Source organism: Dendropsophus ebraccatus, chromosome 5 (genome assembly GCF_027789765.1).
Source record: "Dendropsophus ebraccatus isolate aDenEbr1 chromosome 5, aDenEbr1.pat, whole genome shotgun sequence".
NCBI classification, from domain to species: domain Eukaryota; kingdom Metazoa; phylum Chordata; class Amphibia; order Anura; family Hylidae; genus Dendropsophus; species Dendropsophus ebraccatus.
In genome coordinates, this window is record NC_091458.1 from 70,447,577 (window position 1) to 70,564,575 (window position 116,999).

Consider the following 116,999-nt stretch of genomic DNA (forward strand, 5'->3'; position numbering starts at 1 on the left):
CAAACAAAAGTTAAACTTATCAGTCCCTTGACAACAAGCTGTCAACAATTTGAGGAAATGAGCAGCATATCAGCAGAAAGAGGCAAGTTTGCTAAATAAACGTATTTGCCAAAGTATTTAACTCTATAAGTCCCACAAGTATAACTGTATTAGATGATACTGAGTTAGGCTATGTTCACACAACACTTTTTTTTAGTTCTGTTTAAAATGACGTCCCTCATTTTGAGTCTAAAATGCCGGGCGTCATTTAGCTGTCTGGCCTCCCCTCAGTCCAATGACGGCTTTTGGTACATTATTCTAGTTTGGGGTTACTAATTGGCCTTTGGAGTAAATCGAAGTAGAATAAGTGGTAGACTCGACACTGCAATATGCAGTGTGCCTTAGATATTTATTTGGTGAACAATAGTGTTCTATATATAGTAAAAGACAAAAAAAATTAATAGCGACCATACATATAGTACAGCAATATAGAAGATATGTAGGTGGGTGTATGTCCTCGGTACGACAAACTATTACACCCTGCCTTACTCTAAGGAGCCGCTTGGATTGAGCGTCCCCAGTGCCAAGCGGAAGACTTTCCCTGTTATTAGATAGAGGGGACAGTCCTATGGTAGGAGTAGTGTCGTCACCTCTAGGTATCAGGAAAGTCAGAGGGTAAAATGCTTGATAGTCAAAATACAAAGTTATACAGTATGCCCTTAGAGGTTGACTGATAGAAGGGCTAATGTTTGGAACGGTGATCTGTTATTTCCACAAGTCATCCGACGCGTTTCCCCCTTTGTTCCTGGTATAGATGTCTGGGTTCATCAGGGACGTACGTGGATAATCAGCCGTGTAGTACTTGATCAAAGGATCTGGTAAGGTAAGTGCAATAATCTGTCAGTGTTTGAAAGAATTGTCACCTGAAGGGCGCTTATCTTGTGATGTTGGTGTGTTACCTCTTGGATGGGTCAACCCAGTGTGAAGGTTGTAGCAGGCAAACCTAGGCTTTTGTTGTGGATGAGGGTTTGAACCCGATATTGGCATAAATGAGCGCAGGTAAGTTGGCTGCTCTGGAAGGTATCCTGTAGTATCTAAGTGTCAGGACTGGCAGGCGTAGACAAGACAAGAGACAGTGACCCTAGATCTGAACCCACCCACTGTCACCTGCCTACTTGCCTCGGTCGACCCTAAACGGTCGCGGACAACCACGGAGTCGGTCCCTACACTGCGTAGGTGAATACACAAAACGTAGACAGACAAACAAAACACAATAGAGGATAGTCAACTAGCAGGGTCAAAACCAAACAGACAACGCAGTACAAAATCAGAAGGAGAGCGGATAGTCAAATGTCAAGCAAGAGGTCAGAACACGGGCAGAGCAATAGCAAGGGGATTAGGACAGGGAACGCTGGGAAAGGAGTAGGGGAGCTGGGACTAGTGACAACTAATAGCCAGCGGGGAACTGAGGATCTGACTGCTTTTTATCCAGGGTAAGAGCTTAGGTCCAGCAGCTTGGAGCAGCCCTGATTCCAGCACCAAGCTCAGCTGAACAGACCTAGCAGTGCAGTAACCCCTGCACTGCCAGAAGTCTCACAGGCAAGGCAGGTGTGGCTGAAGTAAAACACAGTTCAGACACAATTCCTATGCAAACACAGACAAAAATTCAGCGCTTCCTCGGCCGCCTGGCACAGACCGAGGAGCGCAAAGTCACATTCCTAACAGTACCCCCCCTCTTATGAGGGGCCTCCGGACCCTCTTTCAAAGGACTCGGCTTAGAGGGATTGCGAGCATGGAACTGGCGTATGAGACGAGGAGCATGAATATCTTTGCTCGCCACCCAAGTTCGCTCTTCTGGGCCGAACCCCTTCCAATGGATGAGGTATTGGACAGAGTTCTGCACCCGACGAGAGTCCAGAATCTTTTCCACTTCAAACTCAAGATCCCCCTGAACGACCAGAGGGGCAGGGGGAGTAGATGGCAACACTGGAGTAACATACATCTTTAATAAAGATTTGTGAAACACATTATGAATGCGCATGGTTCTTGGCAGTTGTAACCTGAAAGAAACAGGGTTAATGATTTCAGTAATGGCATATGGACCAATATATTTAGGTGCTAGCTTTCCGGACGGAACCCTAAGCTTCAAGTTTTTGGTGGAAAGCCACACTTTGTCACCCACACAATACTCTGGGCCAGATATGCGTCTTTTGTTGGCTTGTCTTTTAGAAGATTCTTGGGCTTTAACCAAGCTCTCAAGAGCTCGAGCCCAGACTGTGCACAGTCTACTATAGGTCTTTTCAGCGGACGGGTTAACAGATTCAGAAGCATGCGCAGATGAATACCTTGGATGAAAACCATAATTACAGAAAAACGGCGACATTTTGATAGATTGATTTTCCCTATTATTGAGGGCAAATTCTGCCAAGGACAAATACTCCTTCCATTTGTCCTGGGCACCAGAAACAAAGCATCTGAGAAATTGTTCCAATGACTGGTTCACTCTTTCAGTTTGCCCATTGCTCTGAGGGTGAAAGGCAGATGAAAATGATAATAAAGTGCCCAATCGACCACAGAACTCCCTCCAGAACTTAGACACAAACTGCACCCCTCTATCAGATACAATGTTCTCTGGCACCCCATGTAGCCGTAGAATATGATTGATAAACAAAGATGCTAAAGTACGTGAATTAGGAAGTTTCTTAAGGGGAATGAGATGGCACATTTTGGAGAATCTATCAACAACAACCCAGATGACAGTCTTTCCTTTTGATGGCAGCAAGTCAGTGATGAAGTCCATTGAAAGGTGAGTCCAAGGTCTCTCAGGTAAAGGTAGAGGATGTAAAAGACCTTCGGGTAATCTGCGAGGGACCTTGGACCTGGCACAGACCTCACAGGCCTCAACAAACAGTTTAACATCTCTGGCCCAAGTAGGCCACCAATAACAACGTGAGAGCAAATACTTTGTGCCAGCAATGCCCGGGTGACCTGCTAATACAGAACAATGGGTCTCTTCAAGAACCCTGAGTCCAAGATTAGGAGGTACAAAGAGTTTCCCATCTGGAGTATTCCTGGGTGCTAGGGACTGTGAGTTTACCACCTGAGCAGCAAGTTCAGGTTGGAGAGTGGCAATGACCACTCCTGGTGTTAAAATAGTCTCAGGTTCTTCCCTGGGGGCACTGCTGACATCAAAGCTGCGAGACAGGGCATCAGCTCGGACATTTTTAGAACCAGGACGAAAGGTAATCTCAAAATTAAACCGGGTAAAGAATAATGCCCACCTGGCTTGCCGGGGGGTAAGGCGTTTAGCCTTGTCCAGGTATAATAGGTTCTTATGGTCAGTTAAAACCTTAATCTTATGCTTAGCCCCTTCAAGAAAATGTCTCCATTCATCAAAGGCCCACTTAATGGCCAGTAGTTCTCTGTTGCCGATATCATAATTACACTCTGTTTTAGAGAATTTTCTTGAAAAGTAGGCTACAGGGCTTAAGTTAGTCAGTGTCACAGGACCCTGTGAGAGAACTGCTCCAACCCCTACCTCCGAAGCATCCACCTCAATGATAAATGGTTGCTCAGGATCAGGCTGAATAAGGATTGGAGCTTCAGAGAAACACCTCTTCAACTGTCCAAATGCCTGTACGGCTTCGGGGCTCCAGTTCACCAGATCTGCCCCTTTTCTGGTCAAATCAGTTAATGGTTTAGCAATGACAGAGAACCCCTTAATAAATTTTCTATAGTAATTGGCAAACCCCAAAAACCGTTGCAGGGCCTTGAGGTTAGTTGGGCGTTCCCATTTCTCAATAGCGGTCACTTTAAGGGGGTCCATACAAAAAGAGTTAGGGGTGATAATATAACCAAGAAAAGAGACTTTCTGGATCCCGAACTGGCACTTGGACAATTTAGCGTAGAGGTGATTCTGTCGGAGTAACTCCAATACCTTACGGACATGACAAACATGAGAGGACCAATCTGGTGAAAAAATTAAGATGTCGTCCAGGTATACTACCAGAAACTGACCAAGATATTTACGAAAGACATCATTTACAAAGTGCTGAAAAACTGCCGGCGCGTTACTTAACCCAAAGGGCATGACTAGGTATTCAAAATGCCCTTCAGGGGTATTGAAGGCAGTTTTCCATTCATCCCCTTCTCTTATTCGAATCAGATTGTAGGCCCCACGAAGATCAATCTTGGAGAACCACTGAGCACCCACAATCTGATTAAACAGATCCGGAATAAGAGGAAGGGGGTGCTGATTCTTAATGGTGATCTTATTAAGTTCACGGTAATCTATGCAGGGTCTAAGTCCACCATCTTTCTTCCCCACAAAAAAGAAACCAGCACCTAACGGAGAGCAAGAGGGACGAATATGACCTTTGCGAAGACTATCCTGGATGTATTCTCGCATGGCCTCCCTCTCGGGTCTGGACAAATTAAAAATTCTCCCCTTAGGATATTTGGACCCTGGAATCAAATCAATAGCACAATCGTACGGACGGTGCGGTGGCAGAACTTCCACAGATTTTTCATCAAACACATCAGCAAAGTCAGCTACAAACTCAGGAATCTCTCCCTCCATAGTAGAGCAGTCTGTGACATTTAATGCAATACAGTGAGAAGAACACTTAGAACCCCATTTAATCAACTCCTTAGTGGACCAATCAAATACAGGATTATGTTGTTCCAACCAGGGCAAACCCAAAATTATGTCAGAAGACAAGTTATCCATGACCAGAAAATCAAGAATCTCCTTGTGTACTGACCCAACCTGCACCTCCATAGAAGGAGTAATGTACCTGACTTTACCCTGGGCCAGGGGTGTAAAATCAGCACCAGTAATAGTCAACGGACATCTAAGCTGAAGCGGGCATATTCCCAGAGCTGACCAGAATGCAGAATTAATGAAGTTGGCCGAGGCCCCCGAATCCACATGAGCGTAACCAGAAACAGATTTGTCTCCCAAAAACAAAGAAATAGGCAACATTAATTTGTTTTTCTTTTCAAGAGGTACCTGGGCACCTGAGTGACCCCCTCGATCGTCACTCAGGCGCTGGAGTTTTTCCGGAGGTGGTTCTGGTTTGGAGGTACATTCCCTCACCCGGTGTCCGGCCTTTCCACAGTACAAGCAGAGATTATGTTGTAGGCGGTAAGCCCGTCTAATCTTGGCATCCGCAACCCCGAGTTGCATGGGTTCATCTTACAATCGGGGAAAAGAAGGACTTAACTTAGGAGTAGAAACAGCAGAGGACAGGGTTTTAGAAGATTCAGGGGTGTCTTTCTCTCTGCGTCTGTCTCTGAGTCGTCTGTCCACCCGTATGGCTAATGTCATGGTCCCCTCTAAAGTATCAGGGGTAGGGTACACTACCAATAGATCTTTAAGCTGATCCGACAACCCCATCCGGAACTGGCAACGCAGAGCTGGATCGTTCCAGCCGGATGGTACACACCACTGCCGGAACTCAGCACAATATTCTTCTACAGGTCTCTTACCCTGTCTCAGAGAAGTAAGCTGATGCTCTGCTACTGCCGCCTGGTCTGGGTCATCATATAATAGCCCTAGGGCAGCAAAAAATTGATTCACGGAGGTCAACTCCATGGATCCAGGGGACAATGAAAAAGCCCACTCCTGAGGAGGACCCTGCAAGAGGGACATAATAATGCCCACCCTTTGGTCCTCGCCCCCAGAGGAGCAGGGGCGCAAACGAAAAAACAACTTACACCCCTCTCTAAATGTTCGGAAACTCCTCCTGTCTCCCTTAAACTTTTCAGGGAGCTGCACAGGAGGTTCCAGAGGTAGAGGGGTGGTCATGGTCACCTGTCGTGGTGCAGTCTCTTGCTCCTGGACGCGCTCAGCAAGGTTCTGAACCAGCGTGTTCAGACCTTGCATCTGGTTAACCAGAGCCTCCATGGCGTCCATGATGCAAGGTGACTGCAAAAAAAAATTTATTTTTTTTTTTTTATAAGGCTGGCTATTCTGTCAGGACTGGCAGGCGTAGACAAGACAAGAGACAGTGACCCTAGATCTGAACCCACCCACTGTCACCTGCCTACTTGCCTCGGTCGACCCTAAACGGTCGCGGACAACCACGGAGTCGGTCCCTACACTGCGTAGGTGAATACACAAAACGTAGACAGACAAACAAAACACAATAGAGGATAGTCAACTAGCAGGGTCAAAACCAAACAGACAACGCAGTACAAAATCAGAAGGAGAGCGGATAGTCAAATGTCAAGCAAGAGGTCAGAACACGGGCAGAGCAATAGCAAGGGGATTAGGACAGGGAACGCTGGGAAAGGAGTAGGGGAGCTGGGACTAGTGACAACTAATAGCCAGCGGGGAACTGAGGATCTGACTGCTTTTTATCCAGGGTAAGAGCTTAGGTCCAGCAGCTGATTGGAGCAGCCCTGATTCCAGCACCAAGCTCAGCTGAACAGACCTAGCAGTGCAGTAACCCCTGCACTGCCAGAAGTCTCACAGGCAAGGCAGGTGTGGCTGAAGTAAAACACAGTTCAGACACAATTCCTATGCAAACACAGACAAAAATTCAGCGCTTCCTCGGCCGCCTGGCACAGACCGAGGAGCGCAAAGTCACATTCCTAACACTAAGGTTCTAGCCTACAGGCAGTAATATATTGGTAAGTTATATCTCCAAATATTAAAAAAAATAGACAGATGATTATAAAGATAAATAGCGATACCTGGAGTGTGTACTCTTAGGGGGACATTTATTAAGCCCGGCGTTTTTTACGCCGGACTTATAAATGTCCCCGCATCTCCGGCGCTACGTAGATTTATGTAGAGGCGGATTGCCTCTACATAAATCCCGTGCGTGTCGGTGCGCACAGCCGAAAACCTACGCCACCTGAAAGGTGGAGTAGGTTTTCGGCGTATTTTTTAGTTGAAAAAATGATAAATCGCGCGGACTCTGAGTCCGCGCCCCCCGTTCCGCCCCATGCACACCCCCTCCCCGCCCCCCTGGCGTAAAGTTCCGATATGCAAATATTTTATTCGCAAATCGGCCACTTGCGCATAAAATCATTCGCATATCGGCACTTTACGCCAAAATTAAACAGTATGCTGGATGATGCATGTCCCCCTTAGTGTTTCCTCAAGATGGAGGTGCACATGGGTGATAGGCAAAAAACCATTCCTCCGGTGTAGCAATCCACACGGCGGATATGCGTCTGGCTGCCGTGCCGTCCGGCGTGTTTATTTATGCACGGTGGTGAGTGCGGGCAGCGTGAGCGGCATGATGTCAGCACGCCGCCGTCCGCATAGTGCGCGCATGCACGGAGTGGTGACTGGAGGATTGTTGCCCATAGAGCTAGTGTGCCCTTAGGTGGTCATGTGATCGGCTGACCTGCGCATACGCAGTGCAGTCGTTGAGGATATTTCCCCGTAGAGTGGGAATGCCCTACTAAGGCGCTGTGATAAAAACTACAATTTATTAGGTGCATAGCAATTTATATAAGTGTGACATAGCGGAGAACTAGTGTTATGTCAGTAAATCAGAATGAATATATATGCTTAATATCTATGTGTGAGTGGAGTAGAAGTAGACCCATGAGGTAATATTGTGTCAAGTAGGAAAACACACTAGAATGTACACTCACCGGCCACTTTATTAGGTACACCTGTCCAACTGCACGTTACCACTTAATTTCTAATCAGCCAATCACATGGCGGCAACTCATTTAGTGCATAGTGCATTTAGGCATGTAGACATGGTCAAGACAATCTCCTGCAGTTCAAACCGAGCATCAGTATGGGGAAGAAAGGTGATTTGAGGGCCTTTGAACGTGGCATGGTTGTTGGTGCCAGAAGGGCTTGTCTGAGTATTTCAGAAACTGCTGATCTACTGGGATTTTCACGCACAATCATCTCTAGGGTTTACAGAGAATGGTCCGAAAAAGAAAAAACATCCAGTGAGCGGCAGTTCTGTGGGCGGAAATGCCTTGTTGATGCCAGAGGTCAGAGGAGAATTGGCAGACTGGTTCAAGCTGATAGAAAGGCAACAGTGACTCAAATAGCCAACCGTTACAACCAAGGTAGGCAGAAGAGAATCTCTGAACGCACAGTACCTCCAACTTTGAGGCAGATGGGCTACAGCTGCAGAAGACCACACCGGGTGTCACTCCTTTCAGCTAAGAACAGGAAACTGAGGCTACAATTTGCACAAGCTCATCGAAATTGGACAGTAGAAGATTGGAAAAACGTTGCCTGGTCTGATGAGTCTCGATTTCTGCTGCGACATTCGGATGGTAGGGTCAAAATTTGGCGTCAACAACATGAAAGCATGGATCCATCCTGCCTTGTATCAACGGTTCAGGCTGGTGGTGGTGGTGTCATGGTGTGGGGAATATTTTCTTGGCACTCTTTGGGCCCCTTGGTACCAATTGAGCATCGTTGCAATGCCACAGCCTACCTGAGTATTGTTGCTGACCATGTCCATCCCTTTATGACCACAATGTACCCAACATCTGATAGCTACTTTCAGCAGGATAATGCGCCATGTCATAAAGCTAGAATCATCTCAGACTGGTTGCTTGAACATGACAATAAGTTCACTGTACTCAAATGGCCTCCACAGTCACCAGATCTCAATCCAATAGAGCATCTTTGGGATGTGGTGGAACGGGAGATTCGCATCATGGATGTGCAGCCGACAAATCTGCGGCAACTGTGTGATGCCATCATGTCAATATGGACCAAAATCTCTGAGGAATGCTTCCAGCACCTTGTTGTATCTATGCCACGAAGAATTGAGGCAGTTCTGAAGGCAAAAGGGGGTCCAACCCGTTACTAGCATGGTGTACCTAATAAAGTGGCCGGTGAGTGTGTATATATAGGACGATATACAGATAAACGGAAAGATAAAGTGATAGTCTGAGAAGACAATAATTATGGTGTAGATGATAATTGGCCTTTGGGTTTAATTGAAAAGTCAATTGAATTTAATCGCAAAAACTGTGAAAGGACGGTGAAAAAGGAAAAACTGCGTGTGAACAACAAAAAAATAACATCCGCTGTTTGAAAAAGACGACCGAAAATAATTGACATGATCTTTATTTTGACGTCCGCGCAGACGTCCGTTATTTAATACATTGTGTGCCCTGGACGTCCGTCATCCCACTGACTTCAATGCATTGCATTGAAGTCAATTAAATTGCGGCAAAAATGGACGTCTTTTTAAAAAGCAAAAGCAGCCACCTTTTGACATTGTGTGAACATAGCCTCACTGTACCTGCACAAGATATTGCTGTGGCCTCTTTATGACATCAGCCACGGGGGGGGCAAATCATTCTGCTGGGCCAGGTATGGCAATAAAGGGGTTATCGAGCTTAGAAAAATATGTCCGCTTTCCTCCAGAAACAGTAGCACTCCTGTCCCCAGTTTGGATGTGGGGTTTTGCAGCTCAGTTCTATTTAAGTGAATAGAGCTGAATTGCCATCAGTGGCGGATTATAATGTGGGCGGTTTGGGCGGCCGCCCGAGGCTCCATGGGGGCCCGCGCCATGCCGCCCACATTATAATCCGCCACTGACTCTCCTGTACTGTCCCCGGCTGATGCGCGGCTGCCGGGGGTGTCCCGTCCTATCCCCGGCAGCGCGCGCATCAGAGAGCTCCCCGTGCGCCTGTGGCTGTGACTTCCGGCGCACGGGGAGCTCTCTGATGCGCGCGCTGCCGGGGATAGGATGGGACACCCCCGGCAGCCGCACATCAGCCGGAGGCTGCAGAAGGAGAGAGGCTCGACGGGGGAATGGACGGCAGGTGAGTTGTTTTTTTTTTTTTTTTTTGTGTGTTATCTGCTGGGGGGGGAGGGGAAAGGGGGACCAGCTATAAGGGAGGGGAAAGGGGGACCAGCTATAAAGGGGGGGAAAGGGAGACCAGCTATAAGGGGGAGGGGAAGGGGGACCAGCTATAAGGGCGGGGGGAGGGGGACAAGCTATAAGGGGGGGGGAGGGGGACAGCTATAAGGGGGGGGGAAAGGGGGACCATCTATAAGGAGGGAAGAGGAGGACCATCTATAAGGAGAGAAGAGTGGGACCATCTATAAGGGGGGGAGAGAGTGACCATCTATAAGAGGGGGACCATCTATAAGGGGGGAAAAGGGGGACCATCTCCTATAGTATTAGCACCCTCCTCACCTGACATCCTCTGTGCTGCTGTGACGTCCCCTACAAGATCAGCACCCTCCTCTCCTGACATCCTCTGTGCTGCTGGGACCCTGCGACCTCCCCTATAAGATCAGCCCCCTCCTCTCCTGACATCCTCTGTGCTGCTGGGACCTCCCCTATAAGATCAGCACCCTCCTCTCTTGACATCCTGTGCTGCTGTGACCTCCCCTATAAGATCAGCACCCTCCTCTCCTGACATCCTCTGTGCTGCTGTGACCTCCCCTATAAGATCAGCACCCTCCTCTCCTGACATCCTCTGTGCTGCTGGGACCTCTCCTATAAGATCAGCACCCTCCTCTCTTGACATCCTGTACTGCTGTGACCTCCCCTATAAGAGCAGCACCCTCCTCTCCTGACATCCTATGTGCTGCTGGGACCTCTCCTATAAGATCAGCACCCTCCTCTCCTGACATCCTCTGTGCTGCTGTGACCTCCCCTTCAAGATCAGCACCAGGGGCGTAACTACCACTATAGCAGCCATAGCGGCTGCTAAGGGGTCTGCCGCATCAGGGGGCCCTATGGCCTGCTCCTGCAATACACTGGGCCCCCTGAGCCGTCATCATTTGCAGCACCAGGTGGCCCTGCTGGTCTCCTGGGTTTTGCAAATGTCCCTTTAACTGCAAGCACTCCTGACCAGAGCTAGCAGTTATGTAATTATGACTTCACTTGACCGTTTAGTGGTCAGTCGGGGGTGGGGGGGCCCAATCAAAAGTTTGCTATGGGCCCCAGCCATTTCTAGTTACGCCCCTGATCAGCACCCTCCTCTCCTGACATCCTGTGCTGCTGTGACCTCCCCTATAAGATCAGCACCCTCCTCTCCTGACATCCTCTGTGCTGCTGGGACTCTGTGACCTCCCCTATAAGATCAGCACCCTCCTTTCCTGACATCCTCTGTGCTGCTGGGACCCTGCGACCTCCCATATAAGATCAGCCCCCTCCTCTCCTGACATCCTCTGTGCTGCTGGGACCTCTCCTATAAGATCAGCACCCTCCTCTCCTGACATCCTGTGCTGCTGTGACCTCCCCTATAAGATCAGCACCCTCCTCTCCTGACATCCGCTGTGCTGCTGTGACCTCCCCTATAAGATCAGCACCCTCCTCTCCTGACATCCTCCGTGCTGCTGGGACCTCTCCTATAAGATCAGCACCCTCCTCTCCTGACATCTTGTACTGCTGTGACCTCCCCTATAAGATCAGCACCCTCCTCTCCTGACATCCTCTGTGCTGCTGGGACCTCTCCTATAAGATCAGCACCCTCCTCTCCTGACATCCTGTGCTGCTGTGACCTCCCCTATAAGATCAGCACCCTCCTGACATCCTCTGTGCTGCTGTGACCTCCCCTATAAGATCAGCACCCTCCTCTCCTGACATCTTGTACTGCTGTGACCTCCCCTATAAGATCAGCACCCTCCTCTCCTGACATCCTCTGTGCTGCTGGGACCTCTCCTATAAGATCAGCACCCTCCTCTCCTGACATCCTCTGTGCTGCTGTGACCTTCCCTATAAGATCAGCACCCTCCTCTCCTGACATCCTCTTTGCAGCAAGAGACCAAACATTATGTTTATTGGGGCCAGCAGGGAGGGGAGGCAGGCAGTGTTTATTGGGGACAGCATGGGGGGGGGGGGGGCGGGGGCAGTAGTGGATTATAATGTGGGCGGATTGACCGGGGGGGGGGGCCCAGGTTGGGTGGACAGCCCAGGGGCCCAGGGTACATTTAATCCGCCACTGATTGCCATACCAAAGACAACCTGAGGACAGGGGTGATGCTGTTTTTGCTAGAAAGTAGTTGTGCTTTTTCTAATCCTGGATAACCTCTTTAATTGTGAGTGGGGAGCAGTTGGGGCATTCTAATAAGCACACAAAAGGTCAAATCTCCTTATACCTACAGGGACAGAAGGACAGGTCAGAACAATTAAGCAATTAATCAGTGCATATAAATCACCCCCCAAGGAACAAAAATCATGATTGGTTTTCTGACTGTCATTGGTTTCCCTGTGTCCTGTGGGATACCGTCTCTGTCTTAGAGTGTCCGCAGGTTTCCTGCTGGCCTGGCACACAGCGGACCCTCCAAGAGGTGTCTTTGTGGAAGAGTCCATGTCCCATGATGATGAGTTTTGGTGCACTCCCCTCACTCCAGCATCTAAGTTGCTACTCAGCAACCCCTTGTGGATGATTGTATGCATTACATGTTGCTTATGTTCTTTCTTCTGTTATAAACAGAAAGCCAGTATAAAGCTAGTAGTGGTAAAAGGAAACCAAAAACACCGGGTTTGTGTACAGTGTTTGCTGCCTCCCCTTGATGATGTCACCCTAGATGTATATCGGAACTGTATCCTGTAGGATGCAGGATCAGAATTCCAGTGTGAGGTCAAGGAATTCAGTTTAGGAAGCTTTTCAAGAGGTCAATTATCTCCATAAGTCATCTGAAAACCACTTGCAGAGTCTCATGTTCTCCCCCAGCATGTTTTTCTGTCTTAGACTTGAACGTCAAGTTTCTAAATGATGATCCCCAGATTCTGACACTTTTTCCAATTCTAATCATCTGAGGGAATATTATCTGTTATGAAAATATAAAGGAGGAAACTTGCATGCACCCTGAGGTACAACAGAGCAAAGGAGCAGATTTTTGCACAAACCACATGGCTCTCTGAAGTGTTTTTATACTGTAACCACATCAGCCTGTAAGGCAGCTATTGCATCAGTGCCAGTCAGCCATGCCCTTAGAGTTTGGCTAAGCCATTTAACTGGAGACCTCCAAGATGGGGTTCCCGGGGAGGAGATCCTAAAAACCCTTCCTGACTTCCTGCTTGATGTCCTGAGGTTAAACTCTAAAATCTTATCCTTTTCTACTGCTGCCAGTAGAGCTCTCTAGCTTAACCCCTTCTGGACCGGGCTAATTTTCGTTACTGCGCTTTTGGTTTTTCCTCCTTGTGTATAGAAGGCCATAGCGCTTGCATTTTTTCACCTACAGACCCACATGAGCCCTTTTTTTTTTTTTGCACCACTAATTGTACTTTGCAGTGACTGTCTTAATTTTTGCATAAAGTACACTGTAAAACTAGAAATAAATTAAATGTGTGGTGAAATTTAAAAAACAAACAAACATTTTTTTTCAATTTGGGGAGGTTGTGTGTTTACGCCCTTTGCCCTGGGGTAAAACTGACTTGTTATATATATTCCTCAAGTTGTTACAATTATAACGATATGTAACTTGTATAACTTTTATTTTATTTGATGGCTTTTAAAAAATTAAAACCTTTTTTAAAAAATAAATATTCCTTAAAATCGCTCTATTTCCAGTGAGGTGTCATTTTTTGCCCCATTATCTGTCTTTTTTATTGGTACCTTGATTGCGCAAATGCGACTTTTTGATCGCTTTTTATTACAATTTTTCTGGATTTGATGCGACCAAAAATGCGCAATTTTGCACTTTGGAATTTTTTGCGCTTACGCGGTTTACCGTGAGAGATCAAGAATGAAATTAATAGTTCGGGCGATACCAAATATGTTTATTTATTTTTATTTATAAAGTGGGGAAAGGGGGGTGATTCAAACTTTTATTAGGGGAGGGGATTTTTTTAATTAATAATTTTTTTTTTTTTTTTTTACTCACATACTAGAAGTCCCCCTGAGGGACTTCGAGTATAACAACACTTATCTTTTACTGAGAGCTATGCAGTATAGATATACTGCACAGATCAATGAGATAGGCATTCTATTGCTTTCGGCTGTAGGAAAGCCAGGATCAGTGCCATTAGGGTGCAGACACCGGCCGGGTGAGGATGCAGGGATTGCTCCTCTGCGACCACGTTTGACAGCTGCATTTAAAAGGCTAATTAGCGAGCATGGCGATCAGACCGTGCCCGCAAATTGCCTTGGTCCCGCGACCCCTCTCTGAACCCCTCCACCCGCATGAGGACGTATAGTGATCTTGGCTTCCAAGAACCATTTCTCTTCTCTGCTATTCCACGTGGACATTTTTTAGGTCCATAGTTGATGTTGGTCCTTGAAGGCCTCAGCAACATCAAAAGCATCTCTAACTGCTCCCTGGTAACTGCTAACTGGCCAGGCTGTTTCAGTTTGCTACAATTTGCCATAAGATCTCCTCAGATGCCTGGTTTCAAACCATAGTCCAAACTACTTCTTCACTATTCCAAGCAAGCCTCAGGCCCAGTGGCGGATTATAATATGGGCGGTTTGGGTGGCCGCCCGGGGCCACGCCGCCCACATTATAATCAGCCACTGACTCTCTGATGTGCGTCTGCCAGGGGTGTCCCGTCCTATCCCCGGCAGCGCGAGCATCAGAGAGCTCCCCGTGCACCTGTGGCTGTGAATTCCGACGCACGGGGAGCTCTCTGATGCACGCTGCCGGGGATAGGACAGGGGGACCAGCTATAAGGGGGGGGGGGAAGGGGGACCAGCTATAAGGGGGGAGAGAGGGGGACCAGCTAAAAGGGGGGAAGGGCGACCATCTATAAGGGGAGGGAAAGGGGGACCAGCTATAAGGGGGGGGGGGGGGAAGGGGGACCAGCTATAACGGGGGGTGACCATCTATAACGGGAGGGGGACCAGCTATAAGGGGGGGAAGAGGGGGAACAGCTATAAGGGGGGGGAAGAGGGGGGACCATCTATAAGGAGGGGAAGAGGGGGAACAGCTATAAGGGGGGGGGAAGAGGGGGGACCATCTATAAGGGGGGGGGAAGAGGGGGACCATCTATAAGGAGGAAAGAGGGGGACCATCTATAAGGGGGGGGGAAGAGGGGAGACCATCTATGAGGGGAAGAGGGGGAACAGCTATAAGGGGGGGGAAGAGGGGGGACCATCTATAAGGGGGGGAAGAGGGGGACCATCTATAAGGAGGGAAGAGGGGGACCATCTATAAGGGGGGGGAAGAGGTGGTCCATCTATAAGGGGGGAAAAGGGGGACCATCTATAAGGAGGGAAGAGGGGGGACCATCTATAAGGGGGGGAAGAGGGTGACCATCTATAAGGGGGGAGAGGGGGACCATCTCCTATAGGATTAGCACCCTCCTCTCCTGACATCCTCTGTGCTGCTGTGACCTCCTCTATAAGATCAGCACCCTCCTCTCCTGACATCCTCTGTGCTGCTGTGACCTCCCCTATAAGATCAGCACCCTCCTCTCCTGACATCCTCTGTGCTGCTGGGACGCTGTGACTTCACCTATAAGATCAGCACCCTCCTTTCCTGACATCCTCTGTGCTGCTGGGACCCTGCGACCTCCCCTATAAGATCAGCACCCTCCTCTCCTGACATCCTCTGTGCTGCTGTGACCTCTCCTAAAAGATCAGCACCCTCCTCTCCTGACATCCTCTGTGCTGCTGTGACCTCCCATATAAGATCAGCCCCCTCCTCTCCTGACATCCTCTGTGCAGCAAGGGACCAAACATTATGTTTATTGGGGCCAGCAGGGAGGGGAGGCAGGCAGTGTTTATTGGGGACAGCATAGGGGGGTGGCAATAGTGGATTATAATGTGGGCGGGGGGGGAAGGGCCAGGTTGCGTGGACAGCCCGGGGCACAGGGTACATTTAATCCGCCGCTGCTCAGGCCTCTTCGATCTGATAGACTAAGGGTGGGTTCATACTGAGAAATTCTCGCGGATAATATCCGCAGAATTCCGTCAGCTCTCCGCGCACTTGGCCGCGGGCCTCCATAGACACCATTCTATGGGCCGGCGTATTCCGCTATCCGCCGAAAGAAGTGACACGTTACTTCTTTCGGCGGATAGCGGAATACGCCGGCCCATAGAATGGCGTCTATGGACCCGGCGGAAAGGCGCACGGCTGTGTGCGCGGAGGGCCAACGGAATTCCGTGGATATTATCCGCGAGAATTCCGTAGTGTGAACCCACCCTCATTCTGTCTGAGAGGCTTTGGGGTATATTCAAAAGTGTTTAACGGACCCAAAAAGTGATAAAGGCTGGTGAGAGACCTTAAAGGGGTTATCCAGCGCTACAAAAACATGGCCACTTTTCCCCCTACTGTTGTCTCCAGTTCAGGTGTTGTTTGCAATTAAGCTCCATTTACTTTAATGGAACTGAGTTTCAAAACCCCACCCAATCTGGAGACAAGAGAGGGGAAAAAGTGGCCATGTTTTTGTAGCACTGAATAACCCCTTTTCCCCCACTCTTGTCTCCAGATTGGGTGGGGTTTCAAACTCAGTTCCATTGAAGTAAATGGAGCTTAAAGGGGTTATCCAGCGCTACAAAAACATAGCCACTTTTCCCCCTACTGTTGTCTCCAGTTCAGGTGCAGTTTGCAATTAAGCTCCATTTACTTCAATGGAACTGAGTTTCAAAACCCCACCCAAACTGGAAACAGTAAGGGCTCGTTCACACAGAGCAAAAGCAGCCGAATTTCTGCGCTGAATCAGCGCTGAAATTTCAGCCGTTAAAATAGGTGCAGAGCTAATTTCCATTGTGTTGAATGGAAATTCTGCTCTGCAGTTCACACGGTGGAATATCCGCACTGAACTAATCTGCTTTTCGCCAGAAGAATGAACATGTTCATTCTTCCGCTAGCGGAAGCCTATACAAACTAATGGGGCTCTGATTTTCTGTTTCAGCGCGGAATACGCACGTATTCAGCGCGGAATACAAGCGGAAATTACTCGCTGAATCAGCGCGGAAATGGGGAAAAAAGGGGGGAGGAGGATTCTAGTATATATTCTGGTATAGTCTAGTTTACTCGCCAAATACTTGCTGAATTTCAGCGCTGAATGCATGCGGATTCAGCGCGGATTCCTCGAGTATTCCGCGCTGAATTTGTCAAGAGCTGATTACGAGCTGAACACTTTCCTAGCGGAATACGCAGGGATTCTGCTTACATTCTGCTTATATTCTGCTCGGAATTCAGCGTCAGTTGATTTCAGGCAGAAATATTTCCTCGCGTAATCCGCCCCTTTTGCTCTGTGTGAACGTAGCCTAAGGGGAAAGTGGCCATGTTTTCGTAGCGCTAGATAACCCCTTTAATTGCAAACCACACCTGAACTGGGGACAAGAGAGGGGGAAAAGTGGCCATGTTTTTGTAGCGCTGGATAACCCCTTTAATTGCAAACCACACCTGAACTGGAGACGAGAGGGGGAAAAGTGGCCATGTTTTTGTAGCGCTGGACGGCCCGTTTAAGGGAAATCTGTCACTATGTTTATCCTGCCTTAAATGAGGGCAGCATAAACTAGTGACAGAAATGCTGAACAGATTGGTGTACTACTTACATAATTTTTTTTCATCTGTTCTCCTAACATGTAGAATAGGATTCTTGCCACAACTACCAATCAGCAGCTGGTGGGCGGAGTTTCCTGCTTCTCATAAATATCCAGGACTACTGAGCTCACATAGGCGATACATCGTTCTGTTGAACTTTTCTGTTACTAGTTTATGCTACTCTTAGATAGAACAGCATAAACCTACCGACAGAGTCCCTTTAAGTTTCTACATGAATGTATTCTTCACAAAAGATAGTAATTATATGACAACCATCGACCTCAAAGATGCCTTCCTTCACATCCCCACTTTTCCATCACACCAAAGGTTTCTGAAAGTGCCAATCTACAGGGGGCAGTTCAACATTTCATTACCAGTTTACCTGCTTACCTTTTGACCTGTCATCATCATGCTCCTCACGAAAGTAGCAGTGGTCGTGTTTGTCCACCTGAGACAATTGGGCATTTCTGTCATTCCCTACCTGGATGACTGGCTCATCAAAGCCCCTTCCAGGGAAATTCTCTGCCATCAGATTACATCCCAGTTCATACTCAACCTGTGGAAGTCTCACCTGTCGCCTTCCAAAAATGTGTCACTTCCTAAGGTTCCAAATAGACTCCTCTACCATGATATTGTTCCTTTCTGAAGACAAACTGCTCAGCCTTATGTTGGGAGTCCAGAGTTTCTTGGCCTGTCATGAGGTGTTAGTTAGGGTTTCCATAAGCATCCTAGGACATATAATCTCTTTCATAGATACAGTGTTAAGGGCCAGAGCCCATTTGTGGTCTCTAGAGATGAGCGAACCTCGAGCATGCTAGAGTTCATCCGAACCCGAGCGTTCGGCATTTGATTGGTGGTGGCTGCTAAAGTTGGATGAAGCTCTAAGGTTGTCTGGAAAACATGGATACAGCCAATGACTATATCCATGGTTTCCACATAGCCTTAGGGCTTTATCCAACTTCAGCAGCCACCGCTAATCAAATGCCGAACGTTCGGGTTCGGATGAACTCGAGCATGCTCAAGGTTCGCTCATCTTTAGTGGTCTCTATAGGACAAGTTTCCACTCCATTGGAACAGACAATGCAGAGGTCTGTACAAGCTGACATCTTTTTCTCTACCCAAGTAGGTCTCTCATGGAGGCTGTGCAAGAATGCTGTGGTCCAGCACTCAACTGGTCTTGACACTGATGCGTCTGGTGTTGTGTGGGGGCCTATTTGGGTTTAAGATGGGTCCAGAGGTGGTGGTTCAAGCCAGAGGTGGTGGTGTCTTCCAATGTTAAAGAGTCACTGTAGTTAAATTTATTTTTTTGCAGAAATCAATAGTCTAGGCGATTTTAAGAAACTTTGTAATTGGGTTTATTAGCCACATATGCCATTATCTGCATGTAAAAAGCCTTTTCCCAGGTCCCCCCCCCCTCCTCTCCTTAGGCCCCGTTCCCACTGAGCAAATCTAGCGCAATTCCGCAGCGGAATGCTGTTAGCCTCCCGCTCATAATAGGAGTCTATGGGAGGTGCGCGCTCCTGGCCTGTCCGCGCTGAAGAATGAACATGTTCATTCTTCAGTGCGGACACAGCAGGAGCGCGCACCTCCCATAGACTCCCATTATGAGCGGGAGGCTAACAGCATTCCGTGGCGGACAATTCCGCCGCGGAATTCCGCTAGTTTTGCTCAGTGGGAACGGGGCCTTACTGTTATCCACTCCTAATAAAGTTTGACACTACACCACTACATACCCCATATACCAATCCCCATATAAAAGTGGCGCCCAGCGTGTTTTCGGTATCAGACGCATGCGTTATTATTGCCTCGGACACCGAAACAGCCAGTGAGGATGAATGGGGTATCCTTTTTTCCTCCATTCATCCTCATCATCCAGTGACGTGTCTGGGGGTAGCGTAGCGTACGCTGCCCCCCAGACACGTCTTTTCCGCCAGTACCGTCCCAATAAGAGATGACGTTATGGTGTGAAATTCTACAAACTCTGTGAGAGTACCTCTGGGTATACTTACAGATTTAGGGTAGGTGCACACTGTTGAAAGGCGAAGGATAACCCTTTGTGCATTCCGCAGCTGGCACCCGCCGGTGGACTGAGGCGTGCGTCTCCGCCCGTGTCATAGACTCCATGTTATGCATGGGTGGATTCCATCGTCCGTCCAAAGAATGAACACATTGGACGGAGAGCGGAATCCGCCCGTGCATACAATGGAGTCTATGACACGGACGGAGACGCGCGCCCGCATCAGTCCTCCATGGCCTCCATCCTCCATTCCAGCCTCTAAATGGCGCTCTGTCCCTTTGGTGGCTTGCCCTGTGCCCATATGGAACATTATGTCCACATGTGGGGTATTTTCGTGTGGGTTTATTTTCTTTTTAACCCCTTGTGGAAATGGAAAAAATGAAGGCTAGACCAACATTTAGTGTAATTTTTAAAAATTTTTTTACTCTAAATCATTGATCTTGTTTAGATTTTTTCATTTTCACAAGGGGCTAAAAGATAAAAAAAAACACAAAATGTGTAGAGCAATTTCCCCTGAGTACGGAAATACCCCACATGTGGACATAAAGCGCCATTCGGGTGCAGGGTAAGCCTCCGAAGGGAAGGAGCGCCATTTGGTTTTTTGAGGCTGGATTTGGCTGGAATGGATTTCGAGGGGCCATGTTGCATTTAAAAGGCCCCTGTGTTGCAAAGACAGTTGAAACCCCCCACAAGTGACCCCATTATGGAAACTACACCCCTCAAGGAATGTAACAAGGGGTGTAGTGAGCATATGGACCCCACTGGTGACGGGCACAAATGTGGAACAATGTGGCGTGAAAATGAAATATTACATTTTTTACACTATAATGTTGGTCTAGCCTTGAATTTATCATTTTCACAAGGGATTAAAAGAGAAAAAAAAAAAACACAAAAAGTGTAGAGCAATTTCCCCTGAGTCCGTAAATACCCCACATGTGGACATAAAGCGCCATGTGGGTGCAGGGCAAGCCTCCGAAGGTAAGGAGTGCCATTTGGATTTTGGAGGTTGGATTTGGCTAGAATGGATGATGAACGCCATGTCGCATTTACAGAGCCCTCGTGCTGCCAAGACAGTGGAAACCCCCCACAGGTGACCCCATTCTGGAAACTACACCCCTCAAGGAATCTAACAAGGGATGCAATGAGGATATGGACCCCTTGATGACGGGCACATTTTTTCCACATTTGTGCCCATCACCAGTGGGGTCCATATGCTCACTGCACCCCTTGTTAGATTCCTTGAAGGGTGTAGTTTCCAGAATGGGGTCACTTGTGGGGGGTTTCCAGTGTTTTGGCAGCACGAGGGCTCTGTAAATCCATTCCAGTGAAATCCAGCTTCCAAAAGCCAATTGGCGCTCCTTCCCTTTGGAGGCTCGTGCTGCGCCCGCTTGGCACTTTATGTCCACATGTGGGGTATTTCCGTACTCGGGAGAAACTGCGCTACATGTTTTGTGTTTTTTTTTTGTCCTTTTATCCCTTTGTGAAAATGAAAAAAAAAATGAAGGCTAGAACAACGTTTTAGTGTAAAAAATACTTTTGTCTTTTTTCACGCCATATTGTTCGGAAAATCTGTGAAGCACCTGTGGGGTCCAGATGCTCACCGCACCCCTTGTTACATTCCTTGAGGGGTGTAGTTTTCTAAATGGTGTCCCTTTAGGGGTGTTTTTTAGGTTTTAGCACCCCAGAGCCTCTGCCAACCTGAAGTGGTACAGTCAGAAATGACCAAATATAACGGAGCCATTGAAATTCACTAGGCGCTCCTTTATATCTGAGGCTTGTGGTTGCGTTAAATAGCGCAAAAGGGCCACATATGGGGTATTTCTATAAACTGCAGAAACAGGGCAATAAATATTGGGGTGCATTTCTCTGGTAATAGGTTTATAATTATGAAAAATATTGGATTACAATAAAATCTCTGCACAGAAAATTAAAATTTTCAAATTTCTTACACACTTAGCTTTTATTACTGTGACTCCCCTAAAAGGGTTAAAAACTTTCTGGATGTGGTTTTGCAGAGTTTGGGGGGTGCAGTTTCTGAAATGGGGTGCTTCGTGGGGCTTTCTAACATTAAACCTGAACTGATCCCTAAAAATATCTGATTTTGAAATTTTACTGAAAATTTGCTGCTAATGTTTTACGCTTTCTATTGTCTAAAAAAAATGAAATATAGTTTAATAAATGTAAACAGTGAAGACAGAGGTCCGGGCACTCACCGATCTTCAGGAATCTTTATTCAGGCACAGTATACATCAGGGAAGGGAGGACAGGTGAAAGTGCGGGCGTACGCTACCCCAGGACAGCTGTTTCCCGGCTGATTGCCGCTTCCTCAAGCTAGGGTATCACGTGACTGCAGGGGGGAGGGTGCTTAAATAACAAAGCGTGACACTAAGCAAAACAAGTGATAAAGTAATAAAGTGACACAATGTTAAAAACAACACTACAGGCAGGCATTGAAGTCGTTGCGCTCATTAAGCCCTAAGGGGCCAGTGGCATTGAGTTTAGAGATCCAGAATACCTCTCTGGCAAGTAGTAACTTATGTCTGTCTCCTCCCTCTGGGGGGATATTAACCCTTTGCAGACCAAAAAATCTCATGCAATGGTCTGCAAAGGGTTAATATCCCCCCAGAGGGAGGAGACAGACATAAGTTACTACTTGCCAGAGAGGTATTCTGGATCTCTAAACTCAATGCCACTGGCCCCTTAGAGTTAATGAGCGCAACGACTTCAATGCCTGCCTGTAGTGTTGTTTTTAACATTGTGTCACTTTATTACTTTATCACTTGTTTTGCTTAGTGTCACGCTTTGTTATTTAAGCACCCTCCCCCCTGCAGTCACGTGATACCCTAGCTTGAGGAAGCGGCAATCAGCCGGGAAACAGCTGTCCTGGGGTAGCGTACGCCCGCACTTTCACCTGTCCTCCCTTCCCTGATGTATACTGTGCCTGAATAAAGATTCCTGAAGATCGGTGAGTGCCCGGACCTCTGTCTTCACTGTTTACATTACACATTCTTCTGTTGTACGGAGCACCCCGTTGGAATTTCTGTGTCACTGCATATCCTCCTGCTATCACAGCGTCAGTGGTGCCGACCGCATTCTGCTTTAGAGATAGTTTAATAAATGCTGCCAACATAAAGTAGACATGTTGCTAATGCTATTTAATATATAATTTATGTGGTATAACCATTTTCTGTATAAGCAGAAAAGTTTTAAAGTTGAAAAAATGCATTTTTTCGAAATTTTTCACGCTATTTTGTTTTTTTTCATAAAGATTCGTTATAAGTATCAACTCCAATTTACAAGAAATGTGAAGTACAATATGTCACGAGAAAACAATCTCAGAATCAGCCGGATAGGTAAAAGCATCTCGAAGTTATTAATGAATAAAGTGACACAGGTCATATTCATAAAATTTGCTCCAGTCCTTAACCCCTTAAGGACAGAGCCAATTTCGATTTTTGTGTTTTCGGTTTTTCCTCCTTGTGCTTAAAAGGCCATAGCCCTTGCATTTTTCCACCTAGAAACCCACATGACCCATTATTTTTTGCGTCACTAATTGTACTTTGCAATGACAGGCTGAATTTTTGCATAAAGTACACTGCGAAACCAGAAAAAAATTCAAAGTGTGGTGAAATTGAAAAAAAAAAACGCATTTTGTTTATTTGGGGGAAATGTGTTTTTACGCCATTCGCCCTGGGGTAAAACTGACTTGTTATGCATGTTCCTCAAGTCGTTACGATTAAAACGATATATAACATGTATAACTTATATTGTATCTGATGGCCTGTAAAAAATTTAAACCATTGTCAACAAATATACGTCACTTAAAACCGCTCCATTCCCAGGCTTATAACGCTTTTATCCTTTGGTCTATGGGGCTGTGTGAGGTGTCATTTTTTGCGCCATGATGTGATCTTTCTATCGGTACCTTGATTGCGCATATACGACTTTTTGATCGCTTTTTATTACAATTTTTCTGGATTTGATGCGACCAAAAATGCGCAATTTTGCACTTTGGGATTTTTTTGCGCTGACGCCGTTTACTGTGCGAGATCAGGAATGTGATTAATTAATAGTTTGGGCGATTACGCACGCGGCAATAGCAAACATGTTTGTTTATTTATTTACTTTTATTTATAACCTGGGAAAAGGGGGGTGATTCAGACTTTTATTAGGGGAGCGGGATTTTTACTAATAATGACACTTTTTTTTTTACTTTTACACTTATACTAGAAGCCCCCCTGGGGGACTTCTAGTATAAGTGCACTGATCTCTCATTGAGATCTCTGCAGCATAGATATGCTGCAGAGATCCATGAGATCGGCACTCGTTTGCTTTCGGCTGCTGCAGCCGGAAACAAACGAGTGCCGAGCCGGGGACGGCGCCATCTTGGAGCGGTCCCCGGCCGGCTTCAGTTACGGAGAGATCTCCCCACTAGACACCAGGGATGACGCTGTGTCCGGTAATCGGATGCAGCTGTCATGTTTGACAGCTGCATCTGATTACTGTATTAGCGGGCACGGTCCCGGGCTACAAGTGGCACCCGGGACCGCCGCGGTTCAGAGCGGGGTCGCCGCGCGGCCCCGCTCTGAACTCCCTTACCGGCATCAGGGCGTAAATTTACGCCCGATGTCGTTAAGGGGTTAAAGGGGTAGTGTGCGGCGCTCAGAAATTATTCACAAAATAACACACATTACAAAGTTATACAACTTTGTAATGTATGTTATGTCTGTGAATCGCCCCGTTCCCCGTGTCCCACCACCCCCGCACGTGTACCAGGAAATGTGGTGCATTATACATTACCTGATCCGTGTCGAAGGCCGTCCGCCATCTTGTGCCAAACATCATCGACGGACGGCCGAGTCGCTGCCGCCCGTCCCCCCTCCACCACGTCACAACTGTGCTCAGCCGCGATTGGCTGAGCACAGTTATGCTCAGCCAATCGCGGCTGTTGACGCGGCCACGTGATCAGCTGCTCAGCCGCAATTGGCTGAGCACAGTTATGCTCAGCCAATCGCGGCTGAGCATAGGATGACGCTGCAGAGGGCGGCCGGCATTCGGGACAGTCGGAGCTGTTCGCCGGCCGCCCGAAGAAGACGTCACTCGCTGAAGATTGGAGACTGGTGTCGGCACGTGACAGGTGAGTATAGCGCACCACACTTCCGGGTACACGGGTGGGGGTGGTGGGACACGGGGAAGGGGGCCATTCACAGACATAACATACATTACAAAGTTGTATAACTTTGTAATGTGTGTTAGTCTGTGAATAATTCTTTAACGCCGCACTACCCCTTTAAGGCCATTTCAGGCCCGGTCCTTAAGGGGTTAAGGACTTATACTTTAAGCCTCTGGTCCAGAAAGAGAGAGTTCTGGTGCAGTCAGACAGCCATAATGCCTTCTACTTTGTGAACAAACTGGCACCAGATCCTGTCCATAGATAGAAGTGACCAAGATCTTGATAAGTTGGGCAGAACAGATTCTTCAGGATCTACAGGGAATTCACATCAACACAGAGCAACACAGCACCCATCTGTTAAGTCCAGCAGAATAGTGTCTACATTAGTAATGTCACAATACCAGAATTTTGAGTTCGATACTCGATACCAGTTCGATACCTCGGAAAAAAATACAACCCCCCTCTCCTGACATCCTCTGTGCTGCTGTGACCTCCCCATAGATCAGCACACTCCTCTCCTGACATCCTCTGTGCTGCTGTGACCTCCACTGTAGATCAGCACACTCCTCTCCTGACATCCTCTGTGCTGCTGTGACCTCCCCATAGATCAGCACACTCCTCTCCTGACATCCTCTGTGCTGCTGTGACCTCCTCTATAGATCAGCACACTCCTCTCCTGACATCCTCTGTGCTGCTGTGACCTCTCATAAGATCAGCACACTCCTTCCTCTCCTGACATCCTCTGTGCTGCTGTGACCTCCCCTATAGATCAGCACCCTCCTCTCCTGACATCCTCTGTGCTGCTAGGACGCTGTGACCTCCCCTATAAGATCAAACCCCTCCTCTCCTGACATCCTCTGTGCTGTTGTGACCTCCCCTATCGATCAGCACACTCCTTTCTTGACATCCTCTGTGCTGCTGTGACCTCCCCTATCGATCAGCACACTCCTCTCCTGACATCCTCTGTGCTGCTGTGACCTCTCCTATCGATCAGCCCCCTCCTTTCCTGACAATATCTGTGCTGCTGGGACCCTGCGACCTCTCCTATAAGATCAGCCCCCTCCTCTCCTGACATCCTCTGTGCTACTGTGACCTCCCTATAAGATCAGCGCCCTCCTCTCCTGACATACTCTGTGCTGCTGTGACGCTGTGACCTCCCCTATAAGATTAGCCCCCTCCTCTCCTGACATCCTCTGTGCTGCTGTGACCTCTCCTATAAGATCAGCCCCCTCCTCTCCTGACATCCTCTGTGCTGCTGTGACCTCCCTATAAGATCAGCACCCTCCTCTCCTGACATTCTTTGTGCTGCTGTGACCTCCCCTATAAGATCAGCCCCCTCCTCTCCTGACATTCTCTGTGCTGCTGTGACCTCCCCTTTAAGATCAGCCCCCTGCTCTCCTGACATCCTCTGTGCAGCAAGGGACCAAACATTGTGTTTATTGGGGACAGCATGGGGGGGCAGTAGTGGATTATAATGTGGGCGGATTGACCGGGGGGTCCAGGTTGGGTGAACAGCGCAGGGCCCAGGGTACATTTAATCCACCACTGGGTACAGACTACAACCCCCACACTGCAGGGAGCTGGTAAAGGCTGCCAGGTCTGAACAGACAAGAGAGGGTTACTCTGCCTGGCAGGTCAGTTCCTGTCAGAGGGCAGGGGTGTAAGGGCAGGGATGTGGGGACCACACTAGAGGGCAGGGATGTGGGGGGCACACTAGAGGGCAGGGATGTGGGGGGCACACTAGAGGGCAGGGATGTGGGGGGCACACTAGAGGGCAGGGATGTGGGGGGCACACTAGAGGGCAGGGATGTGGGGGGCACACTAGAGGGCAGGGATGTGGGGGGCACACTAGAGGGCAGGGATGTGGGGGGCACACTAGAGCGCAGGGATGTGGGGGCACACTAGAGGGCAGGGATATGGGGGCACACTAGAGGGCAGGGATGTGGGGGCACACTAGAGGGGGCACACATCCCCTGCTCTCACTTACTGCGGTACCACTCAAAGCATGAGGCTTGTCAAAGCAGAGGGGAGGGGGGATTTGTAAAGGGAGTTTAAGGTGGAACAGACAACCTGAACCTAGGCCAGCAGGAAGATTAACCTTTGCTGCTTGCCAAGATTAAGGGTATATTCACACGGGCGGGCTCGCAGCGAGATTCTCGCTGCGAGCCCGGCAGGTCCTGTCAGTTCCCATAAACTACATACTTGCTGCGGTCTAAACGACCGCAGCGAGTATGTAATTATACCGCGCTTAACCCCTTCTACTCCCGCCGGCTCCCCCGCTGTAAGCAGCATACATTACCTGTCCTTGCTGCACGGGTCCGGCGTCCTGCTCTCCCGCCCGGCCAATCAGCGGCTGGGCAACACACTAATTGGCCGGACAGGAGAGCAGGACGCCGGACCCGTGCAGCGAGGACAGGTAATGTATGCTGCTTACAGCGGGGGAGCCGGCGGGGGCAGAAGGGGTTAAGGGCGGTATAATTACATACTCGCTGCGGTCGTTTAGACCGCAGCAAGTATGTAGTTTATGGGAACTGACAGGACCTGCCGGGCTCGCAGCGAGAATCTCGCTGCGAGCCCGCCCGTGTGAATATACCCTAAGGCTGTCTGTTCCACCTTAAATAAGCTCCCTTTACAAATCCCGCCTCCCCACAGGTCCGGGAAGCTCCCCCAGCTGTCAGGCCTCCGTTCCTCCGTGCATATTCATGTGTGCACACTCAGGCCGGTCAGGAAGCGCAGCCACCGAGAGTGTGCATACATGAATATGCATAGGAACAGCGCCCCAAATGGACAGAGCGAGCCGGCATCAGAGCCTCACCAACCTCACACTGAGAAGCGCAGCCCTCACAGCTCCTCACACCGGCTGCATTCCAGGAGGGACAGGAGGCTGAGGTGTGACAGGCTGCGGGTCATTAGCAGCGGGGGTCTGCTACACATAGTAGCCGACCCCCACTGCTTCTGGAGAGGCTCAGGATGGGTCAGATGCCGCTGTCAGTGTGACAGCGGCATCTGCACAGTTATATAGCCGGCACTAGCGATCACTGTGTGCCGGCTATAACTTATCCCTGCAGTGAGCGGAGGAAGGGGCGGGCGGGTGGAGGAGGAGGAAGTGACGCCAGGGGGCAGGGGGCTGTATTCAGAGAACATGGCCGGCGCTCTGCTAGCCGCCGGCAGTGTTCTCTGCTCTATACTTTATGTTAAGCTGCGTTATTAGGCAGCTTAATATAAAGTATCGATACCAGGAAATCTTTGCCCGAAATATCGATAGTAGTATCGATATTTCGGTGCATCGTGCATCCCTAGTCTACATATGGACGTGACAGCAGAGAGCACTGTGTCAGACTGGAAAAAATACACCACTCCCTTCAGGACATACAGCAGCTGATAAATACTGGAAGTATGAAGACTTTTTAAGAGAAGTGAATTACAAATCTCTGGCACTTTCTGACACCAGTTGATTTTACAGATGCTACAGACTGGACCTCAGAACTCCCGGAATCATCATTCATTATGATGCCAGGAGCTCTGAAACTGTTAAATTGCTGCACCCCAGATCCATAGAAAGGGTTGGATTGTTTTTTCTCCCCTGTTGCTTGGCTGCCTACTCTAACATTTCCTATTAGAGTACTTGTTGCAGTATGGACCTCTATGTCCCCTGTGAGTACCTGGGCACATAGATAGCCGCCTCCCCTGCAGCAGCCATATAACTCGGGCACTTTATACTACCATATACAGCAGAGAACGCTCATACTTACCTGAGGGGGAGGTCTAGCAAACTTCCCACAGAGGACCAGTTGCCCCTAACGACCAATCAGATTGCTTTAAAAGCCGGAATCTGGTTGTTTTGTGTCCCCACCTATAGTGTAGGAGACCCTCCATGTGTCAGCTCACCAATGATATGAGGTAAAATAGCTGCCGGCACACACCTGACACCGTCCTCACAGGTCGCCTTCACTTCCCTCAAAGACACAGGTCACAGTCAGAAACAGAACTTTGTTTCAGATTTACCACACGGCAGGTCTGACAAGTCTCTGTAGTCCCTGTATCCCTGGGTCGGTACCATCACGACTAAAATATGATTAAATTAAAAAGAGAAATGCCCAATTTTAAAGAAGCCGCCTATTAGGTGCCGCACTGCCCCGCTGTCACCCGGAGAGGACGGGCCCAGGAGCTGCAGAGTCCCCTCACACGGCTCAGGCGCTCTCTATCAGCAGGCGCCACTGAGCGCTTCCTCCTCCAGGCCTGTTGGTGCCGCTGCTGAGATACGAGCCGCCGCTCTGTGCTGTCACTTCCTCGTTGACAACCGTAGTAAGTACCCGGCGAATCCAGAACTTTCCTGGCTGAGCGGGGCGCTGTGTGCACTGTGTGTACTGTGGAGCTGCAGCCGGGCGCAGGTGGCGACACTCGGACTGTGGCTACCGGGCGCTATTGTGACAGGTATCAGGCACCGGGACAGAGGCAGCATGGGTAGGACTGGCAGCAGGGGCTGATGGGTGATGCACAGCTCTGCAGATCATTGCATCCAGGGACTCTGTCACCAACTACAGCCGCCTGCTGCTGCCGCTGGGACTTCTAGGACTACAGCAGCAGGGTGACAGGCTGGGGAAGGCTGCCGAAGAGCTAGATGACCAGTCAGCTGCTGCAGAACTACAAGTCCCAGCATGCTGTGCTTTCTTGTGGGTGTACCCTCATCTAGCAGCTATGTTGTTTAGGTTGCTACATTATTGTATTTATTGAATATTGAGTTATATTGTGTATTTGTTGCATATTGTGTGTAAATTGTATATTGTGTATAGAGAAGCAACAATGATGCAGAAGCCACAAACCTGCATCAAACAAGCCTGAACTCAGTGGGGAAATGACTGACAAATTATTTATACTTTAAGGCCTTATCCGCCCATTCCGTCCTCCAGGGATGACACAGACATGGAACTCTTGTAATGGACCTCCCCCACCACACACACACACCAGCATCTCTAATATGATGCCGGGAGCAGGAATTCTGTATAAATATGTATGCCGTGGTCATTCCAGCGCCATGTGTATTCATACAGTTTCCCTGTTCCCGGCATCCTATTGGAGATGTTGCTGTGCGGGTGTGGTGGGGGGTATTTCACAATAGGCCTTCCATGTCATCCATTAAACTCGGAATGGGGTAGTAAGGCCTCTCTTAACAGTTCTTCAGATCGGCATGGACACATGCAGGTCCACACTAGGCAGTTGCCTATGCACCCATATGACACCCAGTGGCTTCCTGCATGAGTCCTATAGAAATTAGCTTGTCCATGGAATTCATTGGGTGTTGTACAGTTGACTTTGCAACCTGATTGCCCAACATAGATAGCAAACTGCGCTCACTTTGAGACTGCTGCACTGTACTACAGTAATGGACAGCCTACTCCTGGGTACTGTGTCTTATAATAAGAATATACTGTATATGGGGAAGGGGACCAGGAACTGTTGAACTTAGACAGCCCTACAGCTGCCAGTACTAACATTGGTGGCAGCAGAAAGGTCCATGTCTCCCCTTACTACTGCAAGTTGGTATGTAAAAGAAAAACAGTAAAAGAAAAACAGTACTGTTTGTTTTTTTCCGGGGTATAAGACAACCCCCAAATTTTCTAGATAAAATATAGAGTTTGAGATATACTCGCCATATAAGAACACCCCTCTTCCAATGCACGCCAAATAAAAATGTATGAAAAACATCAGACAGCAGCAAGATCTGAGAGGCAGAGAAAGAGGTACAGTAATACCGGTAGGATACAAGGGCGGACCAGACGGGTGAAAGAGGTGTGTTTTTCTAGGCACAGCGCTACTCTGCCGTATCCTTTTTCCATTCCTCAGACTCCTGCAGCTTTCTCGTCCCTTTATACGGTCGCCGCATACAGTGGGGATACTGACATTTTTTAGCTACCCCCATCGTATGCAGTGACCACAATTTCATCAGTCCTGTTCCAAAGTTTCAGCACCCGCCCTATAAGATGACACACAATGTCTTTTTGTGGCTGTATTTTGGTCGTCTTTTGGACAGCTGTCATTTTGAAGCAAAAATACAACCGTATCATGCAAATTACATCTGAAAAACAGACAAAATATAAAATAGTATTTCGAGGACGACACCAACATTGAAGAACAGTGTGGGCAAAGTCCTGTCATTAGACCGATACATATATTCTTCTATAACATACTCAAGTACTGAGAGAAGCCCTTTGATTTGCTCACAGATCACAGCTACTTTGTGTGTGTGAAGCAGGAAAGGTCCTATCTGTTCTGCTCTCTGGTGCTCCACTTCCTCCCTCAAGAGGGTTGGGTGCATGTTACGGAATCACACCTACCCAACGCCAAGCATAACAGGTAGGACCTTTTCTCCTCTCCGCATATCCTCTTTAATAACGGAGTGTCCAAAAAATAAAAATATTATTTAGCTTGAAACTGAAGCTGATAAATATGGCCTCTAGAGGTTTACTCCTTTGGGCACGTTCACACTGTGGAAAACAGGCGGACATTCCAAGTGGAATCCCCAGGTGCCCTATACATAACATTGAGACAGTAAGGCAGACAGAATTCCGAGCGGAGTCCGTGGCCGGGATTCTGCTTGGAATTTCCACCTGTTTTCTGCAGTGTGAACAGGCCCTTTCTCCCCATTCAGATTACATTCATTTGGCCAAGCTTGCATGTGGGGATATGAGCAATAACAATGTAAAATGTGAGGGTTTAGGGATTGTTACATGAGTCTTTTCACGTATGATCATCTTTCAGTTGTTGTAATTTTTGTTTTGTAACTTTTGTGCTCTTAGTGTTTGGTTGCGGTAATTGAATAGAAGTTTATATCGTGGGTAAAGTCCGGTACAATGACGGAAGCTGCAGAATCTCGGTGAGTAACTTCACTTATCGCTGATGTAAAAAACAAAAACGGTCTATGTTAATAGGTCATAGGTTTCTCAACTGAAATTAAACAGACCTAGTTAGAGGAAAGCAGTCAATCCTGTCCTTTTGGGATAGCCACTCCTGCTTCTGTTCTTTCTCTCTCTCGACCTCTTACTATCAGTAAGTAAGGGAGACAGGTTTTGTGAATTGTGTTACATTAAAGATTGTTGGCAGAAAAAGTCTGTTCTTTTAGTTCTTCCCTTATTATTATCTTAGGACAGATGTATGTTTATCCTGGGCAGGTTTAAATATTGTAGATTTACCAATCACATCTGCTGGAAGTTTGTTCCAAGCCTCTACTACTCTTTCAGTAAAGTCATTTTCTCACATTGCTTCTGATCTTTCCCCCAACTAACCTCAGATTGTGTCCCCTTGTAATTGTGTTCAGTTTTTTTTTTTTTTTTTTAATTTAAAACACTTTTTAACACTTGAACTTTATTCAGGTCATTAAGATATTTAGAAGTTTCGATCATGTCCCCCCTATCACCACTTTTCTCCAGACTATACAGATTTAAATATTGAAATCCCTAGGTCTTTCCTGATATGTTTTGTGCTTCAGACCATTCACCACCAACAGTCTATAAAGCGGGATTGTAATCTCCCTTTTCCTACTGGTTATACCTCTAGCTGCCCAGCATACAATTTGCTTTCCCCACCGCCTGGTTGCACTGGTGACTTATTTTTAGGATATTAGAAATCACTACGCCTAAATCCTCATGATATTTAGAGTGCATTATTTTACATTTAAAATCAAGGAAGAAGAAATGGCTTAAAAAATAACCTATTATAGTGGTGCCTTGGATTACGAGTATAATTTGTTGCAGGACTGTGCTTGTAATCCAAATCCACTCTTAAACCAGGGCAAAACTTCCCATAAGAAATCATTGAAATGCAGACAATTGGTTCTACACCCCAAAAATTGATTTTTTTATTCCGAATAACATGTAAAACAAATGAAACAAACATTTATAAACAGCTGAATATGTGATACTATAAGTTACTGTACAGTATAGCAATCAGTATGTGGTGTATAATGTATAGTAAGAGCATAAACCTGAAAAAACAGCAGGAATTTGTAGATACAGGATGGAACTACAGATCCCCATAATGGCGAGGATGGGAAACACAAGGGCTGACAGAGACTGCAGGTAGCATGCGGGATGGAGCAGGACATATGTGGGCACAGTCTGGGGCGTAACTAGAAATGGCTGGGCCCCATAGCAAACTTTTGATTGGGCCCCCCCCCCCCCCGGTGCTGCAAATGATGACGGCTCAGGGGGCCCAGTGTATTGCAGGAGCAGGCCATGGGGCCCCCTGATGCGGCGGGCCCCATAGCAGCCGCTATGGCTGCTATAGTGGTAGTTACGCCCCTGGGCACAGTATAGCAGTGCTCTCTGTCCGTGGAGAGAGGGGTTACAGCTATGAAGAGATTACCTCCACAGTCCTGTCCCCTGATGCAAGCCCCAGCCTGAAATGGATCTGCTATGATTTTGAAGGTGATGGAGACTTCCTGGGTCAGAGTACAGAGCTGTAGACCACCCTGTGCAGACTATGCCCCTCCCCCTCTCCCCCTCCCACCCAGTACAGGGAGCTCTTAAACCAAGGCAATCCAATCTTGGACCAATAATGATCTCTGGAGTGCTAATAACCACAAACACAGCAGTCAGTCATGAGGCACCCTTGACCGGTATGGTACATCTATTGCCATGCAACGTCACACCAATTGTAACCAGTCTCTACTCAGAATATACACCATTTAATGGGTACTATGGGAATCGGGGACCTGGGGTTGTGACATTGCAGTTCCAGCCAGCCAATCTGCGTCAGACTTTATGTATGTACTTGGCCTGACTTAGCAGAATTAGATACCTTTTGTATGGGCCCTTGATTGTAATGTGTATTTAGGTACATATGTGTGTGTGTGTATGTATGTATGTATGTGTGTGTATATATATATATATATATATATATATATATATATATATATATATATATGCAGCTGCAGCAGTAGCTTTATGCTGGAGAAAATTAAGTTTGATCCCCGGGTGCGTGGCTGGGAGGGGGGCGGGAGGTAGTCACCTGGGAAGCTCCCTTCCCATGTCTAGTCACCGCTCTCTCCCTGTCAGCATGCTCGATGGGGATGTGGGACAGGAAGAGGCGCCAGTAACAGGCCTCTCTGCCTGTAACTCATCCCTACTAAACGCAGGGACTAGATATGTGCAGGGATCTGCCCAGATGTACTACCTCATACCCCTCTCCTTGCCACGCGCTATGGGATTAAATTTTATTTCTCCCCTCACCTTTACGACGGCACCACAGGAGTTAACTCATGCCCTAGGGACAGGAAAAGCACAAACACGAGAGGTTAAAAGCCCCTCCCCTTCCCACTAGCACCAGTGCTTTTCCTGTCCCTGTAGGGCAGACACGAGAGGTGGGGGATCCATGGTTAAGATGAGAAGATCCCCCTGTTTGAAGTTTTATTTTCCCCTTACCATCAGGGATCGATCGGGGTTTAGCCTCCTTCCTTCCCAGGAAGGCGGCTGGCTGATCTTCGGATCTTGGGTAAGGGATGGCCCTCTTGTTCTCCTCGTGCCATCCCTTACGTAGCGGGGCGCGCAGAGCGTTTTCCATTGCTGCGGCCTCCGGACCTATCCTCTGTATACGCACGTCCCGGGACTGGTCGTGGCAGGCGCTGTGGCCTAGTGGTCGGGCGTTTGCAACCAATTTCTGGCCGCAATGTACGGGTGTTCGGCGGAGGTGAAGCCTGAGGCCTAGTCTTTCAGCGGTGCCTTCAGTGGGGGTGCGCTGACGCCACATGCCGGAAGAGGCAGAACTTCCGGTTTTCCGAGGACGCCGGGCAGCAAGTCTGGAAAATCTGCAGAGTTGTGTGTCATCTGTCTTCTGAGGTCTGATCCACTGCATCACCTATGAGGAATCCTGCTGCAGACTAGCCTCCTCTGCCGGTGGTAAGTGTGCCAATTAAAGTCTGCTACACTTGGGGGAGATTGCTAGGGGTCAGTTTTTGTATAGTACCAATTGTCCCAGTTTCTATCTCCCTCTCCTCTTCCCTATACCTTTCAGGGTGGTATATAATTACTCTATGTGGGCACCAGCGTGCTGTCTTCACCTTGGTGCTTAGCACTGTGATATAGATAAATAGATTTGTATAAAAGCTTTTGCTCCTAGCTTTATTTTTGTGAAAAGGAGCTACTCCTGTTAGAAGATTTATCTGTCACTATGCGGGCCTCTCTCCTTCATTAAGAAGAACATATGCCCATCCTGTTTTTAATGTCATCATTATACAAGCCAGTTCTTCCTTCCTATCTGTTGGCTCATATAATGAAGGATGGTATTGCAGCTACTACACCTATTGCTATAACTTCTTATGGCTTCAGCTGCTTCCAGCGTACTGGGGGTACCTGCTAAAATCTAGGAGTCACAGGGCCTTTCCTTTGCTTCTAGGTTTCAGTCTTGTACATTATCTGACTCAACTATTTGAATCCAGTAACTTATCTATAGACTTATCTGCTCTATCCGATTTGATACACAGAGTCTAGGGAATATTTTCCCATTTGATCTTACCTTCTCCAAAACCTGGGGGAATGAGATTTGGACACCCAGGTGGTTAGTTACTAGTAATCACCTTGCCATTTGTAGGCTCTTCAAGCAATGAGGGTTTGTAGAAGTCTTAGGGTACAAACACACACGGCTTATATGCTGCGTATTTACTGCTGCGATACGCAGCAGATATGCACCATATTAGATCTAAATAACTGAACACAGTATCAAATCTGCTGCGTATCTGCTGAGTATCTGCTGTGTGTGTTTGTACCCTTATAGACTATTACTTTTCTCTTGCTGCTACATGGGTTCTTGTGCAGTACATATGGGAATCAATCAGAGGTGACCGTCAAAATAAATAAATGTATAAATATATAGGTTCCCTCTGGAGCACATTATATATGCCAGGAATTGGGTTCTACCTTTTCTGCCATAAGGCACTTAAAGAAAAGCTATATGTTTAGGCCTAGGGTCTGACAATCCCATTCTATGCAAGGTCTGCCCTTGATAGTATCTGGAAAATTCTTCTGTTATAAGTAGATCTTCAGTAGTTAAAGGGATTATCCAGCACTACAAACACATGGTCACTTCCCCCCTACTGTTGTCTCCAGTTTGGGTGGGGTTTTGAAACTCAGTTCTGTTTAAGTAAATGGAGCTTAATTGCAAACCGCGCCTGAACTGGAGACAACAGTAGGGGGAAAAGTGGCCATGTTTTTGTAGCGCTGGATAACCCCTTTAAGAAGTAATGGGTGCAATATAGCATCATAAAATTGAGGAGTATTATAGTACTAGGGCAAGGAAGGTCACTGGAGCTCTCCCGAGGTCTCCCAGGACTACACCAGGTCAAGGTCACTATCCTGGGGGGGGGGAACCTGGAGTTCAGGAGGCTTGGATGTGTGTCACCCAAGACAGCTGGATTCTAGATTTTATTCTTCCAGGGCTTAAACATAAAGTTATCTTCTCTCCCCCCCCCCCCCCCCCCCCCCAAATATTTCCTTGTCTGCCTAACTTCTCAGCTTTTTTAATCGGGGCTGTTCTACAGTGTCTAGAAGCTGATAATGCCCTGTGTTGTGACCCCTGTCCCAGTGCCAGGGTTGGGGAAGGGGCTCTTTTCAGCTGTTCCTTATTTAGTAACTGAATGGAACATATAGGCTAGTATGAACCTGAAACCCATCAAATTTGTCTGATACAAAGGATTCTAGATGAAATCCATGTAGTCGACTACTCCACTTAATCCAGAGGATGCTATGATAGCATTAATGGACTTAACAGCCACATATCTTAAGATTCACATGGTTTATCATAGCAGTCAGTCCATTCTCACGAGTGAAGGGTGTCTCAAGGAGGAAGGTCCAGATTTTATCCCTCCATTGGGTCTGCCTCTGATTTATTCGCAGATTGTCAGGACACAGAGGTATAGAAGTTCTTTCCAAGAGACGATCCGGTGGCAGTGGATTTACTTGAACAGCCTTGATTCCCAGTTTTATATACATTTCTCTATCTTTGGCTCATTCCTGGGACACTACGGGAAATCCTGACAGGGGAAACCGCTGTCATTATCTGGTACCATTTCGGCCAGAAGGTAAAGTTAGGCCTTGTACGGAGACGGGTCCTGGAGCCCTCTGGGTTCTTTCACTTTTGGATTTGAGCCTTCGCCTTCTACTTCATCAGGGACCAGTTCCGTCCGGATCTGTCAAGACTCAAGATGTCGACCTGAATCCTGAGTCTATGTTAAGGAGCAAAGGCCTCTCTGAATCTGTGATTTCTACAGTCTAGAAGAATAGGAGACCGTTCTCTCCTAGGATATATCTGAAGGTATCAGGTCGGCCACTCTAAGGTTGCATGTTGCAACCTTATCTACTATTTATCATTATATTTATCATGAATCCTAGATGTGTTTAGAACACATGAGGAGCGCTTTAAGGGTGCGTTCACACGTACAGGATCTGCAGCAGATTTAATGGCGCAGATTTGAATCTGCAGCAGATCCGCAGCAGATTTTATGGCTTAGATTGGATTTGCTTTGAATCTGCAACTTCAAATCTGCTGTAGATCCTGTACGCGTAAACGCGCCCTTGAAGACCTTAATCGTCTATTTTGGAGTACAGCCTCAAGTTCCTGTTCTACGTACAAGACAGTTTTCCTGTGACCATAATCTTAGATAAGATGAATCCAAGACCCGCACACTGACCCTTACTGTCTTTTCCAGAGGGACAGAATAGTGTCATACTGATCCTAATTTGTTTCCATGGTGGTATCATCTTTCGTTGTCTTATGACCATTCTGTAACAACTCCAAAGATGATTAAGGATGGAAATTTTATTCCTGGATCGTAGGGAAACGGTAATATAGTTCCTAGAATCCTGTAACACCTGGAGGAAAAGATCAGGTTGATCTTCATTCAATTCCAGAGCAAAAAAATACTGAAGAGGTTGCCAGCAGTTGTGGAATCAGGAAGGCTGTATGTGACTTACCTTTTATCGTCATTGATCAGGGCCCTTTCATTCAGGGCTATATTCACTTCTTGGGTGGAGAAGGCTTACACATCTTTAGATCAAATTGCAGAGCTATCACCTGGTTTACTACTATTGCCATGCATCACAGTTGGCAGTTTCAGCTCAGTGAAGACCTGGCTTTGGTGGGAAAGGTCTACAGGCTGTGGCCCCGCCCTAAGGGAAATTGTTGGCTTTTCTCCTGTGGTGCCGTCGTGAAGGTGAGGGGAGGAAATAGTATTAGTCTTACCAGTAAGACGTTTTCTCCAAAACCTTCACAACGGCACCAACATCCCTCCCTATTTTGTATTGCTGAATATAACAATCACGTGGTGCTCAGAAATTGTTATAATGCACTGGTGCTAGTTGGAAGGGGACGGGCTTTTAACCTCTTGTGTTTGTGCTCTTCCTGTCCCTAGGCCATGAGTTGTGAAGGTTTCTGAGAAAACGTCTTACCGGTAAGACTAATACTATTTTTCTCAATTATAAAGCTGCTGTTGCAGCCACAGCCGGTATGTGCCACAAGCTGCAGAGCAGATTTATACAGTGTTCAAGGCAACCAAATCAGCCAAAGCTTATGTTGTGGACATTTCATATCTTAAAGGATTTCTTTGTGGTCTCTCCCCTCAAAAATGCATGTTATTGTTGGGGGGCAGTGCCGTAGGGGCACGGCTTAATGGCTGTGGAACCCCACATCTCTGCCCACTTTTGCGCTGTAGGCTCTCTATTAGCTTGTGAGCTGTCCCTAATTGTTCATCCCACCTCCATAGGCTTGAATAGGCAGTGTAAGGGCCCTTTTACACAGGGCAACAATATTTGTGTAATAATGACAACACAGATCCTTGTAATAGTTTCATCGGCTGATTGTTGTCTCTATCATGGGGGGATCGTTTCTTTAGATCCAGACCTAAAATCATTGGGCATCCTGTAGTAGCAATGCACAAACAACAGCCAGTGACTGTGTAAAAAAAAAAAAAAAATCCTACATAGCTGTCCAAGCTCCCTGACCTGCTAGTCTCAACCCCTTTCTGGCACTGTCTGAAGTTGACAGGCCGTTAAGCCAATCAATGGGACAGTGCCGTGGTACTGTCCGGATGATTGGCTGAGTGGCCATTGACTTCATACAGTGCCAGAAGCGGGCCGAAGCTAGAGGTCTGGGTGCTTGGAAAGCTATGTAGGAGTTTTTTTTTTTTTTTTTTTTACATGGGCTGCACAGACATTGCTAACAATGTCTGTGCAGCCCTTGCTGCCCGATTATCTAGGAAATCAGTGTTTAATTACAGAAAGCCATTGGGCAGTGTAATAGGGCCCTTACACTGAGCAGTAATCTGCAGAATCAAGCTGATTCGGCAGATTATTCCTCTCTGTAAAAAAGACAACGATCAGCTGAAGAAACAGTCACCGTCTGATTGTTATCTTTTAACGTGGTAGTGATGCACGGCTAATGCTAGGGTGAAGAAAATAATAAAGATTATACTTACCAGTCCAGGCTTCCCTGGTAATCTCCGACCTTGTTCCTGTGTTCTCTACTCACCACATCCACTTTTGAGGGAAGCCGCATGAATACAGAATAATATATTTTATTAGGCAAAAGAGCTTCAGAGAGGACAGAGATGATTTGCAGCAGGAAACTACTGCATGCTTCTCCATGCTTGTTTTCATGAAAATCCAGGAAAATAAGCCCCTCCAAAAAAAAAAAAAAAAAAAAAGTTGGGTAAACTGGTGTAGTTTGCGCTATTCTGCTATGGTATATTATGTTAGCAGTCCTCTCAGTCATATTTTACTTTGTCACTTTTGAAATCCACAGGTTTTCTGATGGTTACATCACTGAAAATCCACAAAAATCATTAGAGGTAAGGTCCTGTAGATTAATTTACATAAATTGTTATTAATATAAGAATACAGTTGTGATTTTGTTATAAAAATATTTGCTCCTGTTACGAAAAGTGGACTGATGGACAGGGATAAGCATCTACAGTGGTCTGAAAAAGTATTTGCCCCCTTCCTAATTTCTTAATCTTTTCAATGTTTCAGATCACCAAACACATTTAAATATTAGACAAGCATAACACAATCAAGTTCTTTAAAGTAATCCAAACCTCCAGGGCCCTGTGTGAAATTGAATTGCTTCCCAAACAACCAACCACCCAAGTCTGTGTTCACACATGCAGTAACACTATGAAAAGGCAATGTCAATGCATCATTTAATTGCAATAATTTCTTTGCAGTGCTGCATCATTTAACTGCCGTCCAGTCGTCCTTCATTGCGTTAGCATAGTAAGACTCCAGCGTGTGTGAACATACCCTGAGGGGGCCTTCACATCTTCTGCATTTGCAACAGATTTTACCCTGCAGGTTTCTTGCAGTGAAATCAGCTGCAATACTGATTTCTATTAAAGTCCTTGGCCCTCCATTCCCAAAGTGGAATGGAGACTTGTAAAAGTTAACTTCTTAGCTCCCGACACCATGCTTACCTGTCTGCAATCCACTGGCCTGATCCCACATGCTGCTCTAAGTTCCTGCTAATGACAGCCTGCTCAGCCAATCACTGCATTGTCCTGCTGAAGCCAGTAATTGTCTGAGCGGCCCGTCACTGAGCAGGGACCCAGTGAAGCATAGAGAAGCATGCTGGGGTTACGCAGTCAGATAAGCATGGTGTCTGAAGCTAAGAAGTAAATTTTTAGTCTATGGCACAATACATTCTTGCAGCGAAATAAAAATCCCCTGCAAGAATGGAGTGCCATAGATTTTAAAAGAAATCGGTATAGCGACAGATTTCACTGTAAAACCCGTGTTCTGCTGTGATACGGTAGGTGTGAATCGTTGTTTTTTAGCAGAAAATCATCCGCCGCTGACCGTGTATCACTTCATGTAATAGGAGGTGTGCGGTCGGCGGCCAATGAAAGTGTGGGGTGTCCTTCTGGCTTCTCCCAGCTCACCACTGCTGCCACTGATGAAGCAGTCTCTGCAGTGACAGGCCGCTTAGCCGATCATTGGCCGTGGTCACTTCAGAGACATGGCTGCAGGGAATGTGGGAAGAGGACGCAAGGAAGCCGGGGAGCAAGGAAAGTTAAAGTTTTAAGCTTTATTATGGGATATAATGTGTGTATGTGTGTAGGGCTGGGCGATATGGGCCAAAATCAATATCGCGATTAATCGCACATGTAGCCGCGGTAACGATAACTGAACGATAATTATGACACGCCCCCTTTTGCAAACCACACCCACTTGCTATGAAAAACTGTCAATATCAAAAAAGTAAAAAACTCACTGAGCATGACTATACAGGGGTGGCGGACAGGGGTGTATGACTATACAGGGGTGGCGGACAGGGGTGTATAACTATACAGGGGTGGCGGACAGGGGTGTATAACTATACAGGGGTGGCGGACAGGGGTGTATAACTATACAGGGGTGGCGGACAGGGGTGTATAACTATACAGGGGTGGCGGACAGGGGTGTATAACTATACAGGGGTGGCGGACAGGGGTGTATAACTATACAGGGGGCGGATAGGGGTGTATGACTATACGGGGGGGGGTGGACCGGGGTGTATGACTATACAGGCGGGGGGTGGACAGGGGTGTATGACTATACAGGAGGGATAGGGGTATATGACTATACAGGGGGGATAGGGGTGTATGACTATACAGTGGGGGGGGGGATGGGGGTGTATGACTACAGGGGGGGTAGGGGTGTATGACTATACAGGGGGGACGGACAGGGGTGTATGACTATACAGGGGGGATAGGGGTGTATGACTATACAGGGGGGACGGACAGGGGTGCATGACTATACAGGGGGGATAGGGGTGTATGACTATACAGGCGGGGTGGGCGGACAGGGGTGTATGACTATACAGGCGGGGTGGGTGGGCAGGGGTGTATGACTATACAGGGGGGAAGGACAGGGGTGTATGACTATACAGGGGGGGGGGACAGGGGTGTATGACTATACAGGGGGGGCGGAGAGGGGTGTATGACTATACAGGGGGGGGGACAGGGGTGTATGACTATACAGCGGGGGGGGGGGGACAGGGGTGTATGACTATACAGCGGGGGGGGGGGGACAGGGGTGTATGACTATACAGAGGGGGGACAGGGGTGTATGACTATACCGGGGGGGGCAGACAGGGGTATATGACTATACAAGGCGGCGGATAGGGGTGTATTACTATACAGGGAAATGTAGTTCCCTTAGTAACAGTACAGGGCTGTAGCATAGGAGGAATGAATGGGCTGCAGCAGGATGTCTCCTATAACTTATCCTGCCTGCTGCAGCCCATTCATTCCTCCTATGCTACACTCCTGTACTGTTACTTAGGGAAGTACAGGACAGCCGCCCCCAAATGCTGCTCCTCCAGCTCTGACACGCGGGCGTCCCTGCACACACAGGAAACATGGGCAGTGTTCGCCGGCCGGGTGTGTGGGGGAGGAGCCTCGGAGGGGAGAGGTGGGGGGCCTCGGACAGGACGGGACTGGACCGCTGGGGGTGGGGTGGTATCGGACAGGTGAGGAGCCTCAGACGGGACCGGACGGGTAAGGAGGGCGGGCGCTTGGACGGGACTTGCGGGGGGCGAGGCCTTCTTACACTGCTGCTCCTCCACCACCTCCCGCTCTGATATTAGCGCCCCTGCACATAATGTACAGCGCTAATGCCAGGCGGCGTGCGTGTGTGCGGGGGGCGCTCTCACAGGATGGGCGCAGTGAGGGGGCACTCTAACAGGGAGATAGAAAAGCAAAAATACCGCAGATACCGTCCTGGCTAAGTTGAGGTCGGTTAACCGACGCCAGTGACGGTATCGGTATTTTTGCGGTATACCGCCCAGCCCTATATGTGTGTATATATATGTGTGTGCATTCACGCTTCATCAGATCCCACAGCGATTGTGGTGAGTAGTGCCGATGCACATTCTAACACTTTTTTTATATTTATATATATATATATATATATATATATATATATATATATATATTTTAGAGAGAGATATGCAGCAATCTGTGAACAGACATTGCTAACGATGTCCGTGTAGCCCTTGCTGCAAGATCGTTAAACTGTGTAAGGGCCCTTGCACACTGAGTATAAAGGCTGAATTTACAAGTGGAGTCCGCAAGGCGGATTCCACTCGAAATTCAGCCTTTCCTATTACTTTAATCTGATTTTTTTTTTTTTTCTTCCGTCTCTCCTCTCAAAGAATGAACATGTTCATCCTTTGAGTGGAGAGAAGAAGCACAAGAGAAATCCCATTGAAGGAATAGGAAAGGCAGAATTTCGAGTGGAATTCGCTGCACAGACTCTGCTTGAACATTCAGCCTCTTTTACTTAGTGTGCAAGGCCCTAATAGGCTGGTTAAGCATGTCCTGCTCTAGAAGAACAGCGCTGGCATACATAGAATACAGCCCTCATACTTCTGCTTCCTAATGGATCCACTTCTGGCTTTCACTCAAAAAATGCATTGGCAGTTTTCTAAAAAAAACTGCTGTGTGAGAAAGTAGCCTAAAGGTTAAAATGGAATGGGGAATATGGTAAACGAGGGAAACAATTTTGATGGCCTTGTAATAATGGAGAATGAAGGAATCTATCAGCGGTTTTCTTTTTGTAATCCTTTGCTTTAATACAGGCTAAACCCGGCCATGGAGTAGAAATGTGCAAACTCTAAAGGTCCAAATCAGTCAGATTTCTCCCCGTGTAATAGAGACAGCAATCAGCATGTTCAGAGAGAATTTTCCATTGATGGGAATTGCAGTTTTGCAACAGCTGAAGGGTTGAAGGTTCTCCATCCTATGTAATAAGAGATGTGTGGCTGACTGTAAAGAGAAGGACTACACGTACATTGCTAGCGATGTGCATACAGCCCTGGCCGTGTGATTGTCAACCCATGTAATAGGCTTAGTAATTGAGTGCTGATCTAGCAGATCAGTACTTGCTTACTTTGCATTTCAGGCTGTGTAATATAAGGCCTCAAAGGGGTACTTCACTCAAATAACATAACACATAACTTTTGCTGTTGCTGCCCATGGGGAGACTTATAATTAATTCCATACATGTTATCTATTCAGTCTTCTACCCTCAGTTCTGACCCTGCTGCTTTGTGCTAAAGACAAAGAAATCTGTGTGTGAGCTGTTCTCTCTCCATCTCGCCCTCCTCCCCGTCCCTTCTGGCCGGCTGTATATGGGACTTCTTTAAATCAGCCATCTCAAAAGTTAGGGGGGATGAGGGGGTTCAGAGCACAGACAGAGAGACCAGCTAACACACAGTTTTCTTTGTCTTCAGCACAAAGCGGCAGGATCAGAACTGGGCGACGGAAACTGAATAGATAAGAACATGTATGGAATTGTTTTACCATTGGCAGCAACAAAGGAAAATTTATGTTTGAGTGAAATACCCCTTTAACACTGCTTTCAAAACCATTATTAAAGGGGAACCTTTGATAGCTCTCTGCTGATAGCTCCCTATAGTGCCCGGGGCACTGAGGATAAAGGTATGTCTCTTGCTTTCATTTTCTGTGCTGTTCCTGTGCACTTCTAATGCAGTGCTTTGTACAGTAAGGCCATTGGGAGGACTACCCCGCCCCAGAGAGCCAAACCGGCCCACTGAAGTGATAATCATTAGTAGGGACTGGCTGGCCAGGGGGGGATCAGCGCTCTGGGGGCAGGGTAGTGCTCCAAATGGCCTTACCATACAGAGCACTACATTAAAACTGCACAGGAACAACACAGAGGGTGAATGTAAGAGGCATACCTTCAAGAGTGTGAAAATCTTTTTTTTTTTTTTTTTTTTTCAAATCAACTGGTGTCAGGAACTTACTTCTATTTAAAAAATCTCAAGTCTTCCCATACTTATTAGCAGGGGCTGGCTGGCAAATTTTAGCCTGGGGGGCAGGTACACAGCAGTGGCCCATGAGTAGCCGGCTAGCGGCCCATCCTTCAAGGACCACTCTGGTCCTTACCTTTTATTACGCTCCCCACATCGGTGCGAGGAAGGTAGATGCCACCCACTCCAATACTTCCTCCAGCGGCAATGTTCTCACACTTCGGATAACACATTGAGCCCTTCCATTCATTTGTAAACAAGGAATTCCTACTGTTCCCTGTGAAGGGGTCGGAAGTCACTTTCCTGTATAAGTCTATGGGACGGCTCAGCACTGACACCGAACCATAGTCCCATAGACTTACATTGACAAAGAGACTTCTGGCCCCTTCACACAGAGCAGTAGGAATTCCCTGGTCACAAATGTCCAGAAGGGCTGGAGACATTATCCAAACTGTGCTGCTGGCAGAAGTACAGGCCCGGGTTATCATCCACCATCCCTGCACTGATGTTGGGAGGGTAATATTTGGTAAGAGCACAATTGTGCTGATATGGTTTTCAGCTGCACAGTATAGATTTACTGTGCATCTCCCCGAGGCTACCAACCACTGAGTATAAGATGCTGGGAAAGCTGGGTGACCTCCATTACACTGAGTACAATACAAGATGCTGGGAAAGCTGGGTGACCTCCATTACACTGAGTACAATACAAGATGCTGGGAAACTGGGGTTTCTGTATTTTCAACATAGTCATTTTTCCCTTCACATGATCACTTTTGCTGTCAAAATTCCCCCGCCCCCCTCATGTGCGCACCCCCTATTAGTAAAAATAATAATAAACATGGGATGCTGTGTGTGTGTGGAGGGGGGGGGGCTGCAGGGGATGCTGTGTGTGTGGGGATGGAGGGGGGGCTGCAGGGGATGCTGGGAGGGTAGGATGGAGGGCTGCAGGGGATGCTGTGTGTGTGGGGATGGAGGGGGGGCTGCAGGGGATGCTGTGTGTGTGGGAGGGTAGGATGGAGGGCTGCAGGGGATGCTGGGAGGGGGGAGGGTAGGATGGGGGGCTGCAGGGGATGCTGGGGGGGGGGGGAGGGTAGGATGGGGGGCTGCAGGGGATGCTGGGAGGGTAGGATGGGGGGATGCTGGGAGGGGGGGAGGGTAGGATGGGGGGCTGCAGGGGATGCTGGGAGGGTAGGATGGGGGGCTGCAGGGGATGCTGGGAGGGGGGGAGGGTAGGATGGGGGGCTGCAGGGGATGCTGTGTGTGTGTAGATGGGGGAGGGCTGCAGGTTATGCTGTGGGGGGGGATGGGGGGGCTGCAGGGGATGCTGTGTGTGGGGATTGGGGGGCTGCAGGGGATGCTGTGTGTGGGGGGGGGTATGGGGGGCTGCAGGGGATGCTGTGTGTGTGGAGGGGGGCTGCAGGAGATGCTGTGTGTAAGGATGGGAGGGGCTGCAGGGGATGCTGTGTGTGGGGATGGGGGGGCTGCAGGGGATGCTGTGTTTGCGGATAGGGGGCTGCAGGGGATGCTGTGTGGGGGGGATGGAGGGGGCTGCAGGGGATGCTGTGTGTGTGGGGGGATGGAGGGGGCTGCAGGGGATGCTGTGTGTGTGGGGATAGGGGGGGCTGCAGGGGATGCTGTGTGTGTGTGGGGATGGGGGGGGGGGCTGCAGGGGATGCTGTGTTTGGGGATAGGGGGGTCTGCAGGGGATGCTGTGTTTGGGGATAGGGGGGGCTGCAGGGGATGCTATGTGTGGGGATGGGGGGGCTGCAGGGGATGCTGTGTTTGGGGATAGGGGGGTCTGCAGGGGATGCTGTGTTTGGGGATAGGGGGGGCTGCAGGGGATGCTATGTGTGGGGATGGGGGGGCTGCAGGGGATGCTGTGTGTGGAAGGATGGGGGTCTGCAGGGGATGCTGTGTGTGTAGGGATGGGGGGGCTGGAGGGGATGCTGTGTGTAGGGATGGGGGTCTGCAGGGGATGCTGTGTGTGGGGATAGGGGGGGCTGCAGGGGATGCTGTGTGTGTGGGGATGGGGGTCTGCAGGGGATTCTTTGTTTGGAGATAGGGGGGTCTGCAGGGGATGCTGTGTGTGTAGGGATGGGGGGAGCTGCAGGGGATACTGTGTGTGTGGGGATGGGGGTCTGCAGGGGATGCTGTGTGTAAGGATGGGGGGGTGCAGGGGATGCTGTGTGTGGGGGGATGGGGGGCTACAGGGGATGCTGTGTGGGGGGGGATGGGGGGCTGCAGGGGATGCTGTGTGTGGGGATAGGGGGCTGCAGGGGATGCTGTGTGGGGGGGATGGAGGGGTCTGGAGGGGTCTGCAGGGGATACTGTGTGTGTGGGCATAGGGGGTCTGCAGGGGATGCTGTGTTTGGAAATAGGGGGTCTGCAGGGGATGCTGTGTGTGTTGGGATGGGGGGCTGCAGGGGATGCTATGTTCGGGTATAGGGGGGCCTGCAGGGGATGCTGTGTTTGGGGATAGGGGGGGGGGGTCTGCAGGAGATGCTGTGTGTGTGGGGATGGGGGAGGGGGTCTGCAGGAGATGCTGTGTGTGTGGGGATGGGGGAGGGCTGCAGGGGATGCTGTGTATGGGGGGCTGCAGGGGATGCTGTGTGTGTGGAGGGGGCTGCAGGAGATGCTGTGTTTAAGGATGGGGAGGGGGTGCAGGGGATGCTGTGTGGGGGGGGATGGGGGGCTGCAGGGGATGCTGTGTGTGTGTGGGGATAGGGGGGGGCTGCAGGGGATGCTGTGTGTGTGGGGATGGGGGTCTGCAGGGGATGCTGTGTTTGGGGATAGGGGGGGGGGTCTGCAGGGGATGCTGTGTTTGGGGATAGGGGGGGCTGCAGGGGATGCTGTGTTTGGGGATAGGGGGGGGGCTGCAGGGGATGCTGTGTGTGTGGGAGGATGGGGGGCTGCAGGGGATGCTGTGTGTGTAGGGATGGGGGGGCTGCAGGGGATGCTGTGTGTGGGGATAGGGGGGTCTGCAGGGGATGCTGTGTGTGTGGGGATGGGGGTCTGCAGGGGATGCTGTGTGTGTGGGGATGGGGGTCTGCAGGGGATGCTGTGTGTAAGGATGGGGGGGTGCAGGGGATGCTGTGTGTGGGGGATGGGGGGGCTACAGGGGATGCTGTGTGTGGGGGGATGGGGGGCTGCAGGGGATGCTGTGTTTGGGGATAGGGGGGGCTGCCGGGGATGCTGTGTGTGTGGGGATGGGGGTCTGCAGGGGATGCTGTGTGTGTGGGGATGGGGGTCTGCAGGGGATGCTGTGTGTGGGGATGGGGGTCTGCAGGGGATGCTGTGTGTGGGGGGATGGGGGGGCTACAGGGGATGCTGTGTGTGGGGGGATGGGGGGCTGCAGGGGATGCTGTGTTTGGGGATAGGGGTCTGCAGCGGATGCTGTGTGGGGGGGATGGAGGGGTCTGCAGGGGATGCTGTGTGTGTGGGGATAGGGGGTCTGCAGGGGATGCTGTGTTTGGAGATAGGGGGGTCTGCAGGGGATGCTGTGTTTGGGGATAGGGGGGGCTGGAGGGGATGCTGTGTGTGTGGGGATGGGGGTCTGCAGGGGATGCTGTGTGTGGGGGGATGGGGGTCTGCAGGGGATGCTGTGTGGGGGGGATGGAGGGGTCTGCAGGGGATGCTGTGTGTGTGGGGATGGGGGTCTGCAGGAGATGCTGTGTGGGGGGGATAGGGGGGCTACAGGGGATGCTGTGTGTGGGGGATGGGGGGCTGCAGGGGATGCTGTGTTTGGGGATGGGGGGGCTGCAGGGGATGCTGTGTGGGTGGGGATGGGGGGCTGCAGGGGATGCTGTGTGTGGGGGGATGGGGGGGGCTACAGGGGATGCTGTGTTTGGGGATGGGATGGGGGGGCTGCAGGGGATGCTGTGTTTTTGGGGATAGGGGTGGCTGCAGGGGATGCTGTGTTTGGGGATAGGGGGGGTCTGCAGGGGATGCTGTGTGGGAATGGGGGGCTGCAGGGGATGCTGTGTGGGGATGGGGGTCTGCAGGGGATGCTGTGTGTGTGGGGATAGGGGGGCTGCAGGGGATGCTGTGTGGGGATGGGGGGCTGCAGGGGATGCTGTGTGGGGATGGGGGGCTGCAGGGGATGCTGTGTGTGTGGGGATAGGGGGGCTGCAGGGGATGCTGTGTGGGGATGGGGGGCTGCAGGGGATGCTGTGTGGGGATGGGGGGCTGCAGGGGATGCTGTGTGGGGATGGGGGGCTGCAGGGGATGCTGTGTGGGGATGGGGGGCTGCAGGGGATGCTGTGTGGGGATGGGGGGCTGCAGGGGATGCTGTGTGGGGATGGGGGGCTGCAGGGGATGCTGTGTGGGGATGGGGGGCTGCAGGGGATGCTGTGTGGGGATGGGGGGCTGCAGGGGATGCTGTGTGGGGATGGGGGGCTGCAGGGGATGCTGTGTGTGTGGGGATAGGGGGGCTGCAGGGGATGCTGTGTGTGTGGGGATAGGGGGGCTGCAGGGGATGCTGTGTGGGGATGGGGGCTGAAGGGGATGCTGTGTGGGGATGGGGGTCTGCAGGGGATGCTGTGTGTGGGGAGGGATAGAGGGGCTGCAGGGATTGCTCTGTAGGCCTCCCCTGTACAGTAATTACCTGGCTCCCTGCAGACCACCATCTTCTCTATTTTCCGGCTCCTCTATCCAGGCTGTATTAGTGGCAGCTGGGGGGACAGAGCGGCCTCTAGTGGCCGGAGGGAGAAGGTGCAGCAGTTTACTTTTAACTATAAGCCTCATAGGCTTTAGTTAAAAGTATAGGAGTGTGCTGAGGGGGCGGGGTTTGACGGCGTGGAGGGGGCGGGGTTTGACGCCGTGGAGGGGGCGGAGCTTCAGCGGCAGCCCGCAATACAGCCTGGCCTCTCAGCGCTCTTAAGTGACAGAGATAAGAGCGCTGGGGAGGCAAGAAGCTGCAGGGCGGCCCTGACACCATCAACCAGCTGTCAGTGAGTGACAGCTGTGCGGCCCTTTAATGAAGTGGGGAAGAACGGCCCGGGGGGCAGATGCCACCCTGCCCCCCGGCCCAGCCCGCCCCTGCTTATTAGCTACTATATGTCCTGCAGGAAATGTTGTTTATTTTCAGCCTGACGCAGTGCTCTCTGCTGACATCTCTGGCCGAGACAGGAACTGTCCAGAGCAGGAGAGGTTTTCTATGGGGATTCATAGAAAACAGAAACAGAGTTCCTGTCTTGGGCAGAGATGTCAGCAGAGAGCACAGTGTCAGACTGAAAATAAAACAACATTTCCTGCTTGACATATAGTAGCTAATAAATATGGGAAGACTTGAGATTTTTTTTAATATTAAATTACAAATCTATATAACTTTCTGACACCAGTTGATTTGAAAGAAAAAGGGGTTGTCCAGCGAAAATCTTTCACCCTGCGTCACATGTAATTTTGATTGCTTATACAGTACATTGCACTACTGTTTTATGTACTGTACTCTCAGACGTATGTGATCTACCTATATAGCCTGCTTGTGGCATTTGCATCATGGGGGTGCCGATAAGAACCCTGAGAGAACTACCAACTTTACATATATGTATAGCAGATTTTGCTAAGGATCTCATGACTTTGAAAATGGTTAGTGACTCAGGCCTTACAGAAATGGTCAGGTCATGTAAAAATTTACTGGCCATCCTCCTCAGTGCTTACTCGCTGCTTTTTAGTTTTGCTTCACTAGTGAGCAGCTGTAATAGTTTACAAACAGTGCCTAGAGGTAGTCTGAGACACACCCTCTGTCCCATCATTGTTTCAGGCTGCTGCCGTCTCCTCCTTGATTACTAAACCACCAGGAAGAAAACTTTTATCAGGCACCTGACAGTCACCTGGGCAGGGATTCACATTATTTTAGCAGCCAGGAGCGTGGCGCAATCCATCTTTAAAAAAAATAAATAAATAAAGTTTATTTAACATTTTTTCAAAATAACAGCACATACAGTCACAAGTAGGGCATACAGTTAGGGCCAGAAATATTTGGACAGTGACACAAGTTTTGTTATTTTAGCTGTTTACAAAAACATGTTCAGAAATATAATTATATATATATATATATATAATATGGGCTGAAAGTGCACACTCCCAGCTGCAATATGAGAGTTTCCACATCCAAATCGGAGAAAGGGTTTAGGAATCCTAGCTCTGTAATGCATAGCCTCCTCTTTTTCAAGGGACCAAAAGTAATTGGACAATGGACTCTAAGGGCTGCAATTAACTCTGAAGGCATCTCCCTCGTTAACCTGTAATCAATGAAGTAGTTAAAAGGTCTGGGATTGATTCCAGGTGTGTGGTTTTGCGTTTGGATGCTGTTGCTGTGACATGCGGTCAAAGGAACTCTCAATTGAGGTGAAGCAGAACATCCTGAGGCTGAAAAAAAAAAAAAAATCAGAGAGATAGCAGAGATGCTTGGAGTAGCAAAATCAACAGTCGGGTACATTCTGAGAAAAAAGGAATTGACTGGTGAGCTTGGGAACTCAAAAAGGCCTGGGCGTCCACGGAAGACAACAGTGGTGGATGATCGCCGCATACTTTCTTTGGTGAAGAAGAACCCGTTCACAACATCAACTGAAGTCCAGAACACTCTCAGGGAAGTAGGTGTATCTGTCTCTAAGTCAACAGTAAGGAGAAGACTCCATGAAAGTAAATACAAAGGGTTCACATCTAGATGCAAACCATTCATCAATTCCAAAAATAGACAGGCCAGAGTTAAATTTGCCGAAAAACACCTCAAGAAGCCAGCTCAGTTCTGGAAAAGTATTCTATGGACAGATGAGACAAAGATCAACCTGTACCAGAATGATGGGAAGAAAAAAGTTTGGAGAAGAAAGGGAACGGCACATGATCCAAGGCACACCACATCCTCTGTAAAACATGGTGGAGGCAACGTGATGGCATGGGCATGTATGGCTTTTAATGGCACTGGGTCACTTGTAGGGCTGGGCGGTATACCGTTAAAATACCGATACCGTCACTGGCGTCGGTTAACCGACCTCAACTCTGCCAGGACAGTATCTGCGGTATTCCTCCGCTTCTCCTCACCTGGCGGCCGCATGCTCTGCTCCCCTCAGTTAATCTCCCTCGCGCTCTGTCTTCTACGCTGCCTGGCCTGGGTAATACTATTCTGCTGTCGGGGGGAATCGCCATGTGTGACTCTCGGTCCAGGACACAATAACAATAGTTAACAATAGTTGTACCTGCTTCACCCACACTGAGCGCAGGGCGCTGTGGATTCTAGTAAAGGGAGAGAGAGGGGTGCCGGGTGGAGAGGTGGGGGCCGGACAGCTGATGCTCCGATTCACCTTCCGATTCTAGCCAGGCTGTAGATATACTGCTGCAGGGCTAGGGACAGAAGATCCTGCTGCTGAAGAGGAAGACTGGAGATCTGACAGGCTGCGCACAGCTGTGTGCTGTGTGCTCAGCGCTGCTGGTGCCCTGCCCCCCCCTCTCCCGCACATACAGTAGCTGCAGGGGTCAGGTATAGGTCGGCACCTCCATGCTTCACCGAGCACCGCTCTCTGTCCCGCACAGGAATCCTTGACGCCCCGTTATCTTTTAACAGGAAGCAGCCATGTGTGACACTCTGCCCGGGACACTGCCGGCAAATGTATGTGCTACACCAACACTGAGTGACAGGGGCCGAGGATTCCTGTGCGGGGGAGAGAGCGGTGCCCGGGGGAGCAAGGAGGTGTCGACCTATACCTGACCCCAAGTGTATGTGCGGGAGAGGGGGGGGCAGCATGTGGCAGAGTGACTGGGGGTAGATATTAGATAGAAAGATATAGATAGATAGATAGATAGATAGATAGATAGATAGGAGATTGATAGGAGTCCTATCTATCTATCTATCTCTATATCTATATATATCAAACAATATAGGCAGCACACTAAATGAACTGTGTCCGCCAGCAGACGAATCCCAGACCTTGGCTAGTAAAAAATACTCTGCAGCACTCTGATGGTAATACAAATGTGAATTTATTCCATATAACAATGTGCAGCAAACTTCACAAGTAATATACGACGTTTCGGCGTCTCCTATGCCATTTTCAATTGCCAATTGAAAATGGTGTAGGAGACGCCAAAACGTTGTGTATTACTTGTGAAGTTTGCTGCACATTGTTATATGGAATAAATCTATGTTTGTATTACCATCGGAAAATGGGGTTTTCAAAAGGGGCGTGGCTTTTAAAAGGGGCGTGTCATAATTATCATTTAATTTATCGTTACCGCAGCTACATGTATGATAAACCGCAATATTGATTTAGGCTATTATCGCCCAGCCCTAGTCACTTGTGTTTATTGATGACATAACAGCAGACAAGAGTAGCCGGATGAATTCTGAAGTGTACCGGGATATACTTTCAGCCCAGATTCAGCCAAATGCTGCAAAGTTGATCGGACGGCGCTTCATAGTACAGGTGGACAATGACCCCAAGCATACAGCCAAAGCTACCCAGGAGTTCGAGTGCAAAAAAGTGGAACATTCTGCAATGGCCAAGTCAATCCCCAGATCTTAACCCAATTGAGCATGCATTTCACTTGCTCAAATCCAGACTTAAAGTGACACTGTCACCTCCTTTTTGCATTTTGACATCTCTACACAGGTGTAAAGGGTAAATTTAGCGGTTTTCATACCTTATTTTATATCATACGTCATGGTGCTTGTTCAAGTAAAAAGTCATCTTTTATCCACTGCAGATTGTGTTAAGTGGGCGGGGCCTCGCGGCATTAGCGCCACTTAGCCCCACCCACAACACCACAGTTGGCCCCGCCCCCTCGCCGGTCATTGGAACAGGCTGGCCGAAAGTTCTAGACCCTAGACCCCACCCCCTTTATGTCGGCCAACCAATGGGTGTCAAGGGGGCGGGGTCAACTGTGCCATTGTGGGCGGGGCTAATATACGCTAATGCTGCGAAGCCACACCCACTTAATACAATCTACTGTTGATAAGGACACTTTTTTTACTTGAACAAACACCATGACGTATGATATGAAATAAGGTATGAAAACCGCTAAATTTACCCTTTACACCTGTGTAGAGATGTCAGAATGCACAAAGGGGGTGACGGTGTCACTTTAAGACGAAAAGACCCACAAACAAGCAAGACCTGAAGGCTGCGGCTGTAAAGGCCTGGCAAAGCATTAAGAAGGAGGAAACCCAGCGTTTGGTGATGTCCATGGGTTCCAGAATTAAGGCAGTGATTGCCTCCAAAGGATTTGCAACAAAATATTGAAAAAAAAATATATTTTGTTTGGGTTATGTTTATTTGTCCAATTACTTTTGAGCTCCTAAAATGTGGAGTGTTTGTAAAGAAATGTGTACAATTCCTACATTTTCTATCAGATATTTTGGTTCAACCCTTCAAATTAAACGTTACAATCCAGGGCTCCAGATGGCGACCAAAATGGTCGCCAATGCGACTGATATTTTGCAAATGGCGCCCAGATTTATTAATCTGGGCGCCATTTGCGACTGGCCCCGGCGGCGGCGTGCTGTTTCTTTAAGTCCGGGCCCCCGGCTGATGCGCGGCTGCCGGGGGTGTCCCATCCTATCCCCGGCAGCGCGGCGCATCAGTGAGCTGCCTGGGGCCCTGACTTCCGGCACAGGAAGCGCGCGTCAGAGACGCTTCCTGTGTCAGAAGTCACAGCCCCGGCGTACAGAGAGCTCACTGATGCATCAGCCGGGGACAGCGTCCGAAGAAGAAGAGGATCGCCGGGGGAGCGGGTTGTCAGGTGAGTTTGTGTGTTTGTTTTTTTTTAAATACTGCTTAGCATAGAGGAAAGGGGGGGCATCTATAATGGGGGGAGAAGAGAGTGCCCTCTATAATGGGGGGAAGAGGGGCCATCTTCAAGGGGGGGAGAGGGGGCTATCTATAAGGGGAGGGGGTATCTAAAAGGGGGGGAGAAGAGGGGGCATCTATAATGGGGGGGAGGAGGGGGCATCTATAATGGGGGGGAGGAGGGGGCATCTATAATGGGGGTAGAGGGGGTCATCTATAAAAGGAGGGGGTCATCTATAAGGGGAGGGGGCCATCTATGTATGCACAATTATTATTATCAGGGCCCCTCAGGTGTCTGTATTGTAGGGGGTCACTTGCATTAGTCACTAGGTGAGAGATATATCTATCTATATACACATCTTGTGGGGGGTCACTATGGCTGCAGTCATAAGTCTAGCTCAGTATGTATAGACTGTTGCAAGCTTTTAAAGGGAACCTGTCACCCCCGGTGCCGGGGTGACAGGCTCCCAACCCCCCGTTAGAACCCCCTATACTCACCTCATCCCGCCGGGTCCCGCTTCTGGAGGTGGTCAGGTTACGGAGATCTCAGCCGCTGCAGCCCGGCGCGCACACTGAGAGATGAGTCCAACACTCATAGAGAATGACGGAGCGCTGGACTCTCCCGTCATTCTCTATGAGCGTTGGACTCATCTCTCAGTGTGCACGCCGGGCTGCAGCGGCTGAGATCTCCGTGACCCGACGCAATGAGGTGAGTATAGGGGGCTCTAACGGGGGGTTGGGAGCCTGTCACCCCGGCACGGGGGTCGACAGGTTCCCTTTAAGTTCAAGTTCAGAAGAGTAAGCCTCATTAAAAGGCTAGCCAAGTGAGGCTGAAGTACTGAGTCAGACTGTATATGGTTGTCAAGTTGCAAGTTTCCATGTTGAACATTTTCAAACTAAGAAAAGAAAGGATCTAAAGGAGGAGGATGCTGCCGTGGCCTCTGCACACAGTAAGTCCCATTTAACATAACATTAATTTTACATGGTTTAAAATTAATATTCTATTTGGCGCCTAAATTTTTCAGGTTAGGAGCCAATGGCTCCCAGGTAAATTTTTTAGTCTGGAGCCCTGCAATCTGCACTTTTATTCTGTTGTAGAGGTTTCATTTCAAATCCAATGCGGTGGCATGCAGAGCCCAACTCGCGAAAATTGTGTCACTGTCCAAATATTTCTGGCCCTAACTGTATAGTATTGGTGCAAAATCAGGAACGCATCCTACAACATATAAAAGCAGCATGTAACTGAAGCTAACAGGGCGCATAGCACCGACACACCAAGGGAAATGTGAAGACTTGCAAAATGAACTCCCCTCTTGGAGAACAGACTAGACAAACACCCACATACACACATAGTCGCTCACTCAACGCACTCCTTCCCTCACCCAGCAGATCCACGGCAATTAGACCCAACACCGCGTTGTGGATTTAGCGGGACCCTACATTAGTGGCTTCTAGAGGTATCCAATGGATCCATATCTTTTTGAATTTTTGAGGGCATTACAGTGGGACATATGTGTTAACTAGTCGTATTTATCGGGATATTGACGGAATGTCAGGACTTTTCCATTCCATTATGATGACTTAAGGGGCACAAAACAGAAGAAAACGAATAAACATCCGATAATATTTGCTGTGCGTCACCTCGTTGATGAGACCCAGCAAACAGATCTCAGGGGAACAAATGTGGGGAAATTCAAAGTGTTCAGCTAGAAAGGCCATAATATCCTTCCACAAGGGCATAACTCTTTGGCAATCCCAGACCGCATGTAAATATGAACCTGTTGCCCCCTGACATCTAAAGCAAACAGCTGACGACATAACACCCATCCGACATAGACGTTCAGGGGTATAATACAGTATAACCTGAGTAGGAACCGGAAATGTATGACCACATCTCTGGAACTCACAACTGTGTAAATAGAAAGTGGCCTCAACTTCCTTCCAGTGATTCGCTGTCAGGGTTGGAATGTCTTGCGCCCACGCCTTAAAGGCTTTAGCAAAGGGGGAGGCGCCTTCAGACTGCAGCAGCTGATACGCTCGCGTCAGTGGTTTGGACAGATCTGCGGCACCCAGGAGAAGCTCCGCTTCAGAAAAGGCCAAAGGGAGCATTAGAGTGCAAAATTGAGGGCGCAACTCCCCTTTGAACCCCCCCACCTGCAGCAGAATGTGGCGGCACGTCCTTTTGCAGGAAGGAGTTAAGGTTGTTTGTCAGCTTTGCTCCTGATTCCAGGTTGCACTGGACTGCTCAGCAGAAGAGGTGTTGTGGTTTCATTACATACTGTTCATACTGTTACATACTGCCAAGCATTGGTCTTAGCAATCATGTGCCCAACCAAGTGCATGATTGGCTGCAGCAGCTCGTGTACAGTGACATCTCTGTACTGATCCCCCTAAGCAGTCCATTGCATGCGTGGATTGAGGATGACAGGAAGAGGTTTTTTTGTTTTTAATTATTTTTGCCTGCCCATCTCTCTATTAGACCCTTTTAATAAAAGGGCCAGAAAACCTCTTTAAATTCTTAAATTACCTTCTTTCCCCAAAATGTTTAATATTCTGGAAAGCTAAGCTGCAGCATATCATGATGGACCTTTGTTTCCAATGATTTCTGGTTTCACCACCGAGGTTGAAGCTATTTTTCTTCAACCCCTGTAACTGTAGATTTTGTATTCATTTTCTTGTCATTGGCAATGTATTACCTGCCTGTAATAAGAAAATTCAGTTCTGCAAATGATCTGCTCTATTCATTACATTACAGGTAATCTTTGAGGAGCAGAAATTTCTTGTCAGACGTTGTTATTGATTAAGCTGATTATTCTCTTCTAGACGTGTAGAGTTTAATCTCCCCACTGCTAAGGAGAGCTGTTCTCACATGCATTGTAAGTCAAAGACAAATGAATAGCAAAATTGTGCTTGAATTACAGGAGCTGACAAAGGCGCTGGAGGAGAAATCCGATGATGCAGAATACTTCAGCCAAAGAGCTTATGCTCATATACTTCTTCAGAATTACAACGGTAACCACCATTTTCCCCTTCACTTGTATTTGGTTATATTATAACATCAGATATAACATTACTACTTGTCATTACTCATTCTCTATCACACAAGTAGAATCTTAAAACAAGAATTAAAGACCTACTACTCCTAAAAAAAAGGCGTGGGGGGGATCACAATCAATTTATTCACTAAATAACACACATTACAAAGTTATACAACTTTGTAATGTGTGTTATTTAAGTCAATATCCCCCTTTCCCGTGTTCCCCCCCCCCCCCCCCCACCCCGAAAGTGTGGTGCATTATACTCACCGACCCCAGCCGCCATCTTGGGTCGACAATGTCATCTTTGGAAGGCCGTCCGTCCCTCATGCCGGCTCCCCTCTACTACGTCATCAGTTGCTCAGCCGCGATTGGCTGAGCATAACTGTGCTCAGCCAATCGCGGCTGAGCAGCTGATGACGCTACAGAGGGGGGCTGGCGTGAGGGATGGCTGGAGCGCTCCGGCCGGCCTCCCTAAGACGACGACGTCAACCCAAGGTGGCGGCCAGGGTCGACAGCAATTGAGTAAGTATACTGCACCACACTTCTGGGGTGGGGGTAACATGGGGAAGGGGGCCATTCACTTAAATAACACACATTACAAAGTTGTATAACTTTGTAATGTGTGTTATTTAGTGAATAAATGTTAAACGCCGCACTACCCCTTTTTAAGGCTTTGTTCAGACTGTGTTTGAGCCTTCCATGTGTTAGGAGGTTTTCCATCTGCTTCCATGTACCTAATGTTTGGGCTCTTATATGAAGTAATAACAAAGATTAAGGGGGAAAGTTATTAAAGGAAAAAGTTGTATTTTTTGGCTGAATAAATTTATTCGCAAATGGTTGTTTTGAGAATAAATATTTGCATCTGGCCATTTTACGTCAGCTTCGCCAGGTGGCGGGGAGGTTGTTCGAGGAGCGGAACAGGGGGCACGGACTCTGGTTCCGCTTCATTTATCATTTTTCGCACCGAAAAATAAGGAGACCTACGCCAGCTCTGAGCTGGCGTAGCTTTCCTGGCGCATACGCTGGTGTGCGCGGGATTTATGTAGAGGCAGTGCGCCTCTACATAAATCTCCGTACTGTCAGTGCTGCAAGGACATTTTTACACCCGGCGCAGAAAACGCCGGACTTAATAAATGTCCCCCGTTACAGATGAATAAGCTTGGCAACTGGGAACCATTTGTTTTGTAATTGAATATCCAACATTGTTGTGGATGTGGTTCACTACTGTTGGTCTTGCAGTCACAACATGCATTAAAAATAAAGATTGGATGCTTTATAAATTCCTCACTAAGTGGACAGTTTTTTAGAGACGTCAGTCTGGTCATGGACCTCCTTCGGCTATCAGTGTCGTGGCAGTTTTTTTGCTGCTTCTGCAAATTACTTTAAAGTAATGACAAACTCTGAACAGCCTGTTTACCTGGTCCCAGAGAGAGTTTATAGAATAAAGATCTGGTGACTATAAAAAGGAAAACCTATAACTATTCAACCCATTGTTGAAAGCTTGCTTTTTTTCATAGGGTAAACAGCTTGCAAGAAGGGATACCACAATGCTTTAAAGAGACTGTCAGTAGGTTTATGCTGTCCTACATTTAGGTGGCATAAACTAGTGACAAAGAAGCTGAACAGAATTATCTATCATTTTCATTGTTCTGAGCAGCTCATTTGGAAATATCCTCCTGAATACCGAGAACTGCTGTAGTCTTTTCCATTATGTACTTGTGCTCAGTAGTCCTGAATATGCATGAGCACCAGCTTCCTCTGCCCACTGGCTGCTAAATGGCAGTTGTCTGTCTATACTGTGTATAGGCAGACAGCTGTCAATAAGCAGCTGGACTGCGAGGGGAGTGGTGGGGTACGAAGCCCATTTTCCTGTATATCAGGAGAGTAACAGAACAATGTAAATATACAACATTCTGTCCAGCATTTCTCTCACTAGTTTGTTTCCTAAAGTGGCAAGTTTCCTTTTAATTACATTCAAGCTCCGCCCTCAGTGTCCTGAACCAGCTAATTAACATATTAATAAAACCCTGGATTTCAGGAAAACTGCGCTGAGAATGAAGGTAAGACAATTATGATAATTCTCAGTCCTGTGCCCTATGGGAATATAGATTCATCTAATGTGCTGTTAGTTTCCCTTTAACATGTTAGTCCAAACCAAGTGTACATATATTGGGGAGTGGGGGGATGTGAGGAATAGGTGTTGGCAGAACCTTTAGCCAATGTCTGTCTTGCATGTAAAGCTATCTTTGGTGTTTATAAGAACAATTATATCTTGAGCTGTGGTTGTGGTTCTGCTGATCTTCCTTGCTGTCTTACATTACAGATCTGATTAGTTGATGGATGTTAGCAGTCATCTATGGTGTTACCTACATTTTGCAGTCTATTCCAACTCATGCTAAATGTGCCAAGGCCCAATAAATATCCATTACCTCCATAATACTAGAGTCTTCCTATATGGCAGATGGGCTCTTAGGCCTTTGTAAGGGCAGCCTGTAAATCCCCTATACTGTATATACCTTGTTTAATAGCTCATACAGGGACAACCTATAATATACTGGTGAATATATGGTTTTGTTTTATATTTTCTCTTTGCTGCCCTTCCTGTAGTCTTTCAGTATATGTAATGGTGGCCATTCTTGCTGATTTCCTGTAATGTGCACCTTTCCTATCCTGTCACACCATCTCCTCGTGCCCAATATCACTATAGAGTCTATTGACAATTATAGACGCTGCACAGGTGCTTCCAGAAAATACATATGCAAGGTTTGTTACACTGAAGGTTTTCTAAGGGTTACATTGGTTTGCACCTGCATGTGTTCACGTACCATTGCAGATATAGTTTGCGGTGAGCGAGGCTTCCCAGTGTAATTCAGGAATGTGTCTGAATTCTCAATGCTTTGGTTTAATGCAGATGCTGTTTTGGATGCGAAGAGGTCCCTCGAGCTCCAGCCTAACAATGCAAACGCTTTCCTCAGGAAGGGGTACGTGTCACTACTAGTTTCCAATTACATTTATTACCGGCTGCAAACCTCTGGCCGTGCAGCGTTAAATTGGATATTCATCAGCGCTGCTCTAATATGGATGAAGTTGTCCTCCGAAAAGACCAGGAATACCAATAAGCTAATGAGAAACAGTGACCAGTGATTACACAAAGCTTCACTGTTAAACAAAATCCACAACTTTCAGGGGGTTTCATCCGCTGTGTGAACAGGGGACTTGTTTTACTGTAAGCCCGGTGGCGGCAATGTAAAACTAAGTAAATTACCATTTCCTTCTTTCCGTCAGTCCTGAGCTATATTATTGCCAGCAGTCACAGTCCCTTGGAAAATGGATGTTCTGATTATGTTCTTTGCTCCAGGCGGCAGACACAAGGACATGTGCGGCTCAGAGCGGCAGTGATATATTTAATGAGTGCATTTGATGTGAAGCCCCCCCACTTTGCTTAAATCAGAGACATGTTTAAATTCTGCCTCTCTCTTATGCCGGATTACTTAGTTGCCATGGCAACTGCAATTTGAAAGTTGTTTGCTCTCTTCGAGGTTTCCGATTTGCATGATGTCATTGTATTAGCAGAGCATGTAATCTTCTTCAAAGTGCCCTTTCTGTGCCCTGTGTGTTCTTGTAGTAATCTATGCAGGGCTCGCATGCCCTGTTTTTAAATTGTGTTTGATGATAATCTTGTCAAACAACTGGGTATGTATTTTTGCAACAGGAAAGCCTAATCTGTGAAGTATATTTGTGTTAATATTTGCTGAAAGAGAACAGAAAAACAACAGAGTTTCCCTACTGTATATGTGTACACATATACAATGGAAATTTTTATTTGGGCATGTATCTGCACCAGCCTATAGGATGCCCAGAGGTTTTAGGAAATTCAGATTAATTAAACTGTCATGTGGTCTAAGGGCCCTATTCCACCGGACGATTATCGTTCAGATTATCGTTAAACTGTTCGAATCTAAACGATAATCGTTCGATTGAAATGCAGTTAACGATTAACAACCGAACGAGAAATCGTTGATCGCTTTATAAGACCTGGACCTATTTTTATCGTTGCTCGTTTGCAAAACGTTCGCAAATCGTTTGCATTGAATAAGACATCGTTCGGTCGTTCGCAATAGATACGAATGCAATAGCGAATAAATAGCGAAGAAAAAACTCGCAATTACGATCATAAGTAACAATTATCGTTCCATGGAAATGAGTGAACGTTTTCAGGTCTTTTGCAATAGCGGTCGTTTGTGATCGTTAATCGTTAACGATTATGCAAACGATAATCGTCCGGTGGAATAGGGCCCTAAGGAAGTGGGAGGGGTTAATGACCCTTCCAGCAACCCCAGTGATCATAAGTCGCTGGTACATGTCAGCGGTCTGTGGAAAAGGTATGCCATCATACTCTCTGCAGACCTATAGAGTTAAAGGGACTAATTGTAGTGTACTATCTTCAGTCTATGTCCTGAATGTATACGTGTGGGACTCCAAAAGGTAGTTTCACACAGACTCCATATGCATCTTCCCTAGTGAAACATGGGGAAGAGCACAGCTAGCCCGAATGCGGTGTGTATATAGGGTTAGCAAAAATTTCTCAACTCAGCATTCTGAAGGGTGTTCTGCCGCCACAAATGAAATGGAAATAGGACAACTGGCACTTCAGATTATGCTCTCACCATTTTTATTAAATAAAAAATATTTCATACAAAAAGTTGCCAATAGGTGGCGTTGTAGCAGTTAAAGTAGTAATAGCATTTTATTTATATAAATCGAGGCCTTCTGGTCTCACATTAATTCCCAACTCTGTTGCCTCCTTCATTACCCCATCTCATCCATGCAACTTCTGGTTATGAGGATTCTTGAAGGACCAGGTCTACCTTGACAGACTCTCATCAGTGTAAAATCTAACGGACGCAAAATAGTCAGTGGAGCCTCCATTTAGGAGTCTCAAAACACAGGACTCCCAAATAGTCCACACAGACAGATTTTCCATTTCAATTATTGAAGCCAAAGCCAGGAACAGACTATAAATAGAAAACAGGTCATAAGAGAAAGACTGAGATTTCTCCTCTTTTCAGATCCATTCCTGGTTTTGTTTTCACCAATTGCAACCAAATATCTGTACATGTGAACACACCTTTAGGATATGACAAGGGAAATTCGAAAGCCAGGTATTCTTTCACAGACAGCTGTTTTGTGGTGTTGCCCCTCATCAGCTGTTTTGTGGTGTTGCCCCTCATCAGTGTGGAGTAGAATTCTGGCTAGGTGGTAGCAGTACCTGGTAGACCACTATTGTGAAATGATTATTGATCTCGGGATGTCTAGCCAAAGAAGACATTGTAGGCTGCTAGTTAACGTGCTGAACACAGTGAAAACCTAGGTGTATTGCTCCCTGAGAAATACAAATATGTCTGTGAAGCCTCATTTAAGAGTCTTGAAACACAGGACTAGCCAGATATCCCTTCAGGGAAGGACCCATCCATGGTTTGGCTCCTGGAAGGAGACCACCAAAACCACCATATTAAGTGGCCCTTTCAGTTAATATCTAAGTGCTATCTAAAGGATAGCATTCATTGGCATTGTAGCAAATAAAAGTGAGTTTCTGCATCTGGCAGTGGGGAAAATGGGTTTGTGAATGTAGAATGGGGTTGTAAACAAAGGTACACATGTTGAACATTTGTAGTGTAACTTGCGTAGGTACAGTGCCACCTACTTGTGATTTAAAAAAATGTGTTTGTTAAATGGTGAGTGCGTCATCTGAAGTGCCCATTGTCTCATTTGGAGTATGGCTAGCAGAATGCCCTACAAAACTCATTGAGTTGTAGAAGTTTAGGCCATATTCACACATTTGTGGTTCAGTCCACAGTTGCAGATCTACAATTGTGGACAGATAATAGGACCAATAGATTTCAACTGCTGTTCACATGGCCATTTGGGTCGTGATCTGTTTGGGTACACAAAAAAAATAAATTAATATAGTGCAAGTCCTAGAGTGGACCCAAATTTGCAGCATGGATCACCGATGTGATGTGATATGTGTGTGTGTGTGTGTGTGTGTGTGTGTGTGTGTGTGTGCGTGCTTTTCACTACTGTGATTTGCATTGACAAGATGGAACAAGTGGAACACCAACATGTACCGCAGCACTTTACCATTTTGAGAGTACATACACAGACAGAAATCAAACATTAAAGAAATACAAACTCATTATCAATTCAAGCAAGAGGAGTGAAGGGCCTTGCACACAAGAGATTAAAACCTATGAGGAGGTAGGGTTGAACAAAGGCATAGAAGTGTCCGCTGAGCATAGTTTCTGACTGCTGTCTCACTGCTACTCGCTGCAGGAGATTGGCTCATAGATTTTGTATAGAACCTAATGACTTGTCAGAAGTCTTCAATAACAGCAACACTGGGAGGTGACAGGTGCATATCTTGATCATCGTTTGCAGGTGAAACCATGCCCATGTGCAATGTCTAGTAGCTTTCGACATTGCTGCGCCATCGTGCAGCTATTAAAAATTGGACATGGTATCGCCCACATGCATTTGCACTTGTTTCCTTCATGTTGTGGCAGTACTTCTGAAATGTGGTATCAATGCAAGCATGGCTGTGGAGTCGGAGTCGTGGAATCAGAGTCTGAGTTAGTTTTGGCTGGAGTCGGAAAAAAATGTACTGACTCCAGCTTTAGAAAAATCTTTAAAAAATTTAGAATTGAGTTTTGATATAAATTTTATAAGTTTTGCTCATCAATATATTTTATGAGCAACATTCTAATAGGTCACTGGCCCTACTAGATAAGGGTGGTCGGGGAAAAGTTGTCGGTCACTATTTGGCAGTTTGTTTCTGAGCTGGAAGAGTCCATTGTGTGGGGGGAGATCTGTGCTGGGAGAAGATTGTGTGTTCTTCTTCAGTATTCTATGGCTGCAGCTGTGTGTGTTGCACCAGGATCATGTAGGACATTAGGGAGAACCTGCTGAGCCAGTGTGATAAATGACTCCCCTGGTATCTGACTGGCCATTTATGAAGGAGTCGGGAGTTGGTCCTGATAAAATTCAGGAGTCTGAGTCAGAGTTGGAGTCTGAGCTGCGGCTTACCGACTCCACAGCCCTGAATGCAAGTGAGTGCAGGGTAGCAGTTCCAATCTTTGGGCAACCTTTTTAAATACTTTTGCAAATAAATTAAGCAGAACTGCCTTTTCCTGATACGGCTGCTCTTTTTCTCTCCTTGACAGCCCATTACCTAGGTAACCAACCACTGATCTGCTCTAAAAGTAGTGGGTTGGCTGGTAGATTTATTATTATACATATATTTTTTTTAGTATGACCACCGCTTTTAGAGCAGAGCATGGTCGGAAACCTACACAATTAGATGTCAACAATGGGAGGAAGAGAACATGTACTGTATATCAGCAGAAAGAAACAGGTTTGGTAAATGTATGTATTTGCTTTAAAGGGGTTGTCCGGCGAAAAAAAATTATTCACAGAATAACACACATTACAAAGTTATACAACTTTGTAATGTATGTTATGTCTGTGAATGGCCCCCTTCCCCGTGTCCCACCACCCCCACCCGTGTACCCGGAAGTGTGGTGCGCTATACATTACCTGTCGCGTGCCGACCACGGTCTCCGATCGTCAGCAGTGACGTCTTCTTCGGGAGTTTGGCGGATCTTCCCGAGTGCCGGCCGCCCTCTGCAGCGTCATCCGAAGCTCAGCCGCGATTGGCTGAGCATAACTGTGCTCAGCCAATCGCGGCTGAGCAGCTGATGACGTGGCCGCGTCATCAGCCGCTCAGCCGCGATTGGCTGAGCACAGTTATGCTCAGCCAATCGCGGCTGAGCTTCGGATGACGCTGCAGAGGGTGGCCGGCACTCGGGAAGATCTGCCAAGCTCCCGAAGAAGACGTCACTGCTGACGATCGGAGACCGTGGACGACACGACATGCGGTGAGTATAATGCACCACACTTCCGGGTCTAGCGTGGGTGGGGGGAAACACGGGGAAGGGGGCCATTCACAGATATAACATACATTACAAAGTTGTATAACTTTGTAATGTGTGTTATTCTGTGAATAATTTTTTTTCGCCGGACAACCCCTTTAAGGAGATTCTTGCTAAAACTATGGAGTCTCCAAACTTGCAGCATTTACCACAGCCTTTTTTTTACATTGTAGCAAATACACTATGCATAGATATGACAGACAACAATGAGGCAGATTCATTGTGTTTGCACCTGGACCTTGTCATAAAATATGCCACTTTTTGTGGCTCATTTAGTAGAAAAAGAAGCATTGCAGGATAGAGACTTATCATGGACCAGTAAACTTCCCATACTAATGTTTCAGTCTAACAGAGCTATGGTCTGTTTGCTGGCCTTGCCTGTGACAAGATCCATTATCGTACAGGAAAATGACCTCATCACCAAATCTTTTGCATAGAAATCCGAAAAGTGTCCAAAAACACCTATGTACTTCTTCCCATTGACTCCTGTGGTAATGACTACCATACCCGTGGTGCGTCACCTGACATACAACCCCATATCATATACGCATGGGGTAATAAGATTCTTGTTTAGTCTTTTATCATCCTGTTTTGTTAGGATGGCACAGGACAAGTTCCATCATCATTATCATCTTCAACAGTTCTGATGTATTGCATATTACTTTCATCTAATCCTTCACACTCCAAAATAGTTTCTATTAAGCCCCCTAGAAACCTGGTCTTTTGTTTAGCTATTAGTTTTCCATCGGCTTTTATATATGTAAACCCCTTTTCACTCATTTGATTTCTTTCAATTCAGTTACCCCTTTTTTTCCTGCCCTTTTTTTCATTTATTATACAGTTTTATTTTCAAAGTTTATTGCTTTGTTTTAAATGAGGTTTGATTTATTTCTTGGTCTGCCTGTATGCTTTTTTTTTTATAAATCTCTCTTTTTTTATTTTTATAGGTATCTGTTTTAGGAAAGCAAATTATGAGTTATATTGTCATTTTGTTCTCTTCTTGATGTGGGAAAAAATTCCATTAATTAATTTCCTTCCATTTGGTTGAGGTGTGTTTCATGACCCTGGGATATATGTGTCAATTGTGATTTGTGTATGTGCTATAAATTATGAGCTGGGTGATCATCCTCTATGTGAGGGGATTTCATAATTTGTCAGGAGTTGTATTGCTAGTTAGAAGTAATAGAAGTTGGAGTTCTGTGCTTTATAGGAGAGCATGCAGCTTCTGGTGACTTTTGTATAATGTTTATTAATAATGATAGAAGTACATTGGTACATTTTATAATAATATACCAATAATCTTTGGAAATGCAATCAGCTGTAATATGTGCATTTAATGTTATAGACCTTGCTATTATTTACTAACTGTTTAAACCCTAACTTTACAGGGAAGCCGAATTTCACTTAAAGAACTACTCTGCTGCACAAGACACATTTAAACATGGCCAGACGTTAAATTGTGAGTATAGGTTTACATGGGTGCATGTGGTGGATAGCTCCCTTTTACTGAATCGCATTCCCAGCTATTACTTTTGTTGGTTTTAAGTCAGTTCCTATGTTGGGTTGACTGTAATTTTAGATCATAGGATCTTTAGCAGGTTTTTGCCCCAGGGTTCATTACATTCTTCTGCATTGTTCTTAAAGAGGATCTACCATCAGGTACACTCTCTTTAAAATTACACATGAATCGAATGGCGCCGGCACGGGGAAGCTGGTGCCGCGGTCCTTATTTTTGAGCCGAGGCCCGATTTCCCGCGTACAGCGCCATTCTATTCATGGTTACCGGCCAGGGGTGAAGCACTAGAGACGGGCCAGACTGCCCCCAGTGGGAGGAACCGCCCGCCACTCCATTACGTGGCTCCATTGATTCTAATGGAGCCGCTTCATGGAGGGGCAGGGATTTCCTTCCACTAGGGCCGGGCTGGCCCGTCTCCAGTGCTTCACCCCTGGCCGGTAACCATGAATAGAACGACGCCGTACGCGGGTACCGGGCCGCTGTTCAAAAAAAGGACCGCGGCACCGTCTTCCACGTGTCTGGGCCATTCAATTCATGTGTACTTTTAGAGAGCGTGTACCTGATGGTACCTCCTCTTTAACCTCTACCTTCACAAGCCTAGGAGCGCACATGCTCTCTTATTACCTAGGGCTTGAGCATTAGAAGACTTAAATGGTGTGAGCTGCTATACCAGGTACAGCCTTAGCTGACTGTGTGGGGCCCCAAGGCTGCTTCTGTCACATGATCAGTGGGGGTGCCGAGAGACTGACTCCCCCCACCAATCAGATATTGACTTATAACATATTTTTTGTTTTTTGTCAGAGTTGCTTAATGAGGGCTTGTTTTTTTGTTGCTTTTTTGTGTCATTTTTAAAGTCTTTTGCCAACCGAAGTTGGTTTCTCAGGACACGGATTGTTACCTATCACTAGATATAGCCAGAAAATGCTTATTACTTATTGTAAGAGAGTGGAGCCTCTCTCTTGCAGTGAGACAGATTCAGTGCAGACCGAGGGCGTAAAGCATGCGTTTCTCCCAACTATAGTAAAGGCCCTATTCCATGGAACGATTATCTGCCGCTACGGATGATAATCGTCCCGTGGAATAGAGTGCAACGATCAGCCGACATTGTTCATGTCGGCTGATCGTTGCAGTCGCTTGTTTTTCAACATGTTGAAAAACAAGCGACTGATATAGCAGCGATCTGCTGCCGTCGCTCCATTGAATAGGAGCATCGGCAGCAGACGCTGCTATATCCTATGGGCTGCCCGGACGATCAGCGATCCCCCGGGCAGCCCCCCCGCAGCTCCCCGCCGCCCCCTCCCACACTCACCCGCTCGCTGCAGCCGCGTTGAATAGCGGCGGCAGCGAGCGGGGAACGAGGTGCTGAGAGCGCTCGTTTACTCCTCTTAACGACCCGTGGAATAGGGGCTTAAGAGACCATGAGGAGGGAGTCCCTTACAAATTAAAACTTTGCTATGAAATATCTGAACTCACCGCATGTAGAATGAAAACGTATTTTATGATTCTGCACAGTGAACAATAAGCAGAAAAACAGACCATATTCCAGAGTTGCTGTTAATTATATTGTATTACAAATGATTGCCCACCAAAACTATGGTAAAATGAAGGAGCCAATAATGAGAACAACTTGTAACACAAAATGTAAGATCTCATAAAAATTGTCAGTGGCTAAATCCTACAGCTGATAGGTCAGAAGAAAAATAAGTCTAAATTTAGGGGTCATGAATGGGGTTGGGCCCCCAGCTGTCAATGAAGTGCAATGGCACACTGTTATTGTGTTGCAGGGGGTCCTCTGTGCTTGCTGAGGGTGACCTCCTTCCACAACCACTGCAGCCGCTATTGACCCCAGTCCTATGTGCTGCCATGGTCACATGACCTCATATTGCTACCTTGTATTGTAAACAGAGAATCCGGAGCAGAGAAAGCGTTTGCTGGCAGCATTGGAAACAGTCTATTGCAGCACTATACATATATGGGAAATACTATATAGAAGGCATAGTGTTTTTTTCCCAACTCACTTGACTATAGAGAAGCCACATAGAATGGAAATATACAATAGCGGGCATTCCTGTCAGGATGTAATAGGCATAGGGTGGCAGGGAGAGAGTTTAACTATCCATTTTGTAATCTTTTTGGTTAAGAGTATATTTGTACCATCTAACACAATAAGAAGTCCATGGAGGATTTACCTTTGTTTTCTGCAGGCTTGTTATTCATCAGAGATCTGGCTTTGGTGAGAATGAGTTTTCTAGCGAGCTGTCATTTTGATTAGAGTAGTAAAGACACTTTGTTACAAGATGAGGTGAAGCAATATATTCTCTATAGAGGTTCCAGAATAATGGAATCAGCCACTGATCCAGCCAACAATAAGCCTGCCAGTGTGTGCACTCTTATAAGCACTGATATATACATTACTTAACCTGGGATTCTCTCCATTCAGGTGACGCGCCATCAGGGGCGTAGCTAGGGGTTCAGCCTAGGGGGGGCGAGTGAGTCTAAGTGGGCCCCCAACCATTGTTACCCATAGGAAATCTCAGCAGGTGACACGGATTTCTGAATAATATAGGGAATATTCTTCTACATTTCTTATAGTGAATAAGGATAAAGAGCAGTGTAAGAGGCTTCTACATCTGAAATATAGAACCACAAAAAAAGTAAAAGGGCTTAAAGGGGTTGTCCGGCGATAAAAAATTATTCACAGAATAACACACATTACAAAGTTATACAACTTTGTAATGTATGTTATGTCTGTGAATGGCCCCCTTCCCCGTGTTGCCCCCCACCCACCCGTGTACCCGGAAGTGTGGTGCGCTATACATTACCTGTCACGTGCCGACCACGGTCTCCGATCCTCAGCAGTGACGTCTTCTTCGGGAGGCCAGCGGATCTTCCCGAGTGCCGGCCGCCCTCTGCAGCGTCATCCGAAGCTCAGCCGCGATTGGCTGAGCATAACTGTGCTCAGCCAATCGCGGCTGAGCGGCTGATGACGCGGCCACGTCATCAGCTGCTCAGCCGCGATTGGCTGAGCACAGTTATGCTCAGCCAATTGCGGCTGAGCTTCGGATGACGCTGCAGAGGGCGGCCGGCACTCGGGAAGATCCGCTGGCCTCCCGAAGAAGACTTCACTGCTGAGGATCGGAGACCGTGGTCGGCACGTGACAGGTAATGTATAGCGCACCACACTTCCGGGTACACGGGTGGGGGTGGTGGGACACGGGGAAGGGGGCCATTCACAGACATAACATACATTACAAAGTTGTATAACTTTGTAATGTGTGTTATTCTGTGAATAATTTTTTATCGCCGGACAACCCCTTTAAGATTAGAAAAATATAGCTGCCTTCTTCCACAGACAGCACCACTCTTGTCCTCAGTTTGTGTGTGGTATTCGACTAAAGTGTATGGAGCCAAGTTGTGATACCACACACAACCTAAGAGCAGGGGTGGCGCTGTTTTTGGAAGAAAACAAATATGCTGTTTTTCTTTTAATTCTAGAGAACCCTTTTAACCAGATTATCTTTGCCTAAAAATAATAGTGGTATAGGTAATATGCTTTTAGACATTAAAAGGGGTGAGTTGGTTGTGATTATACATGTATGTACAATCAAAGATATATGATGAGCTGCTAGATATCCACTTCTATCCTATCTATCTATCTCCTATCTATCTCCTATTTATCTATCTATCTCACTATCTATCTATCTATCTCCTATCTATCTATCTATCTATCTATCTATCTATCTCCTATCTATCTATCTCACTATCTATCTATCTATCTCCTATCTATCTATCTATCTATCTATCTATCTATCTATCTATCTATCTATCTATCTCACTATCTATCTATCTATCTATCTATCTATCTATCTATCTATCTATCTATCTTATCTATCTCCTATCTATCTATCTCCTATCTATCTCCTATTTATCTATCTATCTATCTCACTATCTATCTATCTATCTATCTATCTATCTCTCTCACTATCTATCTATCTATCTATCTATCTATCTATCTATCTATCTATCTATCTATCTATCTTATCTATCTCCTATCTATCTATCTATCTATCTATCTATCTATCTCCTATCTATCTATCTATCTATCTATCTATCTATCTATCTATCTATCTATCTATCATCTATCTATCTATCTATCTATCTATCTATCTGATAAGTACTGGAAGACTTGAGATTTTGAAACAGAGGTAATTTACAAATCTATATAAGTTTCTGAAACCAGTTAATTTTAAAAAATAAAAATTGCTGGAGTACCCCTTTAACTTACTTTAGCATAAGGTGTATAGATACCTGCATTTGCAACTACATGATGGAGCAGGTACAGCAAGGGGGTCAAATGTGTTGGGGGCGCTTGTGAAAATGTGGTAAGGGCTAAGCAGTAGAGGGAGGGAGAGCGTTCACCATGGTAAGAGCTCTAAAAAAGGGACACAAGTTAGCATGGCCTCTGAGAGAGTGTGGGTGCTGCATGAGGAGGAAGGCTAGCGATCAGAGTCGATGTGGGGGGCTTTTGGCCCCCGGACCTTACTCAGTTCAGCACTGGGGAAGGAAGGGGGGCTTTCATGAAGATTGGGGTTACTTGGAAGAAGCAGTGTGTTAATTACGGCATAGAGCGGTGTTCTACCAAATACAAAAACATCATTCAGTCACTCACAGAAGGCGGCTTCTCTGCATGGATTGCGATTTTTTTTTTTTTTTTTTTTTTTTTTTTTATATTCAAGGTTTTTAACTTTTCCTTTGGTCTCCATCTGGCCCCGGCCATCATGAAGACTTTTCCGACCATGACTTGTCTCCACAGGATCTGCTAGAGAGACATTTTAGGCTCCTCGCTCCAGCATTATCCTCATCTCTATACAAACTCCCCTGTAGTGTAGCCCCCTCTATGCAGCCTCTGTGTAGTATAGGCCTCTCTGTGGTATTGCCCCCCCTCTCTGGGGTGTAGGCTTCTCTATAGTAATGCCCCCGTGTGTAGTACACTCCTCTCCTCCTCTGTTTAGTACAGACTACAGATGGTCCGAACAGAGTTCGTACGAACCCGAACCATCCGCAATGATTACCGATGTCTTCCCGCTCCGTGCAGCGGGCGGATCCAGCGGGAGGAACACCTGGAAAACTGGGATACAGCCATAGCCATAGGCTGTATCCCAGTTTTCCAGGCGGTCCTCCTGCTGCACGGAGCGGGCAGACAGCGGGAATCCGATGCCGAGCGTTCGGGTTCAGCCGAACCCGAACCTCGGCGGGTTCGGACCATCCCTAGTACAGACCCTTGTGCAGTCTCCATCATACTGAGTACTATTGCTGGAAAAGCTGGGTGACCTCCATCATACTGACTACAGGATACTGGGAAAGCTGTGTGACTTCCATTATAAAATGATGGGAAAGCTGGGTGACCTCCATCATACTAAGTACAAGATGCTGGAAAGCTGGGTGACCTCCATTACACACTGACATACAGGATGCTGGGAAAGCTGGGTGGCCTCCATGACACTGACGACAGGATACTGGGAAAGCTTGGTGACCTCCATTATGCTGACTACAGGACACTGGGAAAGCTGGGTGACCTCCATTATGCTGACTACAGGACACTGGGAAAGCTGGGTGACCTCCATTACACACTGACTACAGCAAGGATGTCACACTCAGTCCCTCCAGCTGTTGCAAGTCAGAGCTGTATATATATATATATATATATATATATATATATATATATATATATATATATCCTGCCGGTCACTTATCACTTATATATCCTGCTGCTCACTTGGTCATATATATATATATATATATATATATATATATATATATATATATATATATATATATATATATATATATATACACACATACCGTATATAAACAGCAGTGACTAAGTGAGCAGCAGGAGACATATACTGTGTGTGTGTATATATATATATATATATATATATATATATATATATATATATATATATATATATAATATATCTCCTCCTGATCATTTGGTCAGTGGGGTGGGTATGTGGTTCTGTCTGTCTGTCTGTGTGTTGTCACTCCTCTCACAGTCCGCACTCAGTACCTGACATCTTCCAGCACTCGGCAGCCTCACTCCCTGTCAGAGCTGCTGCTGGACGTCTTCAGTCTCTCCCTGGCAGCCATAGACGGTGAGGATCCCTCCAGCTGCTGGTCCCTCCCCTCCCCCTCATACCAGCTCTGTCGGACAGTGAGGGGGAGGGGCCAGCAGCAGCGTGTGAGGAAGAAGCAGGAAGATGCAGGGAGAAGATCCAGCCCTGGCCGGGCTCTGCATCCGACAGCTGAGCGGGCCCCTCAGGAGCAGGGGGCCCGCTATTGTCAGGTGCTGTTGCCTTTTGGGGGGCCCCGGCCACTACAGACATGTGTTAAGGCTGTCTGCAAAAGCAATAGCTTTTGCAGACAGCATTAACAGTCTGAGACCTCAGTGGGCCCCTGCCTGAGTGGGCCCGGGGGCGACCGCCCCCTTTGCCCCCACCAAATTTCGCCACTGCGCGCCATACATTTTTATTCACAACTGCTAACCCTAAATGACGACCCTAAAGGTCTTTTGCACTAAGCAATAATTATGATTTGTTTGCTCTAATGATTTTTCCATAGTCAAAATGCACAAAAGGCCAGCACTAAATAAGAAAGCTATTGTATATATATTGTATGCCAAAACCGACTAGCAGATATCAATAAATGTTACTTATGTGTGTGTTATGAGTGCTACTCGTGTGACATTTACAATGTATATGTCAGTGTGATTTAACTTGTTTTGGAAAATGGCAGCGTATATACGATGACTGCACTCCTAGTGCTGATGTATATCTGTAACCATTTTTTAACTACTGATCATATGCTGGAGGTTTTCAAAAAAACTTTTTTAATGTTTTATCACCCTGAATCTTGAATATTTTGGGTATTTACACTCAAAATACTCTTATTACCAGATATTCCAGAAATAATGTTAGTATGGTGCCCCCCTGGTGCAGAGCATTACTGTTACCTCGATAAGGCTTCGTTCCCACTGAGCAAAACTAGCGGAATTCTTCAGCGCGGACAAAGCAGGCGTGCGCGCCTCCCATAGACTCCCATTATGAGAGGGAGGCTAACGGCATTCCGCTAGTTTTGCTCGGTGGGAACGAAGCCTAAATGTGCTGAGGTGAAAAGCAGGGAAGAGGGGGCCACTTTAGATGCAGTTGCCTCCCCACATGAGGGATCCCTAAGAAATAAGAGGGCACTCTGCTGTGTTTAATTACCCACCCTGAGGGACTGACCTTATTAAAGGGGAAGTCCAGGCAAAATAATTTTAAGATATGTTATTGGCCAACAAAAGTTATGAAACTTACTAATAGACACTTATTATTGGAAGTGCACCTATAATGCATTTTCTCTGCACTTACTACAGCCTGGCTGGTTCATGTGTCTTTAAAGTTGGTGATGTCCCGTCACATAAACTGCCGACTCTCACCGCTGTTGGCAGTTGATGTGACGGGACATTGCAGTGTCCCAGAACAGGCCCTTTGGTCTGCTGTTCTATTCCCACACTTTTATTATAACCATTCCTGTTCTGGAAAGCTATGGTTCACTGCAAACTGTGTGTATTGTGTAACCCCCTGCAGTATTCAGGTCTGTTATTCCATTCATTTCTTGTATGCATATTCAGTTATCAGTGCCTAAGGGTATTGTGTCGCCCCCCCAGTGTTCAAGTATGGTACTTCTCATGTATATTTCACTGTATATGCCTAATGGTGTGATGATGCAATGGCTGGATGTCACGTGACTGCCCCTGCTTCCATGGTAACTCCAATGGCCGTCGAGCTTTGGCTGGGGAATACCATGTGACTTCCTGTTCTACCTCAGTCTATCTCCTACCACAGGGGGGATAGGTTGTGTGTTGCTGCTGCTCCTGTGTCACAAGGCCGCAACCCTGCGGTATCTGCTGTAGCATTACCAGAAGTGTTCCTGGCTGTGTTCTATTCTCAAGTCCTCAAGATTCTCATCTATTCTCAAGATCTGGGTGCCTTTCTTCAGTCATTCCTCTCATCATCTTCTCTAATCATCAACAGCAAGTATTCATCTCGGCTCCATTCCACCCAGCATCTCTTCCTCAGTATCACTACTACTCCCATCATTCAGCACGCTATCATCACAGCCTATTGCAGCATCACCCATTACTCTGCCTTATTCAAGTTTGCCTTATACCCGGTTGCATCCGGAGAGACTGTTGCTGTTAGTTACCACCGTTACAATAAATATACAACTACCGTTGCTTCTGAACCTTGGCATTGGTGTGATAATTGGTGCCCTGACTAAGGACAACGAAGAATCGCATGCCCAGCCTCCGAATGGTCAGGAGTCCGGTTCTCTGCTGTGTTGCCTTCGTGCCAAAACTGTGACAATCCTCTGCTCAGCAGCTGCCCCGGTTCCTGCCAGTAACAACATCCTCTAAGCGGAGTGGCCCCTAGGGGCCCGGGCATTGCAACATCACCAACTTTACAGAGACCTGAACACGCCATGCTATAGTAAGTGCAGAGAAAATGCATTATAGGTGCATCTCCCATAATAAGTGTCTATTAGTACGTTTCATAACTTTTGTTGGGCAATAAAATATCTTAAAATTATTTTGCCTGGACTTCCCCTTTAGGTACGGCGATAAGAATAGGTTATTATTTTTTTTTTTACTTAATCTTTTTAATCATTCTTTCTTTAGCATCATCTTCCTCATTTTCTTCATGGATCAAGCTATGTGAAGAAAAGTTAAACAGTAAGAATTTTTAGCTCTCATTCTACATTTAGTCATAATACAGCCACAATATTGCAGCCATATTACGGATACAAATCCCAGATGACATGACCAATATGCTGCCTGTTCAGGTAATCACAACGGTGGTCAGGCCTAGACTTGCAGCCATAGTACGAGTGGTATAGTATGGTCCTATTACACCTGTATGAAACAAGTCTTTGGGGTAAACTTTGCTTTGGAAAATAAGGTGCTCAAATAGGGGTAGCAGACATTTTACACAATTATTACTACTAGTCTGTAATATGAATTAGGTTGAAGCAGTTTAATGGGGCGGGTGGAAGTGTGAAACACATGCTGGTGTATACTGACTGTCTTCTACATAGTCCTCTTTGACTAGGAGGGACTGCATAGAGTGGATCTGTGCATCATGGCTAGCAATGATCTGTGTGCCTTATTGACTGTAGCCCAGCTTGCCATCTCTCTGCATCTCACCCCCTTCTGTGCATCCATTTAGTGGATGCTGTTAGACTGACTTTGTTATAGGCATCCTATTAGAAGTAAAAAAAAACAACTATAAGAAGAAGCACCGAAGCTTTCCTTTCACATTCTAGTAAACACAGGTTATTAGTGTGAACATTAGCTTTGTAGAAGGTGTTTAACATTCAAGGTTTATATAAAATGTGAAAAATCAGAAGCTGTACATCTCCCGAGCATACTGTGTGGCTATGAGGTGGATAGTTATATTGCATTTATTCCTAATGCCCCTGTATACACTGCGGTTTTGAGGGCTTCTTAGAGCCTATGTTATGTGAAAGTGAAAATTCTCCCAATATTAGAGTAGCAATTTTAAAGCTGTGGACTATGATTAATATGCAGATAAATGGGAAATGTGCACATGATTTTTATTATTAACCCAAATGTAATTTTCCCTCCTTCCTAGGCTCATCATGTCCTGTACTGGTAAGAATTATTTGCATTGCTTGGTGTATTTCTAGGAAACATGTATAATGTGAAACTGGATGGCCGAAGCACTGTTCACATCTGCCTTGTAGTTTCATATACAAAGAAAAAACATAATGCAGGGCTTGATCTTGTGCACAACACAGACCACATTGACTTATACTAGGATTTGTTAGGTTCCAGTGAGGTGCCTAGAAAAGTAGCATAGTCAAAAAAACAATGTCTAGGGGCTGGATGTAACTGAGCCACTTATACAGATGTGAACATAGCCCAAGCCAATCTACAGCCATGTTAAGGGGGGGGGGGGGGGGGGGGGTTGGGGTGCTGTTTTGACACTGAGGGCATCATACAGCAATATTAATTATTGATTTAAATTTTAGCAGGTTGTGTGTATGTGCAATTTAATATTTACATTCTGGGGGAAAATGAACAATTTACAGCAGATAGGGGGGGACATAATAAACGAGTGCTACTTATCTCTCCCTGTGCCTCCGCAGTGCTGCCATACTGCTTTGGGGACTCCTGCCGGGCTGCTGGATCTCCCCCTTCAAAGATGTCACAACTGTGCTGATGGATCCCCCGCTCAGCTAGTCATTAACTGGGTCAGGACACCGTTGCAGGTAATGACTGGCTGGGCAGGCAACCCATCAGCCAGGTCGGGTATTTTCCCCCAAGTCATATTGACATCGGAATCCGGGGGAAAATGAGTTCCTATGGGGGTTTGGGATCCTTAGAAGCAGCACTTCAGGGGCACAGGGAGAGGTAAGTAGTGCTTATTTATTATGTTCTCCTCTGCCCCTGTCTGCTGGAATTATTTAATTTTCTACAGTCTTCTCCTTTACGCAGTTTTCTGTTTTACTGTTTATATAACTACCACCCTGTAGATGGCTAACACTGCATCTCTTTTCCCCTGACAGCAATCCACTAATACAAGTAAAAAATACAGGTAATTTGTTTTCTGTTATACACTTTGTTAGGAAAATGGCATTGCATTACACAGAAGCCCTCATGGATGGTTATATCATCCTTAAGAGTTGTCATGGTCTTTCACGAAGAGCAAACAAGACTGATAAAAGCAGACTCGAAAGAGAACCTTGGCTTTTCAATGTCAAGAAGAACGTACAAGGCTTGCCGTAAAGAACAGGGCATTCTGTGACTAAATCTCTAAAAATCTCTCCTTTATTGTTATATAGTACATAGTGGCATAGTTTCAGTGCGACCTTTTTGCTTCAAGAGCTTTTCAGTATTGGACTTTATAGAGAACATACAGCTTTATAGAGAACATACATACAACATACAGGACATTTGAGACCATCACCATTTTCAGGTGCCATAGCGCCCTCAGTAGAGTGTTTAGGCACCTGTCAGCACCTGAAAATGTGGCATACAATACCAACCAATGATTAGTGGTATTAAAAAGCTGAACAAATGGCCATAGAATGGTTTTGGTGCAATTTTCCGTTACAAAAAAAAAAATTAATAGAAACTGTGAATCATTACATATATACCCCAAATCATTATCTAGAAGTTCAACTGTGTTGGACTGAATGAAGGGTGGCATATGAGAGAATAACTTTCTGTTACAAAGGGCCTATTTACTAATGTTGTTCCATCAGAAAAATTACAGTTTTGTGTCATTTTCTCTGCAGGTGCACTGTTCCACTAATTTATGTCCCACAACTCAAAAAGTGGGCACATCCTTTTAAAACCTGCCATAACCGACGTATTTATTAAGTAGATCACCATCAGAAAACCAAGCAAAGGGTTGGCCCCAGGTTTTAGTTTTGTCCTGTTGGTTTTACAAACTAAAACCCTGCGATGGAGGGTTCTTGAAAACCTGATAATTTTAGTGATTCAGCTCCATTATGGTGAAATCACAGGCTGCCATAGTGTCCCATATTGGCTAGTGATAAAGTCCTGCTCCTACCTCTAGTGTCAGGGTCGGGCAAAAGAGACTAGCATCATGGGTCTGGAAGGAGATCATCCCAAAGTAGGCAGGTTTTTTCATTTTCTTTTAAATCATCCCAGTAATATCATATTTATTTTAGAACACGAGAATGTAGGGTGCCTTCACACGTACTGCATGTGTGCGAGAATATTGTTCTGTAGACTTTGACTAGCTAGCTCCTGACGCCATGCTTATCTGTCCACTTTCCATGCTCCGGCATGCCTCTCTGGTTTCCCACACACTGACAGCCCACTCAGCCAATCACTGCGCTGTCCTGCCGCAGCCAGTGATTGGCTGAGCGGGCAGTTACTGAGCAGGGACCCAGGGGAGCATGCCAGTGGAACGCAGACAGGTAAGCATGGTGTCAGGAGTTTGCTAGTTAATTTTTAGAAGTCTATGGCACATTACATTCTCGCAGCGGAATTTAAATGCAAGAATGAAGTGCCATAGACTATAAACATACCGAGTATGACAGCGGATTTGCTGCTAACTTGCAGCGTGAAATCCGCTAGAAACTTGTTACATGTGATTGCACGGTGTTGTGCAAACAGCGGCCATTATTTGCACAAGAACAGCCATTGGTTATGAAATACAGCTGCTGTTTTTACAATGTGTAAACCTAGCCTAAAAGGTTTTTTTTGCTCCAATATTGTCAGTAAATTTTATAGACCGTTGTGCTACTTGGCACTATAAAGTGATATATGATCATATGGCCCCTGTATGTAGAGAATTTGGGTTGAAAGGTGTGTCCATAGAATCTATCAGCATGCACAGTCATTGTTTGTTATATCCAGTAAAATTTACTTTATCTATAAAGATTATAAGTGGAAATTAGATACTTCCCAGATGTCATAGTTATTACTTACCTGAAGGGATCATACATTGAATGTGCCTGGTGTTGAAGTTTTTTCAGTTCTCTTTTATTATAGGTCTTCATATTGGAATCTTTAGCTAGCTCTTGTAATCACATAAGTATATTCACAGTTACAGAAAGATGGGGTTTCATCCCTCTTTTATTTAGAATCAAAAGCATAAAATCCCTTTTTGTAAAGCCAAATGTCTGCAGGGCAATGAAATTAGATGGCGCGGTTTGTAAGATTAGACACTAGGCGGCAGTATTGTTCTACTTTATACTAAGTGCTGGCTGCTATGCAAAAGCTGCCAATGGGTCCTGATTTATGATTTTCTATGGGATACAGAAGCAACGTAAATAAGATTTATTCACATCCCATGCTGATAAATAATAGTGAATTTGCACATGTGACATGTGGTTGGTGGTTGTACGGTTTACCTGGTTTTAGTTTCAACATCTAGTCTTCCCAAGGCATGAAAAATGTAAATGTCCAGCTGCATCCCAGATGTATACATTTGTACAATGCAGTACAGTGTCTTTAGGCTTCTGAATGTCTTACCCAATTATTATATAAGAGGATTGAGTTGGCTGATTGAGCGATCAGTAGGCAGTTTCCTAGTGGACCAACATCCATACATCATTTTGTATACTAATGTATACCACACATGAAATGCATTGGCTGTGTCCATCAGTCCTTTCTATGTGCTTTCAGTCATCGTTATGGACCCCCACCCAAATTATGTTTGTTTTTTTATACTTAAAAGAGAAGTCTGGCCACAGGACGTTTTTTTCCAAATGCAGAGCTAGTGAAGAAAATGACAAACCTCACCAACTCGCCTCTCCCTGTGTCTCTGCAGCGGTGGTTTGCCACTCTGTGACTTACCCCCCCGGGCTCCGGGATATCCGCCTGAACCAAAATCATGACCTTGTAGATGGACAGTCTGCTCTGCCAATCAGTGACTGGGGAGGGACACCACTCCAGTCACTGATTGGCTGAGGGGGCTATTCATCAACAGGGGCAGGCACTTCCCCTGAGTAGGATCCCTTATAGGGCTGGACTTCTCCTTTTAAATATACATTTGGGATATCTTATGTGTATTTAAGAAAGAGACATATTTTCTTAGGCCACCTGCTGTAAGATATGCTCTTTTGCCCCACCATAGGCGCACAGAAATGATGCTGGTGCTGAATACACCTTTTGGACCCCACTGACTATAATGGAGTCCGTTGGATTCCCAGCATGTGTAGGAGGCCTGCCCTAAAGTTGTGAACAAAGCTGTAAAGAGCAGCATTCTGAATTCTCTAGTTAAATGTTCTCTTGTATTGTTAGTAAATGCTTATCATTCAGTGTGTATAGCAAGAGGCATCCACTGTATGTCTGCTGAAATAATGGATACTTTGCCTCTTGTACATATGACACTAGACACAAATAGAAACGGTAGAGTTTATCCATTGGGTTAATTTGCCTTTTGCAGACTGTCCTTTTAGTTAGCTTCTTCTAATGATCACTGCTTTGACGTATGTGCTTTTTCTTTCACTATGAAGACATGATTGGTACCAAACAGAATCTCAGGTCATCGTTACAGTAATGATCAAGAACGTACGGAAGGAAGATGTGCACGTACAGTTTGCGGAGAGACAGGTAAGGAGTTACTTCTAATGAGATGATTTATCTGCTGTAGAAGTTCAGAGGATGAGGATGAAAAAGACGTAAGGAGGTGATCTAACAAACAGTACCAGTTCCCATAGTTGTAAAGTATAGTACAAGAGGCATGCATGCATTATCCCTCCAATAATAACCTGACGCCTACTGTAAGATGGCATGGCAATACAGACAGTGTGTTCTTGCCATTCTATACCACAGTTTAGTGCAGTGAATTTATCCAGTGCTTGAATGGAGTTAAACAGGGAAATAGTAGTGTGTCTATAAGGGGTTATTTAGCCATTGAAAAACATGCCCACTTTCTTCAGCACCTCTCCTGTCTTCAGTTTGGGTGTCAGGTTTTGCAGCTCAGTTCTATTGAAGTGAATGAAGGGTAATTGTAAGACCAAATACAACCTGAGCACAGGGGTTGTGCTATTTTTGCAAGGAAGTAGTTGTTTTTTTTGTTGTTTTTTTCCTAGTCCTGGATTACTCCTTTAAGCTTCAGCCAGAGAGCTATGGCTGTGGCCTGTCTATCAGAGAACAAAGGGTTTGGCAGTGATATTCCATTATGCCCGTTTCCTATCTCTATTGACATTTGTTGGTGGATGGTTGGGAGATCCCTGCCTTATACTGATGGCTGAACCCGCTGCTTGTGGTCAACAAAAGTAAAAAAAAGTGCATGGGGACTATGAGACAATGGGCACACGTATTGTTGTCTAGTATGACACCTGATGTTTAATAACACATTGTTTTACATAACATTTTACCAAAAAATGTGTAACTCCGATTGGTGGCTAGTATTTGCCACCCTTTTCACATCATTACTTCTGGGTGAACGTTCCCCTGTATGCTCGGTATTTCCCCTCGGAGTTGATAGGTTAGTCGATAAATGAGCAGTAATTACATTAACACTGGTGGTATGTAAACACATTTGATAAGCCCGTGTCTACTCTTTGTAATCTGTAGTTGGCAGCGATTTCTTCTTGTGGCTTCCTTCCAAAAATGAATGAAATCTGAGTTGTAAATAACACCCTCTTTACGTTTTATTGCTCAGCTTGTCAGTGCCTCATATATTATGTTAGTCCGCATCGTGAGAAGCCTTAACCATAGCTTTAACAACACTTATGCATTATTTTCACAATACTTTCGACTATCGTTTTTTTCATTTCATATTACGTTCCAGGGATACTGAGTGAACAGAATATTAACAATTTTCTCTGCTAATAACTAGATTGATTTCCCTTCAGCAAACATTTCATGTCATTCTCGATTTGAAGCCATTTGAAATGTAAATGTATTGTTAATAAATGGCTCATTATTACCGAGGTGTGAGGTGAGGGATCGTGGATGTATGCTTAATGTCTAAGCAGTTATTGGAATAGCTTAAAACTTTGTAAATGTAATCCTTTGAGACTAATAAACTTGTTTGCTTTTTATAGACTATGTGCCTTATTGCTAGTACAGCTCCATTATAGTTTATAGATGTATAGATATACATTATGTATGTCTATAATAAATCAGTCGTGACATTAAAAGGGGTTATGCAGGCTTTAAAAAATTGATGGCCTGTCCTTAGGTGCACCGCGGCCTCTTCATAGTGGATGGGGTGCTGGGTGTCGGAACCCTGCCAATCTGATATTGATGACTTATTGTCAGGATAGACAATTCAATTTTTAGAGCATGGAAAACCCCTATAAAGCCACATGTTTAATATTGTGTAAGTCCTTGTTATACAACTAAAACAGCTCAATTTAAAAAAGGAGTGCTTCTCCAAGGATTTTTGTTTATGTAATTGTCTCATTTATAGGTGTCCACCCTTGCACACTACTATATACAGTCCGTGAAGCACGGTTCACATGCTGGCTTCATTTCCCAGACTGAAGCCATTACTTAAATAGTACTTGCTGCAGCATAATGAGAGTAATACGTGTCCCAACTGAATACGATGTATCCGTTCAGTAGGATAGTGCTCTGGCCTCTTAGGCGCTCATTTACTACTGACCATGTGTCACGGACTGAACACTGCAGTATTTCGAGCCTCATTCTGATCGACCGTTTTAGCAAAACCAGGAGTGGAAATGGCACATAGCCTCAGGGTGGATGCACTTAGAAATTAGATTAATGCATAAAAATGACTGAAATTAACTTTAGGCTATGTTCCCACACAGTATTTTGGTCAGTATTTTGCAACCAAAACTAGGAGTGGTTTGAAAACACAAAAAGGCTCTGTTCACACAACGCTAGAATTGAGTGGATGCCGGCCCAATGGCCATTTAAACAACGGCCATTGGGGGAGATTCATCAAACATGGTGTAAAGTGAAACTGGCTCAGTTGCCCCTAACAACCAATCAGATTCCACCTTTCATTCCTTACAGACTCTTCGGAAAATATAGGTGGAATCTGATTGGTTGCTAGGGGCAACTGAGCCAGTTTCACTTTACACCATGTTTGATAAATCTCCCCCATTGTTTTAAAATAATGGATGTTATTTGCCATTAAATGACGGCCATCCACTCAATTTTAACAATGTGTTAACAGATCCTTTCTGTGTTTTCAGTCCACTTCTGGTTTTGGTTGTGAAATAAAGAGATAAAAAACCTGAGATAAAATACTGTGTGGGAACATAGAATTAGCACCAACTCATATGTACAGGATTTGTTGCTGATTTTAAGCTGCAAATATCAATGTAACTAAATGATTACATCAAATCTGCTGCAGATGCTATATGTGTAAATGGACCCTGAAAGAAAGAGGCCACAATATAAGAGCAGCAAACACCAGATACAATTTCCTGTAAGGACACAGGTTTAATGCTCTGTTTGAAAATGTTTTCCGTCCCTTCCAGAGAAATGTATTCCTGTATAAATTATGACAGTGCCTCTAGTAATTTGACAGCTGTAGATTACCTACTAGCAGATCCGACTCTTTATAATGGCTGCATTTTTATTTTGTGGAAAAAAAACATTAGTTCATGTCACTTCTACATACCAATTTATAAGACTTGAAAAGAAGCACCTGCTCACCACAACTGTATGTGAATGCCAGCTATTCGGAATATGCTGCAGCATGTATTTACCATTGACCCTGGATCTTAATTAAGAATCATTTCTTTCAGGATTCATTTTTCACAGCGATTGGAGGGCGAGCTGTGCAAGGAAAATGTCTGTGCACATTGTTTGAGAGATTTACATTGTTTTTATTTGTAAAGTATCTTTCTGTTTTATATAACACAGATTGCATTTCTCTTTTCACAGTTAACTTTAAATGTGAACCTTCCATCAGGGGAAAATTACAACTTGGCTCTCTTCTTATTTCACTCTATTGTGCCAGAACAAAGTACATTTAAAGTACTTTCAACCAAGGTAAATCTTTTGCATTCATGGTCCTGTGTGGCTGGCTGTTATCTTCGTAACATCATGACAGGTTCTTTTTTCTGAATAACATCTATGTGGAATGGCCAAATGTATAGTTATATAACCCTCTAGATTACTATTTCCCAGTTCAATACTTTGAAACCAATGAGCTAAAAAGGAAAATTAAAGGGCCTCTGTCACCTCGAACCCCCGTACATCCCAAAACTAAAGTAAATTGGGAACCAGCATTGTTTATCTTATGTTATTTTTGTTTTTCTACTCCTTTTGTATTTCACCCATGTAAGCCTACAAACTAAGCATGCTGATGCATAGAGAGGACTTCTTAGGCCTAGTTTACATATATCAGTTGCATCCTTTTCCATTATTATTATTATTTTTTTTAATATATTGACCACAACTGATGTCACAACTAATGCCAAAAAGGCATCAGTTGTCATCAGGTTTTCTCAGTTGTATCAGTGTCCATACGTTTTATGTCATAGTTTTTTTCCCACTGCATTACAGGGGGCGATCTATATAAGGGGGCAGCAGGACACCAGAGCCCTCTACCTTGGCCAGCAATACATGTGGACATCTCCTACTACAGGGGTAGGGAACCTTGGCTCTCCAGCTGTTGCAATACTACAACTCCCATCATGCCTTGATATCCCAGACATGATGAGAGTTGTAGTTTTACAACAGCTGGAGATGCAAGGTTCCCTACCCTTGTCCTATAGTACTGCACCTGTACAGAGCAGCTGGGGGGCTGCTCCCCTGCAAGGGGGCACTCTGTTGCACAGCCAGGGTCATGGGGGGGGGGGCGACAGGGACTTCTTTATGGAGCGCTGGAGGCAAAAGCCGGAGGATGCATAATGCATGCGTCTGCACATGGCATGCCTCTAGCGCTCCATAGACTTTAGTGGATGCGGTGCCTTATACGGCCGTACGTCGGAATGCTGCATACTGCATTCTCCCGTACGGTCAGTCCGGTGGTCCGGCGGCATCAGTTGTAGAACGGATCATCCGAACTGTCCCATTGAAAACAATGGGATCAGTTCAGAGATGCGTTTCCCTCCGGTGCTTCTCTCCTGTACCGGAGGGAAACGCCGCCAGATATGTGTAAGCTAGGCCTTGGCTGAAAAAAACAGTGGAGAGGACTACTTTGACTGCTTCTTGTGGCCTTATAGCAAAGGCATGCAAGTACATAGAAAGATAAAAAATTTAGATTTAGCAACTCCCTAGGCCTGCCCCCTCTTTTGCCACATAGTGTTTGGCATGGGAGGGGGTGGGCTAGGCAGTACCGGGAGGGGGTTGCTCCAAAACCCCCCACTATGCATATTTATGCATAGTGAGCAGCATGAGAGGGGGCGGTCTGGGTGGGCCTAGCTGGTGCTCTGGGTGACTCCCCAAATGCTCCTAAGCCCCTCATTAGCATAGGGGCAATTAGCAAATATCGTAAGAATGAAGGGGAGAAGAGAGGTTTCATTACCAGCTGTGCAGTCATCAGGTAAAGATCTTCTGGGGCATATCAGCAGGTTCATTGGGATAGTACCGCTTTAACTTTAGGGTGTGTTTTGGGGGTGACAGTCTGATCCTTATTCCCTCTGAAAGCAAATGGCATATAGGCCTCATGGACATTAAATTATTATTGGTTCCCTTGAATTCAACTGGATTTACTTTGACACAAAGTTTGACAATATACCCAAACCCATTTGGCCTGAGAGATCAGTTGTTAGTGCTACATCGTCGTAAATGTTTGTTTTGGGGCTAATTTTGTTGTAGTAATTGGTAAACTGTGGTAAAATCTTTTTTTAAAACAAATCTACACATAAAAATGTATATTATGGCAAGCAAAATCTCTGTCCTAAAATGTTGGCCATTCTGGAATGTATTATGTATGTTCCTAGGAATTCTTAATTAGCCGATAATTGGCCCACGTAAAAGGGCTATAGATCAGCCGACGAGCAAGTGGTCATCCACTCAATAATAATAATAATAATATTTATTTGTATAGCGCCAACAGATTTAGCAGTGCTTTTTTTTTTTTAATCAGCTGATATGATCTTTTATGCGGCCGTAAAAATCATAGTTATTGGCTGCACATGTCTCTGTGTGAACAGGACATGTGCGGATGAAAACTATGGATTAATATAGCCGCACGGCCGATACATTGATTGTGTTTGTGCCTTGTAAAGGCACTGCAAGCGAGCATTGATCTCTCTGATTAGCGTTTTTGTTTGCAGAACTAGACAACCACATATTGGACCATCTAAAAGTTTGTGAGTTTGCTGGTGCTGATCTTGTTCGATGGAAGTAACAGATCAGTTACCTTGAAAAGAAGGGGTGTGAATGTCTGTTTTATGGCTGATCACCCTGGTACGCTTGGTGGGGGCACAGTTACAAAGAAACTCTGATCTTATACATATTTTCTCTTTATCCTTGGGCTTAGGGCCAGCTTAATGATTATATAAAGAAATTGTATAAATGAAGATCAATCATATTTCATAGTATATAGAGCAGGTCTGACCTCTGTATGCCTCTGACCGTGTGCAGATGTTCTTTTTTCTGTAGAATTCAGTATGACTACATTCACTATATAGATCTGTATTATGATGTTATCCTGCCTCATAAGCATTATTTTTAGGGGAGATCACTTTAATACAGTGCAGTACAGGGGCAGCATATGGGGGCAGAGCCTTTAGGGACCCTGTATAATGCCATAAAGTGGTATACATTGGGCCTAATAAAAACTGCAAAAACTTACACTACAAACTTGGAAGATAAACTATATTTATTATTTCGCAATATACATAACTATAAAATTGAGCTCAGGTTTCCCACAACTGACCTGTTTTGTGTCCTGTGTGAATGAGTTGGCCTATATAAATACATAGTCACATAGCAGCTAGGTGATATCCTGCCCATTATTGCTAGTCATGTAATTCATTACATAATCCTCATAGTTTGTCCATACCACAGCCTTACTTTACTGCGTCTCGGCATGATCTGTTGTACTGATATATGTGTAGCTCTGCTTATCCAACAAAAAATAAAAGTTTTTGACATGGAGGAAAAAAAGAAGGCTGGTTCTTGTTTAGTCATATTTATTTCTGGATTCTGGTATAAATTGAAATGACTCATAGCAACATGGAAATTGTAAAATGTCACATTAAACCTTATTTTGCTGCTTAGATCTCCCTGTATATGTTTTTTTCCCCCTCTTTTTAACACATGAAAATATAGGCTAAGGCATCCTCCCCTAGGAATGGTTCATTTTAATCTGCTTGAGGAAGCTTGAAATGCTTCAGGTTAAAAACATAGTTCTTAGGAAATGACACAATAAAATAGAAAATAGATGGAATTTTGTATTCAGTGAAGGTCGGTTTTATGAAAAAATATTCAGTAGTAGACAGATCTTATGCCTTTAAGGCATTAGCATTCTCGGCATAACAGAGATAGAAACCGAACGCTATTGAAAATGTGGCCGATGAAAGGAATTTTGTGTGTGAGAATATCCATTCTTCTGGCTGGCAGTAAATAAAGCTCTGATGTTCGGGGAACACGAGCCGTAATTGCTTGCTCCATGTGACAGAAGCGCAGGCTGGCTGGCATAACTAATGAGTTTAGGGCACAGTAGTTTCTAATTAGTCAGAATATGTGGTGGCCTGCATGCATCGTGGGCTTTAGGTGGGGCATTCCTCATAGAACTTGTGTCTGCAAATATGAATGTATGCAAATGGAACACTTTATGAGATTGATGGCTTAAACAAAGAGGAAGAATACCAATTAGCTCCGGTGCCCTTGTGTGACAGCCGACAGTCTGTTTACAGAGAGCAGGGAGCCGAACCTTCTACACAAACCCCAGTCAAAGAACCGCAGTCACGTGCTTGCTCTGGGACTTAGGTTTCCAGGCAGGCGACATCTCCTTTATAACCTGATTATACTTTTGTTTAGGTTTAATTGAATATAGATTTGCATCTTTGGATTTATAGCAGATTTCACTGTTCACTCGGTAAATTACATATATCCTGTCTGTCGGCACCTTTCCAGGCAGTTCTAGATCAATACATATATCTCCAGACTGTGTATACATCTGTACAGCCATCGCCGAGTCTCACAATCTGCTTTCTCCTCAGTCTGGCACTTGTTGCAGCTAGAATTAACACAAGAAACAGGAGCAGAGCCAGATGATGGTCAACACTTCTGGCTTATAACTGGTCAGATTAAAGGAGTTACACATAATATTAGGGGTTATCCAGCGCTACAAAAACATGGTATTGCTGCTCAGTTTTATTGAAGTGAATGGAGCTTAATTGCAAACCGCACCTGAACTGGAGACAAGAGTCGTGTTGTCTCTGAAAGAAAGTGGCCATGTTTTTGTAGCACTGGATAACCCCTTTAGGCTATGTTCACACTACGTATATTTCAGGCAGTATTTGGTCCTCATGTCAGGTCCTCACAGCAACCAAAACCAGGAGTGGATTGAATACACAGAAAGGCTCTGTTCACATAATGTTGTAATTGAGTGGATGGCCGTCATTTAGTGGCAAATATTTGCTGTTATTTTAGAACAACGGCTGTTATATGGCGGCCATCCACTCAATTTCATCATTGTGTGGACAGAGCCTTTCTGTGTTTTCAATCCACTCCTGGTTTTGGTTGCAATATGAGGACCAAATACTGCCTGAAATATACATAGTGTGAACCCAGCATAGAAATGTATCTCCTTTAAGTAGCTGAACATGAGGGCCCTTTGATCTTGGGAACTGGGCCCTGAGAACCCTGTTATAACTGAGAAGGAGGATCGTGCATGTGTACCATTGTTCCATTTGTTATCGAAGGCTATGTTCACACATGGAGTATAATTAGTGTGAATTATGCCTTTTTACATATTTGTGCTGGGATGCGTCGATCAGCACTTATTTGCGGCACCTTTACAGCGCACAATTGATCAAGAGGCGGAGCTACAATCCTTTGTGCTCCCAATTAAATATGTTGTTATTGGCCACACGTCTCGTGTACACAGTGATTTTAAGAGCTGCACAAAAAATGAGATCGTCCGTCAAGTGTTTTTTTTTTTTTTTTCCAGCTGATCGCTGATACAACCAGCATTTCTAGGAACGCTTTTTGCCTTTAATCGGCCTGTGTGAGAGGGCCCCAAGGCTTCTGTCACTCACAGTAGTAATTTTTTGCAAATTTGCATATTCTACACTACAATCCACAGTGGAAAACCTGCAAATGGATCTACTGTGACTTGTTGATGTTTTACATAGTTGGCAAATTTTTATAGTATTCATATTATTTATGAATGTTTAAGTCATCCCCTAATTATTTATTTGACCTATTTTTTGCCCTAGTAGGCCTTAAAGAAGCAGTTCACCCCCCCCCCCCCCCCCCCCCGGGTAGCCGCTGTCAAGTATACTTACAGAAGATGATCGGTGTCCCGTTCCCGTCGGTCAGTTCCGTCCCGCGGTGCCGTTCACATCGGGCGCGCGCTCACTTCCGCCGGCGCTGTGACTCCTCTTCTCTCCCTTGTCATTTGAACGGCGGAAGTCACGCGCTTCCATAGAGAATGCATGGAAGCGAGTGACTTCCGGCATATAATCACTGGGCAGAGAAGAGGACTCGCAGCAGCCGGCGGAAGTGAGCGCGCGCCCGATGTGAACGGAACCGCTGGACGGAACTGACCGACGGGAACGGGACACCGATCATCTTCTGTAAGTATACATGACAGCGGCTACCCGGGGGGGCGAAAAAAATAAATTCTGAATGTCTCACAAAAGAACTTAAAGAAGCAGTTCACTTTTTATCACTGTCAGTAAAAATAACTTTTGACATGTATTTCACCAGGCACATCAAAAGTTATTGATCACAGCGTGTCTCACTGCTGAGATCCTCTGTGGTTAGGAGATATAGCAGAGGGGAAAGTGCGGCAGCTGTGTGATTCATTCCCTGCCTGTATCTCCTGATTGGCTGATTCTGACAATGTAAGTCTGAGGCTACATTGTTGGAATTGGTGGCTGATTGGGGAGTGGAGAGCTCTGCTGCTGTGTTCTCGCTCCTGGCTATATTTTCTGATCACTGAGGGTCTCAGCAGTGAGACATACTGCCATTAGTAACTTTTGACTTTCCTGTCAAAAGTCTTCTCTTCAGCATGTCTTGATGTCTGTCAGCTGGGCATCTGGTTTGCTCCTTCCACCCCAAGGTTATACCAGCCAAGTCCTGCATTCTTAGCAGTCTCCACAAGTCTTTCTTGATAGATGCGGTTAAAGACTACTGGCAAATAATCATGCCGGATTTACTAAGAGGCGTGGACCTCATAGTAAATCCGGTGGGGTGTATGTAGGCCGGGCTTTATTTAAGTTTTGATAACTCTCCCCCTGTGTCTTCCTTGAGCTTTGTTTCTGGTTGAGGTTTATTAAGGGTGGTAATAGGTAAGTTGGGCTTACATCGGAAGAGTTTGCATCTCAACATGCCGATCTGAATGGCAACAGGCTATTATGATTCCCAAAGGTTATCTTAATGCCCCCCCATCATATATTATTCATGTTAAGAAAAGATCAACTCTATGTTTGCCTTTTTTTTTTTTTTTTTTAAAGATGTAAAACTAGGGAGAAAAACAACTGAATATGCAGCCCTTTGAATAGGATGCCTTTATATGAAGAATAATCTTTGTCTGCTGGAGGACCAGTTGCAGCTTTAATATTATTTATAATGTACATTTAGTGTCAGTATTCATTCACCTTCATTGGTTTATGTCTTTGCAACCAGGGTAATTTCTGCCTCATGTCTTCTTGGAAAGCTTCATTCTAATACAACAGATATTTTTATGGTTTTAGAGTATAGTGCTGTTGGTTTTTTTTTACTTCTTTGTTTTCTTATTCAACAGAGAAAAATAGAAACCTCAATATAATACTCCTAACAAATTTAGCTTTACTAGGGAACTCAATTGTAGGCATGTTTTTATATAGAAAAGATGATTAAATTATGGAAAATATAAGCAATATAGTCCCTATTCATATGGTTATGAAGCCTTGACCGGTGAATTTGTTGTTTAAACAGGTTGCGAATTAAAAAAAAAACAAAAAAACTATTTTAAACATGTTTAGTTTTTGTAAAAATGTTTCATTTTTTAAATCGTAAAACAAAATTAAGGATGCATTCACACCTACCGCATTCCCAGCTGATTTCATGCTGCAAGTTTCACAGTGAAATCTGCTGCAATACTCAGTACAATTACAGTGTATGGCACTGCATTCTTGCGGCAGATTTTCATTCCTCTGTGAGAATGTAGTGAGTTGCCGGGCTGGTAAAAATGACAAAAGGCAAATGCTTGCTTGGCTGCGCTCCCTTGTCACACTGCTTCAGTCTCCTGGTCCCTGTTCACTGACTGGCTGCATTGAGGCAGTGCACTGATTGGATGAGGCCGGACCAGGAGACAGAAGCCGGGGCAGGTAAGCATTTACTTGTTTATTATTTAACATAGATAACATGTCAGTTTTACCATGGTATGAACAGCATAAAGATAGCTTTCTACTTAAAATTGTACCACTCCTGTCCACAGCATGCATTGCTGCTGAACTCTCCTTGAGGCTGCATTCCCACATTCCGTGTTCCTGGCAGAACGCGGACGTGGAATGCATGTGCCTGAGTCCCCCCCGCGCCCGGACAGCATCTGTAATTAGATGCTGGGAGCGGGGAAACTGTATTCATAAGCGCCGTGCTGTAGTAACAGCACAGCACGGCTGCTTTATTACAATGCAGCGCTTATGAATACAGTTCATCTAATTACAGATGCTGTCCGGGCGCGGGGGGACTCTGGTACATGCATTCGACATCCGTGTTCCGTCAGGAACACAGAATGTGGGAATGCAGCCTAAGGGAATGAAGCTGAGCTGCAGTACCACATAGAACCTGTAGACAGATGTGGCCCTATCTTTAGAATATATCATCCATGTTTTTCAAACCTGGACAGCCTAATAAATTTAGGTGGTTGAGGAATGATTTCTGTGGATTATTGGTGGCATTTATGCTGCTTGGTGTTTAGGCACTATTACAAGGGCATGAGATGTTAAGTAAAGTAGCCCTGGCAGTATGGATGAATAGGTCAGGTTAGGTCTTTGAGTAGTTTAGCTCCCTGTCACTTCATTGGTATGGTGTCTGTCTTATCACTACATTAGCAGTGCTGATTCCAAGAATGGCAGCTTGGCCTCTGTGTCAGGTGTCTGGAAGAGTCACATTTACAGCAGTGTGTGTTCTGTGAATTGAATAATCAAAGTGGCTGCTTGTCAAGGGAATGATTCAGAAAAATAGGACTATAAATTTGAATAGTAGTGTCAAACCCCTACCAAACACCTTGTTTAGTAGGGTGCAATGAACCTCTGTGGCTTAAAGGGGATCTATTAGCAGGTTATATGAATCTAACCTGCTGATAGCTCCCTGTTGTGCACAGGGCACTGAGGATGAAGGCACGTTGTTCCTGTGCAGTTTTATTGTAGTGCTCTGTCTGGTAAGTGCCCACTGACAACCATTAGAAATGGGTGGCTGGCCGTGGCGGATTTGTGCTCTGAGGGCCTTACCAAACAGAGCACTACACTAAAATTGCACTGGAACTGCGCAGAGGATGACTGTAAGAGACATACCTTCATCCTCAGCATCCCATGTGTAATACAGCACTATCAGCAGGTTAGATGTGTCTTACCTGTTGATAGTTCTCCTTAAATAAAACCTGATCATGTTTGAAGATTTGTGCCATTTAGTATTTTAAGCCCTGGATATATTACTTATAATTATGATTAAATTTATGATAAAAATTGCTGGGGGGGTGCTGAAAGTTGACCCCTTTCCCATCTGATATAGGTGGCCTATCCTAAAGGCCATTATTTTTGTGATCTTAGAAAATCCTTTTACCTCTTTGTTTTTGTTTGTTTTTTTTAACTGGAAAACCAAACTCTGTATATTGGAAAATCCAGAAGAGTGTGTAGAGCGACTTTCTTTTGGATTCCATGTTGCATTATTATACTGCTACTCACTCTTTTCTTTCTAGTGGTATTTTAATGTATGTCAAGTTGCAACTAACACCCATAAAGAAATCCTAATGGACTGATTAATATTGTTCCCAGTACAGAACAGATTCCGCGGGAATGATTTATTATAAGTCTATTGAAAATTTAAAGCAGTTACCAGAAAATAAAGATTAATTCATTAGCTGTAATTCTCTGCTGCCGCACGACTCCCACTTGTTACTCTCAATATGTAGTTGTATGTTGGCAGCTGACTGAATTTCATAGGGAACAGTGTTCTCTTTATCTTCTTCATGTTTACTTGTTTTGTCCAATCCAAGTGCAGTATATTGCCACCATGACACGGCCAGACAGGGATGACTTAGGAGTCACAGTTTGCATGTTCGTTCTTTATTATTTGAAGTATATTACATTTTGGGCATCTTTCACTCATTCTGTTAGACAAGCTGTAGTATAAAACCATTTTGTGCACATAATAACCTGAAACTACAAAAGTGATTTTTTTTTTTCCCCACCTTAAATTTGTGCAAGGCAGAGCCTCAAGAATATGACTAATGTCACAGACATCATCCAAGAGTATGATACCATGTATTGATTTAGTGCCACCAGCAGTTTTTGATTCAGTAAATGTACATTCTCTCTCTAACTTTCCTACGTGAATGGACTCCTTTTGTGCCTTTAGCTCAGATGTTTCCATCATTGCTTATATTCCCCACTCACGCCGTGCATTCTCACAGTGGGGTGGGGGGCAAACTGCAGCTGCATCCCCCTCTTGCTCATGTACCATTTACTCTTTTTTTTCTAGCTGTGGTTTAGAGAACTTGCAAAGAAAGAGGAACATTTTCCCCTAAGATGATATATTACAAGACACATGTTTCTTCAATACAGGAGGAGGAGTAGATTATTTTTTTAGTAATAATAATAATAATAATAATAGATAAATATATTATAAATATATTTTTTTTAATAATAATTTCACTACTGAAATTTAGATCGTTTGTCTTGATCTGTCTTGGTAATGATCACCTTGCATTGTGATGGCTTAATAAAGTAGCCCCTGGTAAGTTGTTGTCTTAGATTGCAGTCAATGATACAAAACAGAAGAACAGTATTGATGTAACTGGGGCTGGACTAGGTAGATATGACATTCACTTGAGTGATTTTACATGGAGACAGTCAGGTACAGTCCGCTTCTTGCTTGTGTGCTGGTGTTAGCTATACTTTCTACAAAAGCCTGCTTGTTGGAAGGTCTGCAGGGCTCCCTAGGTGCTGTCGGTTCTAGATAACAATCCTGTGTATGTGCCATTCATAGTTCTCCAGCACCAAAACAGGAAACTGCTCTTCTGAATGTGTCTTTAGCAGAGGGTTTCTTGCACACGTTAAGTATAATTTGCCCAGAAAAATACACATGCTTTCCTTTGGCAGATTAAAATGTCAGATGTTTGTGAAAGGGAGACTGATCTGAATAGAAATGTGGACTCCTCGTGTATGGGCAGAAAACTGTTTCCCTTATACTCAATGATGTGAGCTAATGGGTAGAAGTTATGTGTCATAGATCGGGGGTGCATATCCCTCACGCTTTATACAGACCGTGCTCCTGCTAGTTGCATGTAACAAGACAGAAAACCTGCTGGTCTGGGCTCCGTATCTCAGATTATACAGCTTCCAGTTGGTGTGACTTTCTAAACCAAGCGCATGTTCCTTGCCTCTCTGACCTAGACTGTACCAGTTACAGATTTTGGTCCACATTTACAAAATTGTGTATATATATTTTTTTTTCCCATCCTATTAAAAAAAAAATACAACGGATCCTGCAGAACAACATGCCCTCATATGGCTGTGTTAATGGAAAAATAAAAAGTAACAGCTCCTGAAAAATAAAGATGGAAATCGGGGTGTAAACTGGGATGTTGTTGTACATAAAGCAAGATTAAAGACATCTACCTACAGTGCAGGGTCTTTTCACATATCTATCACAGGTATATGTCAGGAGACTGTACAGCGGCAATAGTCTGACATTGGCCCATATTTATTTTTTATTTTTTACATTTTGGGGCCTTATAAAATAAAACCGAAAACTGCAATTCTGTACAGCAAAAGTAAAGTATAATGCTAAATACTGACTAAGTGAATAGAGGCCTTTGGATGTGTCTCTTAAAGGGAATCTGTCAGCACCTGGGCTGGTCCCGAGGTGCTGACAGTGTAGTGAAGGCGTATGTCCCTTATTGTGTGTGGTACCTTTCTTGTAGCCATCGGTGCAGCAGATTTTTCACATTCTTGCCTGTAACTTTGCATCCAAGTGTCAAAGAGGAGTAGTGGTGAGGCGTTTGTGCCGCACTTCGGCATGCTTCACCACCACTTCCTCCTCCTTGTTAGCTGCCCCGTCCTCTCCTGGTGACGTTGCTGCCAAGGGCCTGTTTGCCAGTTTGCATCTGTCGGGTCCTGAGTAGGGATGGTCCGAACCGAGTCCAGGTTCGTATGAACCCGAACCCTCGGTAATGATGCCCGCTGTGTGCCCACTCCGTGGAGCTGGCGGATCCAGCAGGAGGACCGCCTGGAAAACTGGGATATAGCCATAGGCTGTATCCCAGTTTTCCAGGCGTTCCTCCCGCTGTATCCGCCTGCTCCACGGAGCGGGCGGACAGCGGGAATCTGCGAAGCGGGAAGGGGGTCTATACGAACCCGAACCTCGGCAGGTTCGGACCATCCCTAGTCTGTAGCACTCCTGCGTTCAGAATCGCTCATGTGCTGTAGCATGGATGAGCGGTGCAACTGTGGGCACTGGCTTCAGGCAGTCAGCATAGTAGCGTGCAGGACTCGACAGATCCAGGGCGCATTTGCGCAAACTGGCAAGTCGGTGTGCGGCCCCTGCCAGCTACGTCATCAGGAGGCCGGGGCAGCAAACAGGTTGGAGGAATTGGTGGTGGTGAGTGCCGAAGTGTGGCAAAAACGCCTCACCACTACTCCTCTTTGACACTTGGATGCAAAGTTGCAGGCAAGAATGTGAAAAATCTGCTGCACCGATGGCTACAAGAATGGTACCACACAAGGTAAGGAACATACACCTTCATTACACTGTCAGCACCTCGGGACCAGCCTAGGTGCTGACAGATCCCCTTTAAATGCAGCAAGTAGAAACTTGAAAAACGCAACTTAAAAGTAGCCTAAAAGTATATAAAATACATAATGAATGCAGCCATACATTTTTTGGCACACATTTTCATTAACACTACAACAGACACTCTTTTTATGCATGTTTTTTCTGTCTGTGTTGGGTTCATACTGTAGCTGTACTGTCTTGTTATGAGCTAATGGCACAAGAGTCATTTATTCTTGTCAGCGTCTAAGGCCTGCGTCTCAAGCAGTGTCAGTGCATTGGAAAATGATTGTGTCCCACTTATTCATTTGCACTCTTCTTGTCGGTTTCCTTTGACAAACTGTTAAATAAGAGCCATTTCGGCAAGAAGAGGGTTTTCTATTTTTTTTTCTTTTTGTTACTCATCTCTTTAACTCTTGGAACTGGAAATGCGCTGTAAAAATCAGCAGATCTAAACTTTGGGAGAAGCCTCAGGGCCTCTTTTTTTCATGAATCCTTGTATTCACTATGCAGTAATAATTCTGGAATGACTTTTTTACAGCTCTGTTTTGTGGTATTCCGCTATTGTTCTTGCTATAATTTTATGACTAAATAGCCTGCTCTGTCAGCTCTGATTTGGATGGTTATCCAGGCTTGCAAAAACAGCAGCACATCTTGCCTCAATTTGAGTATGGGTTTTGCAGCTCACTTCCATTGAAGTGAATGGAGTTGAATTGTAATACCACACACAACCTAGGAAGAGGGGTGCTGGTTTTGCAAGAAAGTAGCTGCCCCCCCCCCCCCCCCCCCAAAAAAAAAAAAAAAATTCTGGATAACTCTTTTTAAACCAGCTATGCAATGTGTGTTAATTATACCTGCAAGTTCTGAACAGCTGATCCTTTGTTTCTTATTGTCCATTGTTTACCCGCTATACACGCACCTTTTTTTTTTCTATTCCTCTTTTTAGATAGAAATAAAAATGAAGAAGACTGAAGCTCTCCGATGGGATAAACTAGAGGGTGAGCCTGAGCGTCAGTTAAAACATTTCACACCAGGTAAGCAAGTTTTCTGCCCTATTCTTTTGGTATCTGAATCACAATGTTGCAAATATGTGTTACGGTAATAAGTTCAAATATAGAGCGAAGGGGCTCCTTTATACAGCTGATCATCAGGGATGTGCGACTAGAACCCCTGCCGACCTAATGTTGCTGGCCTATTCTTAGAGTAGGAGGTTTTTTTTTGTCTCTTTTTCAGGCAGGGTAACCCCCTTTAATTATTGATCTGACCTGATCGGAAGAAAATAAAGTGTGTCTGTTTTAGCACATCTAGGAAGGAATGGTGTTTCTCTCAGCAAAACCAAGCTGCATGTTCTGACATTGCTTCTATTGTTTTTGTTGTTTAAATGAATCTGAAGTATGTTTCCCTAGACATCTGTGGTGCTTTTGTATTAATATATTGTATTCTATTCTGTCTAGGCCTTTACAACTTTCAGTTATACAGACTCTAGTTTATTGTCTTCGTTTCCATTAAATGTTATGACAGACAACCTTTTCTGCTTTATTTTTACCACTGAATTCAAGAACTATATAAGCTATGTTGCATATCAGATAGGTGATATTAAGTTTGCCTCTGATTCATCTGAGCACCCTATGATGGGTTGACAAAGGAAGCAGAGCCCCCTCCTGTCTATTTAGCTACGTCCTGTGGTCAGTAAGTTAGCGGCATCTGGGGGGTTCAGTGGCCAGGGTCAGAGCCAGCTGTGTGTTTGGTCACAGTTCCTGAGGCCATGATGCCTGTACAATGTAACTCCACACTTGAAAGAAATCTCCTGCAATCCAAACATACAGTAATATCCATTTATAGAGAAGAGTTAAAGACTACAGCTCTGATACACATACTATAACAAGCTATGCACCTGTGTCCATCACTTTAATAGTACAGACAACAAGGCGGTCTTTGGATCCTCATACAGTGCTCTCTACCACCCCTAGACTGAGAGGGCACTTTGATGATCTTTTTCTTCTTTATTTCTTCTGATGAATCGTGCCCATGCGTGCTATAGCTTGGACACAGCTTAAGCTTTTGCTTTCTTTCCCTTTACTCTCTCCTTTTCTAACATTTGTTCTTTTTTTTTTTTTTCCCCAAACATATTTTTATTTATCCAAGACAAATACACAAATCAGCAATTGGAAAGCAAATTCGGCCAACAGAAATTTGTCCAGATGAAATTTTTGTTTTTCTTCCCCAAACACACAAACCTGTCCCACCCTAACCCCCCCCCCCCCCCCTTATATTTGTTCTTTTCTATCATATTTTTTGTGGACAGTTTGGCGGGCTATTGGGCTACTGTTAAAATGCTGGAAGTCTGGCGATGGTAGCCTCAGCGATTGTATTCTATTATTGTGTCTTATCCCCGCTTGCACAGGGAGGCCAGCTTTCTTTTATACCCATAGATGCACAATTGTATTGTTTCTATAATCTGTTCTTTTGAAAACTTTTAATAAAATCAGATTACTCATAACAGTACAGACAACATAGTGGTCATTCTAATAGCAGTCATAGTGGTCATTCCAGTAATGTTCACCTGTAACAGTAATCTTTATAAGATGCTTCCTTCTCCCTATCTGCATGCAGTCACTGCCACTGCTGTAAGGGTGGGTTACTGCGGATAAGTCCATGCTAGGTGAGTTTTAGTGTTATGAGTCTTAGGATCCTATTAGACGGAGCGATTTTTAACGATTAACTACTAACGATAAACGATCACAAACGAGATTTTTTTTTTTAGCGTTTTTGTGTTTGTTAAAAGTAACCATTTAAAAACGTATACATTAAATGGACTGCAGAAATGCAGTGTGAACCCAGCCCAATTAAATCAGAATAGGGCTTGTGCACAGAACTCACGTGGTGTGGACATATGGTAACATGATCTTCTATCAGAAAAGCAGCATAATGTCCGGTATACTTTCTAGCCTGCATGACATTGGCTGAATACAGTCCTGCATTAATGTATGTTATATTCTTTTTCACGTACAAGGTGTATTTGTTGCACTGGCTGTTATTTGCTTTTTATGTACCCGAGAACATATTGCTATGTTAAACATAACACACTGTCTTCACTATAATAGCTATATATGCATATACACTGTCTAATATTGAGAAAATTTGAACATACAAAAGAAAATAGAATTGCATGTGACAAAGCTTGGGCTCTTTAGTTTGTAAAATGCAATAAAAGACAGTTGACTTTATCCTCCTTCCTGTTTGCCCTAGCTTTTACAGCACTTACCACAAGATCTGTCAGAATTTTAATCAAAAATGTGTCTGCATTCTAGAATCCATGCACAAATACCCATCATCCTCTCATTATACCAAGAACTGGGATAAACTGGTTGTCGAGATCAAAGAGGAGGAGAAAAATGAAAAACTGGAGGGGGATGCTGCACTAAACCATCTCTTTCAGCAGATTTACACAGACGGCACTGATGAAGTGAAACGTGCCATGAACAAGTCATTTGTAAGTATAAAATATGTTTGTATGTCTGATATTAGAGTCCATATATCATTGGATTTCCAACACAGTATGATATTTGTAGTTATATGGTATTGTTTTGTGTCTGCAGTGCTCTGGATGGGCACAGACTGCAAAGGGCCTCTGTGTAAAATATGTGCTGGGCCCCGTCCCCATAACCTAATTGTATCCCCTCCCTCCTTTCCTATATAAGTGGCTACAGAGCAGTTACATCCAGTGACACTCACAGGGGGCGTCTTCTCTGGATCAATCACTCACAAACCCGCATTGAGATTATGTACAACCTAATTGGATCAGAAGGGGTTTCAGTCTTTACACTATTTGCCCTGACAGGTAAAACTGATGTTATCTATGTTCCTCAAGTCCGTACGCTTAAAACAGTAGGCAATTTATATGACTCTAATGTTGTTTGACAGTTTTAAAAAAAAATTGAAATCCTTTTACAATAACTAAATGTGTTTAAAATTGCTATTTATCTAAACACTTTTTTTTTTGGTCTATGGGGCTATTTGAGGCGTAATTTTTTGTGCCATGATCTGTACTTTTTATCAGTGCTACAAAATATAGATTGCTAGTAAAGGACTAGTGTCATTATATTGCTGAGGCCTGGCCATGGAAGCGTAACAGATGGGCCTCTCGTGATTGCATTGTGAGAAACTGATCTACTACTAGACGACCAGGGATGCCTTTTTAATTTTATTTAAATGTCACTGTCCGTTTTGACAGCAGCACTTAAATGGTTAATTAGCGGATGCGGCCAATAGGGCCCTGCCGGCTAATAGCCCTCTCTGTACCCCCTTGGGTACACCATGAAGTACTGGTACGTCATGTTTGGCCACTTTATAGTAAAATAATTCAGTATACAGTATTAGTAAATGAACTCACTGCACTTACTGACAGCATCTCCCTGTGTACCTCATAGAGCTAAAATCAGACTCCCCTCCTCCAGGCTTTACTGCCCCGCTCTGTGGTGTTCCAGTGTGAATGGGCCCTAATACAGCTGACACAGACTTTATACATTGCTTATGGCAGCACTGTGATTTTGGCCTTATTAAGACAGCGTTTAAAATCTATAATGTACTTGGGGGTACTTGGCTGAAGTATTTCATTACTTGGGGGTAATTGGCTTGAAAAGGTTGAAAAACACTGGTGTAGACTACCACTAATGGCAGTGATTGCAGAAGACCATTACATTAAGTGTATTTTTATTTATTTATTTTGGACAACGCATTAAAGGAGTATCCTTGTAGAATATGTTCTATTACTAAGACTACATTAACATGTTCTGTAAGTTTGGCCGTAATTGGGGATCCACACTTACGGACAAATTTAGGGCCCATTGTTTTTTAATTGGACTGCTCACACTGTCCATTGTTTTACTGATCTGTAATCCATGACACAAAATTTACTGACAAGTCCTATTACTGGCCATAGTTGTGGCAACCATATTTATCCATAAAAGTCTATGGGAGCGTCTAATTTGTGTACGTTAGAGTAATGTCTGTAACGTCCGCAAAAATTACAGCTCCCCTTAATTTAATTATCTTCTTCCTTTTTTGGGGGGGGGGGGGGATTTGCACAAAATATGAATTATGGATGCACTGTGGACATATGTTTGGTGAATTACAAATGACGATTGCGGACATAATATGTGGTCCTGAAAAACTACTGAGCCTTAGGCTACATTCAAACATTTCAGTAGTTTTTCAGAACCATTTATGTCCACAATCCGCAAAAGATATGTCCGTTGTTCATAGGTCTGCAAACTGTGGTCCTTCAGCTGTTGTAATACTCCAACATCATGCCTGGACAGCCAAATCTAAAGGTTTAGCTATCCCGTCATGATGGGAATTGTGGTTTTGCAACAGCTGGAGGGCCGCAGTTTGGAGACCTATGCCATACTGCATCCGTAATCTGTATTTTTTGCAAATGCGCAAAGAATGGGAAGGTGATTGTTGTTCCAAAACACTGGCTTTATGTTGCCACCCTAAGCAGTCACAGGAACATTCTATGTAATATGATTGTTTTAGCGCAGGCAGCATGACGGCATTCTCTTAGTTATCTTTATTTATAAAGCTCTAGTCACATAGGAGTAAGAGGAGAGCGCTGAGCTTACCAGAAGTTACGTGCACTGATTGCAATTTATAGATGTTTTCTTTATGATCTTCCTCCAATTTAATTTTCCTTCCTGTACAAGTTCTTTACTATGAAATCCTGTGGTAGCTATCTATTTCATTAAAACAAAATAATAATGTAAAATTATGTGCCGGGCTCATAAAAAGAGACGGAAATGAATTTTGTTCTTGAAATACTGTTTTTCCCAGGACTGCGATTGTACCAGCTTCTGGATTGAAAAATGACTGATGCAGAAAAGAAAATTAACATAATCTTTTTGTGCAATAAAAACCTGCTAGCTCTATTTAATGAAAATCGAATGTGACTAATAACCATTTAAAAAAAGCTTCCATTTTAGCAGCATGAAGTTGAGAGTCTGAAAATTTACTTAGACAAAAACACCTTTTTATCCAGAATAAAAATTGCTCACTATGCAGGTTGAGTTACATGACAGTACAATTACTGAAGTGTGCTTTTTTCTTTCTCTCGTGGTGAGAGGTATATGTGAGAGAGCAGGACCTAGCTAAATCAGTCTGTTTTAACACTTACAGGAACCATTTATGTCACTACTTTCCACCTCAGGGAGATATATGAAAAAAAAAATTACAGCACACTAATGGGGCCAAAGCAGCCAAACCTATGTTTCTGTCATTTTAAAAGGGTTCCTAAAAAATGGCAGCCAAAATCCGCTTGCCATATTGAGGTTCCAAACTTCTCCTTTGTACCAATTTTAGTAATTCTACCCCTTTTGTCATTTACAGTCACTAAACATAGAAAATATACAAAAACAAAAAAACCCTTTCATTTTTCTATAAATAGAGACATTTGATGGCTTGTGTTTTTTGCAGGACCAATTGTAAAAAAAAAAATAAAAAAAATAAAAATTATAAAAAAAATGCTAATTTTGGAGTATTTTGTGTTAATGTAGTGCACTTTACAATCAAGGAGCTATACACACTGCTGCAATAATGTGCCTGCACTAAGCCATTCACACTACTGTATAGAAAAGTTTGTCACTGTCCTTCTGCACAGCTCTGTGATTCTCACTTCCTGATTAACCCATCCTGAACACACCCCCTTACCCATTGCTGTCATGTGACCACACAGACCTCTGACAGCAGCCCTGCTTCTCTATTCTAGCCTGTTGTCCTTTGCTACTGCATAAGGTGGATCTGCAGCTTCTTCCTGTATCTACAAACTGCTGCTGTGTTATCAGGTGTATGCAGTTACTATACATTATACTCCACATGCTGATTGCTATACTTTACAGTAACTTCTAATATAACATATCCAGCTTTCTAAATGTTTGTTTCCTTTTGTTTTACATGTTATTCAGAATAGAAAAAAAATCATTATTTTTGAGGTGTGGAACCAGTTGTCTGCATTTCAATGATTTCTTATGGGAAAATTTGCTTTGATTTAGGAGTTATTTGAATTACAAGCACTATCCCAGAACAAATTATGATGTTCGTAATCCAAGGCACCACTGCATTATTTTTCTGTCTTTGAAGCTTTGTGAGGGCACTACCAATTTAGGATACACAGAACTTTGAGTTCCTTTAATTAGAAAAATATCATCTGGGATATGAGGTTACCAAAAATCCGCAATTCTGATATTTGTTTTCCCCCCTCATATGTGGTTTACTGTGCAGAATCAACCACATTGTGTTTTAATAGATGGGACATTTGCACAGACGACAATACCAAATGTTTGTTTCCTTGTTTTTTTGCAAAAATGAAAAAACATTGAACTTTAGTTTTTATTTGAAGAGGAATTTTTTTTTAAATATATTTCTTATTCCTTTTATTTCTACTACTGGCAAACTGCATTACTAGACTCTCCTCACTGATGGGTATGGCGCTGTTTTTTTAAATGTTTTTTTTTTTTTTTCACCCAGTCCTGCATACCCCAAGTACAATCTTGTGGGTTATATTGAGCCCACTGGTCATCAACCATCCAAAAAATGGAAGAGAGGATCGGTACTTGCATAGCCATATCTTTAGTTATTTTTTTTTTTTTTTTTAAAGATTGATTATCCCTCTAGGATTCTTTGTAGGGATGGTCCGAACAGAGTTCGGTTCGGGTTTGTACGAACCCGAACTCTCGGTAATGATTCCCGCTGTCTACCTGCTCCGTGCAGCGGACGGATCCAGCAGGAGGACCGCCTGGAAAACTGGGATACAGCCATAGCCATAGGCTGTATCCCAGTTTTCCAGGCGGTCCTCCCGCTGTATCCACCCGCTCCACGGAGCGGGCAGACAGCGGGAGTCATTACCGAGAGTTTGGGTTCGTACGAACCCGAACCTCGGAGGGTTCGGACCATCCCTAATTCTTTGTCCAAATCACCACAACAGGTATTGCTGCACCCATGAAATGCCTGAAGCTGCTGTTTGGAGGTCTTTAACCACACATATAGCATATGCTTGAATTAAGGGGTTATCCAGCACTACAAAAACATGGGCACTTTTGCCCCACTCGTCTCCAGTTTAGTTGTGGTTTGCAATTAAGCTTCATTTACTTCAATGGAACTGAGTTTTAAACTCAATCTGGAGACAATAGTGGTGCAAAAGTGGCCATGTTTCTGTAGCACTGAAATAACCCCTTTAAGTCCTTCTAGGCTTCATTGACAGAGAACTACTTCATGCTTTGGTTGTGACCACATAACACTGTGTGCAGTACCCTCTTTTGATGGCATGTGCATTTTCTCTATGCTTCCCCCCCCCCCCCTCCCCATAAAATGTGATGTGTATAACAATTGTGTTCTTCAGACATTAAGCAGAAACACTTCTTTGTCTTACAGACGGAATCTGGAGGGACAGTCCTTAGCACAAACTGGTTAGATGTGGGAAAAAGGAAAGTAGACGTTAATCCTCCAGATGACATGGAGTATAAGCAGTTCTAACCTTCATCCCAGGAGCGCACTTAAATGGAAGTCTACATTTCTCAAAACAATCTGGTGTCCAACAACTGGTTGTCGAGTCTTTTATGCCCTTGCACCAGTTGTTCGCTTTCAACTGCTCTTCATCATTCAGAATGTCTCATTGAGAATGCTTTGTGTTCACTGCGTCTTTTAAATGTTGCAAAGGATTGAGTCACAAGTCTACCTTATCCATTATTACTGTGCTGTGGGAAGGAGCCAGGCTGGGGGTATGCACAGCCATTCTTAATGCGCATTGAGTTATTTTATTAGTACTCGGGGTGGTAACGTTAATCACGTCTGACAGGATGTTGTAAATTTCTCGCTATGACCTACTGTTTGCCCTTTTACCAACTGCAAAATATAAATATACTTTTTTCAAATAAAGTCCTGCTTATTTATTTTGCTCAGTTTATAATGTGCCAAGGTTCTCACTAAGCTCTAGTGCAAATTTATACATTAGTAGCTTGTAATTTATACATTAGCAGTGAGAATTGATGTCATGTTTGATTTGCACAGGAAGCTTGAAAACCTGCCTGTTGACTGACATTGCTGGAAATGAGCATTTGAAGTATGGGAGTTGTATACTGCATATCATTCAAATGTTTGGCAGAAAACAAACTAACTGGCTTTGTCAAGGTGCAGCCTCAGAAAAGATTGGCAGAATAAAGATTATTTGATAATATGTGCCTATGTTTGAATGGAATAACAAAGAAAACAGCACATTATGAAAACATGCACATCCACAGTAAACAGTACAAATAAGAAGAATACTTTATTGCACAAAATGATATGTCAAAAACAAAAGATTAGAAACCATTTGAAAGACAAATACTTATAGTGGGTTACTGATGTAATACAATCCCACTGTGGTGCTGACCTGTAATAAGGTGAAATATGAGCAGGTAACAGCAAAAATAACAGCCATCTCCCCCAAAGGACTGATCCTATTCCAGTGGAAAACATCTTGTATCAGCTGTATGCAAGTGGGAAAACGCAATATAACATATAGTTTATACACAGAAATAAGGTAAATCATCCAATAGATAGTTTGTCTAAAAATATGCTATCTATTAAGTTAACGTGTAGTAAGAATCAGCTTTAATACTTCACAATTCATGCAGGGAAATAAAAAAATACAGGGAAATCCCCCAAGTGTAATGTAGTGATTTATGATCTTTTAGAAATCAGGTTCTGTCACATGCACACTTACCAGCACATAACATGCATGTCAATGTAAGGGGTTAACCTACTTCCACTCACTTAATCTTGCACTCACCTTCCACTTATGTGCCAAATTGAGCATAAATAACAGCTCATCACAGTCCACACACCTCAAAACATGCTGCCATCACCTTTCAAACAAAGTGACAGAATACACTGACCCCAAAACACTGCTCACTGGCACTTCTAGGGTTAAAACACTACAACCAAAGGCTATGGATTCTTAGAGCATACAAGGACCAAACGTATTAAAGTTTATAGTGCTTACAAAAAAATAAAGATACAATAGATGACACATTTTAAAAAGATGCCTGAATAATGTCAGCCAAAATCTGCTTGCCGTATTGAGGGTCTAAACTCCTCCTTTGTACCAATTTTAGTGTACCTGAGCTTTTGTTGAGTTGGGGAGCCTTAGGGTGCCTTTACACAGACAGATTTTTTAAGCCAAAGCCAGGAATGGATTTGAAAAGAGGAGAAATCTCAGTCTTTCCTTTATGACCTGTTCCCTGTTTATCGTCTGTCCCTGGCTTTGGCTTCAACAATCTGTCAAATAAATCTCTGTGTAAAGGCACCCTTACTTTACATATTAAAGGGGTTGTCATGTTACAATTTAGCTCAAATAACTTTAAGGGTATAAACCCACACACCGTATACGCAGCAGATATGCAACAAATACGCAGCAGATTTGTTGGTACAGATTTGATGCTGTGTTCAGTTATTTAGATCTAATCTGCTGCGAGTTTGCTGCGTATCGCAGCAGTAAATACGCTGCATATACGGTGTGTGGGTTTATACCCTAAAGGGCTTATCCAGTGCTACAAAACCATGGCCACTTTCTTTCAGAGACAACACGACTGTTGTCTCCAGTTCAGGTGCGGTTTGCAATTAGGCTTCATTCAATTCAATGGAACTGAGCAGCAAAACCGCGCCCAAGCTGGAGACAAGAGTGCTGCTGTCTGTTGAAGAAAGTGGCCATGTGTTTGTAGCGCTGGATAACCCTCTTTAATGCAACTGTGCTGGAAAACCACACCCAAACTGAGGGCGGCCATGTTTTTGAAGCCTAGATAACACCTTTCACAAATCTGCTTATATCTCTGTACTGGAAAAGACTATGAAAAGAAAGTGGGAATAAAGGTAAGCCTGTTACCATAATCACTAGCCCTATATAGACAGGCTTATTAACACCACTGTTCCCTCCTGACAGGTCTACTGTAAGAAAAAAAAAAAAAAAAAAAAAAGCTTAAATTTGATGCATGTCTTTAAAACCTCTACATATATCTGTTTTATATCCCTCAGAACTCCCACCCTTTAAATGGCTTGGTTTGTTAAACTGTATTACACAAGTAAATGGACTCTAACACATATAAAATGTGCCGACTGGGCAGCTTCCCTGTCCATAGAATGCTGGCTGTCATATGGAGGAACATGGGATGTACCTCGGCCTCCTCCACTGTGCAGTGTAACGCTATGGAGTAGGCAGAGTGTACGTCATATGATACCATCTTATGGATGGGGAAGCCTTCCAGCCAGTGCACGGCCTGGGGCATTAGTGGGGGCAACATGAAAAATCCATTACTACCCATACTTTAAGACTTCACCAATGATGAAAAACTATTATACATACTGAAGAGCTCCTTTATATATTACCACACAATTATAAGGAGATATTTTACTGGCAGTTTTGTATTTTATATGTATAATCGTGCCTCACAACAATAAAGTAAGATTTCTAACACAAACACGTGTGTGTGTGTGTGTGTGTGTGTGTGTGTGTATATATATATATATATATATATATATATATATACACACACCTACACACACACACACACACACACACACACACAATAAAACTTTGGATTACAAGTAACTTGGTCTGAGAGTGCTTTGCAAAACAAGCTTAACAATACAATACAAGCACCCGTATCCCCATCCTAATTCTGTACTGCATAGAAATCCCACTCATTTTAACCCTCTGCTACCTTATCAACTCTCCTGGTGATCAGATGCCTTCCGTCTCTCGTCTGGTGCCTGTCTACGTCAGGGACCCTGTAGAACTGCAGGGATACCCCTGTGAAAGCAAGCATCTCGGCCGTATCTCCTCTCCCTGCTACTGGAGGACTGAGTATAAATGAGGCTGCAGCTCCTCCTCTGGTGTTCAGGCAGCCTAGATCCTGCGCGCACAGACATAACCCAAGCGGTGAGTGCTTCAACTCCCCATGGCCTCATCCGGACATCTGTTGCTGTGGCCGTGCACATGTTGCCACTATCTTGCCTACACACGTCGCAGGATGATGTATGACTGCTTCTTTCCATTGACCACTGAATTAATCCCTTCACCCATAGCTGCTCCAGGCAGCAGGCACTATTAGGCTAGGTTCACACTGCGTTTTCAGCATCCGTTTAACGCATCCGTTTTTTGCAAAAAACGCATGAAAAACGGATTGCAAAAAATGGATTCATTTGTGTGCATCCGTTTTTCCATTGACTTCCATTATAAAAAAAACGGATCCGTTTTTTTTGGCGGACCAAAACGGACCAAAAAACGTTGCTGACCCTATTTTTCTGGACGTTAAAAAAAACGGATCCGTTAAACGGATGCTGAAAACGCAGTGTGAACCTAGCCTTACCAGCACCAGCAGGTTTGCAGCCACCTGGGAAGTTGTGTGTGGAGGGAGAGTTAACTGATTAACCCCTTCTTTACAGATAATAGTGTTGTTTATTGATACAAAACACCTTACCTACCTTATTTTTGGGTTGTGGAATAAATTATCTGCATTTCAGTTATTTCTTATGGGAACATCTGATTTGATATACGAGTGATTTGCACGTTTCTGGAATGAATTATGCTAGTAATCCAGGTTTCACTATATGTATTTATGTGTGTGTGTATATATCTCAAGTGACACATATGGTCAGCTCACTTTCGATGGTGTCTTGCGGCTTGTGTGCATGGATACCATGATTAAATGCACATAGCACAAAATGCGTTGGTACGTTGGTCTCCCATGTGGAGTATTTTTTTACACAGCAAAAAACTTGATTCAGGTCACCATTTATATAACGTCCGTCCTGACATGGTTCTCCCTTGTCCAGAGCGCGTGGAGCACCAGAAGCCTCTCTAGAACAGCAATAGAAAAAGTAAATAGACCACGAAGAGGCGGGAATTGGGTACATTTACTTGGAAGGAGAGAGGCTGTCTGGATTCTGTGTTTAGAAACACGATACCCTAATGGCCTAAATTTGAAAACTGATCTATATTAAATCTATTAAGAAAATAATAGGGGGGGGGGATGTTTCATGTTTTCCACCATACCTGGAAGTAAGTCATGTGGTCTCAGATCCGGATTAGTTACGCCCGAGGGGCAATCCGGTATCAGGTAGGTACATCTTATCTGTATATAGTTGTTTAATGGTGTTTGTAAATTTGCCATAATTAAGAGGTTCTTACCTCGCAACGCGTCGGCGCAGTGTTTTTAATTCTACTTGGTTTTTAAGATGTACCAAGAATAAAGATTACATATTTTAAGGAGCTGGGAGCTTGGAGAGGTCTGTAATTTTTATCGAAGGTACACTTTAACTGTGAGAGCCAGAATCTATAAAAAAAAAAATTCTGAAAATTACATTGTACGATTTTTAAATACAGTGGTCCCTGAACATCCAATATTAATTGGTTTCAGGACAACCATTGTATTTCGAAATCATTGTATGTTGAGACCAAAACTCTATGGAAAACTGGTAATTGGTTCTGAACCCCCAAAATGGGAAAAAATTTAAATTTATAGAAAAATAGGCAGCTAACTAATATAGCTAAAGCAAGTCCTTACATACAACAGTCAGAAAGAGCTACCGTAGACTGTAATTTACTTTTTTAAGTAGAAGATTGGAGCATTTTCACAGTCCTGTACAGATCACACAGGGTCCCAGAAAAATAACATGAAACCTCCCTTAAGGTGCAGCCCATTCTGGTACCGGTAAAGAGCAGCACGGGACATCACACTAGAGTATCACACTGTAGTGTAGGGAGGAGATACTAGACACACAGCAGCAGTATAGGACATGTAGTATCACACTGTACTGTAGGGAGGAGATACTAGACACAGCAGTATAGGACATGTAGTATGACACTGTACTGTAGGGAGGAGATACTAGACACAGCAGTATAGGACATGTAGTATCACACTGTACTGTAGGGAGGAGATACTAGACACAGCAGTACAGGACATGTAGTATCACACTATACTGTAGGGAGAGGATATTAGACACATAGCAGTACAGGACATGTAGTACCACACTATACTGTAGAGAGGAGTTAATAGACACAAAGCAGTACAGGACATGTAGTATCACACTATACTGTAGAGAGGAGATACTAGACACACACAGCAGTACAGGACATGTAGTATCACACTATACTGTAGAGAGAAGTTACTAGACACAAAGCAGTACAGGACATGTAGTATCACACTGTACTGTAGAGAAGAGATACTAGACACACAGCAGTACAGGACATGTAGTATTACACTATACTGTAGAGAGGAGTTACTAGACACAAAGCAGTGCAGGACATGTAGTATCACACTATACTGTAGAGAGGAGATACTAGACACAGAGCAGTACAGGACATGTAGTATCACACTATACTGCAGAGAAACACAACTAGACAGCATGCACTTTAGTAATACTGGGATTTTATCCATAAAAAGGCCATTTTCTTTGGTTGATCATTCAGTTATTTACATCCTGATCATGATTGTCTGTAGCATTGTACGTTGGGTCTGGTCTCAAGTTATGATGGTCCAGAAAGGAACATTGTATGATGAAAAGATTGTATCTTAAGGCCATTGTAACTTGAGGGACCACTGTAATTAATTTGTATTTAATTGCATGAAATAAGTATTCTGGCTCTCACAGACCTGTTAGTTTTTCTTTAGAAAGCTCCCCTACTGTGCACTTATTAACTGTATTAGCTGGCACTGCAGTCTCAAAGGTTACCATTCCTAACACACCATGCCGCTGTGGATTAAAATCCTGCAGGGCACGGGAGCCAGGGAAACTAAGGAATAGCTCTGTAAGATGGAGTTCAAGGTCCTGGAGTAGGCTAGCCAGTCTCCACACCTGAGCCCAATAGAGAATCTTTGGAAGTAGATGAAACTTATGGCACTTTAACACAGAGAGATTTATCTGACAGATTTCTGAAGCCAAAGCCAGGAATGGATTTGATAAGAGGAGAAATCTCAGTCTTTCCTTTATGACCTGTTCCCTGTTTGTAGTCTGTTTCAGGCTTTGTCTTCAAAAATCTGTCAGATAAATCTCTCTGTGTAAACACACCCTAAGTGTTGCCCAGTGACAGCCGACAACCCCAAACCCCAAAAGATCTGGAGAAGATCTGTGTGAAGGTGTGGGACAAAATCCCTGCTGTAGTATCTGCAAACTTGGTCGAGAACAACAGGAAACGTTTGACCTCTGTAATAGAAAACCAAGGTTTCTGTACTAAATTTTAAGTTCTGTTTTTTTATTAAACACTTATTGCATGCAAAAAAAAAAGGCAAAATAACTATTTAAAAATCATACAATGTGATTTTCTGGATTTTTTTTTTTTATAGATTCTACCAAAGATAAAAATTACAGCCCTCTCCATTCCTTGTAGGTGGGAAAACTTGCAAAATCCAATACTTATTTTCCTCGCTGTATGTAAAAAAAAAAAAAAGGAACACTCAAATAACATCTTAGATCTGCATAAATGAAATATTCTCATTAAATACTTTGTTCTGTGCAAAGTTAATTGTGCTGACAACAAAATCACACATAAATCATCAATGGAAATTAAATGTATTAACCAATGGAGGCCTGGATTTGGAGTCACCCACAATATTAAAGTGGATGGGCATGGCCTTGACTAAATTTGTCTTTCTATATATACAGTAAGTCCATGGGCTAAGCAAATGTCCATTCCAAATACCATGTATGAGCAGTAAGCAGTTATGAAATCTTACATGTATGCATAGTAGCTGAAGGGAGGAAAGGATCATGTACAAAAATTACACATATGGTCCTTGGAGACAGAGACATAAATGCCCATGTCTCCCAACTATCCAAGCCATTCATTGGCAGTGTTTGGAGACAAAAAGTTGCTGTCCTTTGCCTACTAGGTATATTGTGCATACCAATAATCATTAAGATTAATACACTCCAAGGGCTATCCATCCATGTTAGCTATGATAAAGGAATGCTTAGATCCCTCCAGGGAGTCGCCGGGTTCATACAAATGTGTCATCATCAATATGTGCAAATGGAGATCATCGTTTTCCCAAAATGATATGCAGCGACAGATGTGTGATTTGTAGAAACATTAAAATATCAAACATAAAGATAAAGATAGTCTCATGTAATTATATTATGTTTTTTAGCATTTATTACAATATCAAACATGTCCTCATTTTACTTTAAACTGTACCTCCAGCTTCTAAGGGGAAATGAAGTTTTGCCAACATTGTGTTTGTTTGCAAGATTAGGTGAGATTCTTGTAGTTCTATATGTCTTAGTTTTCTGGATCTCTTCATTTCTGCATATACACTTTTAAATAAGCGCTCCTAGAATTTTTTTCCCCTGACCCATTTGTAATTGGTGTTATTTAACCCCCTAATGATGTTAGTTTTCAAATTTATGTTTGTCACTTTTGATTTGATTTTTTGTAATGTATTGCAGGACTGGGAAAAAAAATAAGTGGAATTGGAATTGAGATTTTTTATTTTTTTTTTACATTTGAATCTTTTTTTCGTTTACACTTTTTTAAATTTAGATATTTAGGCTTTGTTCACACTATGTAAAAACAGTGCCGTATTTCATAATAAAGGCTGTTGTTGTAACGGTCTTTGTTTAAAAAATAGCAGCCGTTGTTTATGCAGCAATTGCCATTGTTATGAAATATGACGATTGTTTTTACATAGTCTAAACATAGTCTTAAAGGGGTTATTCCGAATTAGATTATCCAGAAAAACATGGCTGCTTTCTTCCAGAAACAGCACCATTCTTGTCCTAAGTTTGGGTGGGGTTTTGCAGATGTGTTCCACTGAAATAAATGAAGCTAAATTGTAATATCACACATAGCCTGGAAACAGGTGTGGTGCTAATATTTCAAGAAAGTAGCTGTGTGTTTTTAATCCTTGATATTCCCTTTAAGTCCCCCAAGGAAACTTTTTATAAGCAATCATACCACGTACCAACCAGGGTGAAGCGGGTTAATTGCAGGTAGTGGGTGGAGGGGGTCAATTGCATGTGAGGGCAAATGGAGTTAACTGCAGGCGGTGGAGGAGCTAACTGCAGGCAGTGTGTGTGTGTGTGTGTGTGGGGGGGTTAATTGCAGGTAAAAATAACTGATCAAAATGCATCCTTTTTAGCGTACACAAAACGTGGTCGACTATAAAAAGGATAAAAAAAAGGATTGCAAAAACGGATGTTTGTCTGGCCGAATAAATAAATAGTAGATGGAAGAAAGAAGAAATAGGAAAGCAAATCACTCAGATCAAAGAAGCCGCTACCCGTGAGTTGTAACGTGAGTGGCGCTTTTGGTAGAACGTTATTTGGTAGGGGTGCCCTGAGGTGGAGAAGGTTGGAAAACACTGGCTTATACTGATGTTTATTTGCTTATATGCTGTTACATAAAATTGATCAGTTAGATCAGTGCTCTACTTGTACAGATGTCTGTATCAGTAGAATTACCAAAACTGGCACAAAGGCCTGCTAACGGCCTCCAGCTGCCATAGGCACTGACTGGTGACCTTGTAATTGTATTGCAGAGTTGCCAATTAGGCACCAGACAACCACAAGTCAGGTCAGTGAGCAATTTCAGTGCTGCAATCGTTATGTGGTTAAATGACCTAAATCAGTGATAGCATCTGGTACTTGCAGGATATGCCATGAGGTCACTACATGCAGCCTCAGTACTCAGAACTAGGGATGGTCCGAAACTGCCGAGGTTCGGGTTCATATGAACCCGAACGCTCGGCATCAGATTCACGCTGTCTGCCCGCTCCGTGCAGCGGGTGGATACAGCAGGAGGACCGCCTGGAAAACTGGGATACAGCCTATGGCTATGGCTGTATCCCAGTTTTCCAGGCGGTCCTCCCGTGGTATCCACCCTCTCCACGGAGAGGGCAGACAGCGGGAATCATTGCCGAGAGTTCGGGTTCGTACGAACCCGAACCGAACTCGGTTCGGACCATCCCTAATCAGAACTATACATGTACAGCACAGAACATTAAAGGGATAAAGTATAATTGGGCAGGGGGCTTGTTTATCATACCTGGTATATTTTATAAGAAATTTGAGTCTTTTTTACACTTTGTGCCTAGCCCAAGTAGGTGGAGCTTGTCTTAAAGTGGCCATAGTATCACACATGCACCAAATTTACTTCTGCATAGCAAAGCAGTAGCAAATCCCCATAGAAAACGTCTCCTGCACTGGACAGTTCCTGTCACGGACAAAGGTGGCAGCAGAGAGCACCATGCCAGACTGGAAAGAATACACCACTTCCTGCAGGACATACAGCAGCTAATAAGTACTAGAAGGCTTGAGATTTTTAAATAGAAGTAATTAGCAAATTTGTATAACATTCTGTGACAAGTTTATTTGAAAAATATTTTTAATTCTCTGGAGTATCCTTTTAGGTAGCTGAAATCTACATCAGATCCAAGCTGGTGTCAACACAGATGCTTTTGTGTGGGTTATCATTAAGTCATAACCTTTTGGCAGTACTTGAGGACTGGGGTTGAAAACACTGTTGTAAATCACTGAGGGTGGGTACTGTAGTAACACCTTGAATAACATTTCTGCCACCTAAGCCAGGTTAAGTAACCAATGTCTAAAATACACAGCACCCCCAACTTGTTTCACTTACGCGATGGCATCTTCAGGGGATTGTTAGGAATATGGGCTGTAAAGTAAATACATGAGCAACAGCTACAGCAAAAATGGCTCTGGTAGTTTGGTAGACATTATCAGTCTGAAGTCCAAGTTGTTAGCTCATGAAGTATTGAAAGACTGGTTATAACTATAGCCACTTTGCTCAATTGCTCCCCTATAGGTTGCTATGTGTAATACAGCTCTTTGACTGGACAGTCAGTAGCAACAATGGTCTATCATCATGATGTAGACCTGTAGTGTCTATGCTGCGGCCCTCCAACTGTTGCAAAACTACAATTCCCATCATGCTTGGACAACCAAAGCTTTAGCGCTCCAGGCATGAGGTAAATTGTACTTTTGCAACAGCTGGAGGGCCACAGTTTACCACCTGTGTTGTAGACAGTATCAGTGAGGGACATAAGAGTCACCCTGTAGCCAAAGAAACTCTGACAAAATGTTATATCTTAATTTGTCATCAAGTATTCCATGTAAATTTCACTTACTCTTTCGGGAACTGGCTGGTTGAACTCATCTGCTCACATGGCACTACTGATGCCTTCCTGTCTATGACACATATAAAGCCTTTCATAGGAGTGGTGAGGTGCAATGAATATTACGCTTTTTATGAACAAGCACCTTATTATCTGACAGCTAATGTGTACCTCAGAGGTGACATTGCTCTGGTAACAGCAGCGCTCTCAGTTATCTGCAGTCTCTATTGGCTAGTGTGATGTTAACCTTAGTTTTAACACTTACAAACTGGTTTCCTCAGTAACTTTCATACAGAACATATAAAAGCAGCAGCAGCAGTCACTTAGTAAATGTAGATTAATCACTAATAATATGGGAGCTTATTTCTGTAGTCAAGAGATGTATTATCACAAGATGGGAGGTTTTAGACAAAAGTGCTAATGTCTGTAACATTACATTACTGTTCTGTACAATTTGATCATCTCATGCAGATTTATTTTGCAGGTTCTCCTGTCTTCATACCAGCCATTCAGACATTGTTAGTTTTTCTGCTACCTGGGTATTAGAATTAATATTCTTGTTTTTACTGTCTATTGTAACTTAACATCAACTTGAAAAAAAAAATCCTCCATAATAAAAATCCCTCATAATATATATTACTCTCTATAATCCTCTTTATTTTGCAATAGCAAAAGATCTCAGTTGGTTCCTGTACATTCCTTTTCAACACTTGAATGAATGTGGTCAGATACTTATTTTGTGAATATGAACGTATTAAGCTGTAATTGCAATTAGATCCATTCCATAGAATACCAGCAGAACATGTTACCTTGGTTCATTGAAAATGTTCATTTGAAGAGATGCTCTAGCAACCTCTGTGTATCCTTTTTCCAAAGGCCTTGGGCTATGCAGGTAAAGCTGAGGCATGGCTTGCTGATGACTGCGCGGCGTATATAAGTGATCCCTCAAACTTCAATGGCCTCAGGTTTCAACATTTTCAGCATACAATTGTTTTTTTGGATCATTGTAACTAGGAACTATACTTAAAATTCAATGCCAGAAACTGTCTGGATCCGTGGCTTTTGTAAATGTTTGGAAGATCTAACCAATTAGCATTTCACTGGTAAAACCCATGAATTACTGAAGTGCATTATAATAATAATAATAATATTTATTTTTATAGCGCCAACAGATTCCACAGTGCATGCATTAGTATGCTTTCTAGTAGCATGCGTGGTGTCCCACAACGGGTGTTGCTATTCTGTACACCCCTTACAAAAGCCTGGACTCAAGCAAAGTGGTAATGAAGTTATGCCTAAGTTTTGCCACTAGATGTCACTACTATTTATGTACTTGTATATTGCACAGCTGTAGTAAGCTAGGGGTTATTGTTTTTTTGTGATCTGTGCACCAATGAGAGCTGTTTCTTTTCTCCACCTAACTCTATCTTCTTCTATTTTTACACTTTCTTCTCCACCACTCACAGGAGTTATTTCATACCCTGTAGGAAGACACAGAAACCTTCTTCTTTAAAGCTAC

At 44.9% G+C, this 116,999-nt stretch overlaps 1 protein-coding gene across 3 annotated transcripts; it reads left to right on the forward strand.

Annotated features, from left to right (window-relative positions):
- The first annotated feature begins 843 nt into the window (after positions 1-843).
- On the forward strand, positions 844-105,248 carry SUGT1 (SGT1 homolog, MIS12 kinetochore complex assembly cochaperone). Of its 3 annotated transcripts, none has more exons than XM_069970585.1 (14): positions 844-862; positions 31,368-31,444; positions 39,358-39,403; positions 57,068-57,158; positions 60,096-60,165; positions 66,561-66,631; positions 75,408-75,461; positions 76,381-76,400; positions 77,318-77,346; positions 80,747-80,843; positions 84,102-84,209; positions 97,267-97,354; positions 99,632-99,813; positions 104,745-105,248. In XM_069970585.1, exons 2-14 carry the CDS (start codon positions 31,422-31,424, stop codon positions 104,844-104,846), a joined length of 981 nt encoding a protein of 326 aa, XP_069826686.1. In that variant the 5' UTR covers positions 844-862; positions 31,368-31,421; the 3' UTR covers positions 104,847-105,248. The 3 variants fall into 3 exon arrangements, with proteins under 3 accessions (XP_069826686.1, XP_069826685.1, XP_069826684.1); XM_069970584.1 differs by lacking the exon at positions 844-862 and adding an exon at positions 28,487-28,875; XM_069970583.1 differs by lacking the exon at positions 844-862 and adding an exon at positions 28,884-29,004.
- Positions 105,249-116,999: the final 11,751 nt, after the last annotated feature.

Bases quoted from the DNA above. Each gene is read 5' to 3' on its own strand.
- SUGT1 (XM_069970585.1), top strand. From the start codon at position 31,422: ATGACGGAAGCTGCAGAATCTCG. The intron at 31,445-39,357 runs GTGAGTAACTTC...TGAAATCCACAG, and splicing joins ACGGAAGCTGCAGAATCTCG to GTTTTCTGATGGTTACATCA. The intron at 76,401-77,317 runs GTAAGAATTATT...TTCCCCTGACAG, and splicing joins GCTCATCATGTCCTGTACTG to CAATCCACTAATACAAGTAA.